The sequence below is a fragment of the Elephas maximus genome, chromosome 3 (genome assembly GCF_024166365.1).
Source record: "Elephas maximus indicus isolate mEleMax1 chromosome 3, mEleMax1 primary haplotype, whole genome shotgun sequence".
NCBI lineage: Eukaryota > Metazoa > Chordata > Mammalia > Proboscidea > Elephantidae > Elephas > Elephas maximus.
Genome location: NC_064821.1, coordinates 38,360,250 through 38,473,458, shown reverse-complemented (window position 1 = coordinate 38,473,458; position 113,209 = coordinate 38,360,250). Strand labels below are relative to the sequence as shown.

At 55.5% G+C, this 113,209-nt stretch overlaps 7 protein-coding genes across 25 annotated transcripts; 5 read left to right on the top strand and 2 right to left on the bottom strand.

Moving 5' to 3' along the window:
- Positions 1-273: 273 nt before the first annotated feature.
- On the top strand, positions 274-39,911 carry ELL (elongation factor for RNA polymerase II). 2 transcript variants are annotated; one of them, XM_049877467.1, is made up of 12 exons: positions 274-430; positions 22,667-22,714; positions 25,579-25,700; positions 25,977-26,140; positions 27,095-27,363; positions 30,022-30,146; positions 33,895-33,988; positions 34,730-35,165; positions 36,373-36,439; positions 36,704-36,875; positions 37,094-37,138; positions 37,409-39,911. In XM_049877467.1, exons 1-12 carry the CDS (start codon positions 296-298, stop codon positions 37,523-37,525), a joined length of 1,794 nt encoding a protein of 597 aa, XP_049733424.1. In that variant the 5' UTR covers positions 274-295; the 3' UTR covers positions 37,526-39,911. The 2 variants fall into 2 exon arrangements, with proteins under 2 accessions (XP_049733424.1, XP_049733423.1); XM_049877466.1 differs by lacking the exons at positions 36,373-36,439; positions 36,704-36,875; positions 37,094-37,138; positions 37,409-39,911 and having other exon boundaries at positions 34,730-36,366.
- A 2,199-nt stretch (positions 39,912-42,110) lies between these two features.
- On the top strand, positions 42,111-45,868 carry ISYNA1 (inositol-3-phosphate synthase 1). Its single transcript, XM_049877449.1, has 11 exons — positions 42,111-42,202; positions 42,296-42,433; positions 42,533-42,694; positions 43,264-43,396; positions 43,489-43,682; positions 43,923-44,072; positions 44,165-44,380; positions 44,509-44,673; positions 44,757-44,870; positions 44,946-45,163; positions 45,261-45,868. The coding sequence occupies exons 2-11, from the start codon at positions 42,305-42,307 to the stop codon at positions 45,460-45,462; spliced, it is 1,683 nt and encodes a 560-aa protein (XP_049733406.1). The 5' UTR covers positions 42,111-42,202; positions 42,296-42,304; the 3' UTR covers positions 45,463-45,868.
- SSBP4 (single stranded DNA binding protein 4) lies at positions 45,866-59,847 on the bottom strand. Of its 16 annotated transcripts, none has more exons than XM_049877461.1 (18): positions 59,543-59,845; positions 52,799-52,871; positions 52,472-52,533; positions 52,298-52,382; positions 49,264-49,338; positions 48,873-48,938; positions 48,639-48,698; positions 48,490-48,556; positions 48,291-48,361; positions 48,135-48,202; positions 47,783-47,828; positions 47,657-47,692; positions 47,521-47,575; positions 47,374-47,441; positions 47,210-47,288; positions 46,865-46,893; positions 46,571-46,678; positions 45,866-46,204 (listed from the first exon to the last, which is right to left on the bottom strand). In XM_049877461.1, the coding sequence occupies exons 1-18, from the start codon at positions 59,599-59,601 to the stop codon at positions 46,175-46,177; spliced, it is 1,137 nt and encodes a 378-aa protein (XP_049733418.1). In that variant the 5' UTR covers positions 59,602-59,845; the 3' UTR covers positions 45,866-46,174. The 16 variants fall into 16 exon arrangements, with proteins under 16 accessions (XP_049733418.1, XP_049733411.1, XP_049733414.1 ...); XM_049877454.1 differs by lacking the exon at positions 59,543-59,845 and adding an exon at positions 57,967-59,131 and having other exon boundaries at positions 46,455-46,678; XM_049877457.1 differs by lacking the exon at positions 59,543-59,845 and adding an exon at positions 57,967-59,128.
- Positions 59,848-86,698: 26,851 nt separating this feature from the next.
- On the top strand, positions 86,699-89,733 carry LOC126071630 (growth/differentiation factor 15-like). Its single transcript, XM_049875845.1, has 2 exons — positions 86,699-86,987; positions 88,451-89,733. Exons 1-2 carry the CDS (start codon positions 86,756-86,758, stop codon positions 89,095-89,097), a joined length of 879 nt encoding a protein of 292 aa, XP_049731802.1. The 5' UTR covers positions 86,699-86,755; the 3' UTR covers positions 89,098-89,733.
- A 6,081-nt stretch (positions 89,734-95,814) lies between these two features.
- On the top strand, positions 95,815-108,701 carry LOC126072382 (leucine-rich repeat-containing protein 25-like). 3 transcript variants are annotated; one of them, XM_049877446.1, is made up of 3 exons: positions 95,815-95,901; positions 105,149-105,954; positions 108,179-108,701. In XM_049877446.1, the coding sequence occupies exons 2-3, from the start codon at positions 105,158-105,160 to the stop codon at positions 108,282-108,284; spliced, it is 903 nt and encodes a 300-aa protein (XP_049733403.1). In that variant the 5' UTR covers positions 95,815-95,901; positions 105,149-105,157; the 3' UTR covers positions 108,285-108,701. The 3 variants fall into 3 exon arrangements, with proteins under 3 accessions (XP_049733403.1, XP_049733401.1, XP_049733402.1); XM_049877444.1 differs by lacking the exon at positions 95,815-95,901 and adding an exon at positions 104,542-104,639; XM_049877445.1 differs by lacking the exon at positions 95,815-95,901 and adding an exon at positions 104,562-104,680.
- Positions 95,849-97,142, top strand: LOC126072383 (leucine-rich repeat-containing protein 25-like). Its single transcript, XM_049877447.1, has 2 exons — positions 95,849-95,941; positions 96,408-97,142. The coding sequence occupies exon 2, from the start codon at positions 96,463-96,465 to the stop codon at positions 96,991-96,993; it is 531 nt and encodes a 176-aa protein (XP_049733404.1). The 5' UTR covers positions 95,849-95,941; positions 96,408-96,462; the 3' UTR covers positions 96,994-97,142.
- Positions 108,702-110,353: 1,652 nt separating the features above from the next.
- On the bottom strand, positions 110,354-112,966 carry LOC126071629 (growth/differentiation factor 15-like). Its single transcript, XM_049875844.1, has 2 exons — positions 112,673-112,966; positions 110,354-111,438 (listed from the first exon to the last, which is right to left on the bottom strand). The coding sequence occupies exons 1-2, from the start codon at positions 112,947-112,949 to the stop codon at positions 110,792-110,794; spliced, it is 924 nt and encodes a 307-aa protein (XP_049731801.1). The 5' UTR covers positions 112,950-112,966; the 3' UTR covers positions 110,354-110,791.
- Positions 112,967-113,209: the final 243 nt, after the last annotated feature.

Here is a 113,209-nt window from a genome sequence, read left to right as displayed (position 1 = left end):
AGTGGGCAGGGCCTTGGCGCGCCCGGCTGAGTCAGCGACACGAATAATTGATAGAGAAGCGCGGTCCGGAGGGCGGTGTTTCGAGGCGGAGTCCGAGGCCGAGCCGAGCGCCTTGAAAGGCGGGGCCAATCGTGACTTCATGAATATGCAGCACGTCGGGACCGGACAGTGGGCGCAGGGGGCGTGACTCTCCGCGTTTCATGAATAATGCAGCACGTCAGCGGGCGGAGGGCGGGGCGTGGGCGCGCGTAGGCGCTGGAGCCGGGACGGGGGGCGGGGGAGCGATGGTCGCAAGATGGCGGCGCTGAAGGAGGCTCGGAGCTACGGGCTGTCGTGCGGACGGCTGGGCGACGGCAGCCGGGTGTCCGTGTTCCACGTGAAGCTCACCGACAGCGCCCTGAGGGCCTTCGAGAGCTACCGCGCCAGCCAGGTGAGCAGCGGCGCGGCGGCGGGGCGCGAGGGCTGCGGGGCCTGGCCTGGGACTGCGGGGCCGGGGGGCGCGGGGCCGGCGCGGCCTTCCAGGGCACCGGGGGGCGGCGAAGAGCACGGCCTCGCGCGCCCGGCCGAGGGGCATCTGGAGGCTTCCGGGAGTCCTGCCTTCGCTTTCCCGGCGCTTGGGCAGAGCCGGGTTTGTGCACCTGGCGGGGGGCACCCGGGACTTTTCCGCCTGGGTGTTCGGAAGGGTGGTGGGTAGTGGGGTTCCTCCCCTTCTGGGGTCAGCTCTTCCGTCTGAGTCTCTGGCCAGGTGGCTAGGGGGTCCCCGTCGTCGGGGCACCTGTGAGGGCCTCCTTGGGATTTTCCCCTCCGGATCTCAGAGCTAGTGGGTGGGCAGGTGGGCGGGGAGGCTTCATCTGTCCCTGGGTTCCGCCTTCAAGGCTGTCAGTGAGGCCCCCGAGTCGGGGTCGTTCTTAATTCTCAGGAAGGGGAGTTTGGGGAGAAACTGACAGATCGTCCATAACCCCCACCCCCTCCAGATGACCCTACCCGACTTGACACCTTTGGGTGTGTGAGTGTAGGGGGAAACTGCTGCTTCTCTTTGGACATATGAGGGGGTCTCTCGTTGTGGGCGGGGTACCCTGATTGGTGGGCACCTGGGTGGAAGCTCTGGCTACCACACCTGGTGGCCGCGGACCCTTGAGCTTCTCTGGAGCTGATTTGGGCCCATCAGGGGAAGTTTGAGGCGTTTCGGTTCTGCCACCTATAGTGGGGCAGTGGTGGAGGTGTCTACTGTGTCCTGTCTCCAGGCCCGTCTCGGGCACATCTGGGGCCTCAGTCAGAACCGGGTGCCCTGTTTCTGTGTGTGTCATGGCGCCCTCCCTCACTGCAGGGACCTGAGTTGCAGGTGTCCAATGGACAGGTCCTGGGAGGAAGTGGTTTTCAGTGCTTTGCCTTCGTATGTAGAAAGTGAGGTCTTTAGGGTGATAAGGTGGCGGGATGGGGAGCATCCAACCTCGGGGAGGCCCAGCTCCCTGTGTGTGTTTGTGTCTTTGGGGTGGGGGGGGGCCGTGGGCGCGAGAGGAGAGACTAACTAGGAAGGAATGTGGTGTTCTTCCTGCCCTGGACTCGCTCGGCACTATGAGCCAAGCCGGGAATTTCTTCCCCTTTTGGTTCCCGTCACACTCTGGGAGCCGAATCTTCCAGGCACTTCTTCCTTCTTCTCTGGGCAACTTCCTTCCCAGCTCGGTGCCTCAGTTTTCCCCTTTGTCAAGCAAAGATCTGAGCTTGGTTTGGAAGTGCCACTTCTCATCATGTCCAAAAGATTCCCCAAAACGAGGCAGGGGTGCCCCGACAGGTGAGAAGGTGGCCTGAACCAAAACCTCCTACCTGGTGGAATTTGGGCCATGGGTAGGCTTAACTGGTGATCCAGGTGTGACCTGAGGGAAGGAAGGCGACTTTCCTAGAAGCAGCTGGGGGAGAGCCCATGAGTCACAAGAACAAGGCGGATGTGGGCCTTGGTCACCCCGAGTTACAACCCTTGCCTGCCCTGGTTGCTGAAAGCCTAGCCTGGCGTCTACCTCCTGCCCGTCATGCTGCTATTTTTAATTTCGGGTGTGGGTGACATCCCATGCCAATCCGGGTCTTCCTCCCATGAGGGTGAAGGTAATTGCAGATGGTCAGGCTTTCCCAGCATGGCCTGGGAGTGGAGGGCTCACTGGCCAGTGCTCTGGGCTATATTACATTTTGGGGTGATCCACACTCTTTGTTTTTCTCCAAAGCTGGTAGGGAATTTAATCTGCTCAGCAATTTTTGGGTTTCTTCTTCCTCCTTGGGCAGTGTGGTGGGTGGAGTGCAGATCAGGGCAGCATGATCTCCCAGGGGTTTTGGGTGGTGGGTTTGGAAGGCAACTTGGAGAACTTGTTTGTGTAATCAGAGACTCTCATTGGCTCCTGACAAAGCCTCATGGTGTATGGTCTGTCAGCAGCCATCCGACCAGAGTCTTCTGTTGTTGAGCCTTGTGGTTATGTGGTTCGCCAATAGGAACTCGTGGAGAGGATTTTTGTGTTTTTTAACTGGGACGAGGCTTTTACAAACGCAGGTGTGTCAGGTCACAGGCGGGAACATCCTGCAGAACACTCCCTGTGCCTCCAGGAGCTGTAGGAGCAACCAGGGTACAGGCCCCACCGTCTGTTTCCCCAGAGGGGTCTGGAGTCAGAGCTGCCCCTGTGCAGACCTGGTGACGAGGTGGAACGGCCCAGAAGGTCAGAGTATGCCCACACATTCAGCTGCTCACTGCCCAGTCTTTGACTCTGGGCAGCCCTTCTTTAATGTCAATACTTAGTGAGTTCCAAGGCAGCTACTCCTGCTGTGGATCTCCCTTCTTATGTGGAGGGGTGACTTCCGGGAGAGAAGAGAGGAAGTTCTGATGTCACTCATCCTTCCAGGACGATGTGATGCCATTCTTTTGTAGTGGTCCCTGACCACACTGTAGGAAGTGGTTCTGTTCAATGTACCTGCCTCTCCTATGTGGGTGGGATCTCTTTGCTGGAGCTCTGGCAGAGCTCAGCTGACAGGTGACTTCTCCTCTCTGGATTGCAAGCTCTTTGGCAGGAAGTAGCTCGTGGTTGTTCAGGAAACCTTGAGGGCCTGGATAGGAGCATCAAAGCCTGGGGTTTGGAGACCTACCTGGGTTTGGACTTTGGCTGTACCTGTGTGAGGCTTTGAGCGAATGCCTGACCTGTCTGATTCTGGATCCTTCTCAGGGCTGTGAGGGCCCCAGTGACTGATTTCTCTGATTCTGGATCCTTCCCCTCAGGGCTGTGAGGGTCTCAGTGCCCAACCCTCCTGGAGTTCAAAATCCTCCTTCTCTTCAAGGCTGTGAGAGTTCCAGTGCTTGACTCCCTCAGATTCTGGATCCTTCTCCTCACAGCTATGAGGGTCCCAGTGCCTGACCCCCTCAGATTCTGGATCCTTCTCCTCACAGCTATGAGCGTCCCAGTGCCTGACCCCCTCAGATTCTGGATCCTTCTCCTCACAGCTATGAGGGTCCCAGTGCCTGACCCCCTCAGATTCTGGATCCTTCTCCTCACAGCTATGAGTGTCCCAGTGCCTGACCCCCTCAGATTCTGGATCCTTCTCCTCACAGCTATGAGGGTCCCAGTGCTTGACCCCCTCATATTCTGGATCCTTCTTCTCATAGCTATGAGGGTCCCAGTGCCTGACTCCCTCAGATTCTGGATCCTTCTCCTCACAGCTATGAGGGTCCCAGTGCCTGACTCCCTCAGATTGTGGATCCTTCTCACAGCTATGAGGATCCCAGTGCCTGACCCACACTGAGTTCCAGCTCCTTCTCCTCAGGGCTGTGGGGGTCCCAGTGACAGACCCTTTGGATTCCGGATCCTTCTTCTCAGGATTATGAGGGTCCTAGTACCCGACCCCTCTGATTCCAGATCCTTCTCCTCAGGGCTGTGAGGGTCCCAGTGACCGGTCCTCCCTGGGTTCTAAATTCTTCTCCTAAGGGTTGTAGGGCCTTGTTAGAGTGTGTGCAGTCCTGGCCCCTCTTGGGCTCTCAGCTCCCAGAGACAGCTCCTGCTGTAGGCCCCCCGGCAGCAGTGCCGTTCCTTGCAATGAAGTTTGCATGGAGCCTATAGGGGCACAGAGAGCCTGGGCTCTCATCTAACAGACTTTGGGAGTTCCAGCAGGTGACCAGACTGGCCTGTGTCACAGGCTGACTGTGTAAGGCAAGAGCCGGGCGTGTCCAGGCAGCAGGTCCATCAACAGGAAAACCTCGACTGTGGGCCTTATCAGTAAGGAAATTAAATTGGGCGCCCTGTGGGGTCCGGGTTGTGGGGTCCCTCCCATGAGGTGCAAGTTGTGGAGCTGGTAAGAGGGCAGAGGGTACGGACAGGGGCATTCTGGGGCATGGCAGACAGAACAGGTAGGGGTATGGGTGGGAGGCCCCATAAGTGTCCTTATGTCCGTGTGGGCAATGGAGGCTGCTTGCCAGCTGATGCGTGGGTGGCGTGGGGACATCACCTGGCCACTGGCTGGAGGAGCCTTAATTTAGCTAATTCCTCTCCCACAGCACGGACTCCAGCCCTTCCTCCCAGGTGGCTCAGCCAGAGCAGGGCTGCTTCTTGCAGCTTCTCCTGCAGTGTGGGTGTGGCCCCTAGGAGTCCTCAGAGGGTGCCTGTCACCTTCCTGATGGCCTGGTGGGGAAAGCTGTTACTCTGGGGATGTGGAGGCTCGGAGGGGCAGCAGCACCTGCCCAGGCCGCTTGAGCACCTGAGCTGATGTCTTGTTTTGGGGGTTGGGAGGGAAGTTGAGCCACAGGGGACACAACCACAGAAGGGAGTCGCACATGGCCTTGTGCCCTGGGCCTGTGTGCACAGGACGTAGTTGGGTGATGAGGATGCCAGTGCATCCTTACTATGCGCCCCCCCTCCCCGGTACTTTCTCTTGTCCCCATGGTGGCCCTGGGGCGTGGTGCCCCCCCAAGAGTGGGAGAAGGCAGAGTCACGGGGAGTGACTCCAGGCTGGGCAGGGGGCATGGACTCAGCACAGGAGGGGATAGAGCAGGGCTGGGCATTCAGGGTAGGTTTGCCTGTGTTTCAAGGTGGGCCTTGTGGGTTCTGGGTGGTAGGAATTCCTCCCAGCACAGTCCTCTGGGTGCCAGATGAGGCCAGCATCCCCGAGGCTGGTTTAATAAATGGGTCTGGGGACATGGGGGTGTGAGAGACTGGGTGCTGCCCTGGCCACCATGACCTGTGACCCCTGGCTCTCCTTCTGGCATTGCTGCTGCTGCCAGCCATAATTGTATATAAACAGCAGGCACTCACGGAAGCCCTCGTCCTGACTCATCAGGAAGGCCAGAGTTCACCCCAGAGCCAGTTTGACATCATGTTGGATTGTGACATCGCCAGGGGACCTCAGAGGAGCCAGCCAACTGGAAAACAGTTGCTGCTCCAGGACGTGGCTACAGGGGCCTTGGGGGTGGGGACAGCCTGTGTTCAGCTTCCGTGTCTTCCTGTTTATGGGCCTGTCCCCCTGCGTTACGCCTTTATGGCTTAAGCTATCATCTCTCCTTCCACGGTCTGTGTCTTAAAGGACTAGGGGTGTCTGTAATGTCTTTAGTCAGCTACAGAGCCCAAAGGGGTGTAGGCCCCCACACAACCTCACTTTGTCACTTGGTCTAAAGAACCAGTCACCAAATGAACATTTCTGAGGGGACACTGTTTCACCAAGTCAAGTGTCCACTGGACCTTCCGCCTTCTGGCAGAGTGGCCACTCTGGAACCTGTGCTAATTATATCTGCCACCGGCCCCACCAGCCATGGGGATACGTAGCTCCCTTGGGTCATGCAGGTCATGGGGACACGCAGCTTCCTGGGTCACATGGGCACAGACGCCTGCCTATGATGGTGGAAAGGGACTGGACTCGCGGAGAGCAACTGCTCCTCACTCCCGAAGCATGAGCTCACTACAGGGCGTCCAGATTCTGGAGAAGGAGCCCTCCGCTCGCATTGCTGCCGGGGGGTCGCGTAGATACCTCTGCCCCTTGGTTCGGTGTCTGGGTGGTTGGCCTGTTTGTTTTCAACGTGGTGTGGCACCTGCCTTCTTCTCTTTTTTTTTTCCCCAATTGTCACCTTTGTTTTTCAATGATTGTGTCTTCCTCACCAAGCTCACCCCAGCAGGTCACTGTTCTGGCGCGTCCTTGTGCTGCAGGCACTGGGCTAGTCCTGGCTTCTGGGTGTGGTGAAGCTGCGTCTGCTGCAGGCCGGCTCGCTGCCCTGCTGGGGCCCTGCAGGGCTGCTTGAATGGGGGTTGAAGTGGGACTGAGGCAGGGTGTGGAGGCAAAGTGCAGGGGGCTCAGGCAGAGGCTGGCCTGGGCCCGGGCCTGAGGTGGGGAGTGGGTGGCTGCGCAGCTGTTGCTGGCAAGTGGGGTGTGAGGTAGTAGGTGCCAAAGCTGCGAGCTTGTGTGGAGGCTGGCAGGCTATGGACAAGGGTTCAGGGGTGAGGGAGGGGCTGCACAGGAGCAGTGCCAGGTGGGCCAGGGCACAGAGGTGGAGGTGCTGGAGAAGTTACCAGTGCCATCAGAGGATATAGTGTCTCCAGTCTTCTCTTATTATGGCCATGAGACAGGCATGCATCACACGCTGGCCGTGTGCATGGAGCCGTGCTGTGCACGGGAACAGCAGGGATCACGCCAAGGAGTGGCTCAGCCAGAAGGGAGGTTGCCAGTGCTAGACTGTGCTGACTGGAGACCCACCCGCAGGCTCATGGTGGGGTGCATCCTTGTCGTCGCCGTCATCATCATCATCATCATCATCATCATCATCATCGTGGTGGTGGAGGGCAAGGAGGAAGCTGTCGTATGTCTGGGTTGTGCCCCAGGCCCTGTGACAAGGTTGTCAGGAGGCTCAAGCAAGTGTCCTCAGGTGTACTCTGAAGGCAAGTCTGCACAGACGGGGCCACCCTGGAGGCCAGGAGCCCTTCCCTCCTGACTGGATGTGTTCTTTGCACAGTGACAGATGCACGCCAGGCTTCCCCAGTGTGCTGGTGGCAAGTTCTGGGCAGCTGGTGCTCCAACAAAAGCCCTGGACCGTGCTGGGGTGAGGGGCTTAAGGACTGGCTGGACATCTGCCCTGAATTCCTCTTGGTGGGCAGTAGGCAGCAGTACTTGTTACCGAGCAGGGAACATCATGACGGGGGCCTTGTGGTCATCCTGGCTGTCCCCAGCAGTGATCACATCCTTGGACCGAGACTTTGGGAACGAGGGACAAGTGTGGCCCTCAGGGCCACAGCCCGCCCTCCCTCGGTGCCTGCCTGAGTGCCCTCTACCTGTTCCACACAGGCATCCTGATGAAGAGCTCCTTGCCGATTCTCAGTTTCACTGAACACAGCCCCTGCTATGCAAGCTTTGGCCCCCTGTCAGTGGCTCCAGCTTCTTTTGCTGCGGTTCCACTTTGGGCTTGTCCTACAACTACTTTCAGTTTGGCAAGCTACCTCGGGAAATGCACCCTCAGCATTTAGAGTTCCCTTCCCTGCCTCTCTGTTAGGTTTATTTTTTTAAATAAAGAAACAGATTTCCTCCGTTTCTTCAGTGATTCCACATGGGAAGCCCAGCACAGTGGGAGAGGCTTGGCTGTGATTCGACAAGCTACGGTGGGTCTGGGGGCCATGCTGAGTCCCTGGGCCTGCAGGATCTGGGGGTAAGGGGCCACTCCGCAGGTGCATGAGGCAGGGTGCTCAGCCAAGCTCACTCTCCCCATCAGGCGTTTGTTGGTCTGGGCTGGGATTCGGGAGTGAGAGCAGCCTCAAGAGTCTGACCCTGTCCACTGGAGACTCGAGGGTGCAGGTGGCCCCTCCAGTGTGTAGCCTGGGCTAGGGGTCCCTGCCGAATGGGAAGGAAAGGAGGGACGGCCGATGTGTGTGTCTGTGTGCCTGTCTTCTCTGTGTGTATGTATATCCATCTCTGTGTATCTGTCTGTCTGTCTTTTGCATTGCCCCTGTGCAGGTCCTGTGCTTGGGCCAGGAGCACAAAGTACCCAGGCCTGCACCTCCTTTGGGTTCCTCAGTCCAAGGTAGACTGATCTGAGGTGGTGGGGTTGGGGGGGAGTGTGTCGTACAGGCCAGGGTGGAGTCTGAGGGGAGGCCACGTAGGCAGGTGGGAGTTGGTGACCAGGACCCAGGGGTCTGGGGTGGCTTCATCTTTTCCCACTTGCCTAAGGAAGGTAAGCTGATCCTGTGGTTCTTTCCCCCATTTTTTAAATTTTAACTTTTTTATGATAAAATATATTTACACAAAATTCCCCATTTTAACCATTTTTCAGTGTGTAATTCAGCAATGTTAATTACATTCACTCTCTTGGGCAACCATCACCACTATCCATTTCCAAATTTTCCTGTCTCCCAAACAGAAACTCATTGTTCCGTAAACAATGACTCTCCCTTCCTCTCCCCCAGCCCCTGGTAACCATTAAATAACTTTGGTCTGTATGTATTTGCCCATTGCAGATATTTCATATAAATGGAGCCGTACAATTTGTGGCCTTTTGTCACTGACTTATTTCACTGAGCATAACGTTTTAAGGTTCATCCGTGTTGTAGCATGTATCAGGGCTTCATTCCTTTTTACGGTTGAATAGCGTTCCCTCGTATGTGTGGATCACGTTATATCGGTGGACACTTGGGTCGTTTCCACCTTTCGGCTGTTGTGAAAAGTGCCGCAGGTTTCTGTTTGCGTTCCTGCTCTCAATTCTTCCAGGTATATGCCTAGGAGGGGAATTGCTGGGTAGTAAGGTAATTGTTTAAGTTTTTGAGGAACCACTACACTCTTTTCCGCAGTGACTGCACCACTTCATATTCCCACCAGCCTTGAATGAGGTTCCAGTTTCCATTTCGCCACGTCCCCACCAACACTTGGCATTGTTCATTTTCCTCAGAATAGCCATCCTAGGGGGAGTGAAGTGGTTCCCCTTTTTTAAGACAAATTTTTAGGGGAAGTTCCACTTCCTGATGTGACCCTGTGACCCTCACCCCCCCGCCCAACATGGACTCACTGGATGTTCCCAGTGGAGGACTACAGTGTGAGGGAGCCCCTCGCTAATCTCTGGGGTGGTGATGCTGGGTTGGCTGTGCCCCTGCCCACAGCCACTCCAGGATCATGTCCCCAGACCCTGGCCGGAAGCCCGTGCCATGCCCTTCCTAGCAGGTCAGTGTCAGAGCTGCTGGGGCCACTGTACTTGCCTATGAGGAAGCCGAGGCCCATACACTCTGCCCAGGGCCACTGCTGAGCCTGCCAGCCTGACCCCGGCCTCCTGCAGGTTCCCCCCAAAGTCAGTGAGCAGGACCTGATGAGCCCAGCAGAGCGGTCCTCTGCCTGTCAGCCTTCGAGTCTGAAACGAGCCAGTGAAAGATCTGGCTCTCCATCCGCTGTGTTGGAATACAGCTTCTACCTGTTGATGCGTCGTCTGTGGCAGCTTTTGCTGCCGTTGGGTCATCGTGACAGACACAGTCCAGGCTGCAAAGCCGAAAATATTTACCTTTGCCGAAAGTGTTTTTGCCCCTGGGTTGGGGCAGGTCATGTATGTAGCCTGACCCTTGGTCTGAAAGGAGTGGACTGGGCTGTGTCCTTTGACCTGACCTCTGGTATGGAAGTGGGCTGGGGTGGTCATGCGACCTGACCCAGGACTAGAATGATGGACAAGGCAGGTCACATGAGCTGACCCCTGTGACCTAACCAATGGTCTAAAAGGGTGGCTGGAGCAGGTCACATGACCTGACTTCTGGTCTAGAAGGTTGGACAGGGTCATGTGTCTCCAAGAACCCAGCGGCTCTCTGCATGGTGCTCTGTGAGCCTGGCGCTGTGTGTGTCAGCGCTGGTCCAAGACCTCAGGGGTCCTTTTGATCCAGCTATTTCTTGTCGCCATCAGGATGCCCTGGACAATGGTTGGCTGTGGCCACATGGTCAGTGTAGGTGGCACTGAGCCCAAGCCGGGGGGTGTCACTGGGGACTATTACTCAAAGCTGTCCGGCATGTCTGTGTCCTGTGCAAACTTATGTTGCCCCCGCCCTACACTAAGCACCTTGATTTCAGGGCCACCTTTCTATGGGAACCTTTTGGAACTGAGAACTGAGCACAGGTGTATAGGCGGGCAGAGGTCCCCAAGGTGCTGGTAGAGCAGGTAGCTGTGGGCCCTGGGCCCACGTGCTGTCAGGCTGGTGTTGCCCACGGAGGAGGCCACAGCCTTTGAGGAGCAGGCTTTCGGACAGGGCACACAACCAGGGAGTCAGTAACTAGCCAGTGGACGGTGGGCTCAGCAGGTATGTTATGCAGAGATGAGGTGGCCAGCGTCTCCTGCTATCTGCTCTATGGAGTACGCTGGCCTGGTGGGGAGGTGGGGGGGCCTGTAGGGTGGTGGTGCCATCTGCTGGCCAGATCCTCAAGAGAGCTGTGTTACAAGAGGCCCCACTGCTGGGCTACAGTTCCTGTGTCTGCAGACTCGGAGTGCCATTGTTTTGTTGGTACATATTCTCTCGTTTTCCAGAATCAGTGTGACCGTTGAGCAGGTGGGGAGCCGGGTAGGAAGCCTTCAAAGCACAGGAAGTCTAGGAACTCCACCAAAGCAGGCTGCCCGCTGTCGTTGTCCCAGAAGAGACATGACCGTGTAGGTGGTACCACGCTGTGGGGTCAGACTGGCCTCTGGGCACACTGCTCATTGGCTCGGGGCAGCGCCTACGAACTGGTTGACACAACAAGATCCTGGCGGGAGGCATGGCAGGCCCTGCATCCCGAAGACACAGGAGTTATTCAGAGACAAGAGTGGCCAGCGCTGAGCTGTGGGGCTGTGTTTGCGGTGGGTCAGCCAAGGTGAGGGAACAGGTGCTGTGAGGGCAGCCAGCATGGCACACCTCCCAGCCCCCGACCTCCAGCATGCCACCACCCCCAAATCCCCGAGTGCCCAGCAGGCCTGGTGGTCAGAGTGGGGCTTCTGCAGAGGGAGCCCTGGCTGAGGGAGCATCTCATGCCAGTGCACAGAGTGCTCAGGGCAGGGTGGGGTTCCCACCTGCAGACATGCGCAGTTGCCTGCCCAACTGCCTTCGCCAGACACAGCAGCCCCTGTCCGGCCAGGACAGGAAGCAGCTTCCTGGAAATTTCCTAAATGTGACAATGTTGGTAGCAGCCCTCCCACCACCAGGATGGCAGGAACCATGTCATGGATGGGATGGCGAGGATCTGAGTGCTTGCTGGGCCTGCCCTGAGGTGGTCACCTCCACATTGGCTATGGTTTGCACCTTTATGCAGCGAGCGACAACCTTGTCTCAGGTTCCTAAATCTGGTCAAGTGTTTGTAGGCTACTGAGCTCACCATTCGTGGTGTTCTGGAGGGTTCTTTGGAGACCTCTGTCTGGTGTGGGCACAGTCATGGTGCACCTCCATTTATAGCTCCCTGACCATTGTGTGGTAAGAGATATAGGGGTTGGACCAAGACCTGCCTTCCTTGCTGGGCTGCCATGGAGGTGTGTCCTCAGGGCGTCCCCTTTCCATTAGTGGTTTGGCCTTTGAACCTGGGTCAGGTCAGGGCTCCCAGAGCACTGTCTGGATACCTCTGACCAACCCTTGGGTGGGGCTGGGCCCATGGTCTCTACCTGAGGGTACCCAGGCCTGGGAAGTGGGGGGTCTTTGAGAGGCAGGGACCTCAAGCCCCTCCTTGAAGGGTGACTTGGGGCCTCAGGTGCCTGAGGCTGTGTGCAAATGCTTACTGACCAGCTACAGCCAGTGGGTGGTAGAAAGGCCTGGCAGTTGACTAAAAAACTAGCCAGTACACCCTATGGGTCATAACACAGCATTGTCCAACTCGCTTGTTGTGGACACATCGTAAGGAAGAATCAATCGCTGGAGGAGAGCATCATGTTTGGTGAAGTAGAGGGTCAGCGAGGGTGAAGGCGACGCTCAGGAGATGAATTGGCACCATTGCCACAGTGACGGACTCGAACATGCTGGTGATCGTGAGATGAGGCAGGACTGGGTGGTGTTTCATCATGTTGTGCATGGGATTGCCATGAGTTGGAGACAACTCACCAGCAACTCACAACAACTACAGCCAGTAGGTACAAGACGAGGCTGAGGTATGTCCCCCAGGTCGCCCCATTGGCTGCAGTGGCCTGGCCCACCGTGTGGGCAGACGCAGTTCAGGTGTCATACCTGCCAAAGGGGCCTGACGTATACTGTGATGTCTCAGAGCCCCTAGCCCCACACTGTGACCCTCCTGAGACATGGGATCCAGCGAGACAACTGCTGGTGGCGAGCATCCCCTGCAAGCCCCCTGACCATGCACCCCAGGTGTCTCGGTGTCTGGGCATGAGGCTTTCGGATGCACTATGGTGGATGTTTCTGCTGCTTTTGGTCCCCAGGGGATGCCTTCATGTTTGGCAGATAAGTGTGAATGGTATACCCAGGGAGGGGGATGGTGTATCCTGTCCTCATGGCAGTCTTGGTCCCCCTTGACATTAGTGGGAGAAAACATTGACACAGGGGGTGGGTGTCTGTGGTTCTTTGCGGGGGGGGGCTCTTCCCAGGAGGGGTTCCCTGGTGCTTAACGAACCTGTTCACAGCATGTGTATGGAATGTGCCCCATCCCAACCCAGGATGCCCTGAGTCCTCCTCTTGCCCCTGAAGGAGCCCCACAACCCCTGTGGCCCCCCAGGGAGCCCTGTTCCTGACTCTGAAAGGGGTTTCTTTTTACTTTTGGTCCCTGCATATGATAGGGAAGACTTTGAGCAGTGTGAGGATCATTGCCAAGATGCCACCTTAGTTGTCCGTCTGTTCGTCCCTCCGTGCCCCGTTGGCTGGTCTTTGGGCAGCAATGTCTTGGCTCTGCTGTGTGGGCTGAGCTTTGCCATGGCTCACAGCAGATGAGCTGGGAGGCCCTGTGCCATGCTCTGTGGTGCTGAGCGATGACTGGCCAGTGTCCCTGCTCTGGGACAGGCCCCCGGCCTGAGAATGTAAGGGCCTTGTTGGATGTGGGGCTAAGGTTACTTCCCCTTCTGCCTGATGGAGGGCGAATGTGACAGCGTCAGCTCTGCACAGCAGCATCAGGTGAAACCAGGAAGCGGCCGCAGTCTGTGGGATGTGTAGAGAAATGTAGAAAAGAGAACCATGTCATCGTTGTCACTCAGGATGTGCAAGAGAGCGTAGTGACCTGAGAGTAACCAGATTGTACAGAGCAAATGGAGCAGGCTGTGTGCAGTCGTGTCGTTCCACCCACTCAGGAGCCCCGTGAGACCTACTCAGGTCCCTCCCAGGTCCAGCTCTGTCTCCTCAGCCTTGCCTCCTGGCATCTGGCAGGGACAAGCCACTCGGCCCTCAGAGCCACCCTTGGCCCATCTCATGCCTGAAGCCTGTGCACTGGAGAAGGGATGTTTTCCTGGAACCTGAAGGATGGCAGGGTCCCTGCACAGGTGGGGGCTCCTCCCAAGGAGGTGACAGGTGAACAGTGTGTGAGCACAGTGCACGGGCGTCAGGGATACCACGGCTTCTGCATGTCGCTGTGAGTACAGCCATCAGCGGCTCCTCGCCTGGAACTCGGACCTGCCAGGTGTGCCCAGCCTGCCCTGTGGACCCTTGCTCAGACAGCTCCTTCCCGTGACCCTGGACCCTGCGCGTGTGCATGTGCTCCTGGTGGGCTTTTCAATTCTATGTTTGCAGGCCTAGGCACCTTCCCTGAGGTGAGCCCAGGAACAGAAAAGATGGCTGTCTGGCATCCTCAAGAATGTTACATCCACAGGGATCCCCATGTCCCCACTTTTGCCCAGCAGTCTGGGTGACACAGGTCTCCTTCTCCCTGGCCTCTCAGGAGAGTAGGGTTTGGGAAGCCCCAGGTTTGGGGTGTTAGGCATCTTCCCCTGTTGTTTTTGCTGCTGGTGACTGTTCACGTGTTGTGGCTCTTCTCCAGTCCTTTCTGTCCACTGCTGCGTTCCCACCGTGTTCGCGCGAGGGGTCATCCAGAGCACAGTCACCCAGTTGTGCCCCTGCTCCCCACTGGGCTGGGAGTGATGTTGTTTGAGGGCGTAGCTGGCACGCACAGAATCATCTGGTCCGTCCTCATTGCGTAAAACCCCTACCTCTGCTGGGGGCACATCCTTCCTCTGCTCTGTGCTGTGGTCTGAGAGGGGTCTGGGGAAGGCCAGGCCATTGTGGAGCCAGCCACCAGCTCCACTCTGTTGATCAGACAGGTGGGCCTGGCAGCCAACAGCCGTCCGGTGACTTTCTCAAGTGCGATCCACACGCTGAGTTACGTGGTTTTCAGAAGTGTGGAAACCATGTTGTTTGCTGCTTTTGAAGGCCTATGGTCTGCATCATTCTGCCTCAGAAAAACTACATCTTACTTATGAGTTGGGAATCTCTGAATTCTGTGGCAGCCTGGTGGAGGAGGGCGGGCCCTGAGTCCAGCTCCAGGCTGTTTATCACATCATACCCTGCTTCTCTCTGAGGAGGGCTCGTGTTGGGGCATGGGGGCTACAGGTGTGTGGGCCACGATTTGGAGGGATGCCATCCCTACTCAGCCAGCTGGCAGGGACCCATGTAGCTCAGACTCTGGACTCTACAGACATTTTCTCACAAACGAACGCGCTGAGCCTGCTGCTTCCAGGTGAAAACTTGACCTTTGGAAAATCCTGTGTTCGCCATATGGCTGGGTCAGATTGCCAGTGATACCCCTGCCTGTGGCCCCACGGGACGTGGGGTGCTCTGAGACTGCCCTGCACATACTGCCCCTACCCCTGCCGGGTAGCACCATGTTTCCATGGGCCCCAGAGGACCATACCAGCTTTGCATGCAGTGTGCGCGGCGGGGCTCTTCTCCAAGTGCATCCAACACCAATGGCCGACGCATGTGGACAGCAGGGAATGTGGCCCGTGCTCCGGCCAGGCCGGGCCTTCCTAGGAGATGGGATGATGGGGGACCTCCCGGGCAGATCCCTGCAAGAGCTCTGTGCCTGGAGAGGCTTGTCCTCCCATCACGGGCAGTGACCCTGTCCATTTGTCCTGCTGCAGCTGAGGGAGCCTCGCCAGCTACTCTCAGCCAAGGGGCCTGGTGTGTGCCTGCCTCTGCCAGACGGGAAGATGGAGCCGTGCCTGGCCAGCATGGTCACTGAGGTGGGAAGTTCCGGCCTCAGGAGGCCCAAGTATCCCAAGTGGAAAGTCCAGGCCTCCGTGCACCCCTATGCTGTGACTGTGCACATACCCCCACACTGTAACTGCCCCCCACGCTGTGCCCGTATCCCCCCACATGCTCACTGTGCACCCACAGGCCCTATCAGAGGCCCTGATTCACTTGGTGCCTCCGGGTCTCCCCAAGGCCCAAAGCAAGAGGAAGGGTCCCATTTCCCTGCTAGGGAGAGGACACAGCATCCGGGGGCTCAAGGCCGACCTGCACATCTGCCTGGTAGCTATGACTATCATGAGGCCACGTGGCATCCTCAGGTACAGGTCCTTGGGGCAGCTCCGGTTAAAGGGAGTGTGGCTCCCCCTCCCACCTGACTTTGGGGTGGACTGTTTCCAGGGAGGGGACACCAGAAGGTCCCAGGGCTAGTGTGCCCAGCAGGGTCCTCTCACATGGCTAGGGCTGCATCTCTCTGGCTCTGTCCACCCTTGGTGCAGACTTCCCTCTCCCAGCCTTTCAGGCTTGCCTGTCCCTCCACTCAGGGCCGCCCCTTGGGTCTTCCTGCACTTCCTGCCCACTAACACATCTTGCATTCTGGCTTGTCCGATGTCTGTCTGGCCTGAGTGTCCATCTGCTGGTGCGATATCCAGCCCTTGGGGTGGCCTGCGTGTCAGTGGACACATGGGGATGTGCGGGGCCCTGCGGGGGAGCAGCCTCGGCCTGGCCAGTCAGAAGAGACCTCACGGGAGTGCACAGGCTGAAGGTCGGGTGTGTGGGGAGCAGGGCTGCCCCACCCTGCCCACAGGGGGCAGGATGGTCAGTGTGGACGGCGCCACAACTCAGCATTCTGGGAGCATCCGTGATCGCGTCCAGAGGAAGCCTGCAGTCAGAGGCCTAGGCAGTGGTCCCGGAGCTTCTGTTTTGGGGAAGAGGGAGAGGAAGTTGGTAAGAATGGCAATTTAGGAGATTTCCGTAAAATGGACTTACTGAGAAAAGAAGATTGTAGCTACAACACCAAAACCGAGATCCATAAAGAACAAATTGAGAAATTCCACATCATCAAAGTTAAGAACTGCTCTTCAAAGATGCTGTTCAGAGAGTGAAAGACCAGCCACAGTCAGGAGGGAGTCTTGGCAAAGCTCATCTAGTAACGGCCCCCGTGTCCGGGATGTATAAAGAACAGGCAAAACTCCGCAATGTATAGAAAACGGACAATCCAGTTTTTACAGATGGCTGTAACATTTGAACACAAAACTTTGCCAGAGACATGTGATGGCAAATTTGCTGTGAAAAGATGCTCCACACCCTCAGTAATCAGTGACCTGCGTGTGGGAACCACAGTGAGATACCCCATCTCTCGTTTGGGAGGCCGAGCTGAAAAAATGGACAGAGCCAAGTGGTGATGGGCAAGGGTGGGGAGCAGCTGGAGCCTTCATGTGAAGGCACTCTGGAGTACATTCTGACAGTTTCTTATCAAGCTCTTGTCGTTAGTTACTGTTGAGTCAGCTCTGACTCAAGGCTACCCAGTGCTGTCCAGTTCTGCGCCACCTTCACGATCTTATCAAATCAAACACACAATTGTCCCATGACCCAGCAGTCCCACTCCTGAGTATTTACCCAAAGGACATGACAGTGTATGTCCACATAACAGCCTGGGTATGGATGTTTCCAGCAGCTTTATTCATTAGTGCCCTAAGCTGGATGCAGCCCATCATCCTTTCGGCACATGATGGACAGATAGCCACGTCCAGACAGCAGGAGCCTGGGTTCCGAAAGCAGTTTGTGATTGGCTGTTAACTAAAACGTTGGAGATTTGATCCCACCCAGCAGCACCACAGAAGAAAGGCTTGGCTATCTGCTTCTGTGAAGATTACAGCTAAGAAAGCCCTATGGGGCAGGTCTACTTTACTTTGTAACACATGGGGTCACCAGGAGTCGGGATTGACTCAGTGGCAGTGGATTTGGTTTGGCTTTCTGGGGTGATACTGAACAGTAAAGAGGAATAAACACTGGTCCTCTAGCCAGGGGTATGGGTGACTCTCAGAGGCATGCTAAGAAAATGTGCAGCCAGCTAAATTAGGCCCCAAAGATGGCACATCATAGTCCCTGGAGTCTATGAGTTGGTGGCCTGACATGGGAAAAGGGACTTGATGCATGAAGGGTGTTGTCTCAGTCATCTAGTGCTGCTATAACAGAAATACCACAAGTGGATGGCTTTAACAAAGAGAAATTATTTTCTCACAGTCTAGTAGGGTACAAGTCCAAATTCAGGGCGTCAGCTCCAGGAGAAGGCTCTCTATCTGTTGGCTCTGGAGGAAGGTCCTTCTCGTCAATCTTCCCCTGGACAAGGAACTTCTCTGCGCAGGAACCCTGGGTCCAAAGGACACGCTCTGCTCTCCGTGCTTCTTTCTTGGTGGTATGAGGTCCCCCCTCTCTGTTTACTTCCCTTTTCTTTCATCTCTTGTAAGGTAAAAGGTGGTACAGGCCACACTCCACAGAAACTGCCTTTACATTGGATCAGGGGATGTGACCTTAGTAAGGGTGTTACAATCCCACCCTAATCCTCTTTAATGTAAAATGACAATTACAAAACGGAGGACAACCACACAATAGTGGGAATTGCGGCCTAACCAAGGTGGCACATATTTTTGGGGGACACAGTTCAATACATGACAGATATTAAGACAGGGAGAGAGTCGTGGATTATCCGGATGGGCCCACTGTGATCACAGGGTCCCCACGTGATGGACATTTCAGACAGACACAGGAAAATGGCCATGTGACGGTGGAGGCAGAGACTGGAGTGATGTGGCCACAGCACAGGACCACCTGAAGCCATGAGAAGTTGGAATAGACAAGGAAAGATCCTTCCCTAGGGCTTCTGGGGGAAGCATGGCCCTGTAGGCACCCTGAATTCAGACCAGGAGAGGATACGTTTCTTCTCTTCAGAGGCACCTAGTATGTGGAGGCCCTGGTGGTGCGGTGGGTAAGAGCTACGGAGAGCTATAGCGAGCTATGGCAGCTAACCAAAAGGTTGGCAGTTCGAATCCACCAGCCACTCCTTGGTAACTCTGTATAATGATAATTCTACTCTGTCCTGTAGGGCCGCTAGGAGTAGGAATCGACTCGACGGCAACGGGTTTGGTTTGGTTTTTAGCGTGTGGTGATTTGTCACAGCGGCCACAGGAAATGAATATAACGTGATTCCATTGAAATGACTTCCTGGAAAAGGCAAACCACAGGGACAGAACACAGACCAGAGGTGGCCAGGGTCCAAAGGGGGAATGCTCAGGTGGGCGTAGGTTGTAGAGTGGAGCAGATGGAGTGTGTGCGCGGGCACGCAGGCTGGGTTGTGAGGCTATTTTGTGTTTTCCTGAGCCTCACCTTTCCTCACAGCGAGTTTTCTTTCAGCTCCCAGCGTGCCTCTCTGCGCGCCTGCCCAGTGTTGGTGGACACACTGCCGGAAGGCCTCCACCCCTGTCCCAGGCGCTGCCTCAGGGTCTGTGCGTTTGTCCTGGCCAGGGCCTCGGGGTGTGTGTGGCTGTCTTGGGCAGGACCTTGGGGTCTCTGTGTCCATCACAGGCAGGGCCTTGGGTTCCATGCGTCTGTCCTGGGCTGCCCCTCTCCTCCCTGTGGTTCACGGAGGGCCTGTCTGAACTCTCCACGGCCTCGCGCCAGGGAGCCCTGGGGAGGGTTCCAGAAAGGCGTTTCTCAATTGCGTGGGCTTTACTGGAAAGGGCAGGAGAGCTGCCAGGCGGCTGGCAGCCAGGGCTTTCCAGTGGGGCTCGCAACTTCCTCCCTCTGGGTCAGTTAGCCCCGGGGTGCTTCCCCCTCCTTTGCCCTGGGTGAGGGGAGTCCCCAGTCCCCGGGTGACGAGTGAGTCAGTGATACCTAGCTGTCTGTCTGGTGCTCCTTGAAGAGCTGGGGTCTTGGGCTCTGCTGGGGAAACATGAAGGTGCGTGCAGGTGTGTGGGCCTGGGTGCCCTGTGGGGCAGGCGTGTGATGTCACTGATGGGGCCCATCCGGAACTCCACCCCTTCTGGGCTCCGAAGGCTGCCCTGCCTGGTTCCCTGGCCCCTGGAGGGTCAGGCGGAATCTTTACTGCTAGAGTCCATCTGGAGAGCCTGTTCCTGGAAGGGCCCCATGGGAGGCCCTCCCTGGACCCTGTCCTCATCCCATCATTGCGCACCCCCTTGTCCTGTGTGTAAATGACATTTGAGGGGCTAGAGTCACACGAGGAATCACGCCCCTTCCCTGCTTCCCATGTGCTTTCCCTCTGCTGGGGACATTGCCCTTCTGCTTTGGTCCCCATATCACATCCAGGCCCGCGAGGGCAAGCCTTTTCTCCAATTTATGTGCTATGTGTCTGCCATCCCCGCTCACTCACCTTCTGTCACTCTGTGTTAAAATTCACCGTGGCATCCCTGAGGGAACAGGAGAGCAGTGGAATGCAGACCTCAAATTCTCGTAAAAAGACCAAACTTAATTGTCTGAGACTAGAAGGACACCGGAGGTCATGGTCCCCAGACCTTCTGTTAGCCCAAGACAGGAACCATTCCCAAGGCCAACTCTTCAGACAGGGATTGGACTGGGCTGTAAGATAGAAAATGACACTAGTGTGGAGTGAGCTTCTTGGATCAAGTAGACACCTGAGACTATGTGGGCAGCTTCTGTCTAGAGGGGAGATGAGAGGGCAGAGGGGGTCAGAAGGTGACTGAATGGACATGAAAATAGAGGGTAGGGAGGAGTGTGCTGTCTCATTGGGGGGAGCAACTAGGAGTACATAGCAAGGTGTATATAAATTTTTGTATGAGAGACTGACTTGATTTGTAAACTTTCACTTAAAGCACAATAAAAATTAAAAAAAAAAAAAAATCACCGTGGCAGCTTGTGTGCTGAAATGGGACCGTACAGGGATGTGAGCTCTATGCAGGCTGGCACGCACATTCATGAGGGGCAACAGTCTAGTGTCCACCGATAGGTGATGGATGAACACAGTGTGGTCCATCTATACACGGAATACCAGTCAGTCACAAAGAGAAATGAGGGCCTAATACATGCTATCACGTGGACAGACCTCTCAAACATGACGTTGAATGAAAGATGCCGGGCTCAAAAAGACAAGTATCATATGATCCCACTTGTATGAGATATCTAAAATAGGCAAATTCCTGGAAACCAGAGAGTATTAATGGTTACCAGGGGCAGGAGGGGGAAGGGGAAGACTTTTCTTGGGGGAGGGGGCACTGAGTTCTGTCAAGGTTGATGGGAAATTTCGGGAACAGATGCCCGGTGAATGTAGTTAGCGTCATGGAATTGTACACTTAAATAAGGTTGAAATGACAAATGTTACGTGTCATTCACCACGGTAAATTTTTGAAAACAAAGATTATCAGGTGAGACTCGTTCCCCTGCCTGGCCTAAAAGTCACTGCTCCAAAGCCCAGAGTCGTCATGGAAAGACCGTCATCCAGCTCTGGGTCACAGTACCATGAATGCACTTGTTTGACTTGCGCCTTCAACAGGCTTAGGAGGTGTCTGTGTCACCCCAGCACGCCCCCTGAAGCTGCTCCCGGTCTCCTGCTCCAGGCGCACACTGACCTGCTCCCTGTCTCTTTGGTTTTGCCTTTTCCGTAAACTTCACATGAAGGGCATCAGGCGTACGTGGTCTTGTGTGCTGGGCTTCTCCCCATGAGTGAGGGGGTGAGGCTGTCCACGCTGTGCTGGCCATGTCTTTGCCTCCCTACTGCTGAGCCGTGTCCCTGTGTTGGTCTCTGTCCTCTGGGTGATGGGTGCTGTGGACGTGTATGAGTGACACTTTGTGTGGATGTGTGTCCTCACTTCTCTCAGGCAGATGCCCAGGGTGGGGTGGCCGGATCAGGTGACTCCCTGCTCTCTGCAGTGGCGGCCTGTCTTCTGTCCCTACCACAGCCTCGACAGTTGGTGGAGTCAGTCTTTTCTCTAAGCTGTACTCACAGACGTGGTGGCATCTCGTGTGGCTTCAGCGTGCGCTTCCCGAAGGACTGACGATGTGAGCGTCTCTTTGTACTCCTCATTGTTGTCTGTCTTTTTACGACCTCAGGCCAGGATTGCACAGGTGCATGTCCATGGTCTGCTGGTGGTTGAGGGACCTTTGCAATGAGGGGAGCTGGCCTTGAGCTTGGCTCTGGGGGCCTTGGGCAGGGTAGGATGTGGAGTGGCTTGTTGGGTTTTCAGCACAGGCCCTTGCGTGGGCACTGGGCCTGGGTGCTATTCTCCTTGGCCCGGCCAGGGCCCTGGAGCAGCGGCTCGGACGGGGAGTGTGCTCAGTGCACGTGTGGCCTTGGGATGCAGCCCCTGTCTCCTCTAGACATTTTTGAGGTTTTTGGCAGAGGAGGGGCTCTCAGTAGAATCAATGTGGGTATGGTGGCCTCTCCCCACATCCCGCCCATGTTTTCCTTCATGTCCTGCGTCCCCCCCTACAGCCTGTGGGACGAGGCCTCCCAGGATCCTGCTGCATTCCTGCCTGTCCTCCGTGTGCGTGGCCACGCGTCCCCACACCTGGCAGTGTTCCTGTCACTCCCATCACCCAATGGGCACTGGGCCCCTGCCCCATCCTTGTGTCCCTGATCATCTGAGGGGGGCCCCAGAGTGGAACTCAGGCTGGTGACCGGGTGAGAGTCGTCCGCTCTTGTCCTGCCCACACCACAGGGTGCCTTCGTCCCCCAGGCCATTCCCTGTATGGGGACCGAAGACACCCCAGGCCAGGCCTGGCAGCTGCCCTGGCATTGATGTCCTTCTCGGAGGGCAGACAGTGCAGATGCAGGTGGTCCGGGGGCCTGAGGCCAGGGGTGGGGCGTCTGTGTGCAGAGATGGGGGAGGGCATGTACTGCATGGGTGAGCCTGGTGGGGGCAGGAGGGGGGCCTGGTGGGCGAGTGGGGGTATCTTGGTGAGGAGAACATGGTGGGTGGGTTAGTGGGGACTGGTGGGAGCAGGGGGTACATTGGGGCTGGTTTGGGCGTGAGGGCCCCAGGGGTGGTGGTGACAAGCTGTGATCCCCGAGCATGGGTTGGCTGCTCTGGGTGGTAGGGAGGGCTTCCTCTCTCTCTGCCCGTGTGTGCTCTCAATCCCGCTCCTGGAAGCCCAGTCTCAACAGCTGAAGCTGAAAGCAATATTTTTAGCTTTTTAGTGTGTTTTCTTCTGACATTTGGAAGTCACCAGCACTCCCAGTACAGGAAAAGACTGCTCTGATGCACTGATGTGGGGTGGGTGGGCATCGGGGGGCAACATACCATCTTAGCCCTAGACCCCTGGACACCCTGGTTTTGCCCCCTCCACCCAAGTTCTGGAGGGCGAGTGAGGCCTGGCCTGAGAGACCGTGTTGCCGAGGCCTTGCCGTTGCAGAGCTTGGAGGGTATGGGGAGGCCTGCTCCTGGGATCGCCTGCCTGGGTTCTGCTGTGGCTCCCTGCTTGCCCCTGCTGCAGCCTCCAGGAGCTCTTGGGCCCAGGGCCCCCTTTGCACGACCTGGAGGTGCATGCCTCGTGTGCTGAGCCTACCGTCCTCATGTCTCTGTTTTCTCTCCTAGGACTCCGTTTCACTGAGACCGTCGATCCGCTTCCAGGACAGCCAAGGGGTGAGTCCTCTTTGATCATATTCAGGCGTTTGGGCCACAGGCCAGGGCACACCACCCCTCCTGGTTGCTGTGGGTGGGACATCCAGTGTCAGCGTTGTCCCGGGCCTGGAGGCCAAAGAGAGCCAAGAGGGGTGCCTGCTACTCTTGGGGCACCCTGAGCCAGGGAAGGCCTGAGGACAGATTGGTGCACTCGTGACCACCAGGCTGGGCTGTAGGTCTCTCCAGAGTGGTCCAGGTTCCTGCAGGGGTAGGGGTGTGGTGATGGGGGGCAGGGCAGGGGCAAGCCATAGTCCTCCGGGACCGTGTAGGTGAGTCCGTGGTGTGCCCTTCAGATCAGCAGTTCCATGAGGTGGGGCCCGGGCATGGTGACTGGGTTGGGGAAGTGGGGGCACTCTTGTTCGGGAGCACCACTGGGGCTGTGGGGGGAATGGTCACCATTTGAGCCTTGCTTAGCCTGTAGCTACTGCTAGCTGGGCCCAGGGCCACAGTGCCTGGGCCAGAAGCTGATGGGCATTAGTCATCAAGAAGGAGAGCCCGGAGGTGCCCGTCCCTTGGCCGTGGGATCCCACTGGGCTTGCGGGGGTGAAGGCAGCTCTGCTTGCCCACTGCAGCTGTAGATGTTCCTGGTGTGGGGTCTGGGAGGTCTGGGTTGCTGGAGAGTGGGGACTAAGTCTCAGTCAGTGCCAGGCAGGTCCCACCCAGGCTGGGTCATGGTGGGGACCAACCTGTATGGCCTACGGCTGGAGCACACCCCATCAGGTGGAGAGGTTAGGGATGGGCAGAGGGCACTGGACTCGGTCAGTAAACAGAAGGGAGGAGCTGGGGTGATGGGGTCTGAGCCGGGGTCTGAGCCGGGGTCGGATCAGGCACGGGCGCCGGTTCCTCTACAGCATCTCCAGCCTTGGAGGCAGTGGCACAGGGTGCTGGTCTCACTCTGCTTCACCTTATGCAAGTCCTAATCACGGCCCCTCTGCTGGCTGGGTGCTTCTCAGTGCTTGAGCCCAGAGAGGGGATGCCCTGTTGTGGCTGTGGTGTTTATAGCAGGGACTTTGGGGATAGCCTGGAACAGTCTCCACAAGGGTGGCTGGACCGGGTCCACAGTGTGCCTGGTAGGGGGCAGCCAAGACCTCGGGATAGGGGAACTCGGCCCAGTCCACGTTTGGGTGCAGGGGGAGGAGGGCGATGCTTCGCTTCTAGAAATTACGTTATTCACATCCTAACAGTGCTCCTTAGAAAAGGTGTATTTCATTTTTCTGGAAGATCACCAGGAAATAACAACAATGAAGAAAACAAACATTACCTGAAAACCACCCTGACCCGAGTAGACAGGCACTGCATCTGGTACCCTCTAATGTTTTTAGCTTAGCTCTCAGCCCCTGCTCACCCCACAATTCTGTCCCCCATTCCCTCACCTTCCCCCCCACCCACAAGACTTTGTCTCTTCAGAGGCCCCACCACCACTACTACCATGAGCCCCCAGGCAGGGTGGTGGGGCTGATTTCAAAGGAGAGGGCTTGAAGAGCTTAGGCCTGAGTCGGTCAGCCAGGGCGAGAGACAGGGCCTGGCAGGCATGGCTCAGGCGTGGCACTGTTGGCCCTTCCAGGTCGCTGTCAGCTCAGCCAGGTATCCGGAACTAGCCAGAGATATGGTCACAATGAGCCTGCTTGCTGCTCAGGCCTGAGTGTCAGTCTGTAAAACAGACATGTGCTCTGGTTTATAGTGGCTCCCACACTCCACCATATCCTAGCCAGCAGACTTGCCGCATGTGCCCGATGGAAGAGATCTACACAATAGAAAAGGATCACAGGTCCCCACCTCCTATTCTCTCCTTCCCACACCCTCGGGGCACCTCTCCTCCCCCAAGCTGCAGGAGGACTAGAGCCCCCTGTGCAGTGGTGAAGAGAGAGGGTCTGAGAAAGAGCGGAAAGTTGCTCCTGCGGACCTCAGCTCACTCAGGCTTCTATGGGGTCTCCAGGCCACCAAGCTCCCTGCGTCCCAGATAATTCCATGTCTGAGTCAGGCTGAAAGCCGAGGCTGCTGTAGATGCGTGTCCCCGCTCTTCTGCAGCACCTTGGAAACCTGAGCGCCAGCATCTGGGTGGCACATTTCTAGTTACTTCTGATTGTAGAGAATAAAGTCAGATCTGCAGGGCTGTGCAGGATGGGGCAGGGTGGCCAGTGTGTCAGCCAAGGAAGATCTCATCTGCACCCACCATACGAAGTGGGGTCTGCAGGTTGTGTGTGCGCGTGATAGCGCACGAGCGCATGTGGATGTGCACGTCCATGAATGTGTGTCTGTGTGTGCGTGTGTGTGTGTTGGTTCAGGCCCTGAGGTGAGTCCTCAAAGGCCCTTGGGGGTGGGTTGTTTGGGGATATCTGCCGCTGAGTGTGAGTGGGCCGTCACCCTCTCTTTATGCATGTGGTTGGGTCAGACTGAGCTGGCTGAGGCAGGTGACTGGGTCGGGCCACGTGTGCATCAGCAGGACAGATGGGGACACCTGCCCAGCAGGGCCATGATGCTGGCTGGGGTGAAGATGCCAGTGTAGACGGACCCTGGGGCCTTGGACCCAGCTCATGCTCAAGCTCAGAAAGGCTGGGTTCACCCTCAGCAGTCAGTGCTGTGGCACAGGCCATCAGTCAGCTGAGGGGGGCCGGGCTTGGCCTGCATGCCCCCCCCTCCCCAGTGCATCTGCACAACTGGGGCGAGCTTGTGCACCAAGCACAGCCAGGATCATGGTGTCAAGGGTCATCTGCTGATGGGAGATATCTTCTGAAGGGAGACAACTAGACGTTCCCTGTAAAGGGGGTACAGGCACTGACAAGTCTGCCCCAGGTGACAGTTCCCCGTGCCTCCCCTCCCCGCAGCACATCTGCGTCCCTCAGCCCGACTGCCCCTCCGAGGCCCGAACCTTCTCCTTTTACCTCTCCAACATCGGCCGCGACAGCCCACAGGGCAGCTTTGACTGCGTACAGCAGTACCTGTCCAGGTGAGTCAACTTGCCCTGCTCCTCCCTGCCCCACCCTGCACCCATCCCACCAGGAGTTCACCAGTACTGTCCAGGTGAGCCAGTGCACCTGCCCTGCTCCCACCCCCTCCAGGATGGACCCTTCATGGGTCCTGTCAGAGCTTGTCAAGGGGAGAGCACTGAGCCCCAGCCTGGACCTTTGGGTCCCCTGCTTCTTTTGGGAAGGCTGGGCACTGCTAGCCCTGTCCCCCCAACGCCCATGGGCAGCCCAACTCCAGCCCCCGCCATGTCTTGCAGCCGCGGGGATGTCCACCTGGACTGCCTGGGCAGCATCCAGGACAAGATCACAGTGTGTGCCACCGACGACTCCTACCAGAAGGCGCGGCAGAGCCTGGCACAGGCCGAGGAGGAGACGCGGAGCCGCAGTGCCATTGTCATCAAGCCGGGTGGCCGGTACCTGGGTGAGGAGAGGCGAGTGGGGGTGGGGGCCAGGCATTTGAGAAGGAGGAATAGGGCGGCCAGAATGCCGGCCTGGAGCAGCATCCAGGTCCTGTGCCTCTGGACCCCAGGAGACAGTGGGCCTGAGACATTGGCAGGTTCCAGCCCAGGATCCCTTCCTGCCTGTGCACGCAGGGGACAGACTGAGTGCCAGCGTGGGCAGCCAGGAAGATCTGGTCTTCCTTGGCCGTCCTCTTGCCCAGCCCAGCTGGCTCCTGTTTGCCTCAAGGCGCAGACTGGGACCTCCCACCTAGACCCACGTGGGCCCTGAGCGAGGAGCCAGCCAAGCTCTGGCCAGGAAGGAGGGCCGTCTGAGGGGCACGGGACAGCTTAGTTAGGGGAGAACCGGGATTGGCCATGCGAGGATTTCTTTGTGAGAGAACTAGGGAATTTCCAGGCCTCGTTGCTTTCTTTTTTTTTTTTTTGCCCTTAAGCAGGTGTCTGACTCTTCGCACCCACGTGGAGGGGCACCAAGCCCCTCCATGGCTCTGAGCACCCACGTCTGTTGGAGCTTTGGCTGGGCTGGTGGGGAGGGTGGCCCACACCCCAGGGCCCTCAGAGCAGCTCTGTGGTCGCCCTGATGTCACGAGACACTGAAGGGGGGGGCGAGGTGGGGTGGGCAGCTCAGGTCAGCACCCTGGCCTAGGAAGTCCTGCAGGCTGAGGACCCCTTTTTAACATCAGGGGGGCTCTTAGCACTCTCCCACCCTCTTGTCACACATGCATCATGTACACATTACACACACGCCATGTGTCACACATGTGAGGTAGTGCCTGTGTGCTGAGTGTGTTGTGTCCCATCACCAGGTGGTGCTCTCACCTTGGGGTCCCCACTCAGCGCCCCTCCCCTGCGTGACACTGTGTGAAGGGTGCTGCCCCCATGCCCCTCCCCTGACCTGGCTCTGGCTCTCGTTTCAGGCAAAAAGGTTCATTTCCGGAAGCCAGCCCCAGGGCCGACGGATGCCGTGCCCTCCCGGAAGCGGGCTACCCCCGTCAATCCGGCCAGTGCCCTCAAGAAGGCCAGTGGTGGCGGCAGCAGTGGAGGGGTCTCCCAGAGGCCCTTCCGTGACCGGGTGCTGCATCTCCTGGCACTGAGGCCCTACAGGAAGGCCGAGCTGCTGCTGCGGCTGCAGAGGGATGGGCTGTCGCAGCCAGACAAGGATGCGCTGGACGGCCTCCTCCAGCAGGTGTGGGGGGACATGGGGATGCGCTGGATGGCCTCTTCTAGCAGGTGTGGGGCGGACATGGGGACACGCTGGATGGTCTCCTTCAGCACGTGTTGGGGGGGACATGGGGACACACTGGATGGTCTCCTCCAGCAGGTATGTGGGGGGACATGGGGACACACTGGATGGTCTCCTCCAGCAGGTGTCAGGGGGACACGTGGGGACGCGCTGGACGGCCTCTTCTAGCAGGTGTAGGGGGGACATGGGGACATGCTAGATGGTCTCCTCCAGCAGGTGTGGGGGGAACATGGGGACACACTGGATGGTCTCCTCCAGCAGGTGTAGGGGGTACGTATAGGGATGTGCTGGGCGGCCACTTCTAGCAGGCGTGGGGGGACACGGGGACGTATGCACTGAATGGCCTCTTCTAGCAGATGTGGGGGGATATGGGGACAGGGACACTCTGGATGGCCTCTTGCAGGTGCGGGAGTGGGGGATACATGGGCAGAGTGGAGGGCCACAGAGGGGTGGGGAGACTGAGAATGGGCAGCATGCAGGAGTGCCTCCGCGGGCCTGTGTACAGGGGCATGACACCTGCATCACAGCCATGCATGGTAGCAGCCACCCAGCACGAGGATGGAGATGCTCGTCGTGAAGGGCTTCTCAGGAATGCCACCTCTGGAACCATGCACCTGAATCCATGAGCACGGACACCTCTGTGTGAAGTGGGGCAGGACTCTGCATCTTGGGCCCTCAGGTTTCCCTTTGTGGCAGGTGTAGTCATCTCTGTAGAACAGGTGACACCTGGACACAGAGAGCAGATGGTACTCGCCAGGGCCTGGGAGGGGGGCCTTTCTGCTTCCCGCCTCCCAGATACCAGGCTCACGGTGACATGCCCTGTAGCCAAAAGCCCATGCTGGTAAACGGATGCTGGTACAGCCTGTCATGTGGACACCATTACATGGACTCATTCACATGCCAGTGCACAAATACAGTTACATGCCATTACATGGATGCTGTTCCACGCCATTGTAAGAGTGCAGTTACCCACCATTACAAGGAGGCCATTACATGGGCACTGTTAGGACCTAGTACACAGACGCCTTTTAGGGGCTGGGCCTCTGGGAAGCAGCCATGTCTGGGATGACGCCCATCTCTATCGGGACCTCGGGCACAGAAGGCAATGCCTGCAGACCTGTGGCTGCACCTCCTTTGCCTGTGTGTGGGGTTTGTGTGGAGCCCAGCATCCTGCACCTGGCCCCAAGCAGCCATCTAACTCTGAAGGTCAGAGTTGGCATCAGGATACCCACATGGCTCTGTGGCCGAGAGTGTTCTTTGTCAAAGGGTGTACAGAATGTCTAGGAAGCTGCAGGCCCGTTGAGACATTGTGGGTGTGTCTGTGGAAGCATTGTCGACCCCATCCCAGGAGATCGGTGGGTGACCAGAGCCGCCTGTGCAGTGTGGGGAAACCAAGGCAGGGACCGTGGCCAGAGTCACTGAAGGGCCCAAGGAGCTGTCCCAGCACAGAGAGACGTGGGGGCGGCACATGCCCTCCTCCTGGCCTCTCCAGTTTTCTCTCATCCTGTTTCAGCCCTGAAAAGAGGAGACCTGCGAGCACCCATGCATGTGTCTCCAGCAGTCTGGGACAGTGGAGACCAGCCCTTTGACCCCACCAGAGCTGGCCTTATGATGTCCTGGGGTGCTGGATGCTGGCGCGGTCTGAGTGGGCAGAGCCTCCTGGGGGCAGCACTACCTGCTCACCCTGCTGGCTTGCCTGCCTGCTACCTGTGTGCTTGTCCCAGTGGTGATCAGGTGGCAGGACCCCGTTACACAGAAGGGAATGGATGGCCTGTCCAGGTCACCGGACTGTGTGTCGCCCAGGTCCCTCTTTGAGAGTATCTGGCCGACTGTGGAAAGGATGTGGAGGCAGGGAGACACATGAGCCCTGTGAGGGAACTGGGTGCACAGCTTTGCTGGGAGCTGGGAGCGCATTGGCCAAGTGCGTGGCTTGCTGCAGGGTGTGGCCTGCTGAGCCTCCCTGGGAAGCCTTCCTGCCACACAGCACCTCCTCAGTGCAGGGAGGTTGGGACCACGTCGTGTACCCCTGGAGGCGCCTCCTGGAGGAGGATGGCTGCGCATGCAGCCTGGTCATGCTCTGGAATGCTACTCGGCTGAGAAGACGTGCCTAGGGACAGCAGCGGTGGGGGCCTGGCCTCAGGAAATAGCATTTGTGGGAACATTGCTGCAGGGTGCACACTATGCCCTTGGGGCCACGGGGCCACCCCAGCAAGGTCCTGGCTCACTGTAGGCCCCTCAATGCAAACAGTCATGTCCTGCACGGCCTTGGCATCCGTTCAGTGTCCTGTTCTCAGTGAGCACAGGCCCTATTGGTATGCAGATGTGGGCTCAGGCCTGGCCCCGGGACCAGGATGGGAGGGCGGGTGGGTGACAGAGGCTTCAGATGGAGACGGCAGCCCCCTCTGGGGGCCAGCCTGGGTTCTCATCTGCCTCCACCAGCATGTGTGTATGTACCTGCACCTGCCGGGGGGACTCAGGGCACACGTGCTGGGGGACCCTTAAGGCAGGGTGCATTCTCTACCCCTTCTCTGTTTCTGCCCCCCCACCCCCCCATGGCACCTGCCCCTGGGTCGTGCAGGTGACATCCTGGCATGTCTGCAGGTGGCCAATGTGAGTGCCAAGGATGGTACGTGCACACTCAAGGATAGCATGTACAAGGATGTGCAGCGGGACTGGCCCGGCTACTCGGAGGGTGACCGGCAGCTGCTCCAGCGCATGCTTGTCAGGTACTGACCCCAAGGACCACCCAACCCCTGACCCTGAGAACCTCCTCACTTGTGACCCTGAGGGTACCCCCTACCCTGAGGGTACCCCAAGGACAACCCTAGATGACACCCTGACCCCAGGGTGCTAGGGGGTCTCTCCCAGAATGTCAGGGTGGCCTCACAGGGCCCCTCCCCATCTGAGCCTGGACCCTTGTCTAGTATGAGCAGAGGTCACAGGTTGGGGGAACATCTACGGGCCCTACCAGAACTCGGGCCTCCTTCCTGCACCCCCCAGCTGTCACCTCCAAGCTCTGCACCCTAAATCCAGGCTCCTTCTGGCTCTCAAACCTGTACACTACAGGGCTTGGGGCTGAAACACACTCATTCTGTGAAAGAACCTTGAGAACACACGGGTGAGGGGTACAAGGCAGAACTGCACTCCCCAGGGCGGGACTGCACCACGCTAGTTGAATGTGTCCACTGGGCACCCAAGGCAGGGTGCCTAGAGCTCTGGTGAGAAGCAGGAAGTCAGCCCAGGCAATTAGTGACTGCGTTGGAGGCACTGCTGCGAGAAGCGGACACGCTCATTAGTCCTTAAGTGATTTTTTGGGCACGGGGAGCCTTTTTAGGGTTTTTTGAGTTTAGCTGTTGAAATACTACCTACATCTAGAACAAAGCCCAGTGGGGGTCCTAGGTAGGCACAAGGAGAGAGGGAGCCCTGGGGGAGCTTGAAGGTGCAGGGTCTTCACGGCTGTTAGGTCGCTGTGCTGAGGCAGCAGCTTGATTACATTTAGAATTTTAGACTGGAGTGGACTTGCCCTCTGCTGGGGAGGCCTGGCCCCATGGCCACGGGTCCCTAAAGTGCATCTGAGCTTGGACACCACCCTTCAGGCCTGTGTGCATGGGAGCGGTTGCTCTGCGTGGCCCGGTGTCCCCCGCCCCCGGCTGTTGTCTGCAAGTGGCTAGACTGTCCTGCCCTGGAGCCTGCCCTGCGCAGTCCTTGGGTTTTGCCCCGGGAGGTCACACACCAGAGTTGTCATTGTCTGTTCGGTTCTTTCCCGTGTCTGTTCTTTTCTGTCTCGGCTCTGCTTTGGGAGATATCCTTCCCAGCCCGCCTCTTTTGCTGTCATTTCTCATTTCCAGGCTGAGCTCCTGTGTCAGGTTCTCATCTCACGGAGAGATGTCACTTTTAGTCTGTTTTTTTTTTTTTTTTTTTTTTAGTTTTATTTATTTTGTTATTGTTGTTGAGAATTTCACTGCATAACACACCAATTCAGTGACATTGATTTGCTCTTTCTAAGGACATGGTGAAAAATGAGGTTTTATTGAGACATGATTCACGTGCCATGCCGTTCACCCATTTAAAGTGAGCAATTCAGTGGTATTGATTACGCCGACAACGTGTGGCCACCACCTCTTATCTAGTTCCAGAACATCCCTGTCACCCCAAAGGAGACCCCGTGCCCATTAGCAGTCACTCCCTGTCTCTAGCCCCTGGCTACCAGTAATCTACTTTCTGTCTCTGTGGGTTTGTCTGTTTCGGCCAGGTCATATAAATGCGATCATACGCTACTGTATGACTCTCTGCATCTGGCTTCTCTCATTCAGCGTTGTGTTTCTAAGGTTCACCCATGTGATAGTGCGTCTCAGCGCTTCGTTTCTCTTTACCCTCAAGTAGTGCTCCATAGAGTGGATGGCCACGCTATGTTTGTCCATTATCTGTTGATGGCCACTTGGGCTGTTTCTGCTTTTTGGCTCCTGGTGGACAGGGCTGCAGTGAACATTTATGGACGAGTTTTTATCTTTGTGGACATGTACTTTCATTTCTTCTGGGCAGATGCCTGGGAGTGGAATTGCTGTGTCACATGGTAACTCTGTGTGTGAGGGTTTGGGGAACCACCAGACTTTTTTCCAGAGTGGCTGCACCGTGTTACATTCCCACCAGCAATACATGGGGGTTACAGTTTCTCCACCTCCTTGCCAACACTTGTAATCCTCGTGGAGGTGAAGTGTTATCTCATTGTGATTTTGATTTGCATTTCCTAGATGATTAATGCAGGGTTCCTGAGTGCCGTAAACAGTTAACGTGCTTATGTTAGAGGTTCAAGTCCACCCACAGGCACCTTGGAAGAAAGGCTTGGTGATCTGCTTCCCCAAAATCAGCCATCGAATCCCCTATGGAGCAGTTATACCCTGACACACGTGGAGTCGCCATGAGTTGGGGTCAGTTTAGCAGCAGCTGGTTTAGTGTTTATTTTTTATTGGTGAAAATATACACAACAAAACCCATTCCCATTCCACAGTTCCTAGACATAATTATCAGTGACATTGGTTACATTCTTTCCATTGTGTCAATATTCTCATTTCTGTTCTAGTTGTTCCATTTCCATTTACTTGATCTCCTTGCCCCCCAACCTTCTCATCTATGCTTTAAAATAGCTGTTGACCCTTTGGTCTTATAAACCAAAAAAAAAAAAAACAACCAAACCCGTTACTGCTGAGTCAATTCTGACTCATAGCAACCCTATAGGACGGAGTAGAACTGCCCCATAGTTTCCAGGGAGCACCTGGTGGATTTGAACTGCTGACCTTTTGGTTAGCAGCTGTAGCTCTTAATCTTATAGAGATTAATTAATTTTATAGAGTTTTTTTTTTTTTTGAAAGTAACAATAATAGTGACAATCCTTACTCTTTGGGCTAAACTGTTACTTAGTTTAAAGGTGACTTTGGGGGATAGTTTCAAGGTTTGAAGAGCAACTTGAAGAGCAACTTGGGGCCATAGTCTTGGGGACCCCTTTAGCCTCAGTAGATCCAGGAAGTCTGCTTTCTTTAAGAATTTGAAGTTTTGGTCCACCTTTTTTTCCCCTTTTTTTCCTGATTGCTCTACTGTGTTCCTGATCAGGACATTCAGTAGTGGTAGCCAAGCACCGTCTAGTTTTGGTCTAGGTTTTTTCAGTGATTGCTGACATTGAGCATCGTTCTGTGTGCTTGTTGGTCCTTCGTGCGTCTTCTTTGGAGAAGTGTCTATTCAAGTCCTTTGTCTTTCAAAGGATACTAAGGGTAGTGTTTTTGTTTTACTTAAGCGTTCATATCCTTTTGGAGTCTCTCTTCCCTTTGAAGGGTGTTCTGCTTGTGTGTCTGTCTTCAGGGCCTCTGACATTGGCTGCAGAGGCGTCCCTCAGTGTCCCACACAATGATGGCCACTGTGGGCTTCCCCTGGGCAGAGCCACTGGGACAAACAGGTGCAGCCTTTTCAGGGGGCATTGAGAGGCCCCTGAGCCCCTTGTGCCCAGGCCTGGCCTCTGGCATCTGCCTCTGCTAAGCCCCAGCCCCTGTTCATCCTGCCCTGGCCCTTGGACCTGTTGCCTGTCCTCTGTGGTGGACACATCTCTGCCCTCATCCTCTGGTGGCATCACTGTCCTTCGGGTCCCAGGCTGCACCCCTGTTCTATGAAATGGAAGTGCTGGGCCCGGGCCCCAAAGGCAGGGCCAGGGGCCGTTCCTCCTGTGAGTGTTTGCTCGCTCTGCATCAGCAAGTGTTTGCTGCAGGACAGAAGGCTGTTCTGTGGAACTAGGGGTAGCACCTTGGGGGCCGCCCAGCGAGGTGGCCTCCATGGTGATTTCACCTGGAGATCGGGGCTCGCTGCTCGTGCTTATGCCCACAGGACGAGACTATCCTCCCCCCTTGTGCTTGCCACAGGGACAGGCAGCCCTTAGGGGTGTGCCCCTGCACTGCTGCTGGCCCCCAACCATTTCTGTTTTCCCCTCAGGAAGGTGTGCCAGCCACAGGGTGCCAGCACCTTCCCCAGTGATCCTGCTGCCAGCCCTCCAGGGGAGCACGGAAATGCCTCCTCGCTGCTGCAGGTAGGGGTCAAGCTGGGGGAACTTATGGCTGCTCCTTGGAGGGTCTCACATGGGAGCCAGTGGGCCTGGAGCTGGGCACGGGCAAGGAGGGAGTGAGCTGGGAGTCTCCACATTGCCCCTGGCTTCTGTCCCTTGCCTCTGTGTCCCTTTCTGAGCCCAGTGTGTTTACAAGGATGAACTTTCTGGCACATGGGAGCCACCTCCCAGAGCAGCAGGGTAGGAGACCAGGAAAGGGTGTCAGCCTGCCCCCGGGGTTCCGGTGCCTTCCTTGACTGCAGTCCACAAGGTTGGTCACAGCTTGCCCATGGTAGCCTGTGTCTAGGGTCAGGCTGAGGACATTGGTCACCGGTTCCTTGAGGTCCCCAGTGAGCCTGAGCCAGTCCTAGTGTTGACCAGTGGCCGCAGAGTGGACCTGGGGGGCAGATGGTTCCTGATGCCCTGTGTCCCTCAGCTTCAAGCACCCTGTAAGGTCTGTTGTTCCCTTTCCCCAGGAAAAACGCTGAGCACAGCAGCAAAGTGCAGACCAGGCCAGGAGGGGGGTGTCTGTGGGCTGGAGGTGGTTGCCGAGGTAACAGGCTGCAGGCCTCTGCTGGTCCAGCACCTTGGTGCCACCATGTGGCCGGAGTGAGCCCTGCACCCTGCACCGACTTCCAAGGGGCCTGAGTGGCCAGGCTTGCTCCTCCCTGTACCCTGCTCCCCCCTGGGCTGCCCCCATCATCCAGTTGCCTCCCTTCTCCACAGAAGCGGCCGCAGCCTTCTGACTTCATTGACCCCCTCGCCAGCAAGAAGCCCCGGATCTCACACTTCGCCCAGCGTACCCAGCCTGCTGTCAACGGGAAACTGAGTGCGCCCCATGGCCGCACCACCCCCCTTCTCCCACTGCCTGAGCCCCCACGGCCCCATGACCCACTGGCCGACGTCAGCAACGATCCGATCCACGGTGGCCGGGACTCAGAGTCCCTGGAGGCAGGTGGTCCAGGTTCTGCTGAGCGCCTGCACCCGCCCCCATCCCCAGACTGCACGCGGCCCAGCCGGCCCCACGGCAAGGCCAAGAAGAAGTCTAAGAAGCACCGCGACAAGGAACGGGTGCCTGAGGACCAGCACCAGGGCTCGCAACCCGACCCAGAACCTGCAGAGAGCTCAGGCAGCACCCTCGGAGCCCCACCAGATGCCCCAGGTAAGTGTGGAGGGACATGGGGAGCCGCAGGGGCCAGGCTAGCCCACCACACTCTATACCCCGTGATTATGTGGACACCCCTCCACCCTGGACCGAGAGCCTGGGGCCTTAGGGTCCCGCGGGGCGGGGGGGGCTCGTGGGAGGAGGACAAAAGCTGGGGGAGGAGGGCTCCAGACTGCAGCCCTGGTGCAGGTGGCAGAGGACGCCTGGAGGGAGCTGGTGGTGGGGCCGGAAGGCTGGTGGTGGCTGTGAAGCCAAGCTCCATCCTGGGAGGCCACAGGGTCATGGGCAGGCATTGCCTGGGGGAGGGGCAGCGCCTCGCTGCCGGGGCCTGTGGCCTGCCAAGCAGTGACCGAGCTCACCTGTGCAGAGTGGGCTTGGGAGGCAGGTGCCCGAGGACAAAGAGTCGGGAAGCGTCAGGACAGCAGAGAGGGTGGTGGGCAAAGGCCCAAGGGTAGGGTGGGCTGGGGATGAAGGTGCAGATGCATCCTCGCTGTCCCAGAGCCCCCTGCCCAAGGGCTAGGGCAAAGGCTTTGGGGACAGGGAGTAGGGGGGGAGCCAGCCACTGTGGGGAGGCAGCTCCAGGTAAGGTGGTTCCAGGAGCCGTGGGACAGCTCATTCAGACAGGGCTGGGCCATCTGCTGCTGGGAACTCGGGTGATGTGGCCCAGGGCGGCATCACTCCAGAGCTTGTGCCTCGGTTTCCCCATTTGCTGTGCACACCTGGAAACTATGGAGGGTTAAATGAGGTAACACCCGACGCCCGTGGCCAGTCACTTCCTGCAGGCCTGAGCCCTGTGCTAGGGTCAGCTCAGCCTTCAGTGGCCCCAGGCAGCACTGGGCATGTTAGGAACAACTGGGGCGGAGGGTGCTGTTAGATGCTTGAACCTCTAGTGGGTCCTGTCTGAGTCCCCCATGGCCAGAGGCTGGGTGCCCCAGCAGACTCATGCTGGCTTGCACTGTCTGCCCTCAGCTCAGTGACCTTCCAGTGCCAGTCAGCAGCACAGCCAGGCCCTGTGTCCTCCCTGGGCCGGGCACAGCCTGTCCCGGTGGCTGCTTGGCTGCGTGCTGGGCACAGCTGTGGCTGTGACTCGGGCTCTGGTCTGTATTCCACCCACACAGCCTCCCTGCCTTGTCCCTGCCCCCCCAGGAACCTTTGTGGGTCTTCTGAGACTGGGGCCTCGTGACAGCATGTCTGTTCTTCACAGGGTTAAATGGTGCCTGCCACAGTGCCAGTGTCCCCACCTCAACCTCAGACACGCCCGACTACTTACTGTGAGTATAGGGCTGTCCATTTTTATCTGCCCCCAGGGTGCTCAGCTGCTGGACTGTCCTTTGTTGGACAGGCTTTCCGGTGGCTGTCTGTGCCTCAGGATTGGCGGGTGGTAGAGGCAAACTGAGAGGGAGAACGTGTGTATGTTCCGAGCCATATACTGGCCCCTGGCCGGTCCCTTCTACCACCCAGAAAATCCCGCAGCCAGGGCACCCTTGGGGTAAGGCATGGTGACCTGGACCTGGCTCTCCCTCTCCTCCCGCCAGGAAGTACGCAGCCATCTCATCCTCGGAGCAGCGGCAGAGCTATAAGAACGACTTCAACGCAGAGTACAGCGAGTACCGTGACCTACACGCCCGCATCGAGCGTATCACGCGGCGCTTCACCCAGCTCGACGCCCAGCTCCGGCAGCTCTCCCAGGGCTCTGCGGAATACGAGGTCATGCCCCCAACATTCCACTGCCCTCTGCCCCACCAACAGCCACCCTTACCTGAGGCCCTGCACAGGTCCCCATGGTGGCCCCCAGCCTCCCATCCTGGCCCCTTCCACACCTCGGCCCTCTGCCAGAAGCCCTTGGCCCCCCACATTCCACTGAACACAGGGGCAGGCTTGATAGGGTCCTGCAGGTGGGTGATGCTGTCTCTCTTTCCCTCCAGACGACGCGTGGGCAGATTTTACAGGAGTATCGAAAAATTAAAAAGGTACATCCATTTGGGGAGAGGGTGGGGCTTCTAGGTGCCCTCCATTGTCCCTGCCTGTCCTCACTGCTTCCAGGCCATGTCCGTGGTGGCAGGGCACCCTTGGGTTGAAGACCTGGCACTCACCTTGGCTAGCTCCGTCTGTCATCAGACCTGGTGGCGTCACCTAGCCTTGAGGCCTCCCCCTGCCCTGAGATGCCTCTAGCCACCCCATCAGGGGAAGGCTGGCTCTGGTCCCCGCAGTCACCAAGCACCCTGCACTGCTCCCTACAGACCAACACCAACTACAGCCAGGAGAAGCAGCGCTGCGAGTACCTGCACAGCAAGCTGGCCCACATCAAGCGGCTCATTGCTGAGTATGACCAGCGGCAGCTGCCCGCTTGGCACTAGCCTGAAGTGCTGGGCGGAACGAGCCGCCCAGGGACCAATGGCCTCAAGGCCTGCTCCACACACCCACCCGCTGCTGGGCAGACCCTTGTGGATGGTGGGGCCTGGGGGACAAAAGGCGGGAAAGAGAATTTATTTAAATAAATACAAGGACACGCACCCATCTGAAGCCACACGTGGACAGCGGGGGTCCTGAAGACGGGGCCTTGGGCCGCGCTACCCCGCTGCTGTGGCCAGAGATGAGCCATGCGCCTTTTCTAGTTTTATACAGACAGCCACTTTTAGCTACTGCGAGGAGACTCGTCTATTTTTGTATGAAAAGAAAAAGCCCTTTTTCTACACCTGTGCCTCCTGCCGCCAGTGGACCTCAGACCCGAGGTCCTTTCTGCAGTATTACCGCCACCGGATTAAGCACTGTTCTGAGGGCTCCACGGAATGGGCGTCGCGGGGGCCACATTTCTGAGGAGCCTGGCCCAGGGTCACCATTTACAGGGACACCCCGTCAGGCCCTGGAGCTGGGGTGACCTCTGGCCTGCAGATACCACCTCTCCCCACCTGCCGAGGGATCTCTCAGAGGGGCAGAGCGGCACTATTTTGAGAGGCCCAGCTGGCATGGAGCAGCTGCAGGGCCTGGGGTCAGTGGGGCCCATTTGTCCCGGGAGGTGCCCGCCCGTTGTCCCCAAGCCGGCCAGCTATTCCAGGCGCCCAGCTGCCAGCCAACCGCGACCGTGCCGGACGCTGCACCAGGTGGTATTTGTGACTTCTCAGAGCTCCCCTTTGCTGTTGCTGCTACTGCTTCTTGTTTGTTTTTCCTCCGGGGGTTGAGACCCCTCCTACGAGGCCCCGGGTTTGCACTCAGGGAGGGGCTGGGGGCGCGGCTTCGCGGGCCCCACAATTGCTGCTTTGTTGCTGTGCCTAGTGTGCCCCTAACCCCGCGGGGCCGTGTGATTGCGTGTGTGTGGGAGGACTCCGCGGAGCCACATAGTGGGGTCCCCGCAGACCAGGCGGCGGGGGCAGGGCCTGAGGGGTGGGGCCACGCAGAGGGGGTGGGGCCTAGGCGTTGGAATGCGGCCGCGCCTGGACCCTGTGCTATGGGAGCAGGGCTGACCAGCTTCCAAAGAGCTGGCGGGTGAGGAAGGCGCCATCAGGGTGTCACCCCCCCACACACACACACAAAGCCCCTTCCTGTGGGACCCCCAGCCCCCGCGGAAACGTTGACCCTTCGTGTTTTATCCTTTGGGGGGTGGCAGGGTGGGCACGTAGGCCCGGGTGATCGGAGGAGCCCAGCCGCCTGCCCGCTCCTGGGAACCATCTCCTGGGAATCTCAGTTGAATTTGCCTTTTTGTTGTTATTGTTATTTTTTTTCTCCTTTTAAGGAATGGTGAAAATCAGAAGTTTTGTGCTGTGGGGGTTGGCAGACGACAGTCCCAGCCAATTAAATAGGGTCTAACTTATTGATACTGTTCTATCCCTCTACTTCCTACTGTGGAGAGAAGCCACTTTGAGCCATGGAGTTGGTGTTTACAAGAACTTTTCACTTTTGCCAAAATGTTACAATTGAGAGGCACCTGCATCTTCAGTTTTCCTAATATTTTCTTAAAAGAGCTAGTGTCCTTTTTGTACACTAAACAGATGAATGCTGAATTTTTTCAACCTACAATAAATTTCACTGAACTGAACTATGGCCCTGGCTGCCTGGCCTGTGTTCATGTCTGGGTCCTCCAGGCTGGCTCCTGTGGCATCACTGGAGGGTGACCATGGTGATGGTGTGGACTGGACAGGGATGGCAGCTTAGACAGCCTGCCAGCGCTGCTGCCCAGGAGTCAGTCAGTGTGGAGAATGGATGTGAAGGTGATGGGGAGCCACAGCAGGTGTGTGAGCAGGATAGAGCCCGGACTCGTTTGCACACATTCTCTGATGACAACAGCGGGCGGTAACTGATTCCTCCTTTCTTCCTTGCTGCTGCTTGCTGGGGGCAGGGGCAGGGTTGTCCCCATGACTCTGATGGGAACACTGAGGCCCAGAGGGCCTATAAACCCAGGACACCAGTGGGGGCAGTAGTTCTTGTCCCCTGTTCCGGGTGAGAAGCCTGAGGTTGGGAGGCATGGAGGCAGGCCCTGCCTGCTCAAGACCGTGGGGGTGGACTTGATTTTAGAAAAACAAAGCAGATGACTGAGTGAAGGCCCCAGCACCCTCACTGTCCCCATGTCCACTGCAGGCTCCTGGGGTCAGCGAGCAGCCTGCTGGCCATGGCCTTAGCCCAAGTTCTAAGGTGGCCTGGAGTCTGAGGCACAGGAGTCTCGGCCAGCAGCAGCCTGTGGGCAAAGTGTACTAGTCACGTAGATAACATCTTTTTTGTCCTCATGCCCCAGGCCCCCGCCTGGCACCTCCCCCGACCCTCCACTGCCTGTCCTAGCAGCACCCCCACCACAGCCACAGTGTCCTTTGACTGTCCTGCCTGAGAGTCCAGCCCCCTTGGGCCCCAGAATGGTCTTCTGGGCCTGAGCCTGCCCTTTGGTATACAACGCTGTGCCACCCTCCACTGGGCTTTGGGACACAGCAGGGACTGGATGGCCCCACCTGCCCTCAGTGGGACATGGACAAAAGCCTGAGTGACCCCCAAATGGCATGGGGATGATAAGAGCATGGCTGCACACTGCCCACCCCCCCAGGCTGGGTCCCACTAACCCTGTGGTCCTACCCAGGCCCTGACCCTTCTAGAGGCTGAGCCTCCCCACCTCCAGGCCTATAGCCAGCCCTGCAGTCACCTTACAGTGCCAAGTGACCAGTAGGGATAGATACAGCCCTGTCCCTGCCATTTCTCCACCGAACTCCTCACTGCCATTCCAAGAGGGCTGTCAGGGCCTGGGTCCCCACACTTCCCTATGAACACTGGGGACCCCTGGCATGGGTCCTGGGCCTTTCTCTCCTTTACATACATTCCTGTGACTTCACATGTGGCCTCAAGCTCCCCTCACCTCACCTTACCCCCAGCCTTTAGACCCCCACATCCCCACTTCCCCAGGCTGCCTATAAACTCCTTTTCATACCTAAAAACCCGTCAGTGGTCACCTCTGCTGGGAAGCCTTCCCAGCCCTCCCTAGGGTGCCCCTGGCTGGCCTTGTCTCTGGTCCCCTCTGGCTTGGGGTGGACAAGTCTACTTCTCACCTCCCCCCAACTCCACTTGAGTCTCTTTAGGGCTAGGCATGGGCCCAGAGATTCTGAGCCCCCTCCCTCAAGGCCAGGCCCTGACTGTGTTCCCTCCAAGCGTTCCCAACTATCCACCTTTTGGGTCAGCGCCAATTGTGGAAACTTTCCGGCCGGAGGAGGCCGCTTGTTTTGGAAAGATCCTGGGGGAGCCGCCTGCTCCGCGGCTTCCCGCTGAGTTCCCACGCTCCCTTATCGCCCAGCGCAAGGGGGACGCGCCTCTGGGCCGGCTTCGCCCCTCCCGGCTGCCTGCCGGCCTCAGCTGCCTGCCCCCAGCCCAGCTTGCCCTTGGACATTACTGCTGCAGGTGGGGAAACAGAGGCCGCAGCAGCAGCCACCGTCTGAACCCTCTCATGGCAGGTGACTGTGTCCGCCCTGAGGCTGACAATGTTGAATTTTACCTGATCCCTGAGAAACTTCCCACCCTTTGTGTCCTGGAAACCGGCTTACTGCAAAGAACCAGACGCCTCACGTGACCGAGATAAGCCTCCCAGATGCCCCCTTGTTTACCCAAGACCAGGCCAGACCCAGGCCCTCTAAATCCCTATTCTCGGCCTCAGCAATGAGTAACCAAGGGCTGATCCCCGGGATCTGGCAGAAACAAAGTGCTTCTCAACTCAACTCGGGCGACGGAGCTCTCTCTCCTTCCCCAGCCCCTGAACTTTGTCTACCCTGCACCCGAGGCGGCAGACGGCCCCTCCTTCAGGGCCCCTCCGAGGAGGATAGGCTGACCTCAGCGAAAAGTCGTCTGAGCCCCGGGGATCACGCCACTCTCTCAGCCCACCCCCCCCCCGCCTGCGTGCTGAGAACCGCGTTTCTAACGTTTTCTCGCCTCGTCCCAGTATAAGAGAAAACTACCTCCCCGAACCCCGAGGCTTCCGCAGAAGTTGGGCTTGCGCGCTCTCCCGTGTGGAGCACCCCACCCCTGCTGTTGCGATCGTCCTGTCCCCTTGGCTCCCTTTCTCCCCCTTCCAGATATCTTCACTTGACGAGATCATAGGGAGCCATGCGGGGGACAAGGGAGAGTGCGCGCTGTGGGTTCTGCTGCGCGTGTTTTGGAGGGTGGGGACAGCTGGAGCCAAGAAAGTGTCTGGTCTCGGGTCTCAGTCCTTGTTTGGCCCTCGGCTCTTTCACCCCTTCCGCTCCCTCAGTTTGCCCCGCGGGATCTAGGACCAAGAGTCACCCCGCCATAAGCCCGACCTCCCTGGCCTGGCTGCACCCCCCACCCCACTGTGGCTGGGGGCAGACGCGGCCTCGCGGCCCTCCTTAGTAAAGTGGCGGTGCTGGCCGCGCGCGCCAGTGAGGCTGCGCAAGCGCCTGGAGCCTCGAACCCGGGCGGCGGCGGCGGCGCCCCCTCCCTCCGGGGGCGGGGCGGGGAGGGGCGGAGGCGGGGCCGCGGCGCTTTTCCCCGGAGTCGGTGCGCCCCGCCGCCTCGCGCAGCCCACCGCTGGCCGCCCGCGCCGCTTTGAGCCGGTGAGTGCGCCCCGCGGGGTCCCGCCGTCCCCCCCGCCCGGGGACGGAGTCCGCCGCCTCGGGTCCCAGGCTGACCGTCCGCCCTGCCCCCAGCCCGCTGCGATGGAGGCCGCAGCCGCCGCCGCCGAGTTTGTAGTCGAGAGCCCCGACGTGGTCTACGGCCCCGAGGCCATCGAGGCACAGTACGAGTACCGGACGACGCGCGTCAGCCGCGAGGGCGGCATCCTCAAGGTGGGCGGCCCAGGGCTCGCCCAACGGCCTCACCGCCGGGCGGAGGCTCGGGGCAGGGCGGGCCGGTCGCGCCCCAGGATAACGACGTTGTCTCCCCAGGTGCACCCCACGTCCACGCGCTTCACCTTCCGGACGGCCCGGCAGGTGCCCCGCCTCGGAGTCATGCTCGTCGGCTGGGGCGGCAACAACGGCTCCACGCTGACCGCCGCGGTGCTGGCCAACCGGCTGCGCCTGTCCTGGCCCACGCGCACTGGCCGCAAGGTGGGGGGCCCCGCGGGGAAAGGGTTCCGTGAGGGGAGGGGTTCCGCAGAGAAACGGAACTCCGCTGTGGGAGAGTAGTCTCCCCGCGGGGAGCAGATGCAGATTCTACAGGGAAGTATTCCGTGGGGGGAGGGGGCTCCGCGGGAGTTAGGAGATACCACTGGGGGAAAGGGACGTCTTTCCCGAGGGGAGAGGATTCCACCGGTGGGAGGGGGCGTCTCTGCGGGGAAGGGGCCTCTCCGCGGGGGAAGGGGGTCTTACAGGGGACGGAGGGGGCACAGAAGGTGTCTCCGCAAGGGAGGGGCCTCCACAAGGGGAGAGGATTCCACGGAGGGAGGGAACTCCATGGGGGTCCGTCCGGGGGCGTGGCCTCCTCGGGGGGAGCAGATTCCACCGAGGGGTAGGGGGCGTCTCCGCAGGGTAAGGGGCCTCCGCGAGGGGAGTGGTCTCTGTGGGGAGTGGCCTCAACTGAGCTGACTGCGCCAGGCAGTGAGGCGGGGCAGGGGGCGTGTCCGGGGCGGGGCGCAGGCCGGCTCGGTCCCACCCCGCACCCTGCCTGCCGCCCCCAGGAGGCCAACTACTACGGCTCGCTGACGCAAGCCGGCACTGTGAGCCTGGGCCTGGACGCAGAGGGTCAGGAGGTGCACGTGCCTTTCCGCGCACTGCTTCCCATGGTGGCGCCCGACGACCTGGTGTTTGACGGTACGTAGGACCCGGGCCGGGGAGAGGGCAGCGCGGCTGGCGGGGTCCCCAGGGGCCGATCGAGCCGGCACGAGCGTGAGGGGCGTACACAGGCTGGGACATCTCGTCGCTGAACCTGGCCCAGGCGATGCGGCGCGCACAGGTGCTGGACTGGGGTTTGCAGGAGCAGCTATGGCCGCACATGGAGGTCCTGCACCCGCGCCCCTCGGTCTACATCCCCGAGTTCATCGCTGCCAACCAGGGCGCGCGCGCAGACCACCTCATCCAGGGCACGCGTGCACAGCAGGTGCCACCCCTTTGGCCCAGCTCCATCTGTTCCTTGTCTCCTGTCTTCTTTACTTCCCCCTTTTTATTTTTATTTTTTATCATGCTGGCCTTTTGTTTTCCCTCCCTGCCTGTTACCTCACCCGTTCCTATTGCCTTATGCACCCCACTTCGTGTACTGGGGTAGGTCCAGGCCCCACTTTATGCTTGGGGCATCCAGGGATCTAGGCGCCTGTACACCCTCCTCCCACCTTCCCCTCAGCTGGAGCAGATCCGCAAGGACATCCGAGACTTCCGGTCCAGCAAGGGGCTGGACAAGGTCATCGTGCTGTGGACTGCAAACACAGAGCGTTTCTGTGACGTGGTCCCAGGCCGAAACGACACGGCCGAGAACCTACTTCGAACCATCGAGGTGGCGTCCCGATGGGGCAGCATGGGCGGCGCTGGGGATGGCGTTAGAGCCTACGGCCCCCATGCTGACCACCCTTGTGCCCACACCTGCAGATGGGTGAGGAGGTGTCCCCATCCACGCTCTTCGCTGTGGCAAGCATCCTGGAGGGCTGTGCCTTCCTTAACGGGTCCCCACAGAACACACTGGTGCCGGGGGCGCTAGAGCTCGCGTGGCAACACCGGGTCTTCGTGGGCGGGGACGACTTCAAGACTGGACAGACCAAGGTTAAGTCGGTGCTTGTGGACTTCCTCATTGGCTCCGGCCTCAAGGTGCGCGGGGCGACAGTGGGGGTGGGGGTAGAGGGCTCGGGACAAAAGAGGTGGGGGTGAAGAAGGTGGGGCTTGACCCGCGAGTCGGTGGGGCCTGGAGCGCTGCGGGGCTGTGTTGCCGCCCGCAGACGATGTCCATCGTGAGCTACAACCACCTGGGCAACAATGACGGGCAGAACCTGTCTGCGCCATCCCAGTTCCGCTCGAAGGAGGTGTCCAAGAGCAGTGTGGTAGACGACATGGTGCTCAGCAACCCGGTGCTCTATGCACCCGGCGAGGAGCCAGATCACTGCGTGCGTGGGGACGTGGGGACTGGGAGGCCGGGCGCGGGCTGGGGCGCTGCGGGTCCGTGTGAACGACTTTGTGCGCACCCCAGGTGGTGATCAAGTACGTGCCGTATGTGGGCGACAGCAAGCGCGCACTGGACGAGTACACATCAGAGCTGATGTTGGGCGGCACCAACACACTGGTGTTGCACAACACATGCGAGGTGCAGAGGCAGGGCCAGGCGGGAGGGGTGGGGCGACCACTGGAGGCCACGCCCACTCACCGGCCCCGCCCCTAGGACTCGCTGCTGGCTGCGCCCATCATGCTGGACTTGGCGCTGCTGACCGAGCTGTGCCAGCGCGTGAGCTTCCGCACGGACGTCGACCGGGAGCCACAGGGTTTCCACCCAGTGCTGTCTCTGCTCAGTTTCCTCTTCAAGGCCCCACTCGTGCCTCCGGGCAGCCCAGTGGTCAACGCACTCTTCCGCCAGCGCAGTTGCATTGAGAACATTCTCAGGTGCATATGTGCGAGGGGGTGGCGGTGGTGTGGGGTGGAGGTTGCCGACACCGCCAGCCCAGTTTCTGGCCCAGCTGAGCCCCACTACCATCTCCAGGGCCTGTGTGGGGTTGCCGCCGCAGAACCACATGCTGCTGGAGTACAAGATGGAGCGCCCAGACCCCGCATTCAAGCGCGTGGGGCCCGCGGCCTGCCATGTGCCGCGCAAGAAAGGACCAGTGCCCACCGCCCCCAATGGCTGCACTGGTGACGCCAACGGGCATCCGCAGGCTGAGACACCCCAGACAGCCACCACCTGAGGCCACGGGGTCCACCGGCGCCCTCCCACTCCTGCCTCTCTTGCCTCTCATGACCCCACCTGCCAGGCCACACCCAAGACCATAAAGCTGGCAATAAAGCTCGCGCCACTGTCACAACCAAGCCTCTGCCTACAGGTCCTTGATGCCTGTGACTGCCGTTCTCTTTGCCACCACCCACTCAGCACTTGAGCCACTCCTGTCTCTAGCCTCGCCCCACCCCAACTTTTCCACATGGTACTCATATCCATCCTTCAAAATCCAGCTGTTGCCCATCCCCTGGGAGTCCCCCAGCACCCTGAAGTGCCTCTGCTCCCCCCCAAGTCCCCAAGGTGGGGTGCAGCTGCCCCAGGTAGAGAGTGGGTATTGGTGCAGATGGAGCGAAAAAATGTGAGACACGGCTACCAAAACACAAAACCGAGTTACATTTATTGATGGGCCCCACCCCCACCATCCTGGGAGAAGGGTGGCCCCCATGAAACCCCCACTGGACAAAATACAAGTGGCGGCGGGAAGGGGCCATACAGGAGAGCGCGCGAGTCTCTGAGGTCCTTGCGTTTTTTTTAGAAAATGAAAAGTCTTTGTGTAGGCCATGGGGCCTCCAGCCTGTCAGGCCTCGGCCCGGGATCCAGGCACCAGAGATGTGACCTCGGCCCCCTCCCCAGCGCCCGGCCTCAGGCACGGGCGCTGGGCAGAGGCCGGGGACGACCGCCCGTCACACGCTCATGGTCATCCCGGGCGAGTACTGCGGAGAGAGGAGGGCGGCGCGCGCGGGCAGCTCAGCTCTGGCCTCGGCTGGGACCCGCCCCCCGGGGACAGTGGGGCAGGGTAGGGTGGGTCTGGATCCCGGGCGGGCACTGGGAGAGGAGGTGGGGACCGGGATGCAAGGAAAGCCGCCCTGGGACGGGGGTCCCGGGGTGGGGGGTGGGATGGGCTGGACAGGGCGGGGAGGGGTGGGACCGGGAAGAGAAGGGGTGCCGCGGCCGCCCCCCCACCTGGCCCGCCGCGGTCACGGTCTTGCTCTGGCCCCCCGGCCGCCCCGCCGGGGTCTGCCCGCCAGGCCCCTCCGGCCCGACGCCGCCGCGGGGGGGGAGTCGACGCAGTCGCTTACGCTTTCGCTCGGGAACGGGTGTAGGAAGGTCCCGGCGGCCGCCATCTCGCCGTCGTCCCGCGGGGTGCCCGGGGCGTTGCTCAGGCCGGCCACAGCGCCGGGGGAGCTCTGGGGGCGGCCGCGGTCAGCCAGGCACCTTGCCCTCGAGGTCCCTCCCAGTGACGCCACCGCGCGGCCTCGCCCGGGCCGTAGAGACCCCCTTGGCCCCACCCCGACGAGGCCTCCTTGCAGAGGCAGATTCTGAGTACCGCCTCCCACGCCGCGCCCTGCCCACCACAGGGACGCAGCTCTCACCTTCGGCAACCCGTCCATGTCGCCCGAGCCTGTGGACCGACAGACAAACGGACGCGCGGCTCAGATATGCCTGCCCGGGCCCATCCGCAGTTGGGGGCCCCGAGACCCGTCCCCCAGCTTCGCCTTCAGCCACTCGCTCTTTGCCCACCCCGCGCGAGCGCCACTGGGGGCCCGGGCTGGGAGACCCGGGTAGAGGGTTGCAATAGAGGACCCGGGATGGGGGTCACTAAGCACTCCCCTCCGCCGCAGCCCATGTTACTCAGCGGCCCCAGAGCGAACGCAGGAGGGCCGGGGCAGCCGCCAGAGGGCGCAGGCCGGGGCGGGGATCCCGCACCGCCCACTCACCCAGGGATCCGTTCACGTGGTGCGGTTCCATCGCGCTCATGGCGGCCATGGGGCCCTCAGGGCCAGGGCCAAGCGGGAACTACGGGCAAAGGGGCAGCATGAGGTCAGGCCGCGCCAGTGACAGCGGACCCCGCCCGCAGAACCTCTCGAAGCCTCCCACTCACGTTGGCCCTGCTAGCACTGGGCCCGATGGGGTTCATGATGGTGTACATGTTCTCGCTGGAGTTAGAGTCTGGAGGAGACGACGGGCAGTGTGAGGGGGTGAGGGCGCGAGGATCCTCCCTCCAGCCCTGTCCCCTGCCCAGGCATACCTCCAGGGCTGGCCATGATGGGTGTTCCGGGCGGCCCACCTCCTCCGGGGGGTCCCTGCATATAAGGCAGGTAGGTAGGTGAGAAAGGCTCCCCCACCTGCCACTCCAGCATCCAGGCACAGATCGCCCCACTCACCGTGTAGCTGCCCGGGGAGGACGAGGAGTAGGGGATCTGAGGAGAGGGGGTAGCTGTGAGTGGTGGTTCCACACGGTGGGCTGAGGCCCCCCACCCAGCCCCTTGCCCACCTAGCCTGGGACTCACCGAGTTGCCACTGGGGCTAGCCCATGGGCCCCGCACTCCTGGGCCCCTAGAAGAGACAGTGGGTGCACTCTGGGGCTGGGCCAGGGGTGCACAGGCCCCCACTCATACTGACCCCCACCCTCCACATGCACCCAGATGTGGGCTGAGCAGTGGTGGCCACAGTCGGTTCAAAACCACTATTCATGACCATGGATGGGTAACTACAGCTCTGGGCCTCAGTTTCCCCACCTGACACATGTACAAAGCAATGTCCAGAATTGGGCCCATCCCAGCACAACCATGGTGAGGCTGGGCAGTGGCCCATATGAGGAGACACCAGTGCACACCCCACTCCCCAGCCTGGGGATCTTACATGTTCAGGGCAGGCAACCCGGGGCCAGCAAGGGAGTTGGGCAGGGGCCTGATGCCGCTTCCATAGCTCTGCCAAGGCAAAGGAAGCATGAATAGAGGGATAGCAGAAAGGGGCGACAGCCCCTCAAGCTCTATCCCCCACCTTGGTGAGCCTTACCTGGGGCCCGACGCCGGCCATGCCCCGGGGAGGTGTTACCCGCTGCATCGGGCCACCCATGCTCGGATGCCCTGGGGTGGGAGCAGGGAAGGGGGCTCAGGCTGGGACCACTGTCTGTACACCAGGAGGGTGTCCAGTGCTGTGGTTCCTGATGGGTGGGGGTGGGGGTGGGGACAGCAGCTGGTGCCTCCCTACTCACCCTGTACACGGGAGGGGTCCATGGAGCCAGGAAGGAGGGGCTGAGAGCCAGGAAGCCCAACTGGAGGCTGCAAAGGGGGACGGACAGCGCTGAGTCTGGGATGTCCCCACCCACCCAGCCTCAGCCCCCGCCCCCCATCCGTCTCTCACCTGACTCGGCATCCGCAGGGTGGGCCGGGGGCCCCCTGGGAACCGCGGTGACATGAAGGGCTGGAAGAGGTGGGTGGGGGGTCAGCGCCTCCCTCCAACCACCCCCAAGCTACCCAGTTCCTGCTCACAGGAACCCCCAAGCCTGGCAGCCCCTCCTCCAGGGCCAGCTCGTGTGTGAGGGTACAGCGGGCAAGGGAGGTGGTGCGTGTGTGAGCGGGGGCTGCAGGTCCTTACCTGGCCATGAGGCCCCATCATGGGGGTGTTGGGGTTGTGGGGGGGCGGCTGGGAGCTGGGGGGTCCCTAGGATGACAGAACCAGGAGGATTGGGGGGAACGCAGTTACCCCAAAGTCCTACTGTGTCCTGCAGCATGCTAGGACAGCCAGGGAAGGGGAGAGGGTGACATGTAGATGGGGAGGGTGGGTGGCCCTGAACTCTGTTCCCCTAGAGGGTGGCCCTGTGGGGGCATGGTGACCCCTCTGGTCCCCACCCCAAGTGCAATTATGACCCCACTCTCCTGCCCAAACACCCAGACCCCAAGCTGCCAGCCTCAGGGCTCCCCACGTGTGACTCCCTCCTGTTGTAGCCCACTCAGGGTTGGGGGTCTGGGGACTCCAGCCCTCATACCTGGAAGAAGCTGGGCGCCATGGCGTCATTGGGGGCCAGGCTCCCCATCACGGGACTGGGGGCTGCTGCGGTGCTCTGCAGGGTGGGGGAGATGGAGAGGGGCAAGTCAGGCCAGGTCCCCTGGGACACCCTCTCCTTTCTGACAGAGGCCAACCTCACCTCAGGATAGGGTGGGCGGCTCTGCCAGTGGGTGGGCAAGTGATGAAGTTTGGGCCACATCCAGGGCCACCTGACCCATGCACAGCATGGGGGGAATGGCAGGCCTTCCCAGGAGGGAGAAGCCCTGGTTAGCAACCCTGGACTGGCTTTGGACGCTGGGTGGCCTTCAGTAAGGGACCTGCCTCTGACCATAGCCCAGGGCTCTGGGACCTGGCCTAAGGAAATTCGCAAACTTGAGAAGTTCATGGGTCTAGAAGTACACCTGGCAGACCCCAGGGTGGGCGGCCAGACTGCTGGGTTGAAGCCACCTGAAGACCCTGGTCTGGCGAGCAAGCATTTGTTCTTTAAATCTGAATCTATTTCCACCCTTTTTGGTCTCCAACTCACAGAAACCCTATATGTGTCAGATTACAACTGTGCTCCATAGAGTTTTCAATGGCTCAGTTTTTGGAAGCAGATTGCCAGGCCTTTCTTCTGAGGGACCTCTGGGTAGACTTGATCCTCCAACCTTTTTGTTAATAGCTGAGTACTTAACTGTTTGCACCACTCAGGGGCTCCCCACACTCTTTAGTATGCAGAAAAAAGGCCAGGTTAGCCTCCAGGATGTGCCCCTCAGTGGGCAGGGCTCGATCCCCACCACTCTACCCTTCCTCCTCCTGGCTGGCAGAGCAGCTTAGCTGGGGCCCCCAGCTCTACCCAAACACCATAAAACCAAACCTATTGCCAGTGAGTCAATTCTGACTCATAGTGACCCTACATGACAGAATAGAGCTGCCTCATAGAGTTTCCAAGGCTGTAATCTTTAGGTAAGCAAACTATCACATTTTTCTCGCCAAGTGCAGCCGGTGGGTTTGAACGACAGGCCTTTAGATTATGAGCTGAACACCTGATCACTGTACCACCAGGGCTCCTTAACCGCCCAAGGGGTACATCTCAGGAGGAGCGGGGCAGTGCAGATTGAGTCTGGGGGTGCACATCTCCAAGGGTCCCTGAGTCCTCTGCTGTTGTTCCCAACCAGACTTGAGGTCTGGGAGGAGCTGGTCTGTACGTGTCACCGCTGTCCCATGCCCAGTGCCCAGCTGCACAGTAGCGCTGAGAGGGCTGCAAGGTTTCAGTGCTGTGTCCACATTCAAGGAGGTAAGGGTTGCGGGGCGGGGGAGGGGGGACGGACAGACCTGCAGCCAGACCCAGACCCATCTGCCGCTCAGAGCAGGTCTCTTGTAGGCATCCCCCTCCTCCCCAATTCCAGTCTAGTCTCCTTCTGCTCCTCCCCCAAGGCCATCCTGTAAAGGCTCCCACCTAGGAAGGCAGCAAAATTGGGGCTGCTACAGAGGCCAGCCCCCACAAGCCCACGTGACAGAGAGCCCTCTTCAGGGCCCAGCAGAAATCCCATGAAAGCCCACGGTGACCCTGGGGGAGAGAAACGCAGCCCTCAACCCACCACTCCTGTGCCACCTTCCTGGCTCCAATAAGGCCCCCCTCACTGTCCACCACAGACACCCCGGCGTGATGCAGCTGTGCCCTAAAGATGCCCACCTCAGCGGCTGGGGCAACTCTGAGCCCCGGGTCGGCCCCACACTGCGTACCCTACAGGCGGACGGGGAAGCAGCCCCCCTTCAGGTCGCAGCAGGCGCCGGGGCATTTCCTGGTAGGGGCTGGCGGCGGGGTGAGCTCCAGGCCGGGGGATGGCGCACAGGCCCCCCAGTCCCTGCGGCACTCCAACTTTAGGCACTGCGGGGTTCATTCTGGCCCAGCCCGCCCCCACTCCCACTCCGCCGGGTGGTGCGGGCCGGACCCCCCACGTTAATCATCGTCAGAGACGCTCCTGGGCCTGGGGCCCGCGTTGCCATGACGACGGGCTGGGCGCGCTCGCGTTTCCTGGAGACGCCAAGGTCGGCCCTGAGCCCGGGAGCTGCAGGAGACGGGAAGGGGGACCGGCAGGGCCGCTCCCCCGGCAGCGGGGCCCGGCAGGATGCTCGCCCTGCTTCCGCCCCCGCCCGCCGGGACCCCGCGCCTTCTCCCCGACGCCCAGGCGCTGCCATGGCAACTGTCCCGCACCCGGGGGAAGCGTGCTCGCTCCAATGCCGGGCAGAAAGGGGGAGCAGAGCCCAGAAGACTCCCGAGAGAGGCATAGAGCGGGCTGTGGCTCGACTGGGGCGAGGCAAAGCCTAGCCTACGCGGAGGCACCCACGCACCAAGAATTCCAGACACCCTCGGCACCCCAGTCCCTGCGGGACCAGGACCAGGCTGGAGCACCCGGGCTGAGGGACCCGATGGGGGTAAACAGCAGCGACGCCGACGACAGGCCCCGGCACACGCAGTTCAGGAAAAGGCGTTTTCAGGGGCATGCGCTTCCGGGCAGGGTTGGGGGCGGCTTCCACCTGGGAAGGCGCCGGGTTTCCGCAAGGCCGTGGGGCAGCGCGAGGAGGCGCAGCGTGGTGACTCCGCGAACCCACGCTCAAGGGGAGGCCCCAGGGATTACAGCACGGCCAGGGGTCGCACTCGCGGCGTGGCTCAGAAATGCCAAGGCGCCGGCATCTGCCACTGCCCCCCTCATGTTACCCCAGCCTCCTCCCCAGGAGAGTTTGAACCCCGCTTGCCCTGGGGAAAACTGAGACCAGAGAGGTCAAGTGGCCAAGCAGTGTCAGGTGTCCCCAGCGCTCTCAGAGGTCCATCCCTCCAGGCCAGCGTCTGACCCCTTCAGCTACCCAGCCCCGGGGCTGATGTAGGCGGAGCTCGGTTAACCCCGCCCAGGCTCCGCGAGGACACGAGAGAAGGGGCGGACCGAAAGGAGTTTGGGGCGCCCCACCGGAAGTGGCCAAGGCCCCCCGGGTCACACCCCCGCGCCCGCCCACCCCGTCCCCACGGCACTCACGTAGTCCTGGAAGGCCTTGGCCTCACTCGAGTGCTCGAAGGCCTCTCTCCGGTCCGGAGCCGCGCAGTACAGGTCCCAGAACACACTGCGAGGCGGGATGGGTCGCGGTTCCTCTAGGCCCACCCCCGCACCCCGCCCCCACTCGTCCCCTCGTTGCCCCGCCCCCGCACGCACCACCACCAGGAATGCAGGAACCCCGGGGGCTCCCCCAGCGTGATGTTCTTCTCCCATCGTATCTGCAAGAAGAAAGATGGCAGGTGATGGGAGGCCCACACCTCCCCACCCAAGGGACTCCACCCACAGAGAGCACCCAAGGAAGCAGGAGACTAGGGAGAGGAGGGGCCCAGAGGAGAGCGGGGGCCGAGCCACAGGTGGACGGACAGACGCCTAGCTCTGGCCATGTGCCCTGTCCTCAGCCCTCGGGTCCTTCAGAGGGGCAGCCCCAACACCACCACCTAGAGCTCCGATGGGAAGGGGGCAGGCAGGGAAGGGCCCCCCTACCTCGGACAGAAAGGTCTGGGCCGACTTCTGGGCTCCCACGTGCAGCAGATACTCGTAGACGTACAAGGCCAGCCTGGGGTGGGAGGGGCAGGGGGACTCAGACCTCAGCTGGCCCCACACCCAGCCCCTTATTGTGCCTGCCCTCATTTGCTGACACTCCCCCCCCCCCGCCCCCTGCCGGCCCATTCTGGCATCCCTGGCTCACCCTGGCCGGGGGCTCCAATACTCCTTTCAGAGGAGATGGCCTCCTCATCAGCAGCTCAGCCAGCCAACCTCGTATGCATCCATCAAGACCCTGCCTGCAGGGCCCCCCTTCTAGGCAGCTATACAGGAATCCCTGCCCCCAACCCCCACTTGCAGACTGAATTCTTTTCAACACCCTGTCACAGACAAGGTCCTGGCCCTGTCTTGCCTGTGTGGAGACCTATGAGCTGCCACCTGCCCCAAACGAACTGGGAGTACTGCCTTGGGGGTTGGATGGCACCAGCACCGCCCTCCCTGGGCCCACGGGGAGGCCAGGCCTGTCCATCCTTAACCTCCACCCACCTGACCTCCCTAGTCCCAGAGCTCTCCCACCGTCCAATCAGGCCCCACAGCTGAGGCACCTGGGCCTAGCCCTATAACCCCACGGCTGGGGATCAGCAAGGGCCAGTCTGAGGCTTGGTGCTGAAGGCAGGAGGTGGCATCTGGGGCCTTCTGGCCTCCTCCACCGCTTTGCAGCCCACCCTGCAGGCTAGGCTGACGGACCCCATCCAAAAATAACCCTCCCCTCAGTCCTGCTCTCCCAGCCTGGCCTCACATCCCTGACACACGTGAGCTGTGACTGCCACCAAGGGGTGGGAATGGAAGGGGGACAGGATCAGAGTGCTCATGGGTGCACAGCTCTCAGGAGCGGCCCCCAGCCCAGTACACCCCAGATTCCGACTTGGACGGCCGCACCCCAGCCCCATTGGGACACCTTCCTTCCCAGAGGCTCCTGCCTTGGTGCAGGTTGGGGAGAAGGGGAGCCCAGGGCTTTGGGGGTCTGAGCAGGCAGCATGAAAGGCCTCCGGTGAGGCCCAGAGATGGGGAGCAAGACAGAGCTAGGGGGTCCAGGCCAGGAGGGCAAGGGAATGGGGGACCAAGAAAAGGCAAAGGACCTATGTGGTACCTTCTCCACACTCCCTGCCCCCATACAGGGCTGAACACTCTCTAGGAGCTGAGGACCCCCCAGGTGTGAGAGCTGGGCTCACAGGGGGATCCAGGATGCCAGCCCTTCTCACAGCTCCTGGACCCCGCCTCCCCCACCTCCTGGCTCCCCTTCCACCTCCCTGGCTACTCCTCCTCCTGCAGGGCCCCGTCGACCCTCCTTTTCCCTTTGGTGGCCTCCCCTCCAGTTCTGATGGCACCTGCAGCAGCCACCACTCACAGGGGCCTCTGTCCCCTCACCACCCCCCCAGCTGATGAGTCATGGATGCTGCCAGGTTCACCCATGGGGGCTCTCTGGCCTGTGCCTGACCTGGTAGTTCTCACACAGATGTGTGCACACACCTGGCCACTCATCTACCCCAGGGCCTTTACGCTGGCTGTTCCCCTGTTGGGAGAGAGCTTCAATGTCCCTAATCAGAGGCCTCTTTGCCACTTCTGACCCGCTGTCACGGCCTGCACTGCCTGTTGCCCCCCCCCGGAACGTGAGGTGGAGGGCAGGGGTACTGCCTCTTGTTCTCTCTGCACTCAGAGCAGAGCTCAGGCGCCCTGGGCCCCAACCTCACAGAGAATGTTAAGTGCCAATAACAGGTTTTATCCTGAGGGTGCGGGAAGCCCGGGCCGGTTCTTGTTTTTGCAGATCTGCCCTTACACGCTGGTACTTTTATTTTTGCACCAGGAGCGGCAGGCCCAGGGAAGAAATGCGGGTGGTTTGCTTTGGGTGAGAAGTTGAGAAGCCTGGACAGGAGGCCTGCAAGTCTGGAAACCTCTAGGGCCCTCCCCTCACCGAGGGCTTCCCACTCAGAAGTGCCAGGTCCATGGGGTTGCCGATCCAGGCCCCCAGCTCAGCGTCAGGATGAGCCTGAGCACCGGCCTCCAGACCTGCAGACCAGAGACCCATCCTTTGCAGGAAGACAGGGGAATGAAGGGAAAGGTGTGGGGAGACTGGAGAGTGCAGCACGCTGTCCCCTGCCCCCCAGAAATCTGCACCTATGGCATGAGTCATTTGGAGGACACTGGGGTGCCCAGACTGAGTGCTCCGTAGGCAAGCAGCCATATAATGGTGTTAGCACCTCAAAGATTAAATGCACCTCAACCCCTATTACTGACAACTATTATAATGGGCCACCACCCATTTGCCAGTCCATCCCACTGTAGTGGCTTGCGTGTTGCTGTGATGCTGGAAGCCACCCCACAGGTATTTCAAATACCACCAAGATCGCCATGGTAGACAGGTTTCAGCAGAGCTTCTAGACTAAGACAGACTAGGAAAAAAAGCCTAGCAACCTACTTCTGAAATCACCTAATAAAAACCCTATGGGTCACAAGAGAACAGTGTTCCACACAGTGCTGGACGATGAGCCTCCTAGGCCGGAAGGCACTCAAAATACACAGGCAGCAACAATGGACTCAAGCACACCAGCAACATGAAGATGGCACAGGACTGGGCGCTCTGTTGTACGTAGGGTCACCATGAGCTGGAGGTGACTCAATGGCAGCTAAGAACATTGTAACAGTGCTCCCTGCCCAGCACCCTCTGCTCCTGGATACCCACATGTGCTGGGGGCTTGGGAGACCCTTGACACCACCTTATCTCACTCATTGTGTCACCAGGTCCCACTACTGCCACCTCACAGGGTCCCAACCCAACACCTTTTCTCCCTCCCAGTCCAAGCCACACCTGCCCTCACTGTCCTTTTCCCACCCAGCGGCCAGAGTGACCCCAAATCACAAGTCTCGTCACATCCTCCGTGGCCGAAAACCCTCTGGGGCTCTCCCTTCCCTCTCCCAAAGCGGGCATGTTCTTAGGCTCCTCCCTGGCCCCATGGTCTGTTGACCTAGCCGGCCTTCAAGACTCAGTAAAGAGCTTCCTTCCTCAAGAACCACATACCCACACAGCCCCAGAAGACTCTGTGGCTCTGCCTAGGACAAGGAACAGTGATCCCTCGCCCACCCGCTGGGTTTATGAACAAACTGCCTGGAGGCATGGGGTGTCTGCAAGTCAATACCGGGCGGAGAATATGAGATGCTCAATGACACAGACGGTAGCTGTCGTTCCTGGAATTGCTTCAAACACAGAGCAAATGTTTTAACACTATGGGCACACAGACACTCCCTGCTCCCCACACCTTTCCTAAGAGCAGAGGCCCAGAGGTCAGAGGGGACAAGGAGATGGCAAGAGAGCTTCACCTGTACCTTTCACCTTTGTGTTATTATTACAAATGGCCCGAGGCTAATGGCCAGCCAGAGGTGCTGGTCAGCTCTGGGCAGTGGTGCCCTTGGGACCTCCTTGTAGGCTGGGTATGTTCACAGAAGAGGCTCATCACCTCCTCTGGGCAGCCTGGGGACCCCAGCCACCTCTTCCCAGCCTCCTCTTACTGCCCCACCCCCACCGTACCACACTCCCTGGTCTGATGTCACCACCTGTCTGCTGTGAGCCCTTGGAGGGCAGGTCCCGGCCAGTGCTTGGGTCCTTTCTGGGCCAGCCTGAGATGGGGAGACCTCAGTAAGCCCTCATGTGGTGTCAAAGGGGGCTTGGGGCACGGGGCAAGAGATGGAGAGGGAGGCCTGCTGTTGTTAGTTGTACTCAATTTGACTCCGACTCATGGCGACCCCATGTGTACAGAGTAGAACTGCTCCATAGGGTTTTCAAGGGTGTAAACTTTTCAGAAGCAAATCACCAGACCTGTCTTCTTAGCGCCTCTGGGTGGGTTCAAAACCATACTCTTTAAGCTAGTAGTCAAGCACAAACCATTTGCTCCACCCACGGAATCGGAAGGGAAGGCAGGCCCTCCTTTAGGAGGTGGGAGGATGAGAACAGGGAGGGAACCACCATCCTGCAGAGTTGGGGACTTGAGCCATGGAACCCTCTTCACCCCACTTCACCGAGAAGGAAACCAAGGCCCAGACAGGAAGTGGCTCGGCCAGCGGCTGACACTTCCTGAAGGCTGACTGCACCCGGCATCCATCCTCGGCACGTCACCCAGTCCCTGCGAGAGTCCTCGGAGGCAGGGGCCCATGTCTCAGATGAGGAAACTGAGACTTAGACCGACACCTCCACCCCTCTCTAGCAAAGGTGCCCCGCACTTCAGGGTCACTTTTTCTCCGGAGCCCCAGCATCCTTGTCGGTGGAATGGGGGGACTTGGCCATCTGTTTTCCAAATTTTCTTTATCTGCAGAACCCCTCTATTCAACCTAGTGCTTACAGAGGCCCCTCTGTGCCAAACGGGGAATGGGGGGGAAGGCACAGGATGGCTCAGGAGAAGGGTCCCTTGGCCTCCCCACCCAGAGCTGAGACACTGCCATGGATCCGGCATTCTCCAGGCACCTCTGTGGGGCTGAGAGTGGGGGAAGGGGGCCAGGAACACGGACCCCCCCCCCTTCATCTTCCAGCCTCCACCAAGAACTGAACTGATGTCCCTCCTGGGATGTCCAAAGGTGTCAAAACCCAACTCTGAACCCAGCACCTCGGCTCAAACCTGTTATCCCCTCTGGTTCTCTTATCTCCATGGCTACCTCAGTCCAAGCTGCTATCAGCTCCTTCCCAGACACATTCACTCACCTGTCCCCAGGTCCCCCAGCTCCCTACCAGCCCTCCTGGACTGACCCTTCCCCCCAGCTCCTTTCTCAGCCCTACCCCAGGGCCTTTGCACCTGCTGTGCCCTCTGCCACCAGTTTCTGCACAGTTGACTTCTCACCTTTCACTATAACCCAAGTCCCCACTTTGTTTTTCTCACAGAGCATTTCCAGATCTGGAATTGCCTCGTTGGTTGTTTGGGTACCTTGATGCCTGCCTCCCTCCTTGGATTTGGAGGTCTCCTCAAGGCTGGGGCCTGCTTCATGACCACCACACCCCAAACTAGTGATTCGTTCCCACTGGGTAGGGGGTATCTCCAGATCCAGCAACCAGAGCTTGAGGTTGGGTAGGGACAAAGGGGCTGAAGCTTCAGACACCAAGATCCCCAGGGAAGGGGTGGCCATACCAGACACCCCCTTCTTCCAACCTGGGCAGCAGCCAGGTGCCAGTCCAAAGACTCTTGGAGTTTAAAGTGCTTGACAATGAAACAGCACCCTGGAACTGTAGAGACGGGCGAGGGAGCCTGGCAGGGCAGTGACCCATGCAGCATCTTCTGGCCAGAAGGCCCTTTTCTCCAGAATGACTCCAGGGCTGGCCAGAGGAAACACACATTCTTCCAGATCAGCTCGGGCAAGATGAGGCAGGTCTGGGGGACAGAAGTCAGCGGCATCCAGGGCTGATCTTCACTGCCCGTGCCCTGGAGGCCACAGTCCCGGACACCCTGGGGGATCCTCAAGGTGGGTCACCATGGTCCCCCTTCCTGGACACAAAAGGAGATTCTCAAGGCGGTTCTATGATCCCCCTTCCTGGACATACAGGGAGATAGATTCTCAAGGCGGGTCACCACGGTCTCCATCCAAACGGATGGTTGTCCCCCACCTCAGGCCCGCCCAACTTCAGAATCCTTTCCTCTTGAAGGTCTTTCTCCATGATGCACTAATAATAATGCTGCAAACCAGTGGGGACCGTTGTGTGGGGCCGCCAGTCTGAACGACTTTCCAAGTGTCAACTCATCACACGCTCCCCAAACCCTAAGAAAGGTACTGTGATCCTGTCTGCAGCTTTCAGGGGAGGAGAGTGAGCCCAGCAGAGACGCGTTCTTTCATCTTAAGTCACAGAGCAAGCGCAAGGAAGTGCCCAGGCCCAGGGCACACAAGCTGTCCCCACTCTCTGTCCTCCAACCGACCGCAAAGGGCTGAAGACCTGCCCGTATAGCCTGAGCGCCTGACGCCCAGAGCCCGGCTCACGGGCCTGGGCATCGGGGAAGCGGTTTGTCCCGCCCCTGGAAAAAGGCCTCGTAGCTCCCCAAGCCCTGGGGGGCCTGCCCGGCCCGCCTCGCAGCTGCCCCGGTCAGGCCGGGCCAGACAGGTGGCTGGCGGTGTGGGGCCGCCGTCGCCTGGGCCTCCCCGGAGCGGAGGGCTCCCAAGGCTCCCAGGCCCGCCTGCCCGGAAAACTTCCCCCCAGGCTGCAGGAGGCGGCGCCCACTCAGTCCTGCGCGAATGCGCGCACGCCCCGCAAGTCTCGCCCCAACGGAGGTCTCGCGCGCCCCCGCAAATCTCGCGACCCCTCGCGCCCCTTGGGTCCCGCGCGCCCCCTCAATTCTCGCGACCCCTCACGTCTCTGCCGCCCCTTTAAATCTCGCGCCCCTCGGGGTCTCGTGCCCCCACTAATCTCGCGACCCAAGTCCCTTAGGTCTTGCGCTCCCCTTAAACTGTCGTAACACCTCGGGCGCTTTCAAACCCCTCGTGACTTTCGCGCCCCCTTGTCTCTCACGAGCCCCCAGTCTCACGCCCTTCGGGTCCCGCGCGACCCCTCGGGTCTCTGGCGCCCCCGCAAGTCTCGCGACTACTCGCCCCTCGGGTCTCGCGCGCGCCTACAAGTCTCGCGACCCCGCGCCCACGTGCCCGCGCGCGGCCGCCCGCCTGCCGCCGGCGTCGGAACCCACGGAAGTCCCGCGCCCCGCAACGCTTGGTCCCACTCACTTCTCGCGGGCCTGGCTGTCGGAGGGCACGGCCGAGCCCTTGCCCCCCTTGGCGTACATGCTGCTCCGCGCCGTCCCGCCGGGCCCACACCTGTCAGGCGGCGCCGCGGGCCGCGCTCGCCGTCGCCATGGCTACCCCGCGCCCCGGGCCTCACAGCGCCCAGCTCCGCGCGCCCGCCGCGGGCATTTTCCGCGCGGGGGAGCTCGCAGCAGCGGCGGCGCCAGCTTCGGCCCGGCCGCAGGTTTTATTTTTTTCCTCTAGCTTCCCTCAGCGCCTGCTGTTCCGGGAAACGCGCGCCCCCCTCCGCCCGCCGCGCGCGCCCCCGCCCGCCGCCACCTCCCCCGCCGCCCGCGGGTGCCGCTCTTAAAGGGGCGATGGCGGCGGCGGGTGGGCCCAGCCCGCCGGGGCTGCAGGCCGGGCGCGCACGCGCGGTTCTTGCCGCGGGGGGAGGAGAGGGCGCGCAACTGCACAAGTGCGCAGGCATGAGTGGGGACCGCCGCCTAGGGTCACACAAGCGCACACACTTAACAGCTACATGCGTAAACACGAGTGGGGACGGCTACCCAGGAACATACAGCCACGCACAAATGATTTCAGCTACACCCGACCTCACACACACGTTGCAAATAGGACCAGCCACCCAGATTGCTGTACACCCAGGAACACACACACAGTGCCACACACTCTTGGTCGCAGCTACACTCTCCTCACAAAAGTCCACACAGCCACAGAAGCCAATATGCCACTGTCGCAATCACCGTGGGTGCAAGCTCCCACAAACCTACCTACACCCAACACAGGTGGGGACCACATAACTCGCCACGGACACACAACCCTCACGCAAAGGCTCGGGGATGTGCAGGATCATCACACCCAGGCACAAAAGTTCAAGTCCTGGTAGGCTCGCTCCTGCACTCTCAGCCCCCTGCTCACAGAGGCACACACGTCCACATAGGGGCCGTCATGGCAGACAACTGCTAACACAGGCACAGCCACACCTGGTGACTACAGTGGGTGCTTGCGGGGCCGTTGACCACGGGCGGCCAGGCCACTGCGCTGACTCCGCCTCCCAGTTTCAGTGTTGCCAGCTGTAAAGTGGGCGCATCCCACTTTTAATTGCTCCCTTGCGGGGCTCAGGGGTGCCTTAGGGCGCCAGCCCCCAGGAGGTGCGCAGCGGAGGTGGGGCACACTGGGGAGGGAGTCCCCCCAGGAAAGGGATGCCTGGGAGGATGCCTGTGCCAGGATACCTGTGGCCGTGCGCGGGGTAGGAGGGGGCAGCCCGGTTGTCCCTCGTGGGCGTATTTCTGTCTGTGAACGTGGTCATGCAGGTTTCCTAAGCACGGTCACCTGTGTGTGAACGCGTGTGTACGCGTGGAGAAATGTCTCCGGGTTGTGTGTCTTCTGCGGTCGTGGGAGTGAGTCCCCCAGCGTCGGGGGCAGGGTGCGGCTTCTGGGGACCTGTGCTGTGTGTCCCGGGTCGTGTGTGTCAGTCTCTGTCTCGGCGGGAGCGCCCCACCCCACTGCCGGCCGACTCCCCAGCAAGGGTCCCCCACAGCGCCCGCCCCCACCCCAACCTCCTGTAGGGCGGCAGAGGAAAAGAAGGGCAAGCGGCCCAACCCCGCCTCCTCCCCGCCCGCGGGGCCCGGCCGGGGGCGGACGCCGGGCGGCCTTCCCACTTCCCGTCCAGCCACCGCCCCCTCCCCCGCTTCCTCTACTTTGGGCGCTGGGCCGGGCGGTTGTGGAGGGGGCGCCGCGCTGCGCGCTGATGGGGATGGGAGGGCTGCCCCGTCCCCGGGGCCACCGGGAGGCTCCGGCGGCCAGGACTCGCTCCTCTTAGTAATGATCGCTCCCATCTCTCGCTTCCCCGGCTCTTCTTCCCTTCGGGGCATGGAGGGTGTGGCGCGCCCGAGCCTCAGCGCTTGGGTGACCGAGGCGTAGCGAGGGTAACGAGCGTCCAGGAGCAATCTCTAAACCAGCATCGTGGGTGGAGGGGCGAGGGGTGATTCGCCGGCCGGCCTCGTCTGGCGCCCCCTTGGACTTGCGCCCGGAGCTAAATGCTCCCCTCTAACCCCCGCCCCCGGCTACTCTGGTGACAGACGCTCCTTGAACCCTCCCCACAGTCCCCCCATTGATTTCCCAAAGCTTTGTGGCTCCCTCTTCCCCACTGTGTGTCCTGGGCATGTCCTTCACATTCTGAGTCTTGGAGTCTTCATCCATCCCACACACATTTATTGAGCGCCTACTGTGTGCAGCTGGGGCACGTTGCTACCCTCGTAGACTGATGGGCGAGGCCCGTCAGGAATGTCATTTCAGAGCGTGCCGCGTGCTGGGCGGGGGTCCCAGGTGGGGAGGCAGAGCATAGCGGGGCGGGCGGGCTCCAGAAGGAGGGCGGTGGCAGCGAAGGAGGCAGGCTTGTGGGGGAGGCGCTGCGAGCAGGCGGGAGCAAGAGGCGCCGTTCCCATGGCAACCGGGCCGGGTCTCCAAACACCGGCGGCGCAAGCGGAAAAGCGGGCAAGAGCGAGCCCAACCCTGCGAGGCGGCAGCGGCGGCGGCAGGAGACAAGCGGCGCGCACACTCGGCCCAGGCGCTCGCTTTGCGCTATTAGAACCCAGAAAAAGAGCCCCCACACGGGGGATATGAGGAGAAAAGGGAAAATGTTAAAAATAAGGTGGATCATTAGTCATCAGGGACATGCAAATCAAAACCACAATGAGATACCACTTCACGCCCACGAGGATGGCTAGAATCAAAATTGCAGATAACAAGTGCTAGGGCTAGGGCTAGCCAGGATATGGAGAAATCAGAACCCTCATCCACTGCTGGTGGGAATGCGAAACAGTGCAGTCAAGCTGTGGAAAACAGCCTGGCAGTTCCTCGAACGATTAAACATGGAGTTGCCACAGGACCCAGCAACTCCACTCCTTGGTGTATACCCAAGAGAACTGAAAACACATATCCACACAGAAACTTGTACACGAATGTTCATTGCTGCACTCTTCCTAATAGCCTAAAGGTGGAAACAACCCGTGTACATCAATGATGATGAACAAACACAACGTGGCCCACGCATACCGTGGAGTATTACTCAGCTATGAAAAGGAATGAAGCACTGACACAGGCTACTACGGGGATGAACCTCAAAAGCACCATGCTGAGTGGAAGAAGTAAGGTACGAAAGGCCACAGGCTGTATGATTCCATTTATGTGAAATGTCCAGAACAGCCAAATCCATAGAGACAAGTGGATTATTGGTTGCCAGGGACTGGAGGAAGGTGGGAGGGAGGATAGATTTGATAGCTAAAGGGTAGAGGTTTTATTTTGGGGGAATGAAAATATTCTAAAATTGACTGTGGTGATGATTATTGCACATAACTGAATATACTAAAAATCATTGAATCATACATTCTAAAAGGGCAAATGTGAATGTGAATGGTATGTGAATTAAATAAAACTATTTATAAAACAAATAAACAGGGGGGTGGGTCTGAAAAATCTGGAAGCAGAATGTTTAAACAGAAGTGGAGAGAAGTGCAAAGGCCCTGAGGTAGGAACATACAGCGTTGGGGAAAGAAGCTGGTGTGGCCGGAGCAGGGGGGAGTGAAGGGGAGATGGTGATGCGGCAGAGGTCGGAAGGGCCGGATCACGCCAAGGGCCAAGGGGTGAGTGGGTGTTGGGATTTGTTCTGGGAGCAGTGGAAAGCCATAGGAGGGCTTGGAGGCAGGAGAAGCAGGATCTGATTTTGGACATGATTTTAAGAAGCTTCCATGGGGCAGTCATGGGGAGCGGGGACAGTCGGGACTGGCTTGGAGGCTGCAGGGAGAGAGCCCCTGGTGCTAAGACTGGGGGGGGGGAGGTGTCAGATCTTAGGCCAAGGAGCCTAAACCCATTGCCGTCGAGTTGATTTCGTCTCATAGCGACCCTACAGAACAGAGTAGAACTGCCCCATAGGGTTTCCAAGGAGCGCCTGGTGGATTTGAACTGCCAACCCTTTGGTTAGCAGCCTTAGCACTTCATCACTATGACACCAGGGTTTCCCAAGGAGCCTAGGAGGGGCAGAAAGTGAGTAGGACGAGGGGTCAAGGCGGGATACCAGACCTGCGACCTACTCGCCAGTTTCCGGCCGCCCCCGTGTGGCCGCTTCCGAACTGCAGTCCTGGGCAGGAAGTCCGTCTTTTTGGGGGTGGGCGGTGGAGAGACACCTACCACAAACGTCCCCCAAACCCACAGGCCGGCGAGGTCAAGGCAGTGGCTGGGGGAGCCCGAAGGAGGAAGCAGGCTTCGCCGGTGGAGCAGGGGGTCTGCCCGGAGGAGGGGACAATGTCTCTCTTCATTCACTTTCCTCCCGTCCTTTCATTTCCCAAATCCACCCCCAGGGCCTTTGCACGTGGTGGTCCCTTGGCCTAAAGCCTGTTTATCTGGGCCCTCACCTGGCCTACTTTTGCTCCCCGATAGTACCTCCACTTTTCCTCTTTCCCCCTCCTCCTGCCTTCCCACCGCCTACTCCTCGACTATCCACTTCTCTTCCCCCCTCCTTTCCCCACCTCCTTCCCAGGCTACCTCTCTTTGATTACTGTTCCGCACTAGTCTTTGTAGCTGTTATAATAAAATAATGCATCCACTCATCAGCAGATCCGCGCACCCCAGATCTGCCCTCCCCCCAGAACACTGAGCTGGGGGCCCCTCGAATATTCCTTTCGAGAACTGGGTGCGGGTGTTGTTGGGAGGCGAGGAAGGTGGGTTTTATTCTTTGCATGAAGTAGTAACAGCCCCCTCCTCCTCATTCAAATTTGGAGCATTGGGAGGGACAGGGACCGGGCTGATGGCCCATGCAGCTCCTCCCCAGCTGGGGAGAAGGCAGGCTGCAGCTGGGACCGGGTCTGCTGCTTCCAGGCCTTTTTTTTTCCAGAAGCTGTCATTATGGGTAATTTTCTAAATGCAACACAAAAATTAAAACCCAGACAACACTGGGAGGGGAGCAGCAGCTGGTGGAGGGGGACAGGAGGGGCGCGGGGGGATTCTGGTCTGGGCCTGGTGGGAGGAACAAGCCCCTCCTGCTCCCCCCCACCACCCAGAGAGCTGGTGGCAGAGGGGCATGGACAGAGGGTCCTTCAGGCAGCCTGGACTCCTCCAAGAGCCATCAACCCCTTGGAGCCTCAGTTTCCCCATTTCTAAGATGAGAATTGTACCCCAAGACTGGTCACCTGGAGAAGGAAGTCCACAATGGAGGGTCTGATGATCTGGGTATGAATTCTGGCTGTGTCATCTTGTCCGGCTGTGTGGCCTTAGGCGGGAGCAGGGGTGTTTACTCACCCTGTAATAATGGCATGGCGGGTTGTCTAACCTTTAACTTCACAAGGGGGAGGGAGAATCAAGATCTACAGGCCAAGGTTGATTTCTCTGAGGCATAGGTAACACATACCTCTACCCTGCAACCTTTTTACCAATTTTGACACTAACCACTCCTCTCATGGCACTCTCTACCTCTCTGTTGGGTTGGAAAATTTGTTGCAATGGCCACACAGAACTCACAGACAATACTCACATTTATGGGGTTTATTAGGGAAGTAACAGGTTACAGTTCGGGTTCAGGAATGCTCAGGATACAATCCTTCGATCAGAACAGCCTCACCTCAGCCTTGCCCGAAGGCATACTTCTAATTGGCCCTTGGAACTCTGCCCTGCTCCAGCAAGTGTTACAAAGATCTTTTAACTCCGCCAACAAGTGCCCAGAGGCACCCCACTCCGCCAGGAAACCACCTGCCCAAAGGTGCTCAGCTTTCTCGCTCCATGGGGCCACGAAGACCGCCATCTCCTGCCCATCACCTGCTTCTGCTGCCTCTGCTGCAGCTGTTTCTCTGCTGCTGCTGCTGCTTACCATCTCTCACCATCTCCAGTGTTACAGTTCCCTTTCTGTCTCCTGGACCTAGGAGGTTCTCAGCACAGGGATCCTGGGTCCAAAGGATGCCATCTACTCTTGGCTCTTCCTTCTTGGTGGTGGTGAGATCCTCCCCTCCCACCTCTGGGGTGGCTCATTTTAAGCCTAGTAGGATGGCAAAACTGACTATTCCCCTCGTTAGGGTTCCATACACCTTATTTACATGGTCCCACCCCCGACAAGGGCGGGTGCCTGCACCTTATTTACATTATTAGCAGGCTATCCAATCCCCGTGGTGGGCCATAAGCTTCTCATTTGCACAGCCCCACCCGGTCAATTGGTGGGAGTTACAAAGACTATGAAAAAAAAAAAAAATGGCTAGAAGGTCCATATTAAGGAGTTCACTGCACTGCACATGCTATGAATTGGAATCGACTGGAAATCAACTAGTTTTAGCACATGCCCAGCCTCATGTGGATTTCCTAGAAAACAAGACGCAAGATGAGGATTTCAGGGCACATGAGGTATCTGGGAATTAACCCCAGAAAGTCCCCATGGTGGGTGAGGAATTGAGACAGGGAGGGAAAGAGCCCTGCAGGGAGCATCAAAGAGCAGGCGATGCTGTGAGTAACTGCAAATCTCAGGGAGACTGCATACAGCACAGATCCCTGAACCTCTGTGTCCTTCTTCAGCCTTGTGTTAAGGCCCCAGCTGGCAGGCCGTGAGTAGGAACACGGGAGCATTTGGCCAAGGACCCTCACCCCAACCTCCAGCCTTCCCTCCCCCCATCGGCATCCGCCACAGAGCCCAACCCAGATGAGGCCACTCGCTGCCTTGCTTCCAGTGCCTTCCGAGGCTCTCACTACCCACAATACTAAGTTCCCGCCTCTTCATCCACCACTGAAGGCCCCCCAGAGTGAGAGATCCTTCATCACAGAGAGCTCATGGTGCGCCCAGCTCCCACCACCCCATAAACCCTCCCAGCAGACACATGAAGGAGCCAGTAGGGTTTCTCCCCATGTTATAGATGGGGAAACTGAGGCTCAAAGAGGCACCGAGGGAGTCTCATGAGTGACCTACTTGAATGCCCCCAGTGCCCTGCCTAGATCTCAGATATTCATTCTGGGGAAATGGGAGGCATTTTCTGGAAAGGCCAGGCCTGGGGGAAGCAACAGGGAAATAAGGAAAGTTGTGATACCTATCCCAGCTGCTGGCAGTGCCTGGCACCCACCACCATGGGCTTCATGCCAGCTGTACTCCAGACCACCAGCTCCTGCTTCCTCTGGTGTGATAGTTAATGTTATGTGTCAACTTGGCTAGGCTGTGATTCTCAGTATTATGTAATTATCCTCCATTTTGTGATATGACATAAGGAGAGTTTCCTTGGAGGTGTGGCCCGCATCCAATATATATGGACACTCTAGTAAAGCTCACTCCCTCTGGATCCTGCATCCAACTCATCATCCTCTGACCTCTGGTTCTTGGGATTTGAGCCAGCAGGCTGCCATCTGACCTGCAGATTTTGGAATTTGCCAGTTTCTGCAACCCTGTGAGCCAGCAGCCTTTTGCCTGGCCTACTGATTTTGGGTTGGTCAGCCCCTGCAACCACATAGGTCAGAAAGATCCTCCAGCCTGATGCTTGACCCATGGATTTGGGACTTGCCAGCCTCCACAAATGCATGAGCCATTATTTTGAAACAAATCTCTCTCTATGTATATATATATGTATATATATATATGTATGCTTCACTGGTTTTGCTTCTCTAGAGAACCCAGGCTAAGACATTTAGTGCCAAGAGTGATTCTAGAGGAACAAAATCTTAAAGATGAGTTTTCTGAATTGATTCTCAAGTCTGCCTAGACCTAAATACACTGATGACTCTAAGCCCAGCATGGAAGAGGGCGCTGCGAATCCATGGTGTGAGGTGGCAGTAGAAATATGTAAAATATCACCATCATTGGATCAAATATTTGTGAGAAACAAGGCTCTGGGTGATTGTGTATTTGACGCCTTTCGGTATTTCTGTCAAAATGAGAAGTATAGGGAGGCTGGTTGGCTGGCCCTGCTTTTGTTAGACAAAGTGGTGAAAGAAAGAGATAAGCTCATGGCTTCAGAGTCACAAGATCAAGCATCACATAAAAGACCTGAAAGTTGCCATTTCTGCCTGAAGAAAGCCTTATTTGTTGTAGTAAGGGAGCTGATACTGCTGAAAACCAAACCCAGAGCCTTAAGAGTGGCTGAATTACAACATCAATGAATTCCCAACTTTGACTGGTCTCTGAAGTGAGGAAGTGGGAAGAAACGGAATCCTGAAACTTGGGATGGGGATATGTGGGCATATAATCAGAAAGCTAGGGATATTGAGCCCCTAAATTCCGTTGAATCACCCCTGCTAACAGAACTGGTCCATCTGAAGAGATTACTCCATCTTTGTCTGTTAAGCCACTCTCCCTAGTAAAACCATTATCCCTTCCACCCCCATCTGATGAGATTAACCCAGGTGTGTCTGAAGAGCCTTTGTCTGGGACATCACTGGAGGCAAATGCCTTACAAGACATTGCTGAACGTCCCCAGGACCCACCTCCACCACCCATTTTTGCTTCTAGATCTACAACTAGAATTAAGTCCCAGCAAGCCTCAAGAGGTGAAGTACAAAGTGTGACCCAGGAGGAGGTATGCTACGCTCCAAAAGCACTGCTTGATTTTTCTAATATATACAAGCAGAAACCTGGGGAATATATGTGGGAATGGCTATTAAGCATGAGGGATAATGGTGCAAGGAGCAAAAAGTTGGATCACTCTGAATTTATTAATGTGGGCCCACCGAACACAGATTCTTCATTCGATGTTTTAGCTAGAGAGGTTAGAAAAGGATCTAATGGTTTATTTGGTTAGTTCATTGAAACATGGATTAAGTGGTGGCCTAGACTAAATTAAATTGAAATGCCAGACCTGCCTTGGTATACTGTAGAAGAAGGTGTCCAAAGACTTAGGGAAAACGACATGTTAGAGTAGCTTTATCAGGTTGGACCCACAGGACCACCTATGGAATGTCAAGAGGACACACCTTTTACTACAATGGTGAGGAACAAATTTGTGAAGGAAGCCCCAGCATCCTTGAAGACTCCTGTAATTGCTCTTTTATGTAAGTCAGATTTGACAGTGGGAACTGCCCTAACAGAATTAAGACACCTAACTAACAATGGGGCTGATTGGACTCCAGGGTTGTAGGGGCTAAGTAGTGGACTTCATTGCCAAAGACAAGGTGGGTGTGGTTACTGTAATGGACAGTAGAGTCAAAGCAGTAATCAGAACAGTCTGACTCGTATGGATTATGGCATTGGCTACTTAGTCATGGTGTCCCTAGGAGTGCAATAGATGGGAAATCTACTAAATATTTACTTCGTCCATACAAACGAAAAATTCTAGGTCAAGTGAACAGCAGCCTAACTTCAATCGCCAGAATAGAAAGTCATAAACCCTCAGTCAATTCCCAGAGTTGACCCAGTTTACAGACCTACAACTCCTTGAATGAATGCAAGGCTGGGTCCCCTTGAGGAAGGACCCCACTGCACTGCAAAATTTTATACTGTTAACCTTTCTCCCAACCTTCCCCAAAGGGCTCTTCAGCCTTTTTGGAGACTGGCTGTTTATTGGGGAAAAGGAAATAATCAGGTTTTGGGGAGATTACTGGACACTGGCTCTGAACTGATACTAATTCCAGGAGACCCAAAACGTCACTATGGCTCACCAGTCAGAGTGGGGGTGTATGGAGGTGAAGTTATTAATGGAGTCTTAGCACAGGTCCTTCTCACGGTGGGCCCAGTGGGTCTTCAACCCATCCTGTGGTTATTCCCGCAGTTCCAGAATGCATAATTGGAATCGATATACTCAGCAAGTGGCAGAACCCCCTCATTGGATCCCTGACATATGAAGAAAGAGCTGTCATGCAGGAAAAACCAAATGGAAGCCATTAGAACTGCTTCTACCTAGGAAAATAGTAAACCAAAAGCAATACTACATTGCTGGAAGGCTTGCAGATATTATTGCCACCATCAAGGACTTGAAGAATGCAGGGGTGGTGACTCCCACAACATCTCCATTCAATTCACCTATTTGGCCTGTGCAAAACACAGATGGATCTTGGCGAATGACAGTGGATTATAAAAAAATTAACCAGGTGGTGACTCCAATTGCAGCGGCTGTTCCAGACATGGTTTCATTGATTGAGGAAATTAATACATCTCCTCGTACCTGGTATGCAGCTATTGATGTGGCCAATGCCTTCTTCTCTATTCCAGTTTTGAAGGAACACCAGAAGCAGTTTGACTTCAGCTGGCAAAGCCAGTAATACACCTTCACTGTCCTACCTCAGAGGTGTATCTAGTCTCCAGCTCTATGTCATAATTTAGTCTGCAGGGACCTTGATCGCCTTTCCACAAAGTGTCACACTGGTCCATTACATTGATTACGTTACCCTGATTAGACCTAGTAAGGAAGAAGTATCAATGACTCTAGACTTATTGGTAAGACATTTGCGTGCTAGAAAAACAAAAAAAACAAACCCACTGCCGTCGAGTTGATTCCAACTCGTAGCGACCCTATAGGACAGAGTAGAATTGCCCCATGGAGTTTCCATCCAAGGAGTGCTTGGTTGATTTGAACTGCTGACCTTTTGGTTAGGAGCTGTAGCACTTAACCACTACACCAGCAGGGTTTCCATTTGCATGCTAAAGGGTGGAAAATTAACCAAACAAAAATTCAGGTGCCTTCTACCTCAGTGAAATTTCTATGGGTCCAGTAGTGTGGGGCATGTCGAGATATTCCTTTTAAAGTGAAGGATAAGTTGGTGCATCTGGCCTCTCCTACAACTAAAAAGGAGGCACAACACTTGGTAGGCCTCTTTGGACTTTAGAGGCAACATATTCCTCATTTGGGTGTACTACTCCAGCCTATTTACTCTAAAAGCTGCTAGTTTTGAATGGGACCCAGAACAAAGAAGGCTCTGCCACAGGTTTGGGCCGCCATCCAAGCCACTCTGCCACTTGGGCCATATGATCCAGCTGATCCAATGGTGCTTGAAGTGTTAGCGGCAGATAGAGATGCTGTTTGGAGTCTTTGGCAGGCCCTTATTGGTGAATCACAGCACAGACCCTTAAGATTTTAGAGCAAAGCCCTGCCATCCTCTGCAGATAACTACTCTCCTTTTGAGAAACAACTTTTGGGTGTTCCTGAGCCTTAGTAGAGACTAAATGCTTCAACATGAGCCACGAAGACACCATGTGGCCTGAGCTGCCCATCATGAACTGGGTATTGTCTGACCCACAGAGCCATAAAGTTGGACGTGCACAGCAGCACTCCATCATTAAATGCAAGTGGTATATATGAGATTGAGCTTGAGCACGACCTGAAGGCACAAGTAAGTTACATGAGGAAGTAGCCCAAATGCCCATGGTCTCCACTCCTGTCACATTACCTTCCATCTCCCAGTCTGCACCCATGGCCTCATGGGAACTTCCTTATGATCAGTTGACTGAGGAAGAGAAAACTTGTGCTTGGTTTACAGATGGTTCTGCATGATACACAGGCATCACCCAAAAGTGGACAGTAGCACCACTACGGCCTCCTTCTGGAACTTCCTTGAAAGACAGTGGTGAAGGCAAATCCTCCCAATGGGCGGAACTTCAAGGAGTACACCTGGTTGTGCACTTTGCTTGGAAGGAGAAATGGCCGGATGTGCGATTATATACTAATCCATGGACTGTGGCTGAAGGTTTGGCTGGGTGGTCAGGGATTTGGAAGGAACATGATTGGAAAACTGGTGACCAGGAGGTATGGGGAAGAGGTATGTAGACAGACCTCTCTGAATGAGCTGAAGAAGTGAAGATAGTTGTGTCTCATGGGAATGCTCACCAAAGGGTGACCTCGGCAGAGGAGGATTTTAACAATCTAGTGGACAGGATGACACATTCCGTGAAAGCCAGTCGTCCTCTTTCTCCAGCTACTCCTGTCATTGCCCAATGGGCCCATGAACAAAATGGCCATGGTGGAAGGGATGGAGGTTATGTATGGGCTCAGCAACATGGTCTTCCACTCACCAAGGCCGACCTGGCTACAGCCACTGCTGAGTACCCAATCTGCCAGCAGCAGAGGCCAACACTAAATCCCTGATATGGCACCATTCCTCAAGGTGATCAGCCAGCCACCTTGTAGCAGGTTGATTACATTGGACTGCTTCCATCATGGGAAGGGCAGCATTTTGTTCTTACTGGAATTGACACGTACTCTGGAGATGGATTTTCCTTCCCTTCTTACAATTCTTCTGCCGACACTACCATCCGTGGACTTACAGAATGCCTTATCGTGGTATCCCACACAGCATCGCCTCAGATCAAAGGGCTCACTTCACAGCAAATGAAGTGTGGCAATGGGCCCATTCTCATGGAATTCATTGGTCTTACTATGTTCCCCATCATCCTGAAGCAGCTGGCTTGATAGAACAATGAAATGACCTTCTAAAGACACAATTATGGTGCCAGCCAGGTGGCAATATTTTGCAGGGCTGGAGTAATGTCTATACGTATATGTATATGCTCTAAACCAGCGTCAAATATATGATGTTGCTTCTCCTGAAGCCAGGATTCATGGGTCCAGGAATCAAGGGATGGAAATAGGATTGGCAGCATTTTTGCTTCCTGTCTCTTTGACCCTATAGTCTGGGTGTCTAGAAGTTTTAGTTCCAAAGGGAAGAATACTCCCACCTGGAGACACAACACTGATTCCATTGAACTGGAAGTTAAGAATGCCACCCAGCCACTTTGGGCTCCTCATGCCTCTGGATCAACAGGCAATGAAAGGAGTTACCATATTGGCTGGTGTGATTGATCCTGATTACCAAGGGAAAATTGGATTGATATTACGTAACGGGAGGTAAAGAAGAGTATGTCTGGAATACAGATTTCTTAGGGCATCTCTTCGTATTACCATGTCCTGTGGTTAAAGTCAATGGAAAACTACACCAACCCAATTCTGACATGACTACTAATGGCCCAGACCCTTCAAATATGAAGGTTTGGGTCACCCCACCAGGCAAAGAACCATGACAAGTTGAGGTGCTTGCTGAGGGCAAAAGAATACAGAATGGATGATAGAAGAAGGTAGTTCTAAATACCATTTATGGCCACGTGACCGGTTGGAGAAACGAGAACTCAAAGGCTATAATTGTTATGAGTATTTCTTCCTTGTTTTGTTGTATGTGTATGTATGTATATATATAGCAAACATTTTTGTTTTCTTCCCTCCCTTATCCCATTACTATTATAAAGTATAAGATGTAAATGGAGCTAGTGCATTTTGGTTGTATGCTTGTTAGTTATATCGAGTTAGGTGCATGTATGACTTTATAGTTTTCTTTATTTAGAGATTATATATGGTTCAAGCAGATGCATACAGATGCCAAGTTGACAAGGGGTGGACTGTGGTGGTTAATGTTATGTGTCAACTTGGCTAGGCCATGATTTTCAGTATTATGTAATTATTCTCCATTTTGTGATTTGATGTAAGGGACGTTTCCTTGGGGGTGTAGCCTGCATCCAATATGTATGGACTTATATGAACATTCTGGCAAAGCTCACTGCCTCTGGATCTTGCATCCAATTTGTCATTCTCTGACCTCTAGTTCTTCAGATGTGAGCCAGCAGCCTACCACGTGACCTACAGATTTGGGGACTCACCAACTCCTGCAACCCCGTGATCCAGCAGTCTTCTGCCTGATCTGCCGATTTTGGGTTCACCAGCCCCTGAAACCACATGAGTCAGGAAAAGCCTCCAGCCTGACACCTGACCCACAGATTTGGGACTTGCCAGCCTCCACAACTGTGTGAGCCATTTCCTTGGAGTAAATCTCTCTCTCTCTCTATGCTTCACTGGTTTTGTTCGTGCTCTTAGGCGGAAGAACCCAGGCTAAGACATCTGGCTGAGGGGGCACACTTTCTGGGTGTGCCATGACATAAAACGCAGGAAACAGCCCTCAGCCACTGACAGGTGCTATTCCTGGGATGGCGCCACTTGGAACTGTGTGCTCTATGTGGTTTCTCTGAGGTCCCCAGTCAGACTGAGCCCACTTGCCCACAGAATCATCTGCTTTGGTGCCCCGTGCAGGACTCCTTCCTCTCATCTCATGTCTCCGCCTTCTACCAGTGCTTCCTGGGAGCACCTCTTGGATACCCCACGTGCCCTCAAGTCCTCAATTCAGAACTAGCTTCTGGGGGACACTTTGCCTCTGTGCCCTCCCTGAATCCTCCCAGCAGGTGTTGATTTATCCCCATTCTGCAGAGGAGAAGACTGAGGCTCGGAGCAGCAAAGCAACTTGCCTGAGGACACTCAGCAGAGAGTGGAGGCTCCAGATCCCACTTTGGGACCCCTGGAAAGTCCCTCCCTCACCTTTTCTTAAAATAACAGGAACTCATTCTCTCACAGTTCTGGGGACAGAAGTCCAAAATCAAGATGTCGGCAGGGCTGGTTCCTTCTGCAGGCTCCGAGGGCGGGTCCATTCAATGCCTTTCTCCCAGCTTCTGGTGGCTGCTGTCAATCCTGGGTGTTCCTTGGCTTATGGCTGCATCACTCCGACCCCTGGCTCCATTGTCACATGGCCTCCTCTTCTCTGTGTTTCTCTGTCCAAATTTCTCCTTTCCTTTATGAGGACACTGTCATTGTATTTGGAACCACTCTAATTCAGGATGATGTCTTCCTCTCAAGACGCTTCACCTAATTACACCTGAAATTACCATTTTTCCAAATCAAGTCACATTCACAAGTTTGGGGGTTAGGACATATGCCAGAATGGACATGTTTTTTGGGCAACACTAAGTCTCTATAGCCCCTACCCAAAAACCAAACCCATTGCCATTGAGTCAATTCCGACTCATAGCCACCCTATAGGACAGAGTAGAACTGCCCCCTAGAGTTTCCAAGGAAAGCCTGGTGGATTCGAACTCTGACTTGTTGGTTAGCAGCCATAGCTCTTAACCACTCTGCCACCAGGGTTTCCCTACAGCCCCTACGCACCCTAAAGTCTCACTGTTCCACTGGGCAGTACAGCGAGAGGAATCTTTCACCTCCCCCCTTTGGAGGGCCCCACTGCTTAATAACAATGCTGGGGTCTGAACCCTTACTGAGCACGTTTTGCACATGATCTCGTTGAAGATACCCAGCTTGTCCCCACCTCAGGACCTTTGCGTGGGTTGTTCCACCTTCCTGGGACACCCTTCCCCACTTACTGCTCCTCCTCTCAGAGAACCCTCTCCCAACCTCCGCCCCCAAGGTTCAATTGCCCTGAGGAATTTTCCTGGAAATCTACTATTTGTTTGATTGGCCACGTGAGTTCCCTGAGGGCAAAAGTTATGAATATTTGCTTCAGTGCTGCGTCTCTCTCCCTCTTATAACAACCCGTGGCACACAGTAGTCACTCAGTAAATACTTGTTGCTGAACAGATGAGCTAAAGATGACCCATGTCTCCTCTGTGTTGGGGTCTGAGGCCTTCAGTGCTCTCAGAGGGCACCCAGGCTGAGGGTGACACAAGCCATCAAGGTCCTGCCTGGCCTGCTGAGGCGAAGGCAGGGGCACGATTTCCACTTAGGGCCTGCACTTCCGATTTTGTACACACGAGGGCACCAGAGACTCGCAGGACTAACGAGGGGCTCTGGCAACCCCGGGTTCCAGCAGGTCCTGGCCTGTGCCCACTTCCAGCAGCCCGTGAGACCCCAAGTTTCACGCTTGTTTGCCTCTCTTGACTTTGGCCACGCCCTCAAGTCCGCTTCCAAATATACATTTACCTATTTGTGTATTGAATTATTTTCTGGCACAGAAGGAGAAAAATACAGAAAATAATGATGCAGGTTTCTCTCTGGTGGGAAAAAAAAAAACTGGTTTCCATCTTAAAAAAAAAAAAAAAGGTTTGTTGTCGTTGTAAAAATATATATAACAGAGCATTTTTCAGTTCGACATTTTTCAGGTGTACAGTTTAGCGATATCAGTTACATTAAACAAGTTGTGCCACCCTCACCCGTAATCGTTGCTAAATTTCCCAGCACCATAAACGGAAGCTTACTTCGTCCTAAACAATGGCTCCTCCTTTCCTTGTTCCCATGTTGAACTCTTATTTGCATTTTTTTTTTTTTTTGGCTATATATAAATTTTTTTCGTAGCAAGGCTGTCCTTGACTAGCCCATTTCAAAGCTGCAGACTGTCCCACCCTGCTCTCCTCTCAAATCCCCTTGACTATTTTTTGCCCATAGTACTATTATTTCCTAACCTCCTTATAATTTATTAGTTTTATGGTTCATCCTGACTCCCCCATTGGACTGTCAGCTCCCTCAGGGCAGGATTTTTTGCTGTATACAGTAAGTCCTCAGTAAATACTTGGGGAATGAATGAAGTAGTACCAAAAATAAAAGTAAAACCTATTGTTAGCTGTTGTGGAGTCAGCCCCCAACTCATGGCGACTCCATACACAACGGAACGAAACACCCTGCATCATCCCCATATCCATCACGGATGAGATCATTGTGATCCATAGCGTTTTCATTGGTTGATTATTGGAAGTAAATCACCAGGCCTTTCTTCTGAGTCTGTCTTAGTCTGGAAGCTCAGCTGAAATCTGTTCAGCATCATAGCAACACACAAGCCTCCACTGAACGATGAGTGGTAGCTACACACGAGGTGCACTGGCCAGGAAAGGAACTTGGGTCTCTAGGTCTTCTGCATGGAAGGGAAGAATTGTACCGCTGGGCAAAAATAAAGCTAAATATCTCTTAAGCCCCTCGCCCTTCCACTGTCAGGTAATCACTACTATGAAATCAGGTCCAAATACGTGTGCTGTTCTTGCTAGGTGCTGTTGAGTTGATTCTGACTCATAGCAACCCCAAGTGACAGAGTAGAACTGCCCCATAGTGGTTCTTGGGCTCCCACAGAGCCACTGGAGGGTTAGGGCCACCAATATTTGGTCGGCAGTCAAGCACTTATCCATTGCACCACCACCTTCCAAATACGTGTATCCACGAGTAACTCATAATTTCACGCTGTGTGTCCTTGAAATACTCTGCATACATTTCCATGTTATCTGCAGATAGACGAGTTTGTCTGGGTATAGTGAAGCCTAGTGGCTAAACACACAGATTCAAGGCAGACCCTTGATTGTTGAAAAGCCTTGGGCAAGCTACTCAAACACATATGCCTCAGCTCTCTCTTCTATAAAATGGAGGTAATGACAGTGCTTACCTCAAGGGGTTATTGCGATGATTATGTGGTTTAAGTTATTAAATAGCAAAAGCCTACCTGTGGTGCAACGTGCAGCTTGAATTTTTTCTTCAGTTCTTTCAGCTTGAGAAATGCCAAGCGCGTTCTTTCTTTTTGGTTTTCCATCTCCTAGTCTTTGCACATTTCATCATAATACTTTGTCTTCTCGAGCCACCCTTTGAAATCTCCCGTTCAGCTCTTTTACTTCATCATTTCTTCCTTTTGCTTTAGCTACTCGACTTTCAAGAGCAAGTTTCAGAGTGTTTTCTGACATCCATTTTGTTCTTTTCTGTCTTTCTTTCTTTCTTGTCTTTTTAATGAAGTGGACTGAATAGTGTCCCCAGAAACACACAGCAGTCTTAACCGCCAGAACCTGTGAGTGTGACCTTGTTTGGAAATAAGGTCTTTGTAGATGCAATTAAGTGAGGATTTTTTTTTAATAATATTTTATTGTGATTTAGGTGAGAGTTTACATAGCAAATTAGGTTCCTATTTAACAATTTCTGCACAAATTACTCAGTGACATTGATTACATTTTTCAAAATGTGTTAATATACTTATTAATTCCATTCTGGTTGTCACATGAGTTTTTTTGTTCCCTAAATTTTATTTATTTTGTTGTCATTGTTAAGAATATACACAGCAAAGCATACACTAATCCAACAGTTTCTACATGTACCATTCCTTGACATTGATTACATTCTTCAAGTTGTGCAACCATTCTCACCCTCCTTTTCTGAGCTGTTCCTCCCTCATTACTGTATACTCCCTGTCCTCTAAGGTTGCTATCTAATCTTTTGAGTTGCTGTTGTCAATTTGATCCAATATAGATAGTTCTTAAAAGAGCACAATGCTTAAGGCAGACAGTTTTTACTAGTTAAGCTAAACTCTTGTTTGGTTCTAAGATGACTTCAGGGGATACTTTTGGTTTAAGGTTTAAAGACTACCTCAGGACAATAGTTTCAGGGGTTCATCCACCCTCCATAGCTCTAGAAAGTCTAGAGTTCATGAGAATTTGAAATTCTGTGTTGCATTTCCCCTCTTTTGACCAAGATTCTTCTATAAAATCCTTGATCAAAATGTTCAGTAATGGTAGCTGGGCACCATCAGTTCTTCTGGTTTCGTGCAAAGGAGGCAGTTGTTCATGTAAGCAACTAGCCACACATTCCATATCCTCCTCCTGTTCTTGACTCTCCTTCCTCCGTTGCTCTGGGTGAATAGAGACCAAAGTCTTGCCTTGATGGCTGTTTGCAAGCTTTTAAGACCCCAGGTGTTATGGATTGAATTGTGTCCTCCTGAAATATATCAGTTTGGCTAGTCTGTGATTCCCAGTATTGTGTTATTGTCCACCATTTGTCATCTGATGTGATTCTCCCATGTGCTGTAAATCCTACCTCTATGATGTTAATAAAGTGGGATTACCGGAAATTATGTTAATGAGGCAGGACTCAATCTACAAGATTAGATTATGTTTTAAGTCCATCTTTTTTGAGATATAAAAGAAAGAACTGAGCAGAGAGACAAGGAGACCTCATTACCACCAAGAAACATCAGCCAGGAGCAGATCTTGTCCTTTGGACCCAGGGTCCCTCCACTGAGAAGCTCCTTGACCGGGGAAGACTGATGACAAGGACCTTCCTCCAGAGCCAACAGAGAAAGAAAGCCTTCCCCTGGAGCTGGCGCCCTGAATTTGGACTATTAGCCACCTAGACTGTGAGAGAATAAACGTCTGTTCGTTAAAGGCATCCACTGGTGGTATTTCTGTTGTAGCAACCCTAGATAACTAAGACCCAGGCACTATACAATGAACTAGGAGATAGAACAGAAGGGCTGAACTGGTTACTATGGCAATTAACTGAGTTGTCCTATGAAACCATGACCCTAAACCTCCAAACCAAAGAACTGATTCCATGAGGTGTTTGGTTGTACATAAGCAGCCTCGGAAGCTACTCTTTTTTTCTTTTGTCTCTGTTGTAAATATATCTATCAACAACTTCTGCCAGCTCAACATTTTACAGGCATGCACGTCATTGAAAGCAATTACAATAATCGTTTGTGGAACCCTACCCTTAGTCGATGCGATTTTTCTGTCACCATTAACCCCTCTTTTATCCCCTTCCTCCTGCCCCTGGTAACAACTAATCAACTATATTCTCTATACATTTGCCTTTTCTTATCTTTTTATATAAGTGATGTCGTACAATATTTATCCTTTTCTCATCGGTCTATTTCTCTCAGCATAACGTTTTCAAGCTCCATCCATACCGTAGCATGGATCAAGACTTTATTCCTCCTACTGGCTGAGTAGTATTCCATTGTATGTATATACCACATCTTGTTTATTTATTCGTCTGTGGACAGGCATTTAGGTCGTTTCCACTTTTGGCTATAGTGAATAGTGCTTGTGATCGATAAGATTGTGTGTCAACTTGGCTGGCCCATGATCCTTAGTGGTTTGGCAGTTACGATGTAGTTCTGTAGTCATATAACAATGTAATCACTTCCATGATGGGATAGGCTGTGAGTAGCCAATCAGTTGAAAGGGTGTTTCCTTGGGGGTGTGGCCTGCATGAAATCAATATAGGTGGACTTTCTGGAAAGGCCGGAGTCTTTTGCAAGCTCTGGATCGTGCAGCTGGCTCCTGTTCATCTGACCTTCGGTTCTTGGGAGTTGAGCTAGTAGCTTACCAGTGGATCTTGGAATTTGTCGGCCTCCGAAGCTTGTGAACTGGAGGACTGTCGTCTGACCTGCCAATTTTGGGTTCGGCAGCCCCTGCAGCTATGTGAGTCAGGAGAAGCCTCCAGCCTGACCCACTGACTTGGGACTATCCAGCCTCTACTGCTGCATGAGCCATTTCCTTGATATAAATCTCTCTCTCTCTAATGTACATATAGACACTTCACTGGTTTTGCTTCTCTAGAGAACCCAGCCTAAGACAGTGCTACAATGAACACTGGCCTCTTTTTGAGACTTAAGTGAGGATCTCGAGGTCAGGAGGTGATCCTGGATTTCCTGGGTATGCCCTAAGTCCAACAGCAAGTATCCTTATAAGATGAGGAGAAACACAGGCATCATGGATTGAATTGTGTCCCCTCCCACCTCAAAAAAAATATGTTGAAGTCCCAACCCCTGTACCTGTGAACATGATCTTATTTGGGGAAATACGTTTTGTCTTTTGTTCAGTTGAGTCAAACCAGCGTAGGGTGGGTCCTAAATCTAATAACTTCTGAATATTGTCTTATAGAAACACCAGAATAGACACACACACACACACACACGGGAAGACAGACACCATGTGAGGATTTATCTACAAGCCCAGGCCATTTTGGCTACAGAAGCTGAAAAGAGACAAGGAAGGCTATTCCCCTAGAGCCCACAGAGAAAGCATGGCCCTGTCGACACCTGAATTCAGACTCCCAGCCCCCAAAACTGTGAAACGATAAACTTCTGTTCTTTAAAGCCACCCACTTGTGGAATTTTTGTTATGACAGCACTAAGTAACTAAGACAATGAGGGGAATGGCATGTAAAGACGGAGGCAGAGCCTGGAGTGATGCGGCCACAGGCCCAGGAACACCTGGTGCCACCAGAAGCTAGAAGAGGCAAGAAAAGATCCTCCCCTAGAACCTTCAGAGGGGGTGTGGCCCTGTTGATACCTTGATTTGGGGCTTCTGGCCTCCAGAGCTGTGAGGGAATAAATCCTTGTTGTTTTAAGCTACTCAGTTGGGGTACTTTGTTACAGCAGCCACAGGAAACTGAAATAGTGACTCTGGACTTGAACCTTGAGAAGCCCTGGGTCTGGAGGAGGTGGTGAGAACCAGACACAGACTCCCACTCCAGCCCTGTGCCATCAAGGTGGGACCTGAGGGAGGACCTTCAGCCAGAGCCTACCTGAAGGAAGACAGGGAAGGCTTCCTGGAGGATGGGGCATTGGAGCTGGGGTTTAAGAGATGAACAGAAGTTCACCACTGGGGACTGTTCCTTCCAAGCCAACGTGCCCAGGCTGTCTCATTCCAACAGCAGCCAAAGCTGAGATACCACTGCCCAACTACTCAGGTACATGGTTATTCAATCTAAAATATTGGTGATACAGCTGTAACCAAGTCGTACCTGCCAGGTGGGTAATATCACCCCCATCTCAGGGGCTGGAAAACTGAGGTCTGGAGAGGTTTGATGATGCTCCAAAGCATTAGGGCTGAGCCTGCTTCATGCCCAGGGCTGGCTCCAGCCCCAACAGCACAGGCAGGTGCCAGACAGAGGGAGGTCCACTGCAGTGGGAGCGCCAGTTCTCCCTGCCCTGTGGACCTGCAGGGATATAAGATTCTGGGCTCTTCTGCCTCCTGTAGGTGTCCTGCCAGGACCATGCTGGCCTCTGGTCACAGAACAAACAATGAAGTGTATTTGTAGATTCTCTGTGTGTTTGACCAGGGCTTGCATGACCCAGAGGAGGACTCAGGGATTTAAGCTGGGGAGGGACTGGCCTGGGCCAGCTCCATGCTGTGTCACCTCTGCTGACTTGGCTTCAACTAGAGTGACGGGGTCAGCAGGGACTCAGGGGCCTGACTGCTGAGCTCATTGCTGGCTGGGTGCCTGGATCCCGTGACTCCCAGCTTGGCCACAGCTGCCCATCACGTCATAAGCCAAAGATTTTGGGACACGGAGCCAGATCGGCCTGTGGCCAGCGTTCCGGAGTTTGGCGAAGTGGAAACCACCTCATGACGTCCTCTGGCCACTTCCTGGGGACCCCCAGCCCCTTGCTGGTGCTGTGACTGGCCTTGCTCCTAATGGGACAGATGCCTGCGGGCTCACAGCTCACTCTGGGCATTCAGAGTGGATACTATGCATCCAGGGCAGAACTGGCACACTGCAGACCCCAAATCACACGGGGATGCTCAGGGATGTGGGCACGGGGAGAACTCAAGACAGAAAGGAAGATGCATGTACCGTTCCATTCACTCATGTGGTGACGGAGGCAGTAAGGCAGCACCCTGCAGAGAGAGCATGGGAGGGGGCTGAGCCATCCTGGGCAGGGAATGTTCCAGACCCTAAAGAGGGGTGGCCTGATGGGCATACTGTCTGAAAACACCATTGAGCTCAACACCTAGAATGAGTCCTTGTTGCTTTTTGTAAGTCGTATCTCAGCAAAAGTTTAAAGATAGAAGGGCAGCCACTGTGGAAACAGGTGGGTGATTTCTCAAAAGGTTAAACACGGAATTATCACAGGACCCACCGATTCCACTCCTAGGCTGCAAACTGGTGCTAGTGGCGTCAGAGCCTGCCTAACTTCGGGGGGATGATGAGAATCAAGATCAGCCCAAGGCTGATTCCTATGAGATGGTGATCGGACATTCCATCATCGTTCTCCAACCTTTTTACCAATTCTGACACTGGCTGTCCCTCGCACGGCACTCTCTACTTCTCTGCTAGGTTGGATAATTAATTGCAATGGCCACACAGAACTCACAGACAATACCTACAGTTAGGTTGAGCTAACTGACCCAGCTCACAGCCAGCGTAGCAGTTTTGTTCAGCTCTCTCAGCTGTATCCCTAGAAGCAGGTTTCTGCCGTCACTGCCGACTCTGCCACAGGGCCCCTTCCGAGACTGTCACCACTGGCTCTGCTGCAAGGCCCCACGTGGTCCTCTGGCTATCGTCAGTGTTACAGCATTTGACCTATACTATATTCTCTTCTAGGAGGTTCCTTGCTTCCTCTCCCTCTGTTTCTTCTCTCTTCCTGCTTCTTTCTTTCTTTTTCTTTCTGTCTGCCAAGCTTTTGGGGTTGGTTGTACATATAAGCAAACTCATGGTCAATTTCAAGCCAAGGCCCTCCCACTAGAGCCATGAACTGACCAATCCCTTCTTGACAGGCCACCATCACTTCATTTGCATAGTAGGCTATAGTCACTTCATTTGTCTAAGAACATTGACCAGTCCCTGCAAGGTGTGTAAAGTGGACCAATCACATGGTAGGCTGCTATCCAGGGTCAGACTAAAAGTATCAAACCAACAAGTTGTTTGTAATTTATCCAGGAAATGTCAGTCAGTCTGGATGGACAAAAGTAACAAACCCCCTGGGGTAGAAAACTAGGGCAAAGGTAACTCCTCAGAGTTTAGGGAGAAAATCTCTGAAATTGTTTTTCAAAGAACCAAGGTAAAAGACCACATAAAGGAACTCATTTCGCCACATAGGTAATGTCCGAGAGACTTGAAATAAGGGGCTCAAACAGATACTTCTGTACCAATACTCATAGCAACATTATTCACATTAGCCAAAAGGTGGAAACAACAGATGATGAACAAACACAATGTGGTTTACCCACACTATGGGATATTACTCAGCCATAAAGAGAAATGGAGCACTGATTACATGCTACAACTTAGATGAACCTTGAAAACTTCCTGCTGAGCAAAAGAAGCCAGACACAAAAGACCACAAAATATGTGGTTCTATTTCTAGGAAATTCCAGAACAGGAAAATCCATAGAGACAATAAATGGGTTAGTGGTTACCTAGGGCTTGGGGGGAGCCTCAGTAGTGCAATAGTTAAATCTTGGCTCCCAACCCAAAAGTCAACAGTTCAAATCCACCAGCCACTCCTTGGAAACCCTACTGGGCAGTTCTACTCTGTCCTATAGAGTCACTACGAGTCAGCATCAACTTGACACTCGACGGCAAAAGGTTTAGGGCTGGGGGGACATGGGGAGTGACTGCTAATTGGTGTGAGTTTCCTTTTGGGGTGATGAGAATGTTCTGGAACTATACAGAGGTGGTAGTTGCACAACCTTGTGAAAATACTCAATTGTTCACTTTAAAAATGTTTAGTTTTATGTGAATTTCACCTCAAAAAATTTGCATTAAAAGTTTTTAAAAGTAAAAGAGCAGAAAGAAAAAGGACTAGTCATCATAAGACTTGTCACTCACTGGCTTTGGCATTGGCAACAAGAGCTGTATTACCTCCTCATAACAACTTCATTAGATAGATAGACACATAGATAGACAGCTGCTGTCAAGTCAACTCCAACTCGGAGTGTACAACAGAATAAAACCTTGCCTGGTCCTGCGTCATCTGCATCATTGCCAGCATGTCCGTGTTCGTTGTTGCAGCTATTGTGCCAATCCCTCTTACCAACGGTCTCCCGTGCCATTGCTGGCCCTCTACTTCACCAAGCACGATGTACTCTTCTAGCAATTGATCCTTCCTGATGACGTGTCCAAAGCAAGTGAGACAGAAAATGTTCTGTTGGGCTCCATAGGGTTTTTGTTGGCTGATTTTCAGATGTCAATCACCAGGCCTTTCTTCCTAGTATGTCTTAGTCTGGAAGCTCTGCTAAAACCTGTCCACCATGGGTGACCCTGCTGGTGTTTGAAATACTGGTGACATAGTTTACAGCACCATACTAACCGCCCCCATTTTACAGAAGACCAAGGCTCAACCAGGTAAACCCACCTACCCAACATCCTATGATAAGAAAGTGTCTGAGTCAGAGGTCCAACTCTGAGATCAGAAAACTAAACCAAGCCAACCCTACTCAGTCCTGTTGTTGTTAGGTGCCATGGAGTCAGTTCCGAGTCATAACGACCATGTGTAAAAAGGAACAAAACAGTGCCCAGTTCTACACCATCCTCTCAATCTTTGCTATGCTTGAGGCCTTTGTTGCAGCTACTGTGTCAGCGCATCTCGTTGAGGGTCTTCCTCTTTTTTGCTTACCAAACATGATGTCTTTCTCCAGGGACTGGTCACTCCTGATAACATGTCTGAGGTACACGGGATGAAGTCTCACCACCCTCGTTTCCAAGGAGCACTCTGGCTATACTTCTTCCAAGGCCTTAGATTTGTTCATTCTTCTGGCAGTCCATGGTATAGTCAACATTCTTCACCAACACCATAATTCAAAAGCATTGATTCTTCTTGGTTTTCCTTATTCATTGTCCAGCTTTCATATGCATATGAGGTGATTGAAAATATCATGGCTTGGGTCAGGTGCACCTTACCCCTCAAAGTGACATCTTTGCTTTTCAACACTTTAAAGAAGTTTTTTGTAGCAGATTTGCCCAGTGCAATACATTGTTTAATGTCTTGCTGCTGCTTCCACGGGCATTGATTGTGGGTCCAAGTAAAACGAAATCCTTGACAATTTCAATCTTTTCTCCGTTTATCATGATGTTGCTTATCAGTCCAGTTACAAGGATTTTTGTTTTCTTTATGTTGAGGTGTAATCCACACAGAAGGCTGTAGTCTTTGATCTTCATCAGTAAGTCCTTCAAGTCCTCTTTGCTTTTAGCAAGCAAAGTTGTGTCATCTGCATATCTCAGGTTATTAATAAATCTTCCTCCAATCCTGAGGTCTCACTCTTCTTCATATAGTCCAGCTTCTTGGATTATTTGCTCAGCATATAGGTTGAGTAAGTATAGTGAGAAGATATAACCCTGACCTGCACACCTTTTCTGATTTTAAATCACTCAGTACCCCCTTGTTCTGTTCAAATGACTGCCTCTTGGTCTATGTACAGTTTCCTCATGAGCACAATTAGGTGTTCTGGAATTCCCATTCTTCACAATGTTATCCATAATTTGTTATGATCCACACAGTCAAATACCTTTACAAAGTCAATAAAACACAGGTAAACATCTTTCTGGTAAACTCTGCTTTCAGCCAAGGTCCATCTGACATCAGCAATAATATTCCTCATTGCGTGCCATCTTCTGACTCTGGCTTGAATTTCTGGCAAGTTCCCTGTCGACGTACTGCTGCAACCACTTTTGAATGCTCTTCAGCAAAATTTTTCTTGCGTGTGATATTAATGATATTGTTTGATAATTTCCTCATCCTGTGGGATCACCTTTCTTTGGAATGGGCACAAATATGGGTCTCTTCCAGTCAGTTCGCCAGATAGCTGTTTTCTAAATTTCTTGGCATAGACAAGTGAGCACCTGCAGCATTGCATCCATTTGCTGAAACATCTCAACTGGTATTCCATCAATTCCTGGAGCCTTGTTTTTCACCAGTGTTTTCAGTGCAGCTTGGACTTTTTCTTTCAGTGCCATCAGTTCTTGGCCATAAAATGGTTGATCCTGAAATGGCTGAATGTCAACCAATTCTTGTTGGTACAACGACTCTGTGTATTCCTTCCACTTTCTTTTGATGCTTCCTCCATCGTTCAATATCTTGCCCAGAGAATCTTTCAATACTGCAACTCGTGGTTTGAATTTTTTCTTCAGTTTTTTCAGCTTGAGAAATGCCGAGTATGTTCTTCCCTTTTGGTTTTCTAAATCCAGATCTTCATACATTTCATTATAACACTTCACTTTGCCTTCTCGAGCCGCCCTTTGAAGTCTTCCGGTTCAGCTCTTTTATTTCATTTCTTTCATTTGCTTTAGCTACTCTAAGTTCAAGAGCAAGTTTCAGGGTCCCTTCTTTTCTTTCCTGTCTTTTTACGACACCACCAGGGTTTCCCAGCACATAGTAGGTGACTAAAACAAAAAATCCAAATCAGTTGCTACGGAGTTGATTCTGACTCATGGCGAGACCCCCTGTGTTACGGAGTAGAAGCGATCCATAGGGTTTTCATGGCTGTAATATTTACAGGTGCAGATCACGGGCTTTTTTTCCGAAATGCAACTGGATGGGTTCAAAAAGCCAACATTTCCGTTAGTAGAAGAGTGGAAATTATTTTTGCCACCCAGGGACCTCAGTAGGTGACTACTAAATCTTTTTTTTAAACAAATCATTCTTCCCACCAGTCCGGGAGACTGGTATGATGATCCCGTTTCACACACGAGAATACTGAGGCTCAAAGATGTGCCCACCTTCCCCAGGAGCTTTACCCTCACCTCCAAGGCAGCCCAGAGGCCCGGGCCAAGCGGCAGATCCTGGACTGTTTATTCTGCATGCAGGGGCGGGCCAGAGGGACCAGGTAGGCGGGGCGGACAAAGTCCGGGGAATATAAAGGCCGACTGGGCAGTCTGGTCAGTCCCAACTCAGAGCGCAACTAGAACAGCCACGTCCCAGCTGGGGCCGACACCACTGTATCCTCTTCCAGCAATGCCGCTGCTTATGCTGTTGCTCTCGCTGCTGCCGCCACCGGGGGACACCCTATCCCCGGTCCAGGAGGGCAGCCCTGACCTCTCAGGGCCAGATCTGGACTCCTCCAGAGTCCGGGAGATGCAGAAACGCTACAAGGACCTGGTGGACAGGCTAAGGGTGAACCAGAGCTGGGAAGACTCAAACGCGGACCACAGAACCGCCACTGTTGTCTGGATCCTAACCCCCAAGCGTGAGTGAAATGTCGGAGAACCTCCCCCGCGCCCCCGGCAGCCCCCAAGCCAGAGAGGCCTGCCGCAGAGCCTCAGTTTCCTCACCTGCACAGAGGGCAAGGAGGGGCAGAAAGGCCCCGGCCCCTTTCCGGGCCGCTGGGAATGCTGGCGGGGCCGTTTGCGGCCAGATAGGGCCGGACTCAGCCAACGTGGGCTGTAGTAGTGCCTCGCCGATCACAGATGGGGAAACTGAGGCCCAGAGAGGCTAGATGCACAAAGGCTGTAAAACCTAGGGACCAGGGTGATGGGGGTGGGGTGGGGGGTGTGGTCTCTGCTTTGAAATGGGCGTAGGGAGAGGGGCGATGATAAAGGACCCGTTGTGGGGTGGGGGGGGCGGTGAAGAGGTGCGGCACCATCAGGACCTGTCCAAGCTAGTTCTGAGTCTGACGCAATCGTACTCAATGCTGCCGACGACTCCAGCGGAATGTGCGCTCGGGGGATTTTCCCACCTCCGCGTAATCCACAGACGCTCCACGGGCGCAGAGGGCCAGGAGTGGGTCTGGGTTGCGCTGGGACAGGAGGGTTTGGAAGAGGGGGTCGTGCCCTCCTTCCTGGGAGAGCGCTCTAATCTTGCCCTAATCCACCTAATCCCACTTTTGCTGTGTGATGCCAGGTAAACCGCTGGCCCTCTCTGAGCTTAGAACTGGGGCAGGGCCATCGATCCCCAGGACCCCCCCAGACCTGGGTCACCCTGGGAGTCTGAAAGGTCTGGGGGTCCAGGGAGTCTGGATGTAGAGACCCTGGGAGGTCTGGGTCTCATTTCCCAGATGCGGAAAGAGCCTCAGAGCTCTGAAGACACTCCCCCAGGCACTGGAGCTGGGTGCTATATCCCCAGCCTGGGCACTTAGTAGGGCTTCAAGAGAATGTTTTGACTGCCAGAAGGAGGCAGAGCCAGAGTTTAAATCTAGGCCTCTCTAAACATCGTGTATAAATACATTCGTTCAAGGGTTTACTAAGCACCTACTGTGTGCCAGGTACTAGTGACCAAGTAGAGAGAGGTCCCTGCTAACAGTCTAGGAAGAAGACAAAGGTCCCATCAGGAAATAAAATACGGAGCTGCCTAGTTCGAGCAGGCTGGCGATAGGAGGAGAAACCCTGGTGGCATAGTGGTTAAGTGCTACGGCTGCTCACCAAAGGGTGGGCAGTTCGAATCCGCCCGGCGTTTCTTGGAAATGATGGGGCAGTTCTACTCTGTCCTATAGGGCCGCTATGAGTCGGAATCAACTCGACCGCACTGGGTTTGGTTTTTGGTTTGGAGATAGGAGGAGCGGTGGGAGGTGGTGCGAACCGGGTGGGGGGAGAGTGTTCCCGGTGGAGGGAGAGGCGTGCAAAAGCCCTGAGGCGGAATGTGGCCTGCCGTGTCCGGAACAGGGCCCCTGCCTGACACCCAGGCCGCCGTGACCAATTCCCCCTCTCTCCGCAGTGCGAATCGGTCTCGGAGGCCTCGTGCACCTGCGCATCCCCCTAGCGGCCCTCTCCGCGGGGCGCCCCGCCGGCCCCCGCCTGCACCGGGCCCTGCTCTGGCTGTCCCCTACGGCGCCGAGCCCGCGCGACGTGACGCGGCCGCTGCAGCATCTGCTCGCCCGTGGGGACCCCGCGCCGGCCGTGCTGCGCCTGCGACTGTCGCCGCCGCCGTCGGACGCCGCGCAAGCGGCGCGGCCTTCCGCCCGGGCCCGGCTGGAGCTGCACCTGCGGCCACATGCCGCCAGGAGGCGCCGCAACAAGCGTGCGCCCACTGCGGAGGCCTGCGCGACAGGGAAGGCGCACTGCTGCGGCGTGCAGAGCTGGCGCGTGACTCTGGAGGAGCTGGGCTGGGCCGACTGGGTGCTGGCGCCGCGCGAGCTGGACGTGCGCGCATGCGTCGGCGCGTGCCCGCCCCGCTTCCGGCCGGCCAACACGCACGCGCGGATCAAGGCGCGCCTGCACGACCTGGATCCCGGTTCCGTGCCTGAGCCCTGCTGCGTGCCTGCCAGCTTCGAGCCTGTGGTGCTCATGCACCAGGACAGCGACGGCCGGGTGACGCTTACGTCCTACGACGACATCCTGGTTAAGGACTGCCACTGCTCTTGAGCCGGCACCCTGCGAGCTGCGCATCCTCAGTGGTCCGCGTCCACGCAGTGGCCTCGCAGAGGCTGCTCAGTGCCCATTTCTGTCTTCCCCTCCCCTAACATCGCCGTATTTATGAGTCTATTTATTGCGAGGAAACCTTGGGGGCGTAGTGGTGAAGAGCTACAGCTGCTCACCAAAAGGTCGGCAGTTCAAATCCAGCAGGCAGTCCTTGGAAACCCTATGGGGCAGTTCTACTCTGTCCTATAGGGTCGCTAGGAGTCGCAGTGACTCCATGGCAATGGGCTTTTTTGTTTGTTTGTTTTTATATTTATTGCTAAATTATTGGGGGTGACTCGCTGGGGACTAGAGGGCTGGGGATGGCTGGTGGAAGGCGCGTGTTATGTATTTATAAAACCTACTGCCTTTCGATGGATTCCGACTCATAGCGACCCTGTAGGACACAGTAGAATTGCACCGTAGGGCTTCCAAGGCTCTAAATCTTTACGGAAGAAGGGCTGCCACATCTTTTGCCCAGGGAGCAGACGGTGGGTTGGAACTGCCAACCTCTTGGTTAACAGCCAAAACCTTTGCACAACCAGGGCTCCTCTATGTATTTATAACTCTGGTAATAAAAATGACTTTATCTGAACTGCCACTATGGTGTCCGCAAAGGGGCTGGGGGGCTCAGGAAGGTCCCAACCCTCCCACGCTTCCGTTACTCAGGGGACCTGGTATAGGGGTGTGTGGGAGGGCTCAAGGGTGGGTGGTGGTTCCATCCGAGCCTGCGTTCTCGGGAATGCCAGGTAACCAGAAGGTGCTGGTGAGGCCCGAGGGCCACAAGGGCAGCCTTGGACATCGCTGTTGCTCTCTGCTTAGCTTTGTCCACCTCTTGTTTCTCTGCTTCTGCTCCTCTCTCTGTCATCCTCTGAGCCTGTCTCCCTCCATTTCTCCTCTCTCAGAAACCTTCTCTGTCTCGGGGCTTATCTGGCCCCGCCTCTCTCTTCCCACATTGGAGTCACCTTTGCAAACACAGACAGCCCTGGGCCAAGTCCATCCAGTCAAGTCTTCAATCCATCCTTGTGTGATGTTGTCCCAGTCTGGCAGTTTGTGATGGGGCTCCCCACCTCCACCCCACCCCCCCCCCACTTCCAGCCTTTCATATTAAAAAAACGAGGGAGAAATCAATAAGCTGTGGGACACTTTTCATGCACACAGCGTTTCCAGTTTTATATATTCTTCCATGGACGATACTGGAATTCCTGAGCTATGAGAAACCCTCCCTTCTCCTCACACCCACCTGCCTGTCCACCCTGAGGATCTCTGAGAGGGAGCTGTGACAGCGGAGGGGGGCCGATAAGCCGGGAGGCAGAGGACCTGTTTCCAGCTGTGGCTGGTGTTTCCTGTGATCACCATTGTCCAAAGACCAGCCTAAGTAACTGCAGGTGCCCCAGAATGTATTCAGTGAGCACCCACTCTGTGGCAGGCCCTGGGCACTGAGGGCACAGCAGCAACAAGACACACAGAATCGCCTCCCCCCCCCCCCCATGTGCTCGGTCAAGTTGGGGAAACAAATGACTACCAAGATGAACCATCAGAAGGTGGCTGATCATAGTAAGAATGGTTTAGTGAATTAATCGGGCAACGCATCAATGAGCAGGGACAGAAGTGATTTAGAGGGTCTGGGGAGAGGCAAGGAGCCCAGGCAGCACAGTGGCTAAAGTGCTTGGCTGCTAACCAAAAGGTCCAGGATGAAGTTGGGAGATGGGGATTCCAGACCGAGGGAACAGTAGGTACAAAGGCCCTGGGGTTGGATCAGGCTTGGCATCTTGTGTGTTGAGGGGAGATAGACACAAGGTTATCTGGGGCTGCTTGGTAAATGTGGCTGAGATAAGAGGACCCCACATTGGTGACCCTGGGACTAGGCCACCCCAGGGAACTTCCTGCCTATCTCTGTCTCTGGGTACTTTTTTTTCTGGGTATCTCTGTCTCAGAAAGTCACTGAGAGTCTCTGGGTGTCTGTCTGTCTCTGGGAGTCTCTGTGCATCTCTGGATGTCTCTGAATAGCTTTGAGAATCTTTGGGTGTCTCTGTCTCTGCATGTCTCTGGTGTGTCTCTGTGCATCTCTCGGTGTCTGGATATCTTTGAGAGTCTCTGGGTGTCTCTGTCTCTGGGTGTCCATGGGGGTCTCTGCAGGTCTCGGTTCTCACAGGCTAGCTCTACTGAGACTGGCTCAGGCCTGGGATCCATCCCCTCGGGTCATCAGTGGGGCAAGAGAGGAAGAACCTGATGTGCCCTCCTGAAGCTTCCTGAGACCTGTCAGCCCAGGGTGGGTGGGTAGCAGAGCCCAGACCTGCCCTCCTTCCCACGGGCCTGGGCTGGGCCAACTAGGGCTGCAGCAAGAAAGCCGGAACTCCAGGACTCCAGAGCTCATACTCCATAGAGCCGAGGTCTCCAGACCCCAGGTCTCCCAGACCCCTGGTCCCCAGAACTCTAGTCCCCAAACCCAAGGTCTCCCACCCCCTGGTCCACCAGACCCCTGGTCCCCAGACCCCAGATCTCCCAGACTCCAGCCCCTGGTCTCAAGAACCCAGGTCTCCCAGACTCCTGGTCCAAAGACCCCAGGTCTCCCAGGCCCCTGATACCTAGACCCCAGGTCTCCCAGACCCTGGTATGCCAGACCCCTGGTCCCCAGACTTCTAGTCCACAGACCCCAGGTATCCCAGACCACCGGTCCCTCAGACCCCAGGTCCCCAGACCACTGGTCCTCCAGAACTCAGGTCCCCAGACCCCAGGTCCCCCTAGGTCAGTGATCCACAGACCCCAGGGGGTCCTCAAACCCCAAGTCCCCCAGATCCCAGGTCCCCAGACCCCGGTCCTCAGACCCCTGGTCCCTAGAACCCAGGTATCCAGACCTCTGGTCCCCAGACTCCAGGTCCTCCAGACCCCTGGTCCCCCGATCTTGGGTACCTCAGATCCCAGTACCCCTACCCCGTTTCCAGACTCCAGGTCCCTCAGTTCTCAGGTTCCCTCAGACTCATGGTTCCCCAGACCACAAGCCCCCTGCCCCACCTCCAGGCCCCACTACCCCAGGCTCCAGGTCCCCACTGCACGCTTCCTTATTTCGCAATTTCCTCTTTTCCTGAGAGGCCCTGGAGCTAAATGTGCTGACTCCACCCCCAGCAGCCTTCTTGGGTGTGGGCGCGGGGCCCATCCTGTCTTCTGGATCCAAATCCACACTGGCTCAAGGTTGATCTATATTAGTGCCCATTCCAAAGAAAGGTGATCCAACAGAATGCAGAAATCATCAAACAATATCATTAATATCACGCACAAGTAAAATTTTGCTGAAAATCATTCAAAATTGGCTGTAGCAGTGTATCAATGGGGAACTGCCAGAAATTCAAGCCGGTTGAAAAGAGGACATGGAACCAGGGATGTCATCGCTGATGTCAAATGGATCCTGGCTGAAAGCAGAGAATACCAGAAAGATGTTTACCTTTGTTTTATTGACTATGCAAAGGCATTTGACTGTGTGGATCATAGATCATAACAAATTATGGATAACATTGGGAAGAATGAGAATTCCAGTACACTTAATTGTGCCCATGAGGAATACATACATAGACCCAGAGGCAGTCATTTGAACAGAACAAGGGGATACTGCATGGTTTAAAGTCAGGAAAGGTGTGCATCAGGGTTGTAACATTTCACCATACCTATTCATTCTGTATGCTGAGCAAATAATCTGAGAAGCTGGACTATATGAAGAACGGGCATCAGGATTGGAGGGAGACTCATTAACAACCTGTGATATGCAGTTGACACAACCTTGCTTGCTGAAAGTGAAAAGGACTTGAAGCACTTACTAATGAAGATCAAAGACCACAGCCTTCAGTATGGATTACACCTCAACATAAAGAAAACAAAAATCCTCACAACTGGACCAATGAGCAACATCATGATAAACAGAGGAAAGATGGAAGTTGTCAAGAATTTCATATTACTTGGATCCACAATCAACGCTCATGGAAGCAGCAGTTAAGAAATCAAATGACCTGTTGCATTGGGCAAATCTACTACAAAAGACCTCTTTAAGGTATTTAAAAGCAAAGATGTCAGGTTGAGGACTAAGGTGCACCCGACCCAAGGCATGATATTTTCAGTCGCCTCATATGCATGTGAAAGCTGGACAATGAATAAGGAAAACCGAGAAGAATTGATGCCTTTGAATTATGGTGTTGGTCAAGAGTATTGAATACACCATGGACTGCCAGAAGAACGAACAAATCTGTCTTAGAAGAAGTACAGCCAGAATGCTCCTTAGAAGCAAGGATGGTGTACTTCCTGGACATGTTATCAGGAGGGACCAGTCTCTGGAGAAGGACATCATGGTTGGTAAAATAGAGTGTCAGCGAAAAAGAGGAAGACCCTCAACGAGATGGATTGACACAATGGCTGCAACAATGGGCTCAAGCATAGCAATGATGGTGAGGATGGGGCAGGAGCAGGACCTGGCAGTGTTTCACTCTGTTCTAAACAGGGTCTCTATGACTCAACAGCACCTAAAAACAACAACTTTCTGTTTCATTGTGGTAAAATACTCGTAACACCAAATTTACCATCTTAAAGTGCACAATTCAGTGGCATTAAATACATTCACCATGCTGTACAACCACCACCTCTATCTAGTTCTAGAATGTTCTCATCACCTCAAAAGAAGACCTCATGCCTATTAGCAGTGGTTCCCCACCCCTTTACCCCCAGGCCCTGGCAACCACGAATCTACTTTCTGTCTCTATGGATTTGCCTGTTCTGGACATTTCGTGTAAGTGGACCATACACTATGTGGTCTTTTGTGTCTGGCTTCTCTCACTGAGCATCGTGATTTCAAGATTCATCCATGTTGGTAGCATGAATCAGTGCTTCATTCCTTTTTATGGCTGAGTGATATTCCCATTAAGCACTCGGCTGCTATCTGAAAGGTTGGCAGTTCGAACCTGCCAGCTGCTCTTCCGGAGAAAGATGTGGCAGTCTGCTTCGGAAAGATTTACAGCCTTGGAAAGCCTGTGGGGCTGGCTGTTCTACTCTGTCCTACACGGTCGCTATGAGTTGAAATTGACTTGATGGCAGGGAGTCTGGTTTTTTGATTTAATCCCTTGTACGAATGGACCACATAGTGTTTATCCCTTCATACTCATGTCATTTCCCAAACATGCAAATGTGCCAGGAGGGTAAATTCCCAGGAGGGGAACTGCTGGATTGCTGGCATGCTGGCTCATATTTCCTGTGGCTACTGCCAGGGAGACCTCCCCATCCGGGCTGCACCATGGATGCTCCCCCCAGCAATGTGGGTGACCCTTTCCCCCAGCCTGGCCACACCTTTGAGTTTTTCCCAATCTGACAGAAGAAAATAAAAGCTATCTCAGGTCATGATTGGCAGGCTTCTGTTAGAGTGAGGTCTACCCTCTCTGTGGGTGGGTTGAAAGGAATTTGCAGCCTTTCTCCAGAGCCTCAGCTCATGACATTTATGGGGTCCCTGGAATTTGAAGATGGAAGGTGGAAGTTGACGACAGGAGGAAGCTAGGGGAAACGGGGAGACCGGACTCCTAGCCTTTTAGATCCAGGGGAAGACTTAGCATTTATCCCATTTTACAGATGTGGAAACTGAGTCAGAGAGAAGTTAAGGTCACAGCATGTTAAGGCTGGAATGGATTTGAACCTGGTCTGTCTGATACCAGCACCTCTATTAGGCCCTGAGCCCCTTCCCCACACACTCCCTCCTCAACCTCACTTTAGTCATTATGTCTGGAGTCTGACTCAGGCCTGGCCTCCTCCCCAGGTTTCCCATCTCCAGACACCCAGGTTCGCCCCAGAGGGATCTTTCCTTCCAACACAGTGCCGCTCACCTGCTCATACACCTACTTTGGCTCCCCATTGCCCTGAGATAAGGCCCTGCACCTCAGTGTTTCCAGTCCAGCCACTCCTAACCACAGTGGCCCATCTGGTCATGCCTTGTGGAGCCACTGGGTCTTTGCTCCCGCTGTGCCTTCTGCCTGGAAAGTCTAATGCACTAATTTCTGTCTGGCCAATGCAACTTGGCCTCCGAGCCCCAGATTCAATGTCCCGTTTTCCATACAGTCTCCCTTATGCCCCCTCTGGCACAAAGGCATCACTGTACAAGTGTGCAAGCTCCAAGTCTTTACAGAGGTCGGGCAATCCACCTTTCCTCTCCACCCTACCCAAAAGCAGGTTTTAGGAATCCCTGGTCAATTCCTACCCATGCACTGAAGCCCGAACTCTAATGCCCTGTCCTCTAGGAAGTGTTTCCAGGACCTGTCCCTCCTTCTGGCCCAGTCCTGAAACTGCAGGGCTAGTTGTGTCTGTGTCCAGCTCTGTCCCCTCCCAAGACTTGGGGCTCCTTGACCACTTGGCCAGGGCCCAGCATTGGTGTTCTTTATTGAATGAATAATTGAGGGCATGGATTGGGAGTAAACTGCCTTGGGATCAGGAAGTGAGCTGATGAGGGGTCAGTCATTTGGGGTGCCAATGGGGGCCGTGTAATCATTGGTTTCCAGCGGGAGGGAAGAAAGACCCTGGGCCGCCCCTCCCCCTCCGGTGACAACCCCGGGCCTAGAGGCCTCTCAGGAGGAAGAGCGCGGGGTGGGGGGGCAAAGATCTCTGTATCTTCTTCATTCTTCCCCTTTGCGCTGGGCCTGGACACCAGTTCCTCTTCCCTCCGAGTCGAGGGGTGCAGAGCCTGAGGGGTGTGCCAGGGACCACAACGGATCCACGGAGGGTGCCGGCCCCTCTGGCCCCTACGTCCAGGTGAGAGCTCTCCCGCACCGCCGAGAGAGGAGAAAGGCAGGTAGGAAAAAGGTGCCGGAACGTGGCTCTGTGCAGGGTCCAGAACCCAGGGCTGGGGCCCTTTCAGTAGCGCCCACCCCACCTTATCCCGAGACTCCAGGCGCCTGCAGTTCTGGGAGAAACCATGTAGAGGGCAGTAGCGGGAACGTTTCTACTGCAACTGGACATTTGCATATCCTCCCGTCTTGACCAATGAGGGCGCCCGAAATGTTGGAGACATGGAGAAACCCAGAGAGGGTTCATTTGGGAAATGGGGAAAGGGCTCAGTTGGGCCAGGTGTGGCGGGTTAAGCACCCATTCTCCAGAAAGGGAGACTGAGACTTAGACAGGGCCTGAGCCACCCAGTGAAGGTTTTACCATTTTAGAAGCGGTCTGAGCTGTTTAAAAAAGAATAATAAACTCAGGCAGTGGCGATGAGGGTGACCACAGCACTGAAGTTGTGCTTGGGTTCCGGTGTCTCTGCCTAGGTCGCTTGAATGGGGGGCGCCCTGGTGTGGGTGCTGTTGCCGCTGGTGTTACAGGATGCAGGGACCCAGGAATATTCATGCCCCGTGTTCTCGGGGAACGGTGGACTGGACCAAGGAGTTCCTGGACACGTGCTTGAATTTCAGTAACAAGGGCCTGAGCCTGCCCCAGAACCAGTCTCTGTGGCTCAGCAGAGTGAGTGTCCTGGACCTGTGTGCAAACACCCTACATGAGCTCCCACCAGTCTTCTTCGAGAACCTGGGGACGCTGAAGATTCTGGACGTCACAGGCAACTTGCTGGACTGCATGAATGAGACAGTGGCTGCATGCTGTGACCTGAACCTGAAATCCAATTGTAGGCTGGAGGTGTGGCACCAGGTCCGGCGTGACAACTGCTCTGACCAGCTGCCCTTGCAGTGCCTGGATGTGGCCATGGTTGCCTGGCCCAACCTCTCAGCCTTCCTGGAGGCCACCTGTGCCCCCAGCTTGGCCCTGAGCACCGTCAGGGGGCTGGCAGTTGGTGGATGCCTGCTCCTCTGGCTGGCCATCGCTGGGCCTGTGCTGGCCTGGAGGCTCCAGAGGCGCTAGGTGGCCAGTAGCCATGGCCTGGGAAAAGGCAATGCTGCCAAGGATGATCCTTGGCTCAGCTTGGGCTGGCAGCCGCAGTACAGAAGTCGGGGCCACAACCTCAAGTCCCCAGGGTCACCCTGTCCAGCCCCCACACTTCCAATTATGAGAACATGTTCGTGGGCCAACAGGCTGCTGGGCCTGGCTTCCAGGAGCACCACCTGGCCAAACATGGGTGAGTGACCCCACACTTCCACTTCCCATAAGGCAAAAGCAGACACGAGAAATAAACCTTGACTCCCAGTCCTGTGCACCCCACTACAATGACTTTTGTGTTCAGAGTAATTCATATTAAAATGTGAGTGACTGATAGACAATACTTACCTAATTTATGAACAGAGCCCATAGGATGTGGGGTGGGGTTAGGATGTTCTGGAGGCATCCTTCTAGGATGGTTAAGAGCTAGTGCTAGACAACAGGAGTTCAAATCCCTTCTCTGCTCCTTGCAAGATGTGTTATCTTGGGCAAGTAGCTTCAGCTCTCTGGACTTAGTTTCCTCATCTCCAAAATGCGGATAGCAAGAGCCCTTGCCTTGTGTTGGAGGTAAGAATGAAGTGAGTTCATGTATATGGGACAAATTTCTGCCTTTATGACCCACAAACCCTATTCTGGCTCCCAAGAGCAGAGGATAGAAGGCGAATGCTCCAGGCAGAGGGCCTCTGTGGTCAGCAGTAGGCCAGTCTGGCCTCAAATCCTGCGTAACCCAGGGCCATCTCTGAAACTCTGTTAATGCCTCCAGCAAATGGGTACAGTCTCCCGTACCCCCTTGATACACAAGAAATACCAAAGAAGTCATCCATGTCCCTGTCCCCACCACAAAGCTGTGACACCTCTGGAGGTTTTGTTGTGCTTAAAAAGATGAATTCACCTTTTCCTGGTTGAATCTGGGAGTGAAGAGAATTTCACATGTGGGGGGATCAGCAGGAACAAAGTCTTGGATGTGGGAGATAAAGAATCTGATATGAATGGCTTTTGGGAAGGGAAACAGGAGAGTTTTGGTCTGAGTAATTCATACTAACGTGTGAGTGACTGACAGGCACCACTTAAAGAATGAAAGTTTTAACAAGTGGAGCCAATAGGATGCCCTTTACACATAGGAGATACCAAAGAGATTGTCTCTGCCCTCTCCCAGACAAGGTCCGGATACCTCTGGACTATTTTGCTGGGCTTGGGAGCTCAGCTTTCCTGATTGGATCAGGGAATGGAAAGAATTTCATGTTTTTGGGCCAGCAGGAGAAAGGCCAGGAGGTGGGAGAGGACAAGGAATTTAATGTAAATGACATTTGAGAAGGTGAGACTTGAGGCTGGAAGGGGCTGGGAGGATCTAAGCAGAAAGGGAACATGGACATGGCTGTGTTTGGGCAGCAGAATCCAGGCCTGGAGGCAGGGAAGCCAGTGGAGGCTGTTGATGGGAAAGGAGGGTATATGCCAAGCAGATGCAAATATGAATTGAAAGCAGAAGTTGTCTGTGGTCAGGAATTGAAGGTACTGGGCTCGCTAAGGCAGCAGTTTGTGTTTCAGATGGTTGCTCAGTAGGCACAAAGGCCATGAGGTTGGATCAAGCTTGACATCTCATGTGTCGAGGGGAGATAGGCACAAGGTTATCTGTCGCTGCTTGGTAAATGTGGCTGAGGTGAGAAGACCACACATTGGTGACCCTGGGACTAGGCCACCCCAGGGGCTTTCCTGCCTATCTCTGTCTCTGGGTATCTCTCTGTCTCTGGCTCTCTCTGAGGGTCTCCGTTTCAGAAAGTCACTGAGGGTCTCTGCGGCTCTGTCTGTCTCTGGGGGTCTCTGGTTGTCTCTGTGCATCTCTGGGTGTCTTTAAATATCACTGAGGGTCCCTGGGTGTCCCTCTTGTCTCTGGGTGTCATTGGGGGTCTCTGCAGGTTGCTGTGCTCACAGTCTAGCTCTGCTGAGACTGACTCAGGCCTGGGATCCCCTCAGGGGGCAACAGGGGAGCAGAGGAGAAGCACCTGATGTGCCCTCCTGAAGCTTGCTAAGACCCTTCAGCCCTGGTGGGTTGGTGGGAGGTGAAGAGGAAGGGGAGGGTCAGGGGGGTGGGCCAACTAGACCTGTGGAAAGAACGCCTGAATCCACGTCTCCCAGACCTCATACCCTACAGAACCCAGGTCCCCAGATCCGTGGTTCCCAGAACTCACATGTCCTAGACTGGACGTCCCCAGAACCCTGGTACCCCAGAACCCTGGTCTCCAGAACCAAGTCCTCTAGACACCTGGTCCACAGACCCCAGGTGTCCCAGATATTGGGTCTACCAGACCCATAGTCTCCAGACCCCAGGACCTCCAGACCCCATGCCCCTGGTTCCCCAACCTCAGGTCCCCAGACCACTGGTTCCCCAGACCCCTTGTCTCCAGGCCCCAGGTCCCTCAGACCTCTGGTCCCCCAGAACCCAGGCCCCCCCAGACCACTAGTTCCCAGACCCTTGGTCCCCAGACCCCAGTCCTCAGACCCCTGGTCCCCAGATCCCTGGCCCCCAGACTCCAGGTCCCCCAGAACCCTGGTCCCCAGACCTTGGGTCCCTCAGACCCCAGAACCCCTACTCCACCTCCAGACCCCATGTCCGCCAGTCCTCAGACTCCCTCAGACTCCTGGTACCCCAGACCCCAAGCCCTCTGCCCCGACTCCAGACCCCAATACCCAGGCTCCAGGTCCCCACCACCTGCAGCTGGAGTGTGGGGCGCTTCCTCATTTCCCAATTCCCCCCTTTTCTAAGAGGCCCTAGAGCTAAACATGCTGACTCAACCCCCAGCAGCCTGCTGGGATGTGAGGCTTGGGGGACGCCTTCCGCATCCAAACCCACACTGGCCAGAGATCCTCCATCCCTCCCTCTGGTCCTCGACGTCTGCTGGGTCACATGTGTGGCTGCTGGTTGGCTTCCACCTTCTAGCTGAATTTATTGAGAATGATTTATTTTCACATGATCTGACAGGACTCTAAAATTAAAAATATAAAGCGGCGTACAGTAAAGCCTCTTCCCACGGCCTTCTGCTAAGAGGCAGCCACAGGTATTTGGTGCCTGTATCTAATCCAGAGTTTCTTTCCTCCAATGAAACCTGGACGCTTATAATTTGCTCTTTTCATTTCACGTTTTATCTTGCTGATGGTATCTCTTCCAACCTCCGGGCCTTTGGAAGGGCTGCTGGTGTTCCTGGGAAGCCATTCAGCCACGTCCCCACATGGCTTCTCCATCGCTTCCTTACTCAGACGACCTCTTCTCAATAAGAGCTTCCTTAATTAATGGTCTCATAACAAAGGTGTCCCCTTGTTGTCCCCTTCCCAGTTTTACTTGTCTCTTTCACTTCCCACAGCCTGGCATGTTATTTATTTTACCGCTAGATTGTCTCTGTTGTTGGTTTACCCAAATAAACCACAAGACCCACAGGAAAAAGGGAGTCTGTCTATTTTGTCCACGGCTGTATCCACAGCTCCGAGACTAGGGCCTGGCACCCAGTAGGAGTTTAATAAATGTTTGTGGAAGGAATGAATGAGTGTTTTCTTAGCACTTCGTAACCCATTGCTGTCAAGTCAGCTCTGACTCCGGGCAACCCCATGTGTGTCAGAGTGAAACTGTCCTCCATGAGGTTTTCAGTCGCTGGTTTTCCAGAAGATGATTGCCAGGCCTTTCTTCTGAGGCACCTCTGTGTGGACTCAAATCTCCAAACTTTTGGTTAACAGTGAGTGTGTGAACTGTTTGCAGCACTCAGGGATTCCTAGAGATGTATAATCTTGCCTTTAGGAGTCTGAACTGTTACTGATTTAACCAATCCTTGAAATAACAAACGGCGTTTCAATGAATCATCTTGTACATGTGTCTTTTTTTTTTTTGCCTTTTCTTTCACTTTTTTATAATTAAGAACCAATGGTACTGAAGGAAGAAGTCCAAGCTGCACTGAAGGCGTTGGCGAAAAACAAGGTTCCAGGAATTGGCGGAATATCAATTGAGATTTTTCCACAAATGGATGTAGCCCTGGAGGTACCACACTTCGATGCCAAGATATTTGGAAGACTGAGAGGGATCCATATTAGTGCCCGTTCCAAAGAAAGGTGGTCTAACAGAATGTGGAAATTATCGAACAATATCGTTAATGTCACACACAAGTAAAATTTTACTGAAAATCACTCAAAATCAGCTGTAGTGGTACATCGACGGAGAACTGCCAGAAATTCAAGCTAGATTCAAAAGAGGACATCGAACCAGGGATCTCATTGCTGATGTCAGATGGATCCTGGCTGAAAGCAGGGAATACCAGAAAGATGTTGACCTGTGTTTTATTGACAATGCAAAGGCATTTGACTGTGTGAATCATAACAAATTGCAGTTAACATTGCAAAGGATGAGAATTCCAGAACACTTCATTGTGCTCATGAGGAACCTTTACATAGATCAAGAGGCAGTTGTTCGGACAGAACAAGGGGATACTGATTGGTTTAAAGTCAGGAAAAGCGTGTGTCACGGTTGTATTCTTTCACCGTACCTATTCAGACTGTATGCTGAGCAAATGATACGAGAAACTGGACTATATGAAGAATGGGGGCATCAGGACTGGGGAAAGACTCATTAACAACCTGCGTTATGCAGCTGACACAACCTTGCTTGCTGAAAGAGGACTTGAAGCACTTACTGATGAAGATCAAAGACCACAGCCTGCAGTACAGATTGCACCTCAATATACAGAAAACAAAAATCCTCACAGATGGACCAAGAAGCAATATCACTATGAATGGAGAAAATAGCGAAGTTGTCAAGAATTTCATTTTGCTTGGATCCACAATCAACACCCACGGAAGCAGTAGTCAAGAAAGCAAATGACGCATTGCATTGGGCAAATCTCCTGCAAGAAACCTCTTTAAAGTGCTAAAAAGCAAAGAATTCACTTTAGGGACTAAGTGCGCCTAACTGAAGCCATGTTATTTTCAATCGCCTTGTCTGCATGTGAAAGCTGGGCAATGAATAAGGAAGACCTAAAGAGAATTGATGGCTTTGAATTATGGTGTTGGCGAAGAATATTGATTATACCGTGGACTGCTGGAAGAATTAACAAATCTGTCTTGGAAGAAGTACAGTCAGAATGCTCCTTAGAGGCAAGGATGGTGAGACTTCATCTCATGTACTTCGGACATGTTATCAGGAGGGATCACTCCCTGGAGAAAGACATCAAAAACATCATGTTGGTAAAATAGACGGTGAGTGAAAAAGAGGAAGACCGACAATGAGATGCTTTAGCACAGCGGCTGCCACAGTCGGCTCAAGCATCATGATGATTGTGAGACCCACGCAGGACTGGGCAGTGTTTCGTTCTTGTTGTACGCTATGAGTCGGAACTGACTTGATGGCACCTAACAACAACTTTCTCTTTTTTATTGCGGTAAAATACTCACAGTACCAAATTTACAGTTTTAAAGTGCACAATTCAATAGCGTTAAATACATTCACCATGCCGCGCAACCACCACCTCTATCTAGTTCTAGAATGTTCTCGTCACCCCAAAAAGATACCTCATACCTATTAGCAGTTGTTCCCCACCCCTTTACCTTCAACCCCTGGCAACCACGAATCTACTTTCTGTCTCTGTGGATTTGGACATTTCATGTAAGTGGACCACTCACTACGTGGTGTTTTGTGTCTGGCTTCTCTCACTGAGCATCATGATTTTGAGATTCATCCATGTTGATATCATGAGTCGGTGCTTCATTCCTTTTTATGGCTGAGTGATATTCCCATTAAGCACTCAGCTGCTATCTGAAAGGTTGGCATTTCGAACCTGCCAGCTGCTCCGCGGGAGAAAGATGTAGCAGTCTGCTTCGGAAAGATTTACAGCCTTGGAAAGCCTGTGGGGCTGTTCTACTCTGTCCTACAGGGTCGCTATGAGTTGAAATTGACTTGATGGCAGGGAGTTTGGCTTTTTGGTTTAATCCCTTGTACGAATGGACCACATCGTGTTTATCCCTTCATACTCATGTCATTTCCCAAACATGCAAATGTGCCAGGAGGGTAAATTCCCAGGAGGGGAACTGCTGAGTTGCTGGCACACTTGCTCATATTTCCTGTGGCCACTACCAGGGGGGCTACCCCAACCGGCTGCACCATGAATGCTCCCCCCAGCAATGTGGGTGACCATTCCCCCCAGCCTGGCCATACCTTTGAGTTTTTCCCAATCTGATAGAAGAAAATAAAAGCTATTTCAGGTCATGACTGGCAGTCTTCTCCTAGAGTGAGATCTAGGCCTTCTGTGGGTGAGTTGAAGGGAATTTGCAGCCTTTCTCCAGAGCCTCAGCTCATGACATTTATGAGGTCCCCTCAGTTTGAAGATGGAAGGTGGCGGCTGAGGACAGGAAGAAGCTAGGGGAAGCAGAGAGGAGACCGGACTCCTAGCCTTCTAGATCCAGGGGAAGACTTAGCATTTATCCCATTTTGCAGATGTGGAAACTGAGTCAGAGAGAAGTTAAGGTCATAGCATGTCAAGACTGGAATGGATTTGAACCTGGTCTGATACCAGCACCCCCATTAAGCCCTGAGCCTCCTCCCCACCCACCCCTGCACATACTTCCTCCTCAACCTCACTTTTGTTGTTATCTCTTGAGTCTGACTCAGGCCTGGCCTCCTCCCCAGGTTTCCCACCTCTAGACACCCAGGTGTGCCCAAGAGGGATCTTTCCTTCCAACACAGTGCCGCTCACCTGCTCATACACCTAGTTTGGCTCCCCATTGCCCTGAGATAAAGCCCTGCACCTCAGTGTTTCCAGTCTAGCCCCTCCTAACCACGGTGGCCCATCTGGTCATGCCTTGTGGAGCCACTGGGTCTTTGCTCCCGCTGTGCCTTCTGCCTGGAAAGTCCAATGCACTAATTTCTGTCTGGCCAGTGCAACTTGGCCTCCGAGCCCCAGATTCAATGTTCCCTCTTCCACAGAGTCTCCCTCACGCCCCCTCTGGCACAGAGGCATCACTGTACAAGTGTGCAAGCTCCAAGTCTTTACAGAGGCCAGGCAATCCACCTTTCCTCTCCACCCTACCCAAAAGCAGGTTTTAGGAATCCCTGGTCAATTCCTACCCATGCATTGAAGCCCGAACTCTAATGCCCTGTCCTCTAGGAAGTGTTTCCAGGACCTGTCCCTCCTTCTGGCCCAGTCCTGAAACTGCAGGGCTAGTTGTGTCTGTGTCCAGCTCTGTCCCCTCCCAAGACTTGGGGCACCTTGACCACCTGGCCAGGGCCCAGCATTGGTGTTCTTTATTGAATGAATAATTGAGGGCATGGATTGGGAGTAAACTGCCTTGGGATCAGGAAGTGAGTTGATGAGGGGTTGGTCATTTGGAGGGCCAATGGGGGCCATGTAATCATTGGTTTCCAGCAGGAGGGAAGAAGGATCCTGGGCCACCCCTCCCCCTCCCGTGGGAACCCTGGGCCTAGAGCCCTGGAGGTGGGGAGAGAGGGCGGATCTCTGTCTCTTCTTCATTCTTCCCCTTTGCACTCGGCCTGGACACCAGTTCCTCTTCCCTCCGAGTCGAGGGGTGCAGAGCCTGAGGGGTGTGCCAGGGACCACAACGGATCCACGGAGGGTGCCGGCCGCTCTGGCCCCTACGTCCAGGTGAGAGCCCTCCCTCACCGCCGAGAGAGGAGACTTGGCAGGTAGGAAAAAGGTGCCGGAACGTGGCTCTGTGCAGGGTCCAGAACCTAGAGCTGGGGCCCTTTCAGCAGCGCCCACCCCACCTATCCTGAGACTCCGGGAGCCCACAATTCTGGGAGAAACAATTTTGGGGGGCGGGCAGTGGCAGGCCTTTTTCACTGCAACTGCCCATTCTCATAGGGTCCCGTCTTGACCAATGAGGGCGCCCGAAATGTTAAGGAAATGGAGAAACCCAGAGAGGGTTCATCTGGGAAATGGGGAAAGGGCTCAGTTGGGCCAGGTGTGGCGGGTTAAGCACCCATTCTCCAGAAAGGGAGAGTAAGGGTTAAACAGGGCCTGAGCCACCCAGTGAGGGTTTTACCATTTCAGAGGCGGTCTGACCTCCAAAAAAAAAATAATAAACTCAGGCAGTGGCGATGAAGGTGACCACAGCACTGAGGTTGGGCTTGGGTTCCGGTGTCTCTGCCTAGGTCGCTTGAATGGGGGGCGCCCTGGTGTGGGTGCTGTTGCCGCTGGTGCTACAGGATGCAGCGACCCAGGAATATTCATGCCCGGTGTTCTCGGAGAACGTGGACTGGACCAAGGAGTTCCGGGACACGTGCTTGAATTTCAGTAACAAGGGCCTGAGCCTGCCCTGGAACCAGTCTCTGCGGGCCAGCGGAGTGAGTGTCCTGGACCTATCCGCAAACAGCCTACGTGAGCTCCCACCAGTCTTCTTTGAGAACCTGGGGACGCTGCAGATTCTGGACGTCACAGGCAACTTGCTGGACCGTGTGGACGGGACGCTGGCTGCACGCTGTGACCTGAACCTGAAAGCTGACTGTGGCTGTAGGCTGGAGGTGTGGCACCAGGTCCGGCGTGACAACTGCTCTGACCAGCTGCCCATGCAGTGCCTGGATGTGTCCATGGGTGCCTGGCGCAACCTCTCGGCCTTCCTGGAGGCCAGCTGTGCCTCTAGCCTGACCCCAAGCACCATCGGGGGCCTGGTGGCTGGTGGATGCCTACTCCTTGGGCTGGCTGTCGCTGGGCCTGTGCTGGCCTGGAGAATCCGGAGGCACCAGATGGCCAGTAGCCGTGGCCTGAGAAAAGCCAACGCTGCCAAGGATAATCCCAGGCCCAGCTTGGGCTGGCAGCCACGGTACAGCAGTCAGGGCCGCAACCCCCAGCCACCAGTGGTCACCCTGTCCAGCCCCCACTCTTCGGATTACGAGAACATGTTTGTGGGCCAGCAGGATGCTGGGCCTGGCTTCCAGGAGCACCACTTGGCTGAACATGGGTGAGTGACCCCACACTTCCACATCCAGTGAGACAAAAGCAGAGACAAAAAATAAACTTTGACTCCCAGTCCTGCACATCCCCCTACAATGACGTTTGGGTTTAGAGTAATTCATACTAAAGTGTGAGTGACTGATAGACAACACTTGCCTAAGGTGGCATTTTATAAGCAGAGCCCATAGGATATCTGGGTGGGGTTAGGATGTTCTGGAGTCACCCTCCTAGTACTCATAGGGCTAGATAGCTGGGGTTCAAATCCCTACTCTGCTTCTTGCAAGCTGTGTGATCTTGGGCAAGTAGCTTCAGTTCTCTGGGCTTAGTTTCCTCATCTCTAAAATGGGGATAACAAGAGCCCCTGCTTCATGGTGTTGAAAGCAAGAACGAAGTGAGTTCATGTATATGGGACAAGTTTCCTCCTTCGTAACCCACAAACCCTGTGCTGGCTGCCAAGGGCAGGGGGAGAGGAGGCGGGTGCTCCAGGCAGAGGGGCTCCGTGGTTAGCGGTAGGTCAGCCTGGCCTCAAATCCCATGTAACCCAGGGCTGTCTCTGAAACTGTGTTAATATCTCCATAACATGGGTACAACCCCTATCTACCCTTGACACACAGGAAATAGCAAAGAAATCATCTACGCCCCTTTTGCCACCACAAAGCTGTGACACCTCTAGATGTTTTGCTGTGCTTAAAAAGATGAGTTCAACTTTTCCTGGCTGGATCAGAGAGTGGAGAGAATTTCAGGTGTGGAGACCAGTAGTGGCAAATCCTAGAGGTGGGAGATAACAGAATCTGATGAGAAGGGAAACAGGAGAGCTTATATGTGCTGAGTAATTAATAATAAAGTGTGAGTGACTGATAGGTACCACTTAAACAATGAAAGTTTTAACAAGTGGAGCCAATAGGATGCCCTTGACACACAGGAGATACCAAAGAGGTCGTCTCTTCCCTCTACCCGACAAAGTCCCGATACCTCTGGACAATTTTGCTGGGCTTGGGAGAAGCTCAAGTTTTCCTGGTTGGATCAGGGAATAGAAAGAATTTCACGTTTTAGGACCAGCAGGGGAACGACCAGGAGGTGGGAGAGGACAAGGAATCTAATGTGAATGAGTTTGAGAAGGTGAGACTTGAGGGCCAAGGCTGGAGGGGGCTGGGAGGATCCAGGCAGGAAGGGAACGTGGACGTGGCTGTGTCTGGGCAGCAGAATCCACGCCTGGAGGCAGGGAAGCCAGTGGAGGCTGTTGATGGGAAAGGAGGGTATACGCAAAGCAGACGCAAATACGGATTGAAAGCAGAAGAGGTCTGTGGTCAGGAATTGAAGGTACTGGGCTCGCTAAGGCTGCAGTTTGTGTTTCAGATGGTTGCTCATAAAGCCACAAGGCCAGCCTCCATCATGTTCCCAAACTCCAAAATCACTTTGCTTAGACTTGGATATGTCATTTCCATCCTACATTTTACAGTTGTGAAAACAGAAGCTGAGGGGGCCAGGGGAATGACTTACCTAACATTGATCACACAGGGAGGCAAAAGGAGAGACAAGCAATAAACTCTCACTTCCAGCTCTGCCCATCTGCCTACGATGTGGTCAGAGTAATTCATAAGGAGGTGTGAGTGACTGGTAGATACCACTTACCCAAAGTGCTATTTTATAAGCAGAGCCACTAGGGTGTGGGGTGGGGTTAGGGCGTTCTGGGAAATCTCTTCTCTGGAGCTTTGCTTGCTGTAGTCAGAAATCCAAAAGAAGCCGCCCCCTTCCTGATCAATTCTGTGTATGCAAAACCACTTCCCCCAGGTCACACAGCTCATTCTCAGTTTCCCTGAGTGCTTATACATTTATTTTTATATCAGACTCACAAAGTCTGTTACTTCAAGGTATCCATGAGCACATTTCCCATCTAAATGGGCAGCCACTGTTTGGCTCCAACCTCTTGGTTCCCTGTGGTGAGTGTGGGCGGAGCTTCTGGTTTTTCAAGAGGAAACCAAAGTCTAGATTTTAATGTAAAAGTGGCAACTATTTTAAGTTTAAGGAAGGAAAAAAAAAATCTTGTATGGGCCGAAGGTCCTTGGACTTCAGCGTTACAACGCTGATTCTACAGAATCTTCCCCTCCCCCCACCGCAATCCTTCCTCTGTAAATATTAGGGGAGGTGGACTCAGCGGCCTTGAACTTTCTTGACCTCTCAAAGCTGATGTCCTTGTCCCCTGAATTCCCCCTCTCCATCTGTCCCCACAGGGGTCACTCTCCAGAGGACGACTTCTACATGAACTACGAGGGCATCAGCCGGAACTCCCAGCCCGTCTACTGCAATCTGGCATCGCTGGGCCGGGACCGTCTGTAGGAAGAGAAGTATGTTGTCCCCAGGCGCTGAGCCCGTGACATCTGGACTTCCCCCTGCCCTGCCTGGTCTCTGCTGGGTGACTCAGAGAGTTCCGGCTCTTCTCTGGCCTCAGTTTTCCCATCTAAGGATTGGGGACATGGAAGGACTGCCCTTAAGGCCCCAGAGAGGCTCTGCAGCCTCCTCTCCAGGCTCCTCTCTGCTCCTTGGCCCTCTCGGCTGCTAGGTCAGAAGGGGAAGGGGGAGACACCGGCGAGGGGACTGGAGGGATGACATGTGAACCTAGCCATCACCCTCCTGTCTGCGTGCAGGTGACATTCAATAAACATTGTAGGGTGGATGAGAATCCTGGCTCAGGGAGAGTGGGTTCCTCGCAGTCCCTTCTCTCTGCCCCATCTCCGGGAGTAATTGCCGTGTGCTGTCAACTCTATTCCGACTTATACCAACCCTGTAGGACAGAGTAGAACTGCCCCCAAAGAGTTTCTTAGACTGTAATTTTTATGGGAGCAGATTGCAGGTCTTTTCTCTCATGGAGCCGCTAGTGGGTACAAATCTCCAACCTCTCAGTTAGTAGCCGAGTGCTTAACCATTGCACCACGAGGATTCCTTAAAACCCACAAATCAGCTGTGTCCCTCCCCTGCTCACACATCCTCCATGGCTCCCCACTGCCCCCGGACCCTCGGCCTGGGGCTTGAGGGTGGCCTGATCCAGCCCTGCCTGCTATACCCCCCTCTCCCATCCCTCTACTCTTATGGCCTGAGCCTTCCCAAACCAAGCCCACCTCCTTCCTGAAGCTTCCTTTTCCCATGCCTTTCCTGGCACCAGAATGCCATCCCCGTCCACTTGTTCTCACTCTTAAACCTTTTAATACAAACACAGACTATGGGTTGCTATGAGCTGGAATGGACTCAACAGCAACAGGTTTCCAATTGCCCAACACATGGGAGTGATGCAGTGCAGGAGAGGGACCTATGAGGGGGACCGTCACCTTCATTCCACCTCAGCGGCCCTACCCTGGCCCCACTCCTTCCTTCCTGTCCCTCCACCTCCCAGCATAAATCAGATCTTGTCCTCCCCATGTCACATGTCCTCCATCGCTCCCCATTGATGTATATCAGTTCTACAGCTCTCACTACCACCCATGATGCCAGGTGTGTTCCGGCCCGTCCACCTAATTTTTGACAGTTTCGCCACTGCACATTGAGCTTGATCTCACCTCAGGACTTTTGCACCTACAGTTCTTATGTGTCTTGTTACTGTTGTGTCCTGAATACTCAGCCAGGGCCTGGCACACAGTGGGTGCTCAGTCAAGGGCATCTGCAGTCATTCAAGGTGGCCTATGGGCAGTGGCATTTGCAGGGGACACCCCTTACAACTGAAAATGGGTCTTCTCCCTCTCCAACCCCCATCACAGCTCCCTCTCAGAGATTCTAAGGCTGGACAGGAAGGTGGGTGTGGTGAAGGCGGTGAGCTTGGCACATCTCAGGAACTTCCATATTCTCAATGAGAAGAACGTATAACCTGGGAAACACTGTGTGCATGAAAACATTCTTCACAGCTTATTGATTTCTCCCTGCTCTTTTTATATGAAAGGTTGGAGGAGTGGTTAATGGGGGGAGATGGGGGATTCCCATCACAAATTGCCAGGCTGGGGGCAGTGTCACACAAGAATGGACTGAAGACTTGATTGTGGATGGACTCAGCCTGGGGCTGTCTGCAAAGATGACTCCGATGTGGGGAGAGAGATGGACCCAGAGAAGCCGAGACAGACTGGAGTTGGAGAGATAGTAGGAGACAGAGACCTAGACAGTGATAGGGAGGAGCAGTGGTAGAGAAACAAAGGTGGGGAATTCAAGAGCAACAGGGTTGTCCAGGGTGCCCTCCTTACGCTTGGGCCTCACCAGCACCTTCCTGTCACCTGGCATTGCCAAGAACAGCCACTCTGATGGACCACCACCCACTTTCAAGCTCTCCCATGTACCCCCCACACTAGGTCCCTTTGGGAAACAGATGTAGGAAAGCGGGTCCTTCCAGAGTCCCCCAGGCCCTTTGTGGACACTACAGGGACAGTTCAGACAGCTCATTTTTATTACCAAAATTAAAAATATATACACGCCCCTACCAGCAGCCCTCTCCAAACTCCAGTCCCCCAGCGAACTGCCCCAACACATTAGCAAAAACAAAAAACGTTGCCGTGAAGTCCATTCCCACTCAAAGCAACCCCACAGGACAGGGTAGAACTGCCCCATAAGATTTCAAAGGCTGTAAATCTTGAAGGCAGACTGCCACATATTTCTCCGGGAGTGGCTGGCTGGTGGGTTCGAACCACCGTCCTTTCGGTAAGCAGCCAAGCGCTTTAACTACTGCGCCACCAGGGCTCCTTAGCAATAAATAGAGTCACAAATACAATAGTGTGCAGGGAGGGGGGACAAATGAGCACCAAGTAGCCTCTGCGAGCCCACTGCGCGGACGCGGACCCCTGAGGCCCCACCCCTCGCAGGGCGCCCGCTCAAGCGCAGTGGCAGTCCTTAACCAGGATGTCGTCGTAGGACGTAAGCGTCACGCGACCTTCGCTGTCCTGGTGCAGAAGCGCCAGAGGCTCAAAGCTGGCAGGCACGCAGCAGGGCTCAGGCGCGGAACCAGGGTTCCGGTCGTGCAGGCGCGCCTTGATCCGCGCGTGAGCGCTGGCCGGCCGGAAGCGGGGCGGGCACGCGCCGACGCATACGCGCACGTCCAGCTCGCGCGGCGCCAGCACCCAGTCGGCCCAGCCCAGCTCCTCGAGAGTCACGCGCCGGCTCTGCACGCCGCAGCAGTGCGCCTTCCCGGCCGCACAGGCCTCCGCCGTGCGCGCGTGCGTGTCGCGGCGCCCCCTGGAGGCGCGCGGCTGCAGGTGCACCTCCAGTCGGGCCCGGGAGGAAGGCTTCGCTGTCAGCACTGGGTCAGATCGCTGCGGTGACAGTCTCAGGCGCAGCATCGGCGGCACAGGGCCCTCACGGGCGAGTAGTCGCTGCAGCGGCTGCGTCACATCGCGCGGGATCGGGGCCGTCGGAGGCAGCCGGAGCAAGGCCCGGTGTAGGCGGGGGCCAGCGGGGCGCCCCGCGGAGAGGGCGGCTCCGGGGATGCGCAGGTGTACGAGGCCGCCGGGACCGGTTCGCACTGCGGGGAGAAACGGAACCGGTCACAGCAGGCCACATTCCGCCTCCGGTCCCTTGCACCAGCTGCTCCCTCCACCGGGAACACTACCCCTGATCCCACCGTGGCTGGGCCCTCCTTCTCCCTCCAGCTCGCCCGAAGTAGGCAGCTCCCTATTTTATTTCCCGGTGAATCTTTTCTCTCCCCTCCTAGACTCTCGACAGAGACTTGTCTGCTTTGTCACCGGTGCCTGGCACACAGTAGGAGCTTGAATGAATGAGTGAGTGAATACATGGTATTTAAAGACCGAGATTCAAACGCTGGCTTGGCCTCCTTCTGGCAGTCAAAACATTTTATTGAAGGCCTACTAAGTGCCCAGGGCTGGGGGTACAGCGGCCAGCTTCTGTGATTGGAAAAGTGTCTTCCGCTCTGAGGCTCTTTTTTCCTTATCTGGGAAATGAAGACCAGAACCTACATCCCAGATTCCTTGGACCCCCAGACTCCTCAGACCCCCCAGGCTGGTACATGTCTGGGGGTTGCTGGGAAGTTGTGGTTTGAGGGCCGTGCGCCAATCTCTAAACTCAGAAAGGGCGAGCGTTTACCTGGAGTCGCACAGCACAGGAGTGGTTATGTAGATTAGGACGGGATTAGAGCGCCCTTTTCGAGCCAGACCCCCTCTTCTAGCCTCTCCCGGCCCCAGCGCAATCCCTTGCTCGACCCTCTGCGCTCCCACGGCCTCGGTGGACCAAGCGGAGATGGGAAAATCCCTGGGAGCGCACTTTCCGCGGGAGTCCTCGGCATAGTTGGGCGCGATTGCGTCAGATTCAGAACCAGCCCGGGCAGGTCTTGGAGGTCGCCGAGGCTCTCTCCTGCCAACGCTGGGTCCTTTGTCTGATATCACCCCTTTCCCCCTCCCCCCGCCTATCCGAGAGCTGGGACCACGCTCCCGCCACGCCCGCCCTGGTTCCTGGGTTCTCCAGGTATTCTAGCCTTCGGGAGAGTTGATGGCCGCTCCGGGCCTCAGTTTCCCCATCTCCGATCGGGGAGTGGTTGTAACAGCCGACGTTGGCTGATCCAGGCCCGGTGTGGCCGCAAGCGGCAACACCAGCATCCCTATCAGCCCTAAAAGGAGACCAGGCATTCCTGCCCTGCTCATGGATTGGGAAACTGAGGGTCAGTTGTGGGCCTAGGTCTCTGATTTAGAACCACTGGTTAGACGTGGAGCGTCTCCCACGGGGGCCTCCAAGAATTCACTCACGCTCGGGGGTCAGGATCCAGACAACAGAAGCGGTGCTGGGATCGGGGCTCGAGTTTTCCCAGCTCTGGTTTACCCGCAACTGGTTCATCAGGCTGTCGTAGCGTTTCCGCATCTCCCGGAATCTAGAGGCGTTCAGTCCCGGGAGTGCGTCTGGGAATCCCCGGAGGCCAGGGCTGCGCTCCAGGACCGAGGACAGGGCGCCCTCAGGCGGCAGAAGCGAGAGCAGCAGCAACAGCATCGGACAAAGATGCAGCGGCGTCGGTCCCGAGAGGGGCATGGTTGTGCTGGTTCTGATCTGAGCTGGGATTGACCAGGAGCTGCATCACCCGCCCTTATATATAGTCCCCGAACTTTGTCCGCCCCCGCCTTCCGGGCCCTGCCCACCCGTGCATGCAGAATAAACACTGTAGCAGCCACAGCTGGGCTGGGTCGCAGTGGTGATTTGTGCACGTGTGTGGAGGGGGGGAGGAGGGGTGCGGCTCCTGTAGAAGCTCGGGCACCTCCGTGAGATCCTCCGTGAGATAAGAACATCATCCA

What these genes read in the sequence shown, in the direction of transcription:
- ELL (XM_049877466.1), top strand. Translation starts at nt 296, where the DNA reads ATGGCGGCGCTGAAGGAGGCTCGGAGCTACGGGCTGTCGTGCGGACGG. An exon ending in AGAGCTACCGCGCCAGCCAG is followed by an intron (nt 431 to 22,666) that starts GTGAGCAGCGGC and finishes TTTCTCTCCTAG; the next exon opens with GACTCCGTTTCACTGAGACC. An exon ending in GCTTCCAGGACAGCCAAGGG is followed by an intron (nt 22,715 to 25,578) that starts GTGAGTCCTCTT and finishes CCCTCCCCGCAG; the next exon opens with CACATCTGCGTCCCTCAGCC.
- ISYNA1 (XM_049877449.1), top strand. Translation starts at nt 42,305, where the DNA reads ATGGAGGCCGCAGCCGCCGCCGCCGAGTTTGTAGTCGAGAGCCCCGAC. An exon ending in TCATTGGCTCCGGCCTCAAG is followed by an intron (nt 44,381 to 44,508) that starts GTGCGCGGGGCG and finishes TGCCGCCCGCAG; the next exon opens with ACGATGTCCATCGTGAGCTA. An exon ending in TGTTGCACAACACATGCGAG is followed by an intron (nt 44,871 to 44,945) that starts GTGCAGAGGCAG and finishes CCCCGCCCCTAG; the next exon opens with GACTCGCTGCTGGCTGCGCC.
- SSBP4 (XM_049877450.1), bottom strand. Translation starts at nt 58,172, where the DNA reads ATGTGTGTTTCCTCTGGCCAGCCCTGGAGTCATTCTGGAGAAAAGGGC. An exon ending in CCAAGGCCTTCCAGGACTAC is followed by an intron (nt 49,339 to 52,297) that starts GTGAGTGCCGTG and finishes CCCACCCTGCAG; the next exon opens with AGCACCGCAGCAGCCCCCAG. An exon ending in GGACCCCTCCCGTGTACAGG is followed by an intron (nt 48,362 to 48,489) that starts GTGAGTAGGGAG and finishes CTCCCACCCCAG; the next exon opens with GGCATCCGAGCATGGGTGGC.
- LOC126071630 (XM_049875845.1), top strand. Translation starts at nt 86,756, where the DNA reads ATGCCGCTGCTTATGCTGTTGCTCTCGCTGCTGCCGCCACCGGGGGAC. An exon ending in CTGGATCCTAACCCCCAAGC is followed by an intron (nt 86,988 to 88,450) that starts GTGAGTGAAATG and finishes CTCTCTCCGCAG; the next exon opens with TGCGAATCGGTCTCGGAGGC.
- LOC126072383 (XM_049877447.1), top strand. Translation starts at nt 96,463, where the DNA reads ATGCAGGGACCCAGGAATATTCATGCCCCGTGTTCTCGGGGAACGGTG.
- LOC126072382 (XM_049877446.1), top strand. Translation starts at nt 105,158, where the DNA reads ATGGGGGGCGCCCTGGTGTGGGTGCTGTTGCCGCTGGTGCTACAGGAT. An exon ending in CACCACTTGGCTGAACATGG is followed by an intron (nt 105,955 to 108,178) that starts GTGAGTGACCCC and finishes CTGTCCCCACAG; the next exon opens with GGGTCACTCTCCAGAGGACG.
- LOC126071629 (XM_049875844.1), bottom strand. Translation starts at nt 112,949, where the DNA reads ATGCCCCTCTCGGGACCGACGCCGCTGCATCTTTGTCCGATGCTGTTG. An exon ending in CTGGATCCTGACCCCCGAGC is followed by an intron (nt 111,439 to 112,672) that starts GTGAGTGAATTC and finishes TTCTCCCCGCAG; the next exon opens with TGCGAACCGGTCCCGGCGGC.